The sequence below is a fragment of the Amblyraja radiata genome, chromosome 4, assembly GCF_010909765.2.
Source record: "Amblyraja radiata isolate CabotCenter1 chromosome 4, sAmbRad1.1.pri, whole genome shotgun sequence".
Taxonomy (NCBI): Eukaryota; Metazoa; Chordata; class Chondrichthyes; order Rajiformes; family Rajidae; genus Amblyraja; species Amblyraja radiata.
The window spans coordinates 85,235,500-85,379,678 of NC_045959.1; the positions used below are offsets into that span (position 1 = coordinate 85,235,500).

The 144,179-nt window shown below is 44.6% G+C and overlaps 2 protein-coding genes across 2 annotated transcripts in view; both read right to left on the minus strand.

The window, feature by feature from the left end:
• Positions 1–27,849: 27,849 nt before the first annotated feature.
• LOC116972354 (ankyrin-1-like) lies at positions 27,850–119,659 on the minus strand. Its single transcript, XM_033019932.1, has 23 exons — positions 119,571–119,659; positions 116,369–116,470; positions 107,835–107,933; positions 93,598–93,798; positions 92,216–92,317; positions 89,836–89,934; positions 83,418–83,546; positions 81,949–82,077; positions 80,504–80,620; positions 79,896–79,994; positions 79,062–79,262; positions 77,286–77,384; positions 72,432–72,638; positions 71,453–71,554; positions 70,285–70,383; positions 68,286–68,432; positions 64,529–64,636; positions 54,975–55,172; positions 51,703–51,909; positions 46,375–47,746; positions 37,167–37,319; positions 29,271–29,378; positions 27,850–28,344 (listed from the first exon to the last, which is right to left on the minus strand). The coding sequence occupies exons 1-23, from the start codon at positions 119,619–119,621 to the stop codon at positions 28,265–28,267; spliced, it is 4,209 nt and encodes a 1,402-aa protein (XP_032875823.1). The 5' UTR covers positions 119,622–119,659; the 3' UTR covers positions 27,850–28,264.
• Positions 119,660–124,383: 4,724 nt separating this feature from the next.
• Positions 124,384–144,179, minus strand: part of LOC116972580 (ankyrin repeat and SOCS box protein 18-like) — a 134,281-nt gene continuing 114,485 nt past the window's right edge. The window contains exons 3-5 of the mRNA XM_033020396.1: positions 136,274–136,387; positions 133,247–133,351; positions 124,384–124,536 (exon numbers count right to left, since the gene is read on the minus strand). Coding sequence (XP_032876287.1) covers positions 124,384–124,536; positions 133,247–133,351; positions 136,274–136,387 — 372 coding nt within the window. The remainder of the gene's footprint in view (positions 124,537–133,246; positions 133,352–136,273; positions 136,388–144,179) is intronic.

Genomic DNA, 144,179 nt, shown 5'->3' on the forward strand with positions numbered 1-144,179 from the left:
CATTGCATAGCATCAGTTCATCGGACAGTCCAACGTCTTGAATGGGGGAGAGGAAAATTGAACAGTACCCTCAGAATGGAAGACAGAGTGACGGTATGACAAAGAATACAAAGTGCTGGAGTAACTTAGCACGTCAACTAGCATCTCTGGAGAACATGGAAAGATGATGTTTCAGGCCGAGACTTTTTTTCAGACTGATTGTGCGAGGATGGGAAGCTGGAAAAGGGAAGAGACAGGACAAAGCATGGCAGGTACCAGGAATTGATGGAGGAATTCAGAGTAGGGAATAGAGTCTTTTGCAAGAGGCAGGGTGGGAGAAAGTGTAGTCCAATTAACTGGGAGTCGGTAGGTTTATAGTAGATGTCCATCAAAAGTCTGTCCTCTGTGATGGAGGCAGATAGATCAAGATAGGGGAGAGAGGTGTCAGAAATAGACAAGATAGAATGCGTTGGTGTAACTGGCTGAAAGAGGACAGAAGATACATTGCTGAATAAAAAAGGCATGTCTGGATGAGGTGGTAAACAGAAGATAAATAGGTTTTCTGAAAAAAAGGTTGCAAATTGTGGAAAAGTGAAATGCAAAAACTGGAGTTGCTAATTAGCTGAAACTGTTGAATTCTGAAAATATAAATCAACAAATTTCTTGTGAAGATGTATTTCTTTGACCGCACCTTCGATCAATCTAATTCTAATATCAAGATTAATCTCTCCCCATTCCTCCTGATTTTCCCTACCAGAGGAAATAGTTTCTATGAAGCTTAGTAACTCCTTTAATCGTTTTGAAACCAGTTAGATCATCTCTTAATCTTTGAAGAACCAAAGAACTGCAAATTTTGGTTTCACAGTTCACATCATCATATGCCTCTTACGATCACGCCTTTCCTAACCAGTAATAGGCCTACCAGGGCACCTTCCTGCCTGAGGTAACTTGTTGCCAGCCCCGATTGGTCTTGGTCTTTTCTTGTCTTCAGCCCTTCCCCCCACCACCTCCCCCCCCCCCCCCCCCCCCCCCCACCACCTACTTTCAGTCTGAAGAAGGGTCCCAACACAAAACATCACCCATCCTTTTTCTCCGGAGATACTGCCTGACCTGATGAGTTACCCTAGCAGTTTGTGTCTACCTTAATCTTTGAAGATTGATTTGTGATGTAAAGTATTAACAATATTTGAAAAGTGTTTCCTTTGCTTGATTAACTCTGTTAACTTGGTTGTTTGTCTTGCAAGTGATAACATTTACCACTGAGATAAACCAACTGCTAACTAACATTACAAATGTCTATGGTGCCAAGTCAATGTAAATATTACAGATTAACTATAGTTCTTTAGTTTCTGCTTTACTTCAGCTGAGCAATTGTTATATTTAAATATTAACATTACTTTTTGTAAAGTGTCATTAAAACCGAGAGCAGTATCCTGAAAAAGACTTTCTTTTTGAACTGACTAAGCTTTTATTAAACATACGTGTGGCAAAGCAGTAATATATTAAAATGAACAGAGACAATATGTTCCCTGCAGGTTCATAAATATTTTTTTTATCATAACCTGAATAGCAAAGTTTGAGAAAATATTTAAAATACATTACAAAGATTCAGCTTCATTATTGATGTGTTTATCATTCAGTGTGAGCCTGATATCATCAACTATTCAGTACAACAATATAAATCATCGCATTTCTTTGAATCAGGAAGACCATATATCTGAACCCATTTTCAAATATTTTCCAAGCAAGTCCACCAGACACCATGTCACTTTCCACGAGGGTCATCAGTGAAATAAACTTTGTTCAGCCTCTTATAACATTAAGATATGAACTTACTGTTCCTTGATAATAATGATGCTTGATATGATTTTAAATAATTGATGGAATTCAACGAAGACAAGCAAAAACTTATTTTGAAATTGTTGATTTCTTGTTTTCATTTGAATTTGTGTCTTGCAGGTTTTACGCACCCATAGTAATATTTTATTTGGTTCGGCATTAATGCCACTAATTCTTTACCCATCCACCAGCCTTCCCGAGAGCACCCTTTTAGATGGAATCCTGGAATTATAGAATGTTTACCACATGAAATAGCTCATCATGTCCATCATGTCCATCTTGCCTCAAAGTCAGAATAATTCAGGTGATCCCATTCCCTCACCATTTCTCCATAGTTCTGTCAATTCTTTTATACCAGATCTTTATCCAGCAATATCTTGAATTCTGGGATTGAATCCACTCACATTATCCCTGGTGGTGTATTCCAGTTTAACCACTCTCAGGGTAAAGGAAAATAAAACATTGCATCATTTAGTTCTTTTGTCAGTCACCATTATTCTATGTCTCCTATTTATTGAACCTTCCACCAATTTGAGAGGTTTCTCTCTATCTTTAATGTTCAATGGTACTTTATTGTAACATGTACTTAGGTACAGTGAAAATTCTCTTTTTTGCACAAAATTCAGTACAAATATTAAAATACATAAGCACAATCTTAGTTAAATACAAGTGTATAGGAATAGCACACAGCGACAGTATACAATTTACCATGTTTTGGCACCATATTTCATGATTCAAGTCTAAATGTTTTGGAAATGTGGAGTTCTTAACTTGCTTTATATGATCTTGAATATTATTGGCAGGTTCCATCACAACCTCCTCCATTCTTAGGAGAAAAATACACATGACTAAAGTTCCATATCCCGATAGTCATTTTAGCAAAATCTCTGCTGCAGCCAGTTCAAAGCCTTTACACCAAACCATCATTTCGTAAAGGTTCATCACAATGTCCTTGCTGTTATGCTCTGTGCCTCTATTTATTTGCCTAAACCATTGCCCCCAGCAGTGCATTCCAGGTATTCTGTAGGCTGGATGTCATTAAACTGGAAAGCATGTAGATAATATTCATAAGGATGTTTTTCATGACTGGAGAGTTTGAGTTGTTAGGGGAGACTGGATAAGATGAGGCTTTGTTCTCTAGAGTGCAGGAGGTTGAGGGTTGACCTTAGAGGTTTATAAAATAATGAGGGTAATAGATAAGGTGAACAGTCTTTAACTCAGGGTCAGGAGTATAGTACTATAGGGCACATATTTAGAGAAGGGAAAGATTTAAAGGGGACGTGAGGGGCCATTTTTTTTCAAACATAGTGTGGTGGATATGTGGAACACACTTCCAGAAGAAGTGGTAGAGGCGGGTACAATTGCATGTTATAAAAAATTGGATAGGGAGATGGATAGGAAAGCTTCATAGGTATATCGGGTAAATGCAGGTAAGTGGAATTAGCTTGATCGGAATGGACACGTTGGACTGAAGGTCCTGTTTTAATGCTGTGTAACTCTATAACTCCATGACTTGCATTTTCCCTTGAATTACATTTTTAATTGCCCTGAATGCAGCAGCAGCATCTTCCTGCAGATAGATGAAATATACTCATATAACATCACTGAAATGTCCCCACAGCTCTAAAACGTTTCTATTTTGGTCCCTGATCAACCTCGCCTCTCATCTCACAACTCACAGCCTATGGGACATTTTTGGATTTCTTTTACTTGTGCTGCCAGTATTTTCTCATATGCTGTCTTTGTCTCGTTCACTAAACTTCTTATAAACGGTTTGATTCTGACATATTAATAATCCAGCATGTGTCAATTGGGTTTTATTCTGCTTTGTTTTCCTCTCTATTTTTTTGCTCATCTGTAAGATTCTGGCTTTAACATCCCTACCCTGCCCTCTAATGGGAATGTAACCAAACACTAGCTAAAATCCTCTTCACTTCAAAGATGAAAATCAAACAAAACTTTCTGAAAAAAGATGCTGGAAATCTGAAACATTCCGTGGATTAGACAGCATCTGTGGAAGTGAGTTAATTCTTTTTTAAATTCCACTTAAAGATTACATAGACACATAGAAAATAGGTGCATTTTGGCCCTTTCAGCCAGCACCGCCATTCAATGTGATCATGGCTGATCATCCACAATCAGCACCCCATTCCTGCCTTCTCCCCATATCTCTACCTCTCTTTTGAATGTGAATCGGCCTCTACTTCTGAGGAAGTGAATTCCACAAATTCACAAATTCTCTGTGTGTAAAAGTTTTTCCTCATCTCACTTCTAAATGGCCTTCCCTGTAATTCTTAAACCCTGGCTCGGGACTCCCCCAACATTGGGAACATGTTTCCAGCATCCAGGTGTCCAATTCCTTAATCTATATTACTAAAGGTATGAACTTGACCACTTCCTGTTGTTCTGTATATTGATTTTAGAAAATACGCTGCCACTTACGGCTGTTATTTTTGGCCATCTTACTCAGAGTCTCCCTCCGCTGCACAGGACAAGAGGATTGTCCCATCGATGAAAAATAAAAGAGTTATTAGTGTTTTAAAAATGTTGAGATTCTCTCTCCTGAAGGCCACGCCCCTTCCAGAGGGACTATAAAACCCGCAAGTGTTGAGTGCCTCAGTCAGTCTCTGCAAGATGGGGGAGCGAGAGGGTCACGTCTCTCAGTCTGAGCAGTGAATAACACTGAACACATGTCTACTAAACTGTGAGTGGTTTTACTGACCAATCAGTGCCCTTAATGTGGTTTGAAAATATAATTTGGAAATGCTAAAGCTGTGTTGCCTTTGGTTTGGAAATGCTAAAGCCGTGTTGACTTTGGTTTGGAAATGCTAAAGCTGTGTTGCTTTTGGTTTGGAAATGCTAAAGCTGTGTTGCCTTTGGTTTGGAAATGCTAAAGCTGTGTTGCCTAATTGAAGTTGCCTTGCCTATTTAAAGTTGCCTTGCCTAATTAAAGTTGCCTTGCCTTCTATATCATTAAAAGTCTAATCTTGACCACTTCCTGTTTGCGTTTATATTGATTTTTGAAAAAACGCTACCACATATGGCTATGATTTTTGGCCATCTTACTCAGAGTCCCCCTCCACTCATCAGGTGTCGAGGACTTTTCCCATCGATGAAAAATAAAAGATAGTGTTTTAAAAATGTTGAGATTCTCTTTCCTGTCTATTACGCCATGAAGGCCACGCCCCTTCTAGACTAAGTGGGACCCATTTGGTCCCAGTTTCACAAGGGAGGGCTGGTCCCCCAACGCAATATTCCACCTCTCCATGAATTCCAATATTGCTGGCCAGTGGGAGGGGGGAGGGGGGGGGGCTTTCTGGAGCCCTAGCATGGTGTTGTGTGCCAAAGGGACTGGTTTCCAGAGGGCTAGTATGGACATTGTGAGACCACACACACACACACACACACACACACACACACACACACACACACACACACACACACACACACACACACACACACACACTCAAGGGCCTGCCCCACTTACGTGTCCTTGGCACGCAAATTACGTGACCTCGAGGCCGTGTTGAGCCGCGATGGTTCTGCGAAGGTCGGGCGCGATTTCATGCATATGCACAGCCGTCTGGAGCGCGTGACGTCATTTGTTGATGGACACAAAGCTGGAGTAACTCAGCGGGACCGGCAGCATCTCTGGAGAGAAAGAATGGGTGACGTTTCGTGTTGAGATTCTTCTTCAGTCTGAAAAGAAGGGTCTTGACCCGAAATGTCACCCATTGCTTCTCTCCAGAGATGCTGCCGGTCCCGCTGAGTTACTCCTGCATTTTATGTCTATCTTCAATTTTCTTGGCCCCGCTCTGAGAGTAGAAATGGGGGCAGATCAGGGCCCCAATGGCCGTGCGCCCCAGGCCGAGTTCGGCAATCGTTTGCCTGGTTCTGCTGCTGTTGAAGGTGAGACGTTACGTTGAACCAGGGACTTGGGCCTGTCCCAATTTGGCCGTCAGTTCCACAACAGGCCATTGGCGCGCGAAGATTTATTTCACTACAAAAATTTCGGAGCCCCACGCAATGTCGCGCACAACTACATACCCCTCCGCGCTTCTAAGTGGGACCGGCCCCGCACGCCCATACGCCTCAACGCGACCATGAGGTCGCGTAGTTTGCGTGCCAAGGACACGTAAGTGGGACAGGCCCTTCACACACTCACACACCATATATATATAGCAGTAAAGTTTCTTGAATACTCACACAGCTGAGCATGGCCCCAATTTGGGGCTTCTGCAGTCAACGGCACTTCCACAATCAGCGTGACCTCTGCACTTACCGGAAATTACGCAATCAGCGCGACCTCTGCACTCACCGGAAATTACGCAATCAGCGCGACCTGTCCACTAAGCGGAAGTCACAAAATGAGCAGGACTTGAATCAAGCACTGTCGGACCTAATAAAGCATTTATTTCTTCCAAAACACAGTCAGACCTAATAAAGCATTTCAGTTTCAAGCACAGACAGGGCAGCAGGCCAAGCAACTCATGGCATTGTCATTAAGGGCTAACAAATCATTTATTGCAAGTACATTGCAGACTCACAGTTCAGTTGATTCACAGCTTAGAATGAGAATTGTGGCCTCTCCCTCATGATTTTGCAGAGTGACTAAGTCACGTCCAGGTATCCGGGGTTTTATAGTCCTGCCCCCCCCCCCCCCCTCTCCCACCAGAAGGGGCGTTACCTTCATTGTGGTGATTGACAGGCGACAGGATTTCAAGGTTTTTTAAACACTCATAACCTTTTTATTTTTCATCGATGGGAAAAATCCTCGGGGCCTGCTCAGCGGAGGAGGACTGTGAGTAAGATGGCCAAAAATCATAGCGATATATGGTAGCGTTTTTTCTAAAATCAATATACAGCACAGACAGGAAGAGGTCAAGATGAGACTTTTAATTATATAGATGCACAAGCCCATTGAGGTACACATACCCACTTTGCATTGGACAGTGCTAAAGTAGAGATGGTTGAAAACCTCAAAACCCTCGTCAGCCAAGCTTCCTTACGTTTGCCTGCTTTGCTTTTCACTCTAACGGTGACGTACACATCCTGAGCGTACACTTTAAAAAATATCCCACTTGGCCGATGTTCCTTTTCGCTCAAATAACCTGCTCCAGTCAACTTGAGCGAGACCTTCTCTCATACCCTCAAAATTGGCCTTACCCTAGTTGAGAATTTTAACACGTGGACCCTCTCTGTCCCGAATAGGCAAAAAGCCATAACTAATCAAACTATGGTCACTTGTCCCAAAAGGCTCCTCCACACACACTTCATTAACTTGCCCTTCCCAATTTCCCAATACTAGATCCAGCATTGCCCTTTCACGTGTGGGGGGCTCTACATACTGTTTAAGAAAACTCTCCTGAACACTTTTGAGGAATTGCACCACATCTCAACCCTTCACGCTCTGATTTTCCCAGTCTATGTGGGAAAGTTGAAATCCCCTACTATAGCAACCTCACATGGTCCACGAACACCGCCGCGCTGGTCAAGAAGGCACAACAACGACTGTTCTTCCTGAGGACATTAAAAAAGACTGGTCTGCCCCAACAGCTGCTGACAACGTTCTACTGCTGCACCACAGAGAGCACACTAACGTATGGCATCTCTGTGTGGTATCTCAGCTGCACGGAGGCGGAGAGGAGAGCTCTTCAGCGCGTCGTCAACAGAGCGCAGCAGATCATCGGGGCAGAGCTACCAGCCTTGGAGGGCATCTACCACACGCGGTGCCTCAGGAAGGCCCTCAGCATCCATAAGGACTCATCACACCCCTGCCACGGTCTGTTTCAACTACTTCCCTCCGACAGACGTTACAAGGCCTTCTATGCCCGAACCTCCAGACTCAGGAACAGTTTTATCCCAAGAGCTATAGCGGCTCAGAACCGGCCCTAATGAGTGCCCCCCCACCCACCCCCTTTGGACAGTCTCCCTCAGATGGTCACGTCAATCAATTCAGCTTGCTTATTTATGTATTGTATTTATTTACCTTTCTTGTACATCAGTGGAGCTGCACACTATATCTCGTTGCACTGACGTGCAATGACAATAAAAGATATTATTATTATTATTATTATTATTATTTGACCTGCAGCTGTCTGCAATCTCCCGACACATTTGCTCTTCTAATTCCCGTTGACTATTTGGGGGTCTGTAGTACACCCCCAAAAAGGTGATCATCTCTTTCTTGGTCCTCAGCTCTGCCCATTTAGCCTCACTGGACGAACCGTCTGTAATGTCACCTCTCAACACAGCCATGACATCCTTCTTAACCATCAATGCAACTCCCCCTCCCCTTTTTTCCTCACCCCTGTAACTCCTGAAGCTGCTCCAGAACATTGAGCTGCCAGTCCTGCCCCTCCCTTAACCAGGTTTCAATCATGGCTAAAACGTCCCAGTCGCTCATATCTATCATGACCTAAGCTCATCTGCCTTACCCGTCAAGCCCCTTGCATTAAAATACATGCAGTTTAAACCAACCACCCTTCCTCGCTCTCTGACCTTTTGCCTATTCTGGACATTAACCTTTCCCACACCACCCTCCATACCAACTTCTAGCCTCTCCTGTGCCTCTGTCCTGCACGAGATCCCACCCCCCTGCCAATCTAGTTTAAACCCTCCCGTGGTCTCACCAGAGCCCTATACAACTGCAGAAGAACCGCTTTACTCCTATACTGAAATCCTCTTGTTATGAAGGCCAACATTCCATTAACTTTCTTCACTGCCTGGTGTACCTGCACGCCAACTTTCAATGACCGGTGTACAAGGACACCGCACTAATCTTGCACTAAATGTTATTCCCATTATCATGCATCTATACACTGTGGACTGTTTGATTATAATCATGTATAGTCTTTCCGCTGACTGATTAGCATGTAACAAAAAGCATTTCACTCCACCTTGGTAAACGCGACAATAAACCAAAAGTAAACTAGAGGTGCCTGCACGTTTTCTTAATGATTATATTTATATGCTGGGACCAGGACAAGTCATCCAAGATGTTAACACCAGGAATTTAAAGCTATTAACTCTCTCCACCACTGACCCAGTAATGAAAATTGAAGTAAAGTGAAGAACTACTTCAAGCTTTTGTAAGGAATGTGCGATACAATTTGGTATTTATTCATCCAGGAGAATCAGACCCAAACGCAATTCTCTATTTATCTCCCTTCCTCCTGGAGAAACTTTCCATGTGCAAAAAAACTGATAATGTAGAACATTCTCAGCAGACTAAGCAGTGTCAGTGGAAAGTGAAAATGTTCACGTTTATTTCTGACTATTACTGCCATTTTCTAATCTATTTCAGGTTTTCAGCAATATATTATTTTTGTATTTGAACTGTTTCATACAAATTGGCTGGGTTTTGGAGGAATTTGATGCCGTCACATAAGCTTTTGATTGAACTTCCATTATTGTGTAGCATGATTAATTGAAAGGCACAGTTCCAAATGTAACATAAAGTGGTCTCATGATGATTTATTTGAAGTCTTGTCACAGCATGGAGAGGTTTTAATTACATTTGGAAGAAAAGTCTCTTAAGAGCTGGAGCATAAATCTGGAAGCCCTAGGTATTCAGTCTGATTGTTATCAGTGCACACAACTGGAAACCCAGTCAGGTTACCTGTGATTTATCCCTGTTAAAACAGATGGTTTTCACAATGAATACAAGAACATTGGGTTGAAACTGGTTTCTGCTCCCTTTGATGGTTGGATGGATGATGTAGCAAGTTCCAAATACCACTGCTAATTCAAGCTGGGAGAAAAAAATCCTGTGTAATTGAAACATAATGACGATCCATTCCTTTGTGCGAGTAGATTTTGTTTTAGTGCATCTGCAAAGTTGAGGGAATCATTCTTTTGTGACTGCTTAAATAAACTGGCAGCAAGCTTAGGCTACATTGACACCAAAGCCAACCATTTAATAAAGTTCAAATACATTTTGATAGATAGTCTTGGGAAATGGTCTTTCGGCAATGCTCTCAATAAAAATATCATGATAATTAGAATGGAGAGAATCAATGGGATCATGTGCGTTGCTGCACCAATATTGATAAAGGAATTGCTCCCAGACAGGTAAGCTTCCTCCCACATCCCAAAGACCTGCAGGGTTGTAGGTTGATTTTCCTCTTTAAATTGCCCCTTGTGCACAAGGAATGGATGTGAAAGTGGGATAACATTGAACTAATGTGAATGTGTGATCAGTGGTCAGTCTGGGCCATGGGGCTTGTTTCCATGCTGTACCTCTGATCTAATCTAAAGTAAATCGTGCCTTGAGTGAGACTGCACAAAGTGGAACTTGCATGTAATAATAGCAAAAACCACCAGAAAGCAATGTGCTTGTCTAAGCACTCATGTATCCAAGGCTGAGGAGTTCACATTCCCAGCAAGGTAACCTTCTTTTAGTTTAATCCAGTCCAGATGAAGGATCCTGATCTGAAACATCAATTGTCTATTTCCCTTCACAGATGCTGTTTGACCTAGTGAGTTCTCAATAGCAATGAGACTGATACTATGGTCTTCAAGTGAATGTGCAAGAATTAATTATGCTTTGAGTCAGGACTGGCATCGTGGGAAGGAATGAAACTGGTTTGGGAGTGGTAGAAATCATTGGGAACTTGCCTCAGATCAGGAGCAGATGGGTCCAGGCCAGTTAGAAACCAAGGAATGTTGAGGGATGCCTGAATTGTGGCTGAGGAATGAGGGCATGACGATCCATGACATGATTGAAAGTGCATCATGGAATAACGCAGGGCCTTAATCTGCTTCATAAGAACCAACTCTCATAAATCTTCATGGAAACCAATTTGAGTGGAACATTGAGCCAAAATAAATAATCAACATATTGTTTTTCAAAAACTGCAATTGTTTTGGTGATGGATAATACTGAGGTACTACTAGAGGTACTATCTGGATAATACTGAGGTACTACATTGGCAAATCCTGATATTTATGCCTCACATATTTTTGAACAAATATAGACAGTCAAAACCTTTTTCCCAGGGTAGAAATATGCAACACTAGAGGCTTAACTATAAGGTGAGGGTGGGAATGTTTGATGGAGATGTGCAGGGCAAGTTTCTTTCCACAGAGAGTAGAGGGGGCCTGGAATGCACTGCCAGGCGCGGGGGCAGATACAATAGTGGCATTTAAGATTATTATTATCATTGAAAACATTAGTGACGCAGTGGTGCTGGTTTCCCATGGGCACGGTGACGGACGCAGCACGCATCTCTGTCCCCCATGCAGCTGGCAAGCTCCTCTTTTATCTCTACACATGTGTCTTTCATCAACGTCTTCAGCATAATTTTGATTGCCATCCTGGGTCACGTCTTCCATCGGTGGGTTCCCACAGCACAAGCTTGTTTGCTGGCATTTCTGGGTGGCAGTGACAGTGACCAGCGAGCCACATGGAAGTGCAAGCAACAGCGGGATATGATCATTAATGGTCAGATGAGATCAGTTTAACTTGGCATCAGTTCGTCACAAACATTGTGGGCTGAAAGGCCCGTTCCTGTGCTGCACTGTTCTATGTTCTAATACTAAATATGTGGAGGGCTTTGAAAATTTTGCGCAAGGGAAAAACTAGTTCCGGTTACAGAACAGGATTCCCACAGCATGCAATGTAAATCCTATCCCTGCTGCTGAATTTATGGCATTCTCAAGCCTTTTCCATATTGTTGCATGAACTTGGAGCAATGGGCCAACCCTATCTTAGAGGTGGCCTGTTTTCCAAAGCAAAGCTATATCAGTTCTCATGTGATCCTGCCTATTGACCTCTTCTGCTGCAACTGTCTTTGAGGCCCAGCTTGCGATTGCCCTTTTACTGAACTATAAACATATCTTTAAGTCAGTGTGTAGCCTGCTGCCATGTCTTTAGAAACCTACCAGTCTATGAGAAAGAAGGAGCACTGGGGAAAAACACAGAAGTTTGTTTATCACCAACAATTGGTCACGTGAATCTATTTTTAAACTCTACTGCATCCCATTATAGTAAAAAGGACCAAATTGTACGGGCTGGGCCAATAAGATCTGCGGTCAAATTATAAGCTAACAAGGAAGTTCAGAATGAGATTTGTGACAAATTGAACATTTACCCCCTGACAATTGCAGACTAGGTCCATTTGATGACTTACACAAGTGCCCTGAGCCTGATTCCCTCCTCCCCCCCCCCCCCCCCCCCCCCCCCCCCCCCCCCCCTCCCAATTGTATTAAGAGTGGCACAGTAGCACAGCTGGTAGAGCTACTGCTTCACAGTACCAGAGGCCCACGTTTGATTCTAATAATAATAATAATAAATTTTATTTATGGGTGCCTTTCAAGAGTCTCAAGGCCACCTTACAAAAATTTAGCAGGTAGAGGAAAAACATGTAAGGGGAATGAAATAAATAGTAGAGACATGACTAGTACACAAAGTAAAGACAGAATACAATTCAAAACACAATATGAGGCAATTAATGCACAGATGAAAAGGGAGGGGGACGTGGGGCTAAGGATAGGCAGAGGTGAAGAGATGGGTCTTGAGGCGGGACTGGAAGATGGTGAGGGACACGGAATTGCGGATCAGTTGGGGGAGGGAGTTCCAGAGCCTGGGAGCTGACCTGGAGAAGGCTCTGTCCCCAAAACTGCGGAGGTTGGACTTGTGGATGGAGAGGAGACCGGCTGATGTGGATCTGAGGGACCGTGAGGGTTGGTAGGGGGAGAGGAGGTCAGTGAGATAAGGGGGGGCCAGATGGTGGAGGGCTTTGTAGGTGAGGATCAGGATTTTGTAGGTGATCCGGTGGGAGATGGGAAGCCAGTGAAGTTGTTTGAGGACTGGAGTGATGTGATGCCAGGAGAAGTGGGTGATGGTTCGGTGTAGTGGTGTGGGTGATGAGTCGGGCGGCTGCGTTCTGGACCAGTTGGAGTCGGTTGATGTAGGTGGAGCTGATGCCAAGGAGAAGTGAGTTGCAATAGTCCAGTCGGGAGGAGATGAAGGCATGGATGAGTCTTTCAGCAGCGGGAGGTGTGAGAGAGGGTCTGAGTTTGGCGATATAGCGAAGATGAAAGAAGGAGGTTTTAATGACATGGCGGATGTGAGGCTCAAGGGAGAGGGTGGAATCAAAGATCAAGCCAAGGTTGCGGGCCTTGGGAGATGGGGAGACAGTGGTGCCGTCGATGGTGAGAGTGGGGTTATTGATTTTGCTGAGTGTGGCTTTGGAGCCTATGAGGAGGAATTCTGTCTTATCGCTGTTGAGCTTGAGGAAGTTATGTTGCATCCAGGTTTTTATAGCTGACAAACAGGAGTTGATATGGGAGAGGGGGGGGGGGGGGGGGGTTGTGGGGGGATTTGGTGCCGATGTAGATCTGGGTGTCATCGGCGTAACAGTGGAAGTCCAGGTTGAAGTGGCGGAGTATCTGACCAAGGGGGAGGATGTAGATGATGAAGAGGAGGGGACCGAGTACGGAGCCTTGGGGAACGCCTTGAGTGACTGTGGCTGTAGCAGAGGTGTGGTTGTGGAGAGAGATGAAGTGGGATCTGTTGGAAAGGTAGGAACGGAGCCAGCTGAGTGCAGAGCCTTCAATGCCAAAGTCTTTGAGTCTGGTGAGCAGGATGTTATGGTTCATTGTATCGAAGGCTGCGCTCAGGTCGAGGAGGATGAGGATGTTGAGGGAACCAGTGTCAGCAGAGGTGAGGAGGTCGTTGAAGACTTTGAGGAGAGCAGTTTCTGTGCTATGGAGGGGGCGAAAGCCAGATTGGAGGGGTTCAAGTAGGTTATACGCAAGGAGGTGGGAATGAAGTTGCGACGCAATGATACGCTCCAGGGTTTTTGAAAGAAAGGGGAGGTTTGAGATTGGGCGGTAGTTAATGAGAGAGGAGGGATCAAGACCAGGTTTCTTTAAGATTGGTGTGACAGCAGCAGTTTTGAAAGCGGAGGGGACAATTCCTTGGGACAATGAGGAGTTGAAGAGATTAGTGAGGTAGGGGCAGAGAACGGGGAGGCAGGACTTCAGCAGGGGAGTGGGGAGAGGGTCGAGGGAGCAGGTAGTGGGTTTGGAAGAGCTGATGAGTTTGGAGATTTCAATAGGGGTGACCAGGTCAAACTGGGGGAGGAAGCAGTGTGGAGGAGGGGTAAGGAGGTCAGTGGAGATGTTGAAAGGAGGGGCCTTGGTAGGTGGTGGAGTAGATGCTGGGGAGTCGGGTACAGGGGATAAAGATTGATAAATGGTGCTGATTTTATCAGCAAAAAAGTGGAGGAATGAGTTGCAGAGAACCGGAGTAGAGGTAGGGAGAGTGTTGGCTCGAGGTTTGAGGAGGTTGCCCACTGTGGAGAAGAGGGTTCTGTGGTTTAGGCAGGGATCAGTGAATATGGAGGAGAGGTAGGCAGATTTTGCAGCAATGAGGGCATCTTTGTAATCAGTGAGGTGGAGTTTGTAAGCTTCAAGGTGGACTGTGAGAGATGATTTCTTTGTGAGTCGTTCAAGTCGGCGACCAGTCTATTTCAGTTTACGAAGTGCAGGTGTGTACCAGGGTGAAGATGTGTTGAAAGTTACGGTTCTTGTTTTGAGGGGGGCCATAGTGTTAAGGGAGGTAGACAAGGTGGAGTTGAGATGGTTTGTGAGATCATCAGGTGAGATGGGGGCTGAGTCCAGGGGGAGAGTGGTGGAGAGGAGGTCAGAGAGATGGAGGGGATCAATGGATTTTAGATTACGGAAGGTGATTTCTCGGAGGAAGCGGGGGCGAGGTGTCGGAGAAGGGATGGTGAACCGTATAAGCTTATGATCAGAGAGGGGGAAGAGGCATGGATGGAGGTCGAGAACCGGTTGATTTGTGGAGCAGACCAGGTCAAGGATGTGACCTTTGTCATGGGTGGGAAAGGTGACGTGCTGAGTGAGAGAGAAGTTGTCAAGTAAAAAGGCGAATTCAGATGCGAGCTTGCAGGTGGGGGAGTCCATGTGAATATTTAAGTCACCAAGTAGCAGCAGACGTGGGGAGAGGGATGAGGCAAGTGTGCGGAGTTCAGTGAAGTCAGATAGGAAGGAGGGGTTTGGTTTAGGTGGCCGGTAAATGAGGATGACTGTCATGGAGGAAAGGGTTTTGAAGGCGAGGAATTCAAATGATGCTACTGGGGGGAAGGTGAGTTCAGTGATCCAAAAATTCTGGTTGAAAATAACAGCGAGGCCACCTCCATGGCGGGAGGGGCGCGGTTTGGAGATGTAATTAAATCCAGGTGGGGATGCTTGATTGAGGGAGAAGAAGACATTGGGTTGTTGCCAGGTCTCAGTGAGCTGAAGGAAGTCCAGAGTGTTGTCAAGGATTAGTTCATGGAGGGCAAGGGCTTTGTTGTTGAGCGACCTGGTGTTGAGGAGGGCAAAGTTGGCATTATGAGAGGGTGGATGAATTCTGAACTCGGGTGCTACCTGCGTGGAGTTGGCATGTTCTCCCTGTGACCACGTGGGTTTCGTCCGGTTGCTCCTGTTTCCTCCCACACTCCAAAGAAGTGCGGGTATGTAGGTTAATTGGCCTCTGTAAATTGCTCCTGGTGTGCAGGAAGTGGAAACTGCGGATCAGAAGAAGGGTCCCGACCCCAAACATCGCCTATCCAATCCCTCCACAAATTCTGCCTGACTTGCTGATTTACTCCAGCACTCTGTGCTTTACTCAAGATTCCAGCATCTGCAGTTCCTTATGTCTCAAAATTATAACTTTTCAGATCAGTGCAAGGAAAGAATGGATTCTGTCTCCCAATGCATTTTAACTGGCTCCAAGTTTCCTTCAAAATTTATACTGACTTTATACACCTGGCCAGTTTCCCCAGGGAAGTAAAATACTGGCACTGTTGTTTCATTAGACTGTCATCTTGTTTTCCCAGCTTTATTTCTTAGTGTCGCTGTACTGCTCTTTCATTCCTGTTTATGTTTCTGCCTTCAACTGTTACCTCTGTGTTATGTTACATTTCTCCATGATTACATGGTTTTCCCTTTGCTTTCATTTATCTTTTCATTAAACATTTCATTCTCAGCAATGCCTGCATTTGCTCACAGGGAGAAATGGCTTCCTCCTGCACTGTTATGACTTCAATAGAGTTGACATGATTCTATCCACAGGGTAGAATCCATCCACATAGAATAGAATAGAATAGCCTTTTATTGTCATCCAGACCGAAGTCTGAACGAAATTTAAGCAGTCATACATACAATACAATACAATAAAAAACAACAATAAACACATATTAACATCCACCACAGTGAGTCCACCCAACATCTCCTCACTGTGATGGAGGCAAAAGTCTTAGGGCTGCAGTCTCTTCCCTCCTCTTCTCCTTCTGCGCTGAGGCGATACCCCCCGGGCGATGTTAAAACCTGTCCTGCGGCTCAAACACCGCGGCCCGGGGTAGTCGAAGCTGCCGCTCACCAGACCTGCTGACGCAGCCGCTGGCCCGCGGCCGAACCCCCGGTCTCAGGCCACCGCCACCAGAACTGCCGTCCCAGCCCCCGGAGCATCGTTCCAGCCCCGAGCCGGATCGCCCTCACGTGAGTACTGCCACCGTCTCAGCCTCGCGCCAGGCCGCCGCTCCTCCCTCGCGCCAGGCCGCCCCGACTGGGCGCCGCTCCTCCCTCGCGCCAGGCCGCCCCGACCGGGCACCGCTCCTCCCTCGGGCTGGGCCGCCCCGACCGGGCGCCGCTCCTCCCTCGGGCTGGGAACGCCGTACCTCCCCGAGCTCGGCTACTCCGACGGGAGCACCGTTCCTTCCTCGGGCCGGCCATCACAGCCCCTCACGAAAGCCCTGTTCCAGCCCCGAGCCGGGCCGTCCTCACGGGAGCGAGCTCAGTGCGAGTCCTGGCGGGCTCTGCCTCCTGAGCCTCGAGGTCGCCAGCTCCGCCATTAGGCCTCAGCGCAGACGGAGGCAGAGAAGGGGAATACGACAAAAAAGTCGCATTCCCCCGCAGGGAGAGACAGCAAGCCCCGTTTCAACCCCCCCCCCCAAAAACACAAACTGAAAACCAAAACTAGACTAACCAAAACGATAATAAACAACCCAAAAAACACAAAACAAACAGGACTGCCGGAGAGCCGCTGCAGCCAGAGCCGCGCCGCCACATCCACTTTTATTCCATACAATCCAGGTTCTGAAAACTGAGCATATATTGCAAGTGGAAAAGCAGCCAATGAGTTATGCTGATCAGAAATAACATCAGGGAGAGCTGTTGATCAGCAAGGAGTTCTGTGACTTCGAACACAGTACAGGACAGGAACAGGCCCGCAATGTCTGTGAGGAACATGATTCCAAGTCAAACCAATCTCTTTTGCCTGCATGTGATCCATATCCTTCGATTCCCTGCATATCCATGTGCCTATCCAAAAGCCTCTTAAAACCCCCTATTATATCTGTCTCCACCACCATCCCTGGCAGCATGGTCCCAGCACCCACCAATGTGTAAAAACAACTAGGCCTCCTTTAAATTTTGACCCTCTCACTTCAAAGCTATGCCCTCTGGTCATTGACATTTTCACCCTAGGAAAACGTTCTGTTTACCCTACCTAGAATACTCATGATTTTATTTACTTCCATCAATCTCCGACATTCCCCCTCAATCTCCGACATTCTATACACTCTAAACTGTTCAACCTCTCCTTATACAGTAGCTACTATCCTCTAATCCAGGCAGCATTCTGGTGAACCTCCTCTGCACCCTCTCCAAAGCCTCCACATAATTCCTGTAATAGGGCGTCCACAACTTCACACAATACTCCAAATGCAGTCTGGTCAAAATCTCACAAAACAGCAACATTATTTCCTGACTCTCATGCCCAATGCTCCAAAAGACGAAGGAAAGCATATCATACATCTTTTTTACCACTCTGCCTGCCTGTGTAGCGACTTTCGGGGAACTGTGGACTTGGACCCCAAGTTCCCTCTGTACATCAATGCTATTAAGGTTCTTGCCATTAAATGAATATCCTCCCTGTACATTCATGGGGAAGTGGCACATGAAAATCTACCGGAGGAGGAGCTGTCCTGAACGGCTGCCTGTCCTGCGGCTGTCCGTTTTCTTCCCTTCTTTTTTATTATTTTTAGTTTGTTAAGTGTACAGTCAGGGGGTCTAAATCTTTTATGTGTGGGGGGTGGTGGGGGGGAAGGGGGAAACTGCTTTTCTAAGTCCCTACCTGGTCGGAAGGGTTGCCTTCCTCCGAGCAGCGTCCTCGACCTGTCCTCGCGGCCTACCAGCGGGTCCTGGAGCGACGTTTCCCTGAGGGGACCTGGCCAGAACATCGGCGTTGGCGGCAGCGCAGAACATCGGCTTTGGCGGCGGCGCAGAACATCGGCTTTGGCGGCGGCGCAGCGCTGGAGCGCTGTCGTGGAGCGGGCGATGCCTTTCCTGGGTCGCCGCGCTGGAACTCCAGCATGCTTGGTACCGCCGAGGAAAACATCATGGAGCCGCGGTTCTGCGGAGCGGCCAGCTGCGACGTTGAACTTACATCTCGCCGAGATCACCAGTGTGCGGAGCTCCGTCTGGCGGAGTTGGCTTGGAAGCTGCAGGCTCCGGTGTGAAGGCGGCCGTTCCTGGCACCCCAAGCCGCTGGGGGTTCTCCCGACGCCGGAGTACCATCACCCGGCGATAACATCGGGCGCTGTGGCGGCGACTGTGGAGGCCTCAATAGGCCCGACTTTGGGTGGACAAGAGGATGGGGACTGGACTTTGTGCCTTCCCCCACAGTGGGAATCACTGTGGGGGGATGTTTTTATGTTTTGGTGTTGAATTTCATCATGAATACTGTGTTGTATTTTTATTAGTGTGCTGCAAGGACATCAGAATTTCCCCTGAATAAGGGGATTAATAAAGTCTATCAATCAATCAATCAAAATGTTGATGGATCATTTCTTATATGTCTTATATTCTCTGCAGGGAATTAAAAGGTGAGTGATATACAGGCAAAGTACAGACACCAGTGTAAGATTCGGATAAAATAGAAAGATTAAATGAGAACTTACCGTTTGAAGTTCGATCTTTATTTTATGAGAAGTTGAAGTGAGGGATTACGTGAAGAGCCCGCCAGCCCGCATGCACGTCAATCTTCAGAGCAGCTGTATGAAACCACAGACTAGTTGCTGAACTTAAACTATAGAAAGATTAACAACCTTAGAACTACCAAATGATCTTTATGAGAAGTAGGGTTGGGAGTGGAGGGCACGTATTCCCTCACTTCAACTTCTCATAAAATAAAGATCAAACTTCAAACGGTAAGTTCTCGTTTAATCCTTCTATTTTATTTCGAAGACTTCAAAGCTCTGTGGTTTCATGCAGTAACCCAATCTGTGTGTGAAACACTTAAACAGATAAACCATTAATGGTAGAAAAAAACATGGGTTATTAATACCAATAATAATAATAATAATAATAAATACTTTATTGATCCCCTCAGGGAAATTCAGATGTCCAGAAGCCCCCAACCAACAAACCCACAGATTCAAAACGAACGCAGACAGAAAATACATAGAATACAATGTGGACACTACCTGAGAGCAATAAATACTTAAAAAGACCAATAATTAACAATTAAAAATTAAAAATTGCAAAATGCATCCCCCTACAGCCTAGCGGTCCGAATTATAAAATCTAATGGCTGCAGGGGTGAAGGATCTCCTGAACCGCTCTGTTCTACAGGGCAGGGAGAGGAGCCGGTTGTTGTTCCGAGTGCTCTTTTGACTCTCCAGAATTACATGGAGGGGATGCCCGGGGTTTTTCAGGATGACCTGCACCTTGTGCCTCATACGCCTCTCAAGCACATCCATCCCAGAGTCTACTCTCCCCTCCAGCACTGAGCTAGCTCGTTTAACCAGTTTGACCAGCTTCTTGTTGTTTTTTGCACTAATGCTGTTGCCCCAGCAGACAACAGCGTAGAAAATAACACTTGCAACCACAGTGTTGTAAAACATGTGCAGCATATCATTACACACATTGAAGGATTTGAGCCTTCTGAGGAAAAAGAGTCTGCTCTGCCTTTTTTGTAGAGGGAGTCAGAGTTGACAGACCAGTCCAGTTTGTTATCAAGGTGCACTCCAACTTGCGTACATGGACAATAACTCATGCAACACTGTGCAGAGTTCTATCTGCAAATATTCAGACATATTCACCAAATTTTATAATTTATTAACATGCACTATGTAAGCCTCTTGCTGTATGATGAAAGGGAACTATCCATTCTATGACATTTCGTAGAGATGTAATATTTAAATCTTCGCCTGCATCAGCGATGATTGTCGCTAATTGGTGAAACATGTCATAACAATCTCTTGACACTCGACTCTTCCATGCTTCTAGTTTTCGTTTCTGCCCATCAATCTTGTCTGCCATTGTAAAACACGAAGCCATGCTTCCCTGCATGGAGGTGTTGAGATCATTAAAGATGGCAAAGATATCAGCCAAATAAGCCAGCTTCGCTAGCCAATCCACATCTCGGAACAATTGTGACCAATTTGGTTTTTTGTCCTGAAGAAACTCGACAAGCTCGTTTCGTAGCTCAAATACTCTTGACAGGACTTTTCCCCTCGATAACCAACGTACCTCAGCATGCAATAAAAGCTGTTTATGATCAGCTCCCATATTATCACATAATGCAGTGGATAGTCTCAAATTTAAAACATTCACCTTTACATGGTTTACAATTTTTACAACCTCGCTGAGCACACTGTATAGTTCTGTTGACATTTTTTTTGTTGCAAGACTTTCTCGGTGAAGGAAGCAGTGCGTCGACTTGCATTCTGGGGCAAGCGCCTTAATTTGGGTAACCACTCCTGAATGCCGTCCTATCATGGCGGCAGCGCCATCAGAACAAACGCCTACACAAAACTTAAAATTCAATCCACATTTGTTAACGATGTAGTCGCTCACAGTCTTAAACAATTCAGAACTAGTTGTTTTTGTTGTTAGTGAAGCAGAGAAAAAAAACTCTTCCTTCAAATCACCTCCATGTTCAAAATGTACATACACCATCAGAATTGCCTGATTAACAACGTCTGTACATTCATCAAGCTGCAAAGCAAAATATTTTGCTAATTTAATCTGTTCTATGACCTGATCTTCCATATCGTGAGCCAGATCGTGAATTCGTCGAAATAGAGTGTTATTTAAAAGTGGCACCTGAGCCACTTTCTTTGCCGCTGGCTCACCCAGCATTTCCATGCAGACATCTTTAATACAGCCTATCACTAGCGTCTCACCGATTGTGTATGGCTTCTTAGCCTTAGCAACTCGAAGTGCTACTTTATAAGAAGCCCGCAAAGCACAAGTATTTATGTGTGACACTTCAAAGATCTTTTTCTGACGGCCTTTTAAATCAACATGCTTTCTTTCAAAGAAGTCTTTTGGCTTTGAACTCATTTCTTTATGTCTTGTATTTAAATGTCTCTTGAGATTTGATGGCTTCATTAAGTCATTAGCCAACACATCTCCACAAACACACTGTGGTTTTTGTACTCCCCCATCAATCGTGGCTACAAAACCAAATTGAATGTACGAGGAGTCATATTTACGACTAAAGCTAGTACGAGTTCTTTTTTCCTGTAATACTTTGGTATCATCACCGTCATCTGATTCCAAATTACTTGCGCGTTCAGCAACAGGATGTCTCGGCTTGATAAATAAGTCCGTATGATACTCTCTGTTCAATTTCTTGATGATAACTGCGGGAAAGGATTATAATATTAGAGAAGGATGGCCCACTCTGTTATATATTTGCTCCCGGGCCGACGGTACCGCCTCTAGCGGTCGACACGTATAACTAATACAACTCTCATTAGATTTGTTAATATCAAACCATTTCTTTTAGTTTATTTTATATTAATAGTGATGCATTGGAGTTTCCTATTATTAACAAATCTAATGAGATTTGTATTAGTGATACTTGTCGACCGCTACAGGCGCCACCGTCGCGGCGGGAGCAAGTTCGCCAATTGGAGTGGGCCATCCTTCTCTAATATTATAATCCTTGCTGCGGGTCACGGGTGACCCGTTGTACGGTTGTTGGGGTGGGTGTAACATCTTTAAACGTTAGGAGAAATGAAATAATATATTCTCTCTCTTTTTTTTTGTTCGTGGAGGCAACTCCGTTTCCTAAGAATTCGTCTTGAAGCATAAATTCTTCAATAACTGAAGAATTCCCCACACAAACCCCCAAGAAAGAGAAGCTTGAGAAGATTGGGGTGAAATTTGGCGGGGAAACAGCAAACATGCCGTGTTCACTTATTCCAGATTCTCCCCTCGCCCTTACACCCTCCCATTTTGTCTGCATCCCACACGCTATAGTAGCACCCACTCTTTGATGTATAATACAAATAACGAGTACACAACGGAAATGAAAATAAAATGTTTGATTAATTTTTGTAATAAAAAGAAAAATAGAGAGAGAGGGAGGGGAGAGGAGGGAGGGAGGGGGGAGGGGGAGTGGGGGGATGGCGACGGTGGAGAGGGAGAGGCTGCCGAGGAGGGTTCGTGCGCTTGCGCTATTTCTCTTTCTCTTGCGCTTCTCTACTTTCTCTTTCTTCTTCTTTGTCTTTGTCCTCTTTCGTGTCGCTTTTCCTCGTCCCTTTTCTTTTTTGTCCTCATGATCTATAGATTGGCCGCCTCCATCAGCTGCTCCAGGCCCGCTGCCGCAGCGACCCGCTGAAAAAAAAATTTACTTATCTGTCAGAGCAGTAGCAAACTGCTCTGACTCGCGCCCCATGCGGTCCGCGTATCGATGCGCATGCGGGCCTGCGGGCTCTTCACGTAATCACTCACGTGACTTCGAAATAAAATTAGCATTGGATGTGTCTTCAGAACAGGTGGCACGTCCTCAGTTACTCCAATCTACACTTAGGTCTAATGATTTTTATGGAGATAACTACTGTTGCTGCAATATAATGGTTGGCAATAGTGGTTTATCTGTTCTGTCCAGGACTACTATAACCCCAATATAATTTTTTTTTAATCAAGTAAAGCCCAATTGCACCCAATACCATTTAATAAATCCAATTCAATGTAAATCACTGCCTTAAGAGGGGCAGAAAATCAAATGGTAAGTGGTATCTGTACAAAATCCACACTGTCCATCATCAAACTTTTAAAAATTCTTCACGAAAATAACTTGGAAAGCTTTTTCAAGAAAACTTTATCAAAGGTAATTAGTTCACACTGTAATTCAGGAGATAATCTCCATTGTACAACAATGTCTTGTTGCCTGTTAGTCATGTTACCAATTATCAAATGCTCGTGATGATACTAACACATTAATGGCAGCATATTTTAAACAAGATGTTTTCTAATACTGCAGCAGGTTTACACTGGAATAGTGCAGATTAAACTTTTAATTATTTTCCTTCTCCAAAGTAGATCTGGATCTTTGACATGACATTGAATAGTTCAAAAATATTCCTACTACTTTTATAAATGATCAAAAAAACTGGTAATCACTGTATAAATTAAACAGATCACATCAGCATCAAAAGAACAAACAAATTGAAGATACATTTTAAAATTCTGACTAATTTATTCATCTGAGCTACTGACAAGAAGATGCTGGCCTACTTCTTGAAATGATTATATGAATCATCAGATACAAGACACAATGATGTGAATCATTAAGTCATTACATTGATTTATATGACCCTTCAAAAGCACATCAGAATACTTCTTAAATGTGATAATAGTTTTGTCTAAGCTCTCCAGCACTGAGGTTCAGATCTTCCCCATAATTTTAGTAAGGCATTTGATAAAGTGCCACATGGTAGGCTGATCCTGAAGATTAACATGGACAGTGGCGTCATCGTATGGATTCAGAACCAATTTACTGATTAAAGGTGTTTATGGCTGGAGGTGTGTAACCAGTGTTGTTCTACAGGAAGTAGGAAAGAACAGCAGATGCTGGTTTAAATTGAAGGTAGACACAAAATGCTGGAGTAACTCAGCAGGACAGGCAGCATCTCCAGAGCTGCATCATTTTGTGTTCTGAGTTCTACAGGGATATGTGCTGGGACCTCTGTTGTTTGTGATATATATATATAGATAGAAGGCCGCGACCCGAAACGTCACCCATATCCTTCTCTAAAGAGATTCATTTATTCCTTCTCCCCCCCCTCTCTCCCCCCTCCTCACCACCCCCCTCTTCTCCCTCCTCCTATCCCCTCCTCTCCCCCCCCTCTCCCTCCCCTCCCCCTCTCTCTCTACTCCCTCTCCCCCCACTCTTCCCCACATCTGCACCCTCCCCTCTCTCCCCCCTCTTCTCTAAAGAGATTCATTCATTCCTTCTCCCCCCTCTCATCCCCCCTCTCATCCCCCCTCTCCCCGCCCTCTCTGCCCCACTCTCTCTGTCTCTGCCCCTCTCTCTCTGTTTCTACCTCTCTCTCTCTGCCCCTCTCTCTGTCTTTGCCCCTCTCTCTCTGTCTACCCCACTCTCTCTGTCTCTGCCCCCTCTCTTTCTGTCTCTGTCCCCTCTCTCTATGCCCTCTCTCTCTACCCCCCCTCTCTCTAGGTGCGCCTGCGGGTTGGGGGCTATGCGTGCGTGAATAGGGCGGGGATGGGGTAAAAGGAGCGAATTAATAATATTAATATAATATCAAGGGGGGTGTTCAGTGTGTGTGTGTGGGGGGTGGTTAGTGTGTGTGTGACGCCGCAGGCAGCCCCCTCTGCAACCGCACGTTGAGAAGGGACCCAACGGGTCCCACGGTCTGGTATATATATATATATATATATATATATATATATAAGAAATGATTTGGATTTAAATTATAGACGTTGGTTAGTACATTTACAGATAACACCAAGATTGCTGGGGCTGTGGACTGTAAGAAAGGCTGTCAAAGTATCCGGCGGGATATTGATCAACTACACAATGGGTGGAGAAATGGTAGATGGAGTTTAATCCAAGCAAGTGTGGAATGTTACGCTTTGGTAGGTCAAATATATGAAGAAAATGTACAATATATGGCATGAACCTTAAAAGCATTGTTATACAGTGGAAACTTGGGAACAAATCCATAATTCCCTGAAAGTGGCAACACAAGTAGATAGAGTGATAAAGAAAGCATATGATATGCTTTCCACCATTGGCGGTGGAGGCAAATATGACAGTGGCCTTTAAGAGACTTCTGGTTAGGCACATAGACATATGGATTATGTGCAGGCAGATAGGGTTGGTCTTGGCATCATGTTCGGCACGAAGGGTCTATTCCTGAACTGTACTGTTCTATGATCTTGGTGGAAAAGAAAAGTAACACTAATTTCTTCCTATTTTAAGCCTAGGTCCGTGGTTATTGGATTATCTGCCGGGGGAAATAGATATATCCTGTCCATTAAAGACCCAAAAAGCTGGAGTAACTCAACGGGTCAGACAGCATCTCTGGAGAAACGGAATAGGTGACGTTTCAGGTAGAGACCCTCCTTCAGAATGAGAGTCAGGGGAAAGGGAACTGAGAGAAATAGATGGTATAGAGAGATAGAGAACAAATGAATGAAAGATATGCAAAGAAGTAACAATGATAAAAAAAAGCAGGCCATTATTAGCTGTGTGCTGGGTGAAAACAAGTAACAGACAATGTGACTCAACAAGACGACTTTGAAGCTAGTACAACGACTTGCGTAAGGGAGGGATGGAAAGAGAGGGGATGCAAGGGTTACTTGAAGTTAGAGAAATCAATTTTCATACCTCTGGGCTGTAAGCTGCTCAAGCTAAATATGAGGTGCTGTTCCTCCAATTTGCATTTGGCGTCACTTTGATATTATATCCTATCCATTATATCTGGGCCTCACTCAAAAGGTATGGTGCTGTTTCTAAGCTACATTTGCTGTTGAAAATAGTGACTATTCACTGGGTCTGTAATAAATAATTGAATATTTATCTTTAAATTGCTGCGAGATTTTGCATTGATGAAAATCCAAATTTCTTCAACATTTATCTGAAAGGTTTGTTATCTATCAATGATCAAGTCTGCTTTTTGAGCACACTGGAGCAAAGAAATACTGACTATTTTGGGTGAGTAATGCACTAACTAACCAGATAGAGTAAGGAATACTTGCTCAAGGCCCAGCAGGCTTGTCTCTAACCACCGCTCTCACCACACCAATCCCTGATACCACCACAATCTGCACAATTCCCCCCAACTTTGTGATAGAAGTTCCCTCAACCTTGTTTTGGCATAACATGATAAATGTCTGAGAAGGCTACAGAAATATTAGAAGAATGTGAGCTCCATATATGGACTTGTTTAGGTGGGGGGAGAAGGGTGGAGTACAGGGGAAGATTGACACAAAATGCTGGAGTAATTCAGCGGGACATGTGGGTGATGTTTCAGTGGGTGATGTTTCGGGTCGAGACCCGAAACGGCCTCAGTCTGAAGAAGGGTCTGGACCCGAAATGTCACCCATTCCTTCTCTCCAAAGATGCTGCCTGTCCCGCTGAGTTACTCCAGCATTTTGCGTCTATCTTTGGGTTAAACCAGCCTCTGCATATCCTACACATGGGAAGATAGATTAGTTTGATCTCTTCGGGCCCTGCTTCACTATAGCGTTTATGAAAAATGCCTTAAATCAAATCACCTTCTGCCACTTTTGGAAGAAGATGCTTGAGTCAGAAAGTGTATGGTTAAACAATGGAAAGGAAAAATCAAATGTTTGCAGCACACATCTTAATTCTAAAATACCCTGCTGGAACCTTAACCTACAGTACAGTATGGTAATAGTCTCCAAACTGCTTTCGATAACTGAAGCTTGACTAAACAATGTGGCCTGAATGTTAATACATCTGACCAAATAGGAGTTAGAAAATACAAATTCTGCTGTTCAGATTTTAATTCAGTTTCCCAAAAAATGGAGATAGAATTCCTGCAAAATATGAAGCAACATAGAATGATTAAGTAAATGCAGACGAGAGGTGGGAGGAAATGAAAATCAACAAAGAAAACTCCGGACGCTGGAAATGGGCACTTTCTTTGACACACAGGCTAACGTGTTCATTATCTCTCAGTTCTGATGAAATGTCTGAGACGTGAAATGTTAACCCTTTCACTTCCCATATATGCTGCCTGACCCGCTGGGTTTTTTTCCCCCCAGCATTTTCTGTTTTTGTTTCGGGATGTGGGAGGTAATCGATATCATGGCTAATCATTTAGTTTAGTTTATTATTATCACGTGTACCGAGGTACTGTGAAAAACTTTTGTTTGCTTACTATCGAGTCAGAGAAATCATGAAAATACATGATTACAATCAACCCACCATCCACAGTGTACAGATAAAGGGTACAACATTCGGTGCAAGATTATGTCCGACATTAAAGAGAGCATAGTTAATGTAAGAAATACTGCTGGTGATATAAAGATTTAAAAGAGTCAAGCGATTGTAATGATAGCAGATCCTCTTTTGGGACCAGCACGCAAAGAGTTGCCTACCTCTGGTGCATCTTGCTCCCATTGTGTAGAAACATAGAAAATAGATGCAGAAGGAGGCCATTTGTCCCTTCGAGCTTGCACCGTGATTCATTGTGATCATGGCTGATCATCCATCCCCATATCCCTTGATTCCACTAGCCCCTAGAGTTCTATCTAACTCTTTTTAAAATTCATCCAGTGAATTGGCCTCTACTGCCTTCTGTTGCAGAGAATTCCACAAATTCACAACTCTCTGGGTGAAAACGTTTTTTCTCAGTTTTAAATGGCCTTCCCTTTATTGTTAGACTGTGGCCCCTGGTTCTGGACTCCCCAAAACACTGGGAACATTTTACCTGCTTCTAGCTTGACCAGTCCTTTTATAACTTTATATGTTTCTCTAAGATACCCTCTCATCCTTCTAAATTCCAGTGAATACAAGCCCAGTCTTTCCAATCTTTCCTCATATGACAGTCCCGCCATCCCAGGGATTAACCTCGTGAACGTGCGCGGCACTGCCTCAATAGCAAAGATGTACTTTCTCAAATTAGGAGACCAAAACTGCACACAATACTCCTGATGTGGTCACACCAGGGCCCCTTTGGCCATCAATGCTTTATATTTAACTCCGGCCCATCAGTTTTCTTTTTTTTTTTGATACATTTCTCACAGGAACGTCTGCTACAGTATATAGGTACATTGCTTCAATCAAATCGCCAAGAAGCTTGACTTAAGTGCTTGATGGAAATAAAATTGTGCTCATTGGTAAGAGCCACTTGCTGCCATTATGCTTGTCTCAACAAATAAAAATGGAACTGCTAAGCAATTACACTCATATACGATATCCTTTAAATATAATCCCTTATTGAATACAAAAATAAACACACTTTACTACATATCATCAATGGTCACATTGACACTGTTCCACTGATCAACATTACTTGATGAATAGTTGTCCTATACAATGTTTGGTGACCTTGAAAGGTGTTTCTTCAGACACACAGTCGAGCAGTTTTATAATCAATCTAGGCAGCACCTCATGATGTTGATGTTATTGGGATTTGGCAAGTCAAGTTTGATGGTTGATGCCAAAATCACAGTTGCAGACCTTTGGTCTTCCGTCATATTGCAGTTGTATCAACACCAGTCCTGAACAATACAAAAAGTCAAAACTGAAATCTGTGTTCTATATAAATGTGTACCTGTTTTGCCATAATGTAACTAAAACAATCTCTAAATTAATCTGCCGCAGGAGAGAATTTCCTTCTTTACAGTGGTTAAGAATTGGCAAGTCAAAAAACAATGAATAAATGGAACAGAACAAATTCTTGTTGAGGCTCAAAGACTCAAGGGCACAGGTTTAAGGTGGATGTGGCAAAGTTTAAAGGAGATGCGCAGGGCAAGTTTTTTCTTATAAAGAGGGTGGTAGGTGACTGGAATGCAGTGCTGAAGGTGGTGATGGAGGCAGATACGATAGCTTAAGAGGGTTTTAGATCGGCACATGAGTGTGCAGAGAATGAAGGCATATGGATCATCTGCAGGCAGGAGAAATCAGTTTAGCTTGGCACAGACATTGTAGGATGGAGGGCCGATTCCTGTCCTGTACTTTTCTATGTTCTACTTTCTAAGAATGATCAATATGCTTCACTGAACTATAGGGTAGAAGGCTAGAAGTAACTAGAGGTAAGTGCTGTAATCCATAAATTGTGAATGGCAAGGACAGATGGAGATAACTGGGCAAGTCCTACTTAGGGCTGGCAGTGGAAGGCAATATTCCGTTTACTGAAGAATGCTCAACTTTAGATGATGCATCTTCAATGTAACTATGTGCCATTTCATGCACTATCACTGCTCCAATTTCCATTCTACTCAGAATGGACAACCATAAATACGCAATGGTAGCACTGCACATCATTTGTAAGTGTGCTCTTACTGAAAATAAATGTCCTATATATTTTAGTTTTTGGATTGTCTACCGAGTGATACCATTCAAGATGCTAGCGCGTTCATTAGAAGAGCAAACCAAATTGTATTGTTTGCATCTTCAAACTGAGATGAATCCATTACAAACATACCATCAGTTTGGCCTTTCATTGTTAGATAACGGAATGCCACGTTATGCCAGTCTACAACTTCTTCAATCTGAACTGGACCATTCTGCCGTATGCCTCGTAAGAACCCAGCTGTGTGGAAGGAAATGTTGGAAGCTGTTTTATCATGTTCACACATATCTAAAATAAGAACTATTTTGATTAATTTTCAAACTACGTTTTTACAAATGGTTTAGATTAGGTTATTATCTATTTTTTCTTGACTGCTGACCTTTGCTCTCAGAAATCTAAAGATAGCTAGAAAATTAAGCTACAAAAATGTCCCTTTGATTAATTTTCTTTTACATTTTGTTTCTATGCAATTTCACTGACAAGCTTGTACTACATCTTTGGTGCATGATCCCCAGAATTATCAGTCCACTTCTGAGAGGCAGGAATTTTTCCCCGTTGACTTTGCCTAATTCAAATGAGTACATTAGCTAATTTAAAAGGACACAAAGTGCTGGAGTAACTCAATGGCTCGGGTAGTAACTGTGGAAGACATGGATAGGTGTTGTTTCGAGGGGTCTCTGGCCATTGTCCACCCATCTACCAATAACAATCCCAGTCGCCTATAAACAGGCTATCACTTACCAGGCCTTGTTCTACCTCAACCTCTCTTCTCAGCTTTCTCTACCTCCCCCACCCCTCCCCCATTACATTTAGTCTGAAGAAGGGTCCTGACCTGAAACAATGCCTTTCCATGTCATCTTGAGATGTTGCCTGACCTGTGAGTTACTCCAGCACTTTGTGTCCTTTTTCATAAACCAGCATCTGCAGTTCCTTACCTACATTAGTTACATGTAACTAATTCCCCCAAAGAAAAATTCAGGAACAAAGAAGTGTGAAACAACATCAATTTTACTATTCATTTTTGAGAAGAGAGCATCATTGGTAATGCCAGAACAGTTGCAACGCTCAATATTCCTTGAGAAAATGCTGACTCACCACATTCTTGAACTAATGAAGTTCTTCCACCATTAACCTTATGATGAAGCATTTAAATGAGGCAATTATATTTTACTAACAGTGAGGTGGAGTCATATTTGAAGACCATATGGGCAGTAATTCAGCTCGGAGGCAGTTGAAGGGAAATGGTTATTCAAAATAATAGACAATATCAAACTTTGTGTGTTTTTATTATTTTCTCAAGTTGATCAACAGTCTCACTGATTACTGCATAACCAAGTATCAGGTACAGTGACAAGGAACTGTGGATGCTGGGATGTTGAATTAATTGCAAAGTACTGGAGGATCTCACTGGGTGAGGTAGCATCAGTCGAAGGAAAGGACAGGCGACGATTTGGGCCAGGATCTTTCTTCAGTCTGAAACGTTGTCTATTCATTCTCTCCAAAGATTCTGCCTGACCCACTAGTTTCCTCCAGCACTTTGTGTATTGCAGAATATCAAGTCAACTTTTTCAGTGATGAAACAGAGGATATTGAAGAGTCAAGATTTAATTTTCATATAGACCGAAACAGAACATTAAAATTCTTCCAAATTGGATATCCAGTCACTCTACACCTCCATCCCCCACCAGGAGGGTCTTAAAGCACTCTGTTTCTTCCTCCACCGCAGAACCAACCAATCTACCGATACTTTCCTCTGCCTAGCGGAGCTGGTCCTTACCCTCAATAACTTTTCGTTTGACTCCTCCCATTTCCTCCAAATCCAAGGTGTAGTTATGGGCACGCGCATGGGCCCCAGCTATGCCTGCCTCTTTGTAGGGTACGTCGGACAATCCATGTTCGAGGCGTACTGTGGCTCTATCCCCGAGGTCTACCTCCGCTACATTGACGACTGCATTGGTGCTACCTCCTGCACCCATGCAGAACTCACTCACTTCATCCATTTCACCACTAACTTCCATCTGGCACTTAAATTAACCTGGACCATTTAGAAACATAGAAACATAGAAAATAGGTGCAGGAGTAGGCCATTCGGCCCTTCGAGCCTGCACCGCCATTCAATATGATCATGGCTGATCATCTAACTCAGTATCCTGTACCTGCCTTCTCTCCATACCCCCTGATCCCTTTAGCCACAAGGGCCACATCTAACTCCCTCTTAAATATAGCCAAAGAACTGGCCTCAACTACCTTCTGTGGCAGAGAATTCCAGAGATTCACCACTCTCTGTGTGAAAAATGTTTTCCTCATCTCGGTCCTAAAAGATTTCCTCCTTATCCTTAAACTGTGACCCCTTGTTCTGGACTTCCCCAACATCGGGAACAATCTTCCTGCATCTAGCCTGTCTAACCCCTTAAGAATTTTGTAAGTTTCTATAAGATCCCCCCTCAATCTTCTAAATTCTAGTGAGTACAAGCCGAGTCTATCCAGTCTTTCTTCATATGAAAGTCCTGACATCCCAGGAATCAGTCTGGTGAACCTTCTCTGTACTCCCTCTATGGCAAGAATGTCTTTCCTCAGATTAGGAGACCAAAACTGTACGCAATACTCCAGGTGTGGTCTCACCAAGACCCTGTACAACTGCAGTAGAACCTCCCTGCTCCTATACTCAAATCCTTTTGCTATGAATGCTAACATACCATTCGCTTTCTTCACTGCCTGCTGCACCTGCATGCCTACTTTCAATGACTGGTATACCATGACACCCAGGTCTCGTTGCATCTCCCCCTTTCCTAATCGGCCACCATTCAGATAATAGTCTACTTTCCTGTTTTTGCCACCAAAGTGGATAACCTCACATTTATCCACATTATACTGCATCTGCCATGCATTTGCCCACTCACCCAGCCTATCCAAGTCACCTTGCAGCCTCCTAGCATCCTCCTCACAGCTAACACTGCCCCCAGCTTCGTGTCATCCGCAAACTTGGAGATGTTGCATTCAATTCCCTTGTCCAAATCATTAATATATATTGTAAATAGCTGGGGTCCCAGCACTGAGCCTTGCGGTACCCCACTAGTCACTGCCTGCCATTGTGAAAAGGACCCGTTTATTCCTACTCTTTGCTTCCTGTCTGCCAGCCAGTTCTCTATCCACATCAATACTGAACCCCCAAAATTATCACTAATGCATCCACTATTTCTGGGGCTACTTCCTTAAGTACTCTGGGATGCAGCCTATCTGGCCCTGGGGATTTATCGGCCTTTAATCCATTCAATTTACCTAACACCAATTCCCGGCTAACCTGGATTTCACTCAGTTCCTCCATCTCATTTGACCCCCGGTCCCCTGCTATTTCCGTCAGATTATTTATGTCTTCCTTAGTGAAGACAGATCCAAAGTAATTATTCAATTGGTCTGCCATGTCCTTGTTCCCCATGATCAATTCACCTGTTTCTGACTGCAAGGGACCTACATTTGTTTTAACTAATCTTTTTCTCTTCACATATTTATAAAAACTTTTGCAGTCAGTTTTTATGTTCCCTGCCAGTTTTCTTTCATAATCTATTCTCCCTTTCCTAATTAAGCCCTTTGTCCTCCTCTGCTGGACTCTGAATTTCTCCCAGTCCTCTGGTAGGCTGCTTTTTCTGGCTAATTTGTATGTGTCATCTTTTGTTTTGATACTATCCCTGATTTCCCTTGTTATCCACGGATGCACTACCTTCCCTGATTTATTCTTTTGCCAAACTGGGATGAACAATTGTTGTAGCTCATCCATGCAGTCTATAAATGCCTTCCATTGCATATCCACCGTCAACCCTTTAAGAATCAATTGCCAGTCTATCTTGGCCAATTCACGTCTCATACCCTCAAAGTTACCTTTCTTTAAGTTCAGGACCCTTGTTTCTGAATTAACAATGTCACTCTCCATCCTAATGAAGAACTCAACCATATTATGGTCACTCTTGCCCAAGGGGCCACGCACAACAAGACTGCTAACTAACCCTTCCTCATTACTCAATACCCAATCTAGAATAGCCTGCTCTCGTTGGTTCCTCTACATGTTGGTTTAGAAAACTATCCCGCATACATTCCAAGAAATCCTCTTCCTCAGCACCCTTGCCAATATGATTCACCCAATCTATATGTAGATTGAAGTCACCCATTATAACTGTTTTACCTTTGTTGCACGCATTTCTAATTTCCTGTTTGATGGCATCCCCAACTCCACTACTACTGTTAGGTGGCCTGTACACAACTCCCACTAGCGTTTTCTGCCCCTTAGTGTTTCGCAGCTCTACCCATATCGATTCCACATCCTCCAAGCTAATGTCCTTCCTTTCTATTGCGTTAATCTCCTCTCTAACCAGCAACGCTACCCCACCTCCTTTTCCTTTCTGTCTATCCCTCCTGAATATTGAATATCCCTGGATGTTCAGCTCCCAGCCTTGGTCACCCTGGAGCCATGTCTCCGTGATCCCAACTATATCATAGTCATTAATATCTATCTGCACATTCAACTCATCCACCTTATTACAAATGCTCCTTGCATTGAGACACAAAGCCTTCAGGCTTGTTTTTACAACACTCTTACCCCTTATACAATTATGGTGAAAAGTGGCCCTTTTTGATTTTTGCCCTGGATTTGTCTGCCTGCCACTTTTACTTTTCGCCTTGCTACCTATTGCTTCTACCCTAATTTTACACCCCTCTGTCTCTACGCTCACACATTTAAGAAACCCTTTCCCTTTAACTCCATCCTCGACTATCCCATTTGACACCCCACCCCCCGTATTCAGTTTAAAATCACCCGTGCAGCAGTGGCAAACCTGCCTGCCAGAATGCTGGTCCCCCACCTGTTAAGATGCAATCCGTCCCTTTTGAACAGTTCCCCCTTACTCCAAAACAGATCCCAGTGATCTAAGAATCTAAATCCCTGCCCCGTGCACCAGTTCCCCAGCCACACATTCAGGTCCCGTATCTCCCTGTTCCTGCTCTCGCCAGCACAAGGAACTGGAAGCAAACCGGAGATAACAACCCTGGAGGTCCTGCTTTTCAGCATTTTTCCGAGCTCTCTAAAGTCATGCTGCAGAATATTCATCCCCTTCTTTCCGACATCGTTTGTGCCAACATGCACTACCACTTCGCCCTTGAGGATTTTCTGCACTCTGTCCGTGACATCCTGGATACTGGCACCAGGAAGGCAGCACACCATCCTCGAATCCCGTCTGTTGCCGCAGAAACCCCTGTCCGTACCTCTCACAATGGAGTCTCTCACTACAATGGCGTGCCTGACATTGGCCTCTTTGGTTTTGGCTCAACAGCCCTTTTTGCTTCGCAAGCCAGTCCGCCGCTCGGTGTAATAACGTCTTCTGACCCGACAGCTTCTAAGTGGGTGAACCTGTTCACATGAGGTACAACACCCGGGGACGTTTGCATTCCATGCTTCCCTCCCTTGTTCACCGTCACCCACCTTCTCTCTTCCAGTACCTGAGGTGTAACAATCTTACTGTAGGACTTGTCGAGGAACGACTCCGTTTCTCGGACGAACCTGAGATCATCCACTTGCTTCTCCAGTTCCCCAACACGGTCCTTCAGGAGCTGTACCTGGATACACTTCTCACATTTGTAGCAGCCAGAGGCACCAGCAGTGTCCTTGACCTCCCACATACTGCAAGCATCACACTGAATCAGCTTGCCTGTCATCTCCTTCTTTCGTCTCTCCCTCTTCAGAGTTTTGCGTAGCCTCCTTGCCGAGTCTCAAGCCAAAGACTCGCACTTTTCTCACACGGCACTTCCCTCACACTGTCGCTCCCTAAGAGCCGTCTTTCTTATATTGACTGATAAATTGCCTAATTTACCAATTTACAAACCAAATTCCTCAGTTTTCAACTGTTTTCCCCACTCTGACTCACTTCTCTCCTCCCACTAGAGCCAATCAGTGTTTTCTCCTGCTGCTCTTAGTTGCTGTTGCTTCCAAATCCACAGCAGCTCTGAGTAAAGTCTGCCTGTGCTTTGCCTTTCCTTTTCAACTGTTTTCCCCACTCTGACTCACTTCTCTCCTCCCACTAGAGCCAATCAGTGTTTTCTCCTGCTGCTCTTAGTTGCTGTTGCTTCCAAATCCACAGCAGCTCTGTGGATTTCCGACATCTCCCTACCGTTTCTGGACCTCACCATCTCCATCGCAGGGAACAGACTACTCACTGACACCTACTACAAACCCACTGACTCCCATGGCTATCTGGACTATACTTCTTCCCACCCTGCTTCCTGTAAGGACTCTATGCCCTACTCCCAATTCTTCCGACTACGCAGCATCTGCACCCAGGATGAGGTGTTCCAAACCAGGGCATCGGGAATGTCCTCATTCTTTAGGGAATGAGGGTTCCCCTCTTAGACTATAGATGAGGCTCTCACCAGGATCTCTTCTATAAGCCGTAACTCTGCTCTCACTCTCCATCCCCCCACTCATAACAAGGGCAGAGTCCCCTTTGTCCTCACCTTCCACCCTACCAGCCGTCACATACAACAGATAATCCTCCAACATTTTCGCCACGTCCAATGGGATCCCACCACTGGCCACGTCTTCCCATCTCCTCCCCTTTCAACTTTCCGCAGAGACCACTCCCTCCGTAACTCCCTGGTCAATTTGTTCCTTCCCACCCAAACCACCCCCTCCCCTGGTACTTTCCCTTGCAACCGCAAGAAATGCTAGACTTGTTGCTTTACCTCCCCCCTTGACTCCATATAAGGACCTAAACAACCTTTCCAGGTGCGGCAGAGATTCACCTGCACCTCCTCCAACCTCATCTATTGCATCCGCTGCTCTAGGTGTCAGCTGCTCCACATCGGTGAGACCAAGCGTAGGCTTGGCGATCGCTTCACCCAACACCTCCGCTCAGTTCGCAATAACCAACCTGATCTCCTGGTGCCTCAGCACTTCAACTCCCCCTCCCATTCCGAATCCGACCTTTCTGTCCTGGGCCTCCTCCATGGCCAGAGTGAGGCCCACTGTAAATTGGAGGAACAGCACCTCATATTTCACATGGGTAGTTTACACCCCAGTGGTATGAACAATGACCTCCAATTTCAGGTAGTCCTTGCTTTCTTCTCCCTCCTTCCCCTCCCCTTCCCAGCTCTCCCGCAGCCCACTGCCTCCACCCCTTCCTTTCTTCTTACCGCCCCCCCCCCCCACATCAGTCTGAAGAAGGGTCTCGACATGAAACGTCGCCAATTCCTTCGCTCCATAGATGCTGCCTCACCTGCTGAGTTTCTCCAGCATTTTTATCTACCTTCGATTTTTCCAGCATCTGCAGTTCCTTCTTAAACATTAACATTTATCCGTGCAGCAGCACAACAGGTTTGTAAACACAGTACTCAGTAGATAACATAATAAATAAACAAATTAAAAGGTCAATAAATAAAAAAGTGCAGTAATATAATGCAAAGTCCCTGGGGCAACCACGACAGTTCGTAGTTTGAAGTTTAGTTGGTGTTTGCAGTGTTTACTAGCTTGATGGTTGTTGGAAAGAATTTGTTCCTGAATCTGGAGGTCACGGTTTTTAGACTTCTATATCTTCTTCTTGTTGGCAGGAGTGAAATGACAGTGTGGCCAAGGTGGTGTGTGTCTTTGATAATGCTGGCTGCCTTTTTGAGGCAGTGCCTCCTATAGATCCCTTCTATGGTGGGGAGGTCAACTTAAAGAGCACATGACATTTTACCAGGCCTTCTGAGATGCTGCTGATAGAAAAGATGTACGATTCCAAACAAAGATAAACTACAGCATTCAAATCTATAGTGTAGCTCTGGGGAATCTTCATTGGTCTGTGGTGAACTCTTGTGTACCAACTATTGTGCTCACTGTCAATGGCATTTGCTTGCTGCAAAGATATAGGATACCGTATCAGCTGAAAATACGTATCTAAATTGCTAGTTATTCTTTAAGTGTAGGCTACATAAAAAACCTGTGCAATCCACTATTGTTTTAAAACACGATCAACACTTCTGCACAGAAAGGAATTGATGTAATACCTTCAGGGGAGATTTGCGTTGCCCTCTTTGAGGTGTTTCGTATCCAGCCAACAGACGTATGTGCCAACATGTCAATGGAGCGGGTATCTGATATGGTATCAAGGTTATCTCCTTCATTCATTAGTTCACGGCCCTCCGTAGAGCAAAGTTTACCTAAGGGTTTGGACAAAAATAACACACACATTCACAATGGCCCAGTCTTGCAAATTACAACTGGGATGCATTCATTGGAGAAAGATCATAAAGTGAGAATTGCTACTCGAAAATGAAACAAGGTTGGTCTTTTCCTGAAATTAATTAAAAAAATTAAATATAAATCAGTTCAAAAAAGAAAAGATGAGTAATGTTATAGGTCAAATCTGATAGGCAGTTTATCTGAAATACAAACGTTTTGATGATGCTGTGTGGTTTTAAGACCGTTTGGTTTTATTTTAGATTTAGAGAAGTGGAATAAAGTGTAATTTTAGGATTTCAGACTCCTACATCTTATTCCTGAACCTGGAGGTCACGATTTTCAGAAATACCTCCTTCCCGTTGGCGGGAGTGGAAATAACATAAAGAGGAATTTTAAACAAATTCCAAGGTGAAATTAATTCTCACTATTTACCCTTTTGGGGGGCATAGATAGAGTGGATAGAGAGAAACGTTTGACCTAACAGATGTGTAAATCAGAGGCCACAGGTTTAAGGTGAGGAGTAAGAGTGTTGGAGGTGACTTAGTTTAGTGATCACCTTTTCACTAGTTCTATCCTACTCACTAGGAACAATTTGCCAAAGTCAATTAACCTACAAACCGACACATCGGACATGTGGGAGAAAACCCACGCGGTCACAGGGAGAACGTACAAACTCCATACAGACAGCAACCATGGTCAGGATCGAACCTGAGTCTCTGGCGCTATAATGGGCCTGTCCCAGTTAGGCGATTTTTCAGGCGACTGCCGGTGACTGTCAAGTCGTAGCAGGTCGCTGAAAAACCGGCGACTGGAACGGCTACTGAAACGACGACTGGCAGAGTGGAACACACATACACCACATTGCTTCCTTCATCAGCCAATTATGCAGGCGGGGGACAGGGCAAGCAGGGGGAGCGTTGTCTGAGTGAAATTCACATGGTGCAAAGACAATGTGATACCGACACACACCACGATGAACAGGAAGGTTGGCGCTCAATTAAAACGGTGAAAACACAGTGTCCGGGAAGGGTCACTTAAGTCCTTTAAAAGAGGGGGGGGGGGAGAGGTGGGGGTAAGAGCGGGAAGAAGGGGGAGATGGGGTGGGGAGAAGGAGTGGAGACAACTTTTAAGAAGCCAGAGATGCACGGTTGTGAAGCTCGGCGGACATTAACATTACTGGTCGGTTATCCTTGGTTCTGAAAACTACTGCTTATGTTTTTTTTCCCCAATGAGCCAATTAAATTCACCGGTCAGCACCGGCTACAACCGGCTACAACCTGCGACAACCTACGACCTCCTGGCAACCCACTACCACTGCATCTACGAGAATTTTTGCTACTCTCCATGGCGTAAAAATTCTGGTCGCCGCTAATTTTTTAACGTTGAATAATTAGCGATGACCAGAATGAAGCCACGACTAGTTACGAGAATGCGGGAACTACTCACCACCATGCAGGCGACACCACGGCAACCTCCGGCGAACATGTGGCGACCTCATAGCCTCCTGTAGTTGCCTAAAAATTGTGTAAGTGGGACAGGCCCATAAGGCAGCAACTCTACCGCAGCGCCACTGTGCTGCCCTAGAGGGACTTGGGGAAAGGTTTTTCTCCCAGAGGATGACTGCAGACTAGAAGTGCATTTATTCAAATCTGCATGAATAAATAGGTATTAAAACATATTAACCACACGGGTGGGTCCACTGTCAAATCTTAGGAAGACTGGGGATGGAAAGCAGACTTGCAACTTTGAAGGGTTTGAGTGAAAAGCACATGTTTTTCATACAGACTTGTAGTTTTGTGGTCATTTTTACAAATGCCTTGCTCTGTTTTCAATTCCATAGAACATACAGACTCTTTGGCCCACAATTTCTCTGGCAAACATAATGCCAAATTAAACTAATACCTTCTGCCTGTACTTCATCCATGCCCCTCCATTCCCTACATATACATGTGCCCATCTTAAAGCCTCTTAAATGTCACCATCATATTGGCTTCCACCACGACCCCTGGCAGCACATTCCAGGCATCCAACACTGACTGTATAAAATAAAAAATCGCCCCATACATTTCCATTAAACTTTCCCCCTCTGAGCATAAAGCTATGTCTTCTTGACTTTAAAATGTCCACCTTGGGAAAACATTCTGACTGTCTATCCTATCTATGATCTCATAATTTGATATACTCCTATAGGATCTTCCATCACTTCCGACGATCCAGATAAAACAATCCGAGTTTGTTCAACCTCTCCCTCCAGTTCGTAGTCTCTAATCCAGGCATCATCCTGGTAAATCTTTACTGCACACTTTCCACAGCATCCACATCTTCCTGTAATAGGGCAACCAGAACCGCACAGAATAATTCAAATGCGGCATAACGAATGTTTTATAAATTTGCAATATGAATTTTTGATTCAATGCCCAGACTGATGAATTTACTGATTATGTGCCCAAATTTATTGATTGGATTTAAATTTCACAACCAGCATAATGGGAATACATTTAATAGCTGAGTTGGTGCCTTACAGCACCAGAGACCCATTATCGATCCTGATTATGAGTGTTGTCTGTATGGAGCATGTACGTTCACCTTGGGACCACGTGGATTTCCTCCAGGTGCTCTGGTTTCCTCCAACATCCCAAAAGTATACAGGTTTATATGTTCTGTAGGTTTCTTTCTTGCCAATTTTAAAAAGGTTTTGTGCAGTGTATGTTTAAATTGGCCGTGGTGATCAACATCACAGCTGGAGCTTGTGATCAGTGCAATTTCCAGTTAAAAGCTGCTGTTGGAAATATTTGCAAATGAAACTTTATGCTTGAAAGTAACAGGTTAATGCCCCAGTGGAAAAAATACATAAAACTATTAGAATACTGATAGTGTTTGCGGATCTTATCAACTGTTTGTAATTAGACTTTCTAACAGGTATAATGTATTGCCTTCTTAATAAGTTTAATTGGTTTGCTAATCTGTAATATCTATATAATTAAGAGTCTCATCTTGACCACTTCCTGTCTGCACTGTATATTGATTTTAGAAAATACGCTACCATATATCGCTATGATTTTTGGCCATCTTACTCACAGTCCTCCGCAGAGCAGGCCCCAAGGATTCTTCTCATCGATGAAAAAAAGGTATGAGTGTTTAAAAAACCTTGAGATCCTCTCGCCTGTCAATCACCACGATGAAGGTAATGCCCCTTTCGGGGGGGTGGGCAGGACTATAAAACCCCGTATGCCTGAACATGACTCAGTCACTCTGCAACATCGCAAGGGAGAGGCCACGATTCTCAATCTAGGCTGTGAATCAACTGAACTGTGAGTCTGCAATGTACTTGCAAAAAATGATTTGTTAGCCCTTAATGAAAATGAAATCTGTTTGGCCTGCCTTGTGCTTGAAACTGTAATGGAAATGAAATGAAAATGCAATAAGCTGTTTGGCCTGCCATGTGCTTGAAACTGCAAAGGAAATGAAATGAAAATGCAATAAGCTGTTTGGCCTGCCCTGTGCTTGAAACTGCAATGGTAATGGCAATGGAAATGAAGTGAAAATGCAATGAGCTGTTTGGCTTGGCCTGCCCTGTGCTTGAAACTGCAATGGCAATGGAAATGAAGTGAAAAGGCAATGAGCTATTTGGCTTGGCCTGCTCTGTGCTTGAAACTGCAATGGCAATGGAAATGAAGTGAAAATGCAATGAGCTGTTTGGCTTGGCCTGACCTGTGCTTGAAACTGCAATGGCAATTGAAATGAAGTGAAAATGCAATGAGCTGTTTGGCTTGGCCTGCCCTGTGCTTGAAACTGCAATGGCAATTGAAATGAAGTGAAAATGCAATGAGCTGTTTGGCTTGGCCTGCACTGTGCTTGAAACTGCAATGGCAATTGAAATGAAGTGAAAATGCAATGAGCTGTTTGGCTTGGCCTGCCCTGTGCTTGAAACTGCAATGGCAATGGAAGTGAAATGAAAATGCAATCAGCTGTTTGGCCTGCTCTGTGCTTGACACTTCAATGGCAATGGAAGTGAAATAAAAATGCAATCAGCTGTTTGTCTTGCCCTGCCCTGTGCTTGAAACGGCAATGGCAATGGAAGTGAAATGAAAATGCAATCAGCTGTTTGTCAAGTCAAGTCAAGTCAAGTCAAGTTTATTCGTCACATACACATACGAGATGTGCAGTGAAATGAAGTGGCAATGCTCGCGGAGTTTGTACAAAAAGACAAACAAACAGACTAAACGAACTACAAACAGAATTGAATGGCGTGGCCTGCCCTGTGCTTGAAACTGCAATGGCAATGGAAGTGAAATGAAAATGCAATGAGCTGTTCGGCCTGCCCTGTGCTTGAAACTGCAATGGCAATGGAAGTGAAATGAAAATGCAATGAGCTATTCGGCCTGCCCTGTGCTTGAAACTGCAATGGCAATGGAAGTGAAATGAAAAAGCAATGAGCTCTTTGGCCTGCCCTTTGCTTGAAACTGCAATGGCAATGGAAGTGAAATGAAAACGCAATGAGCTGTTCAGCCTGCCCTGTGCTTGAAACTGCAATGGCAATGGAATTGAAATGAAAATGCAATCAGCTGTTTGGCGTGGCCTGGCCTGGCCTGTGCTTGAAACTGCAATGGCAATAGAAGTGAAATGAAATGAGTTGTTTAGCCTGCCTGAAACCACTAATTTTGGCCCACATGGCCCATATTAGCTGAGAAACCAGTCCCTTTTGCCCAAAATGCCCGTATTAGCCCAGGAGGAGCATTTGGCCCAAAGGACCCGTGCCAGGCCAGGAAAAGTCCAGAAACAGTGCCTTTCACTGATATTTCACTCTGATTTTTTTTTAAAGAGCCCCTTCGGCCCATCAGTAAGTATTCCCTCTGCAAGTATTAAACCTCACCCCAGTATTTTTCTCCCTCCCTTCATCGGCTCCCTGTGAGATCCAGGACAGGATAGACTTTCTTCCTTCATTGCTGTGATCTGCACAAAAAGATGAAAAATGTCTAAATTTGATTCTCCACTCTCTCCCCTTTCTCTCTCTCTCACAGAGTCTCTCGTCTGTTTTGGGCTGAATTTTTGGCAGTTTCTGAGCTGTCAGCCCACCAGGCCTGAGTGACAGCTGCCAGCCCACCAGGCCTGAATGACTGAACTGCCAGCCCACCAGGCCTGTTGACTGAGCTGCCAGCCCACCAGGCCTGAGTGACTGAGCTGCCAGCCCACCAGGCCTGAGTGACTGAGCTGCCAGCCCAATAATCCATTTGGCCCACAATGTCCATACTAGCCCCCCTGGAAACCAGTCCCTTTGGCCCACAACACCCATTCTAGACCTCCAGAAAGCCCCCCCCCCACCACTGGCCACCAATATTGGAATTGGTGGAGAGGTGGAATATTGCGTTGGGGGACCAGCCTTCCTGTGTGAACATGGGACCCAACGGGTCCCACTTAGTCTAGTTTTGTCATAAATTTACCGGCATCTGATCTTTATAAATTTACAGTTCATCAGCTTTCTCACCAGCCTGACCTAAGGATACATGTCAGATTAGCTAGGTTGTCTGTCATGTTGCGTTAAGGATATAAAGCAAAGCCACATCACATACTGATGTTGCCATGTTCTTGTTTAGAATCCTCTCCTGCAAAACTTTTACACATTAAAATCCCATAAGATTTGCGAACAGAGGTGATAGTAATGCGTATAAACAAATCTCAGGAACATAAATTATAGGATTATTGCTAAATAATTTTGTATTCTTATTTATTTCCAGAACATTATGATATATGGCTATAAACCTGATATAATACCTCTGTTTCTTTCTCCATGGATGCTGTCTGACTTGCTGGGTATTAACTCCATTTTATTTATTTTAATTATTTCCTTTTTGCAGACAAAAAAATATGTCTGTCCACCCTTGAACCATTTGGACATCCTGAAGCATGATTTACAAGTTTGTTTAGAGTGGATGACTTCAATCTGGAGCTGTCACCCACAAAGATCCAGGGAGTTCAATGGCCTTCTTCAGATCCAAAACTTCAACAATTTTATTTCCCACGGGTTAGTTCCCTTTGTAGCATTACAATTATTATTTATCATGTTTCCATAGCCATATTTAACATTACAGAGACACAAAAATGTCAAGTGATTGTACAATAATGAAATTCAGTCATTCTTAACCTTATTGTGGGGTATCACTTCAAATTAAATTTGTCTCTGGCATCATAATGCTTGTATAATTCTTGTTCAAGTATTAGAAATATAAAAAGAATGTAATATATCTCTGTTATTAGGCACTTTGATTTTTCTCCTTATCTCTGTCTATCTCCTTAACAGCGATATCAAATGTGACCAAAACTTTCACATGTTATGGTTGATTTTTGGGAAGTATCTGGGACAGTTTTCATGATGATAAAGTGCTGCCTAAGAGTTATGTCAAGTTCGGGAGTTGTGGCGGTGTAGATGATTTGAATAACTGGAACCAGTGGTATGGCTACAAAGTTTGGGAAGGGGTAAGTATTGTAACTATGGTATGATCAAGGTTTTCTAGATGGGGTGGGTGGGTGAATGTATCAGGATTTATATTTTGGGTCCTGAAGGGAGGGGAGAAGAAGGATCAATATCAAGTATTGGGAAGCGCTCCTTATAACTGTGGCTGAAGATCAGACAATGATGTGTCAAGATGACAGAGCTAGTGGTTTCAAGCAGATGAACAAAGTTGGACCAAGGCTCATCCCCTCCCATATCCCATTAACTCTGTCCCATACATCTCACTGGCAGGTCTGATCTGCATTCACAAGGGTAAAGGGCCTGACCCACTTACGTGTCCTTGGTATGCAAATTACGCGACCTCGTGGTCGCGTTGAGCCGAGATGGTCGAGCGAAGGTCGGGCGCGATTACATGCGTACGCACAGCCGTCTGGAGCACGTGCCGTCATTTGAAGATGGTTACAAAGCTGGAGTAACTCAGCAGGACCGGCAGCATCACTGGAGAGAAGCAATGGGTGACGTTTCGTGTCGAGACTCTTCTTCAGACTGAAAAAAAGGCTCTTGACCCGAAACGTCACCCATTGCTTCTCTCCAGAGATGCTGCCGGTCCCGCTGAGTAACTCCAGCATTTTGGGTCTATCTTCAATTTTCTTGGCCCTGCTCTGGGAGTAGAAGTGGGGGCGGATCTGGACCGTAACGGCCGTGAGCCCCAGGCCGAGTTCGGCGATCGTTTGCCTGCTTCTGCTCCTGTTGAAGGTGAGACGTTGCGTCGCGCCAGGGTCTTGGGCCTGTCCCACTTTGGTCGTCAGTTCTGCGACAGGCCCTTGGTGCGCGAAGATTTCGTTCACTGCAAGAATTTCGGAGCCCCGTGCGATGTCGGGACCAGCCCCGCACAACTCCATACCCCTCCGCGCTTCTAAGTGGGACCGGCCCTGCGCGGCCATACGGTGCCCATATGCCTCAAGCGACCACGAGGTCGCGTAATTTGCGAGCCAAGGACGCATAAGTGGGACAGGTCCTTAACTCCTTGAAAAATGGTTGGACCTATCTGCTTGTGGTCAAGTATAATGCTGACTTGATCTTTAAGTAACATCCAGATCCACAAAAAGGAAGGTGACAAGGTGAGCAATCAGATGCTGTATGCAAGTTCCAGTGATCTTACTTCAGTAAAATGTTGAAGGAATACTTTCACTGGTAGAATAAATAGGATGGAAACTGAATAGTCAATTGGAGAATTACGGTAGAATGGTGGAATGAAATGTTCACATCAATGGCTATTGCTACTGCTGGCTATGTCAACAGAGCCGAAGGTCAGGTTTCTGACCCATGCCACCAGCTCTGTAATGGAACATCAGCCAGGGTCGATCTTTTAGTTTTTTCTTTGTTTTTAGAGATACAGTGTGGAAACAGGCCCTTCGGCCCACTGAGTCCTCGTAAACCAGTAACCCCCGCACACTAACTAGTGACATTTAATAATTTTTACCGAAGCCAATTAACTTACAAACATGTACATCTTTGAAGTGCGGGTGGAAACCAGAGATCCCAGAGAAAGCCCATGCAGGTCACGGGAGAACATACAAACTCCATACAGGCAGCACTGTGGTCAGGATCGAACCCAGATCCCTAGTACTGTAAGGCAGCAACTCTACTGCAGCGACACCATGCCATCCTAAAAAGTAGTAGGGGATTTTAACTTACTGAATACTGAATGGGATCACCTTAATGAGAAAGGTTTGGAGGGGGAGGAATTTTCAAAGTGTAGTAGGTTAGTAGAAGGTTCTCCTGGATCTCACATAGTCAAGTGGAAGGGGTGTCAGTGGGAGTTGATTTTGGTTAATGGTCATAATTCTGGAAATGTTAAGGTTGTTATGAAAAGGACAAGGATAGACCAGAAATTAAGGTCAAATACTGAGAGAAGGTGAATTTTCATATGCTAAGGCAGGAATGTGAACTGCAAGGTAATCATTCACAAATGTGATACAGTAAAACTCTAATAATCTGGCAGCCTCGGGACTTCGTCAAGAGGCAGCATCAATGGTGTTCACAGTAGAAGATGGCACTAGGCAGCCCATCTCCAGAGGGTTTATAAACATATTGGATGAAAGCAGAGGTGAGACTATTTATTTACTAGACTCCATTGAGTCTGTCAGCAGGTCAGGCAGCATCTCTGACAGAACATGGATAGGTGACGTTCTGGGTCGACTCCAAATTCTTCAGACTCCAAATATAGAAAAAAGGAAACGGTCTGAAGGAAGTTCTCGACCCGAAACGTCACATATCCATGTTCTCCAGGGTTGCTGCCGGCCCTGCTGAGTTACTCCGGCTCTTTGTGTCCTTTTGTGTATTAACCAGCATCTGCAGTTTCCTGCTTCTCCATTTAGTCTGTGCCTATTAAAGGTGCAAAATTGATTCTGCACCTTTGCATAAATCCCTGGCATTCATGCGCTTTTAGCTGACTTTTGTCAGTTCCTCTAATATTCAAGCTAGGGAATAAAAGCATGATATATTTAGCTTCAATCATGAAACACATACATGTTGGTACATGGCTGGAGCATTCAACTCAATGAAAATCATCGACTTACCCCTATGTTTGCACAGCATTTTGATGTAGTAGAAAAGATGGGTGCATAGATTGAATGGAGATGGAGTCCCAGATTTCCTGATCATGTCACGGATTAACATAGCCCTCCCAAACTTCCACTCAGTGTCTGACTGAGCCTGGATTCGCTGGTAGGTGTCACTCATCATGGCAATCAGCAAGTTGATCAGGACAATCAGTGACATGACAAGGTACATTCCAAATATAAACTTGACAATGAACTGGGTAAATATGGGTGTCCGATACAATGCGGGCAAGGAGTCAGGATCCACCATACCGAAGAGAGCAAAGAAAAGTAAGACGGTAATATCCAGTGGGTCTTGAATGTCATAAAGTACCTGTTCAGAATCCGATCTATTGTCAGCAGATGGGTTGAGCGGTGGAACAGGGTACACAGGTTGGTAAACTGCTGCAAGCTGCATGGTGAAGGCGACGTGAAACAGGGCAAGAATGATTGCAAATCTGGCCAGGTCCTTCATCAGGTCTCGGATAATGATGGCCCAGGGGCCGAAGAGGTGGTGGAAGGTGAGAAACTCCAAAAACTGCACAAAGCAGAGGGTCATGGCCACTGCAAGGAAGATATTTCGAGCAAAGAAGCAGTGCAGCCGCTCGTGGTCCCGGAAAGCAAATGCAAGGAGGTGACAGAAGACTGCGACGGCTGAAAATCCCAGGATGAATACTCGAATCCACGCCAATCCTGCCCGCTCCCCTGGGTGGGTCAGCTCCGAGACCAGCATTCCTGAAAGCCAAGCCAGCAGCAGCCATTCATTCCAACAGGGAAGCATCCGACCTTCGTATATTGGGCTGAGCGGGGGATAGACGATGGTTAACACAAACAACACCAGCAGGAAGATATGAGAAACCAAATGGCTCATGAACTTCATTATTGGGATCCTGTTGAACTGGTGCTTAAATGGGAGGGAGAAGAGCAGCCAAATGGGAGGACAGACTAGGAAGGTAAAAAACAAAAGGACTATTTTCCAGTGGGCCCACTTCAAGTTCCCATACCAGACGTCGGTCAGGTACTTCTGCACGGCTGGGTGGGCCACCACTTCCTTCTGCTCGCACTCTATTAAGGAGTCCAGCATGGTGGTGCCCCGATGGTCCACAGCTCGGAGCAGGTACCCAGCACTCCTGCAACCGGATGCCACCGTAAGCAGCTCGCTTGCCATGTTCTCGCAATACTTGGCGGCTTCCAGCAACTCCTTGGACCTCTCCTTTTCCTTCAGAGCCGTGATGCCAAATGCACGGGAGAGTTTGATGGCAGTGTCCATGGGGGCGGCCGAGTGCAGGACAAACTCCTCAATGACCTTGTTCCGATTAAGCTTTCCACAAACCATGAGGTCAAAGATGAACTGCAACCAAATCCACAATAATTACGTTCGTTATTCTTATGAGCTGTAGCTTAGTTCACTGATTAAATCAGAACAGATCGGCAATTATAATTACATTTACCTTATCCACTGAAATCCCTCAAAGCATTTCATACTATAAAAGTACCGATAGTGTAACATGGTTGACAACTGATCTCTTGCGTAGTTTTATATACCAGTTTCAACATCGAAATATGGCAACAGGCCAGTGAACTCTAAAAGCTTCCACATATAACCTTACCAATACATAATTGTATCCCTTTCCTTCATGAGCTTGCCTAGTTTCCCTTCCAATGTATTGCTGGGAAACAAAATATATAAGTAGGAAGATCATCCTTCCATTATATAAGGAATTGGTGAGATCAAATCTGGAGTATTGTGTCTGGTATTGCTAATTTAAGAATGTTAAAGCATTAGAGGCAGTACAGAGAAGGTTTAATGGACTAATAATTGGAATAGGGGGATTATCTTAAGTGGAAAAGTTGGACATGCTAAGTTTGAAGAATGATACTTTATGATCATCTGAGGTTTAGTTTAGTTTAGTTTAGAGATACAGTGTGGAAATAGGCCCTTTGGCCCAACAAGTCTGTGCCAACCAACCTGTACACTAGTTCTATCCTACACACCAGGGACAATTTACAGAAGCCAATTAATCTACAAACCTGCACTTCTTTGGAATGTGTGAGAAAACCAAAGCACCCAGAGAAATCCTACGTGGTCACAGGTAAAATGAACAAACTCCATATAGACAGCACCCATAGTCAGGATCGAACCCGGGTCTCTGGTGCTGTAAGACAGCAACTCTACTGCTGTGCCACTGTACTGCCCACATGTGGATGTGGAGAGGACTTTTCCTTTTGTGGGAGAATCTAGGATTAGGTGTCACTGTTTCATTGTGTGTGCAACCCAAACCTGGGATGGGAAAAGAGGGGAGAGAGAAATGAATTAAGCTAAACAGCAGATGGCCAATAGCATTTTTGAATAGAGAACACCAACAGCAGAATACCAACAGCAGAGCATCAGCCATTAGAACAGAATGTGTTCTGAAGCAACTGCAATGGGGTTGGGTCAGTTTGGATGGGAATAGGAATGGAGCAAGTAAACCAAAGGTTTGAACAGCAAACTCATCACCAATATAATCAATCCACAAACCTTTGAAACATTGAACCATTTTCCAACATGCTAAGAGGTATTTCTGGCAGCATCTTGGATTCCTCTGCGATTTGTGTGAGGATTTATGTTTCTTAAATGGAAAGTGGAATTCATGGAAAACAAGTACTGGTGGCAAGACCAGTATTTGCCGTCTTCCTAATTGCCCTTCAGAAAGAGGTTGTGAACTACCTAATTGAACCGCTGCAGTATATTGGTGGTGCTGCAGTTAAATGACCAGACTGGTAATCCAGAGGGCAGGACTAACAATCTGGAGGCCTGAGTTCCAATCTAATGTTGGCAGCTATGGAATTTATATTTAATTAATGATCTGGAATTTAAAGATATCAATTTGTCATGATGACCACAAAACGATCAAATTGTTATAAAAACCTAGTTGGTTTATTAATGTCCTTCAGAAGAGAAAATCTGTCATGCCTTCATTTTTTGGCTTATATGTTATTCCAAATATACTGATATAATTGACTCAAATGCCTCTGAAGTGGACGGCCGATGCACTCACTTCAAGGACAATTAGGAATGGATAATAAATGGTGTCCTCTCTGTTAATACATATATCGTAAAAAGTAAATAAAAGATAAACTCCTTCTGGTGAAGGTTCTCTCACAGTGCTGTGAAACAGCAGATTGATAATATTAGAACACAAGAAAATTGGAGAAGGGGTAGCCATCAGGCCCACCGATCCATTTAATATAAACAACGACAGATCTGTTGTGGTCTCAACGTCTCTTTTGTGCCATTTCTCCAATGTCCTCTATTCTTCGATCCGTCAAGTAGTTATGCATCGCCAATTTCAATACTTCTAATTATCCAGCTTTCACCACATGCTGGGGCAGGTAACTCCCAAGATTCACCAGCCTCTGTGAGAAAAAGATTCTATGAACCTTCCCCTTATCTTTCAGTTATGTGCATTTGTTCAAGATTCTCTCGTTCATGAAAACATCCCAACATCTTTCCTTGGGATCTTATACATTTGAATCAGGTCACCCCTCATTCTTATAAGCTCCAAGTAATACAGAACCTAACTCTTCCGTCTCTCATGACAGGATAATTCTCTCACCCCAGGTATTCATTCGCCTGGTGAATTTCCTTTAGACTGCCTCTAATGTTACAAAATCTTTATAGGTAAGGGGATCAAATCTGTACTCGGAATACCAGGTGTGGCCTCATCAATAGACTGTACAATTGCAACAAACCTCCAAATGTTTAAACTCATACCCCTTTGCAAAAAAAAATCAAAATGTTGTTTGCCATCTTAACTACTTGGCGGACATGTCTGCCAGCTTCTCTATGATTCATGCATTAGAACATTTAGATCCCTCTGTACATCACTTGCAATCTTTCTGCAGTTAGATAATAATCTGCCTTTTGATTTATTTTATCAAAGTTCGCGACCTCACACTAATCTTCTTTGCCTGCACGTGATCCAAATCCCTCCATTTCCTGCATATCCATGTGCCTATCTAAAAGTCTCTAAAATGCTATTGTTTCTGCCTCCAATACCATCCCATGCGGCACAAAAGCATGCCCCACACATCACCTTTATACTTTGTCCCTCTCACCTTAAAACTATGCCCTGTAGTCTTTGATATTTCCATCTTGACTATCTATGTATTTTATTGTTTAATAAACCTGCTGTTGCTACTCTTTCATTCCAGAACAAAACAACAAACTTCATATTAGTTCCCTCATGTTGCCTTTAAGTTCATTTTCTGTTTTTTTTTGTATACATATTCAATTTTATTATACTTTAATAAGTTTAATTAAACTTTAAACTTTTGCCCACTCACTCAATCTATATCTTATTACAGTGATTTATTCTCTTAAAACAAAACACACACACATATATGTTTCTTCATGAATATACAAAATATGCCAAAGAATACAAAGAATAAAAGAATACAGGAAAATCAGAAAATGAACTTAAAGGCAAGATGAGGGAACAAATATGAAGTGTGTTGTTTTGTTCTGGATGAAAGAATAGCAACATTGATTTATAAAACTATAAAAGACATAGGTAGTCAAAATGGAAATGTCAAAGACTACTCAGGGTATAGTTTTAAGGTGAGTGGGGTAAAGTATAAACAAAGATAGACACAAAAAGCTGGAGTAACTCAGCGGGACAGGCAATATCTCTGGAGAGAAGGAATGAGTAACTTGAATAAACACCCATTCCTTCTTTCCAGAGATGCTGCCTGTCCCGCTGAGTTAATCCAGCCTTTTGTGTCTATCTTCGGTTTAAACCAGCATCCGCAGTTCCTTCCTACACAAAGTATAAACAAGATGTGTGGGGCATGATTTTTGCACAGAGAGTGGTGGGTGCCTGGATTGCACTACCAGGGATGGTAGTGGAGGCAGATACAACAATAACATTTTAGAGGTTTTTAGATAGGCACATTGATATGCAGGAAATTTAGATCACATGCAGGCAAAGGAGATTTGTTGAATAGCGTCATGCTTGGCACAGATACTGTGGGCCAAAAGGCTTGTTCCTGTGTTGTCCTGTTTTACGTTCTATGTTTAATAGCTAGATTTAAAAATAATTTGGATAAATTGTCAAAGGGGTAACATTTATAGAGCTTTTGGGAAAGTGTCTAGCTGATAGGCTTTTCAATAGACCTAGCAAAGCTATGATATGCTAAAGGCCAGACCATTATTCCATGATTCTATTAAATATTTATTCTCCGGGAAGTGATAAGAAGCGTTAGATCCTGGTGGTGTTGGTTCCACACCAGCATTGTTTAACATTTTGTACTTCTACTCCTTACCTTGCGGTCCTCCGTTAGTTTCAGGGTTATGTTATTCGTGCGGATTAAGAAGCTCACCACCTCTTGGTGGCGGTCGGCTGCTGCGTACTGAATGGGAGCCTTTCCTTCCTTGCATTCCAACTTGGGAGAAGCTCCGCTTTCCACCAGGAACTGTACTGTATCCAGGTAGCCAGACTTTGCAGCAAAATGCAACGGAGTCCAACCATTCTGACAAGAGAAAAAAACAAAAAGCCTCAATCCACTTCTCTGTGACCCCTTTCCCCACAGCTTTTCACTAGTTCTGGCTCTATACACAACATATACTTCTTTGACTGCTCGGGGACTTGTACATTTCCTACATTTCCCACTCTTGACTACTTGGATTGGTTTGATCATTATTGGCATAATCCTATCTCAGTGTGAAATATTTGCACATTGCTGAAGCCTGGGACCTGGTTTGGATCGGAATTACAGCAGGGAACCAATGTCCTGCAAAAACATGTAGGAATGTTTACGCACTGTGTTGCTGCACTTTGGTTAAAAATAAATGTGTGCATTTATTTTGTTTACTCCTGTATCAACAAAAAAGTGGCTAAGAAATTCATAATTTTACTTAAATCCTAAAATTTACTTAATCCTAAATTGAGCAATTTTGTGTGCATTTACAGTATGGCAATCTTGGGGCCTATCGGAAAACTTGACATGATTTTCTAGAGAAATATTTGTTTGCCTTGGTGCCTTTTTTTCCAATGCAAAACTTCCCCTGAACAATGTCAACAGTAAAACAACACTCAGAATACATCTGCCGTCTGATTTTCAACTTTACTGGTTTGAAAAACAAATTGTATATTGCTCACATAACAACCAGTTTAAACTAATCCATTTCCCCCTGAAATCACGTTACTTAAAAGAGCAATTATTAAATTGCATTCTTCATCTGAAATGCGATCTTTGACTCCTGCGCCCTCAAGTGCTTGGAAATATTTTGAATGACATAGGAGGAGATTGTTCAGCCAATTGCTGGCTTTCAGCCAAAGAATCACATTTCACCCTCGTATTTTCCTTGCAGTCCTATAACTTGCTCTCTCTCTATCATTTATCCAATAATTCTCCTTTGATTCATTTGTACCTTGCTCACACTAAGTGGTAAGTTATCCAGTTATGGCAGTTATCCAGTTATGGCAGTTAATAGCAGGACTTTTGGGATTGGGGCCAAACCAAAGACTTGGAAAAAAATCATGCACTGACTATTCTTCTGCTTGTCTAAGATAGACTCTTGCACCCACTTGCAGCATCCAATTGTTCAGTATCACTACTCCCTGATAGCTTGAAGAATGTTTCATTGTGGTGTATCCATTTAAGAGCCAGCTGCAAAGATTATACATGGTGGGGACTGCATGAACTTGCCACACATTGACACTGCACTTTAGGGGCGGCATGGTGGTGCAGTGGTAGAGTTGCTGCCTTACAACGCTTACAGCATCGGAGACCTAGATTTGATCCCAACTATGGGTGCTGGCTGTACGGAGTTTGTAAGTTCTCCCCGTGACCGCGTGGATTTTTTCCGAGATCTTCGGTTTCCTCCCACAGTCCAAAGAGGAGGAGAAAGTGATTTTAACTTTTATTGCAGTTGAAAACTTTTTGCCCATTTTATGCTCCGACTGATTTTGAGTCAAGTAGCTGCAAAAATATAATTACTAGTTATAATCTGGTGATGAAAATCAAAATTACTCCTGAGTGCTTTGGTTAAATAGTTTACTCTTCGTGAACTCTGCCATCAGTAATCACTCTACGTCATTTGAAAAATAATATCATACAATTGATTCAATTTATTTTGCCACTGGACTTCACCTCAGTTCATATATCCTGCTTTTTATCCTCTGCTATTTTCCCCCAACAATTTTGGACATTTGGCATGAATTCATATTGTTGCACTAAAAAAAAATGTCATAGGCAGCATTTAATTGCCACTTTCCTTAATGCTAACTAAAGACAATGACAATCAATAGCTGGAGATAGGCACAAAAAGCTGGAGTAGCTCAGAGGGACAGGCAGCATCTCTGGAGAGAAGGAATGGGTGACATTTCAGGTCGAGACCCTTGGACTTTTGCTTTGGAATTTGGTCCACAAGAGAACATTTATTGTCTAAAATTTTTGAGGAATGGATATTTCCAGCAAGTTGCGGCCATGTCGAGATCCAACATATGAATTATGCTGCATTAATAATGTTGTAATCTAAATTTAAAAGCAGTTTCTTTTCTAAAGGTGTAAGGCTGGCGATGTGAGAGTTATATATTGTGGTTTGGGTTGCAATATTTTATACGGCTAATTCCACATTACTTAAAAACGTAAAAGAAAATTTAGCAATGCTAGAAAATGCAGAAAATAGAAGATTCAAAGAACCACGTGCAGCAGATCTTGTAGAAACAAAGAACTGCAGAAGCTGGTTAATACACGAAAGGACACAAAGTGCTGGAGTAACTCAGCAGGTCAGGCAGCTCTGGCGAACATGGATAGGTGACGTTTTAGGTTGAGACCCTTCATCAAACCCTTTTTCTGAAAAAGGGACATCCCCCCCCCAAGTTTTTGTAATCCAGATTATAAACCCTGGTGAAATCTCCGCTTTCCGCGAGACAGTGGAGGTGGGACTGCTGATCGAGGGCGCCGATTGTACGAGAGAGACGTCGGTCAGCAGGCAATGGGGGCTGGGACGATGATTCAGCGCGATCATTGGAGGAGAGAGGAGTAAGGGGGGGAGGGTGGTGGGACTGAGGACAGAGCGTGGTGATTGGAGGAGTGAGACGCGGCACAGACCTGCGCCTCATCCGCAGCCAGGATCCATCCCGGCCGGGTCTCCGGCGCTGTCCCTTCCCCACCCGAGTGCCCCCCACCCCCACGGTTGGCTAGAGACGTCGGGAGACAGATGCGAGCTGTACCTCCAGGCCCACAGCCAGCGCAGAGAAGCAGTGCTAAACCCAGCTCAACTCTGCCAGGTTAACCTACAGCCCTGCCTGGACTTGCGGGAAATATGGCCCAGGTTTACAGCCAGTGCGGAGAAGCAGCGCTGGTGTCCCGTCAGTCCAAGCAGGGCTGCAGGTTAACCCGGCAAGACAGGCACAGTTGAGCTGCATTTAGTGTTGGATTGAGCCTCCGAAGTCTCGCGCATGTGCGTGTGAGTGTGCGCATGCGCACGCGGCCACCAAAAAAGTGGGTCCCCCGTCCCCCGGTCCCCTCCATATTTTGATAACGAGTTCCGTGCCTGCATGCAGCAGGTCTTGTCTCTTCTCACGCACCTTATCAATGACATTGATCTCAGCTCCTTGACCGAGGAGAGCCCGTGCCATCTCGATGTGTCCATTGGCAGCTGCCAGGTGAAGGCAGGTGCGCCCATGGTTATCCTTCATGTGCAGCTGGGAGGTGGATTTACTCAGTAGGAGCCCGACGACTGCAGTGTGGCCATTCTGAGAAGCGAGGTGAAGAGGGGTCGCTCCCTGGAACAAGAGTCAACATCAGGTCATTCACACAGGCCCAAGACAACTTCACCACCATGTCACAAAATACTGTAAATGTAATTCTGGTAGCTTGTTTTTCTTGGAATGCTCACGTACATAAGGGGAGTAAAGTGTTGTTTATAGGGTGCATTTCTCCCAGATGCTTTGAGACATCATAGACCAAAATACTTGAAGCATATTCAAAATTACATTTAAAATAAATATAGAAGTTGCAAAATTTCCTCTTTGGAACATGAGACCTATTTCCTCTGTGCTTTTGTGCACATCCAACTAATCCTATGTGAGGCGGGTATGTTGCAATGAATACGTGGCTGGGACTGCATTTACTTATTGATATGAAGGGCTGTAAAATTTACAGAAATGTATTAGAAATTTATCAGTGATAGAAACATTTTACTACAGTAATATGGCGCGTTGTGCAAAGGGTAATTCCTTCGGAAACGCGGAGACGTTAGCGGCGACAGATGCTGGAACCATGAGCAAAAAGTCAAGTGGTGAGGAACTCAGCCAGCACCTGTGGAGGGAAATGGACAGATAATGTTTTGGATTGGGACCTTTCTTCAGACCCTGTTTTTCCACAGGTTTCTCAACTAAATTAAGACATATTAGTTGAGATTCCCTCTGTTGGGAATTTTGTTGCAAGGAGTTTTTTTTAGATGAATAATATACTTTCTCGTTACTACGTACTGAAGAATGTCATTCCTCGGGTACAGCTTGATTTTTTTTAAAGATAGAGAGAATTTTATTAAACACAGGGTAGCAGAACAAATATTTGCAGGAGAAGGGAAATGTTGAAAAGTTAGGAAGAAATTAAAATTAAAAAAACTGGTAGGAATGCTGAAAGTCATGGAGAGAAATACAGGGTTATCATTTCAGATCAATGGCTCTTCAGGAGACTCTGATGATATGTAAACTAACCCAAACATTAACAATCGTTTCCCTTGTCACAGCTGCTGAGTGATATGTGGAGCATCCGTACATTTTGTTTTTGCTTCAGATCTTTAGCATTTGCGGTACTTAATTTTTGGTGTGAATTAAAGTGAGAGAAGGCCTGTGTGAAGTATAAATCTGTGGAACCAAATGACCTGTTTCTTTGCTGTAAAATGCTATGTAAATTCCCACTTTATTTTCACTGAAGGTGTCACAGAGTTTAGTGCATTTTTCTAATTATTGCCAATAGTGTACATCCAGTGCACATCATAATAATGAAGATAGACACAAAATGCTGGAGTAACTCAGTGGGACAGGCAGCATCTCTGGGGAGAAGGAATGGGTCAAGACCCTTCTTCAGACTTTTACTGCAGCATTTTGTGTCTATCTTTGCTTTAAACCAGCATCTGCACTTCCTTCCTACACACATCTTTTAATAATAGGGCACACATTAATTCTTTTGAGGATTGAATGTCTTCTGAAACTATTATTTTTGTTAATGGTCAAGAAAGATTTTTATTTCTGGAAAATTCAAACCGGTGAATATCTGTTGATATTTCCATATAGAGAAGTGGCGACAGGGTATATTGAGAGTTGTTTTCAATGCCACTTCATTGTAAGTGGGGAAATGAGTCATGGTTTTCTGCTATGTTCCCACAATCATTATCTGACGTCATTTGTTATGTACATTTGTTAAATGGCTATCACATCCTGTACTGAACAATCTCTTAGCAATCCTGAAGAATGGAAGAGTCACTCTCAGTTATTTAAGTCTTTATCTACTTTGACCAAACAAATAGTAAACTTTTAGACAACGTCAATCACATGACAGTTGGTGAGTCAACAGAAATATATCAAACCGTGGGTTTCCAGAGGTTGTGTGGAGCTCAGCACACTGATCCCTGCAACAATGACTGGAAAAACAATTATTGCAGACTTACTGAAAGTTAACTATTATCGTCAAGCTCGACCTTCATTCTGTATAAATGACAACTCACAGTTGCCTTTAGTGCCATCCATGAGCCAGTAGGAACACAGTAATTAGGATTTTCTGGGCAAGATGACTTCAGAGATGGAATAGTTCATGGGGCTGTGAGGATCCAAGCATGTAATTTGGAGGATGGCAACACTTTCTGTTTCCACTGAGCACCTGCACCTTCGATCAGGCACATTCTCAACACTTCCATTGTCTTAATCAACCCACCATTCTGTTTAACTGACTCTTTTTTAAGAGGTGATGAAGAAGATTGCATAGGGCAGGGAGGTAGATGTTGTATACGTGCACAACTAAGCTTTTGACAAGGTCCCACATGATTGGCACAATGGTGCAGCGGTAGAGTTGCTGCCTTACAGCGCCAGGGACCCAGGTTCGATCCTTACTATGGGTGTTATCTGTACGGAGTTTATAGGTTCTTCCCATGGCCTGCGTGGGTTTTCTCCGAGATCTTCGATTTTCTCCAACACTCCAAAGACGTACAGGTTTGTAGATTAATTGGCTTGGTATGAATGTAAAATTATCCCTGGTGTGTGTAGGATAGTGTTAGTGTGTGGGGATTGCTGGGCGGTGCAGACTCAGTGGACTGAAGGGCCTGTTTCCGCACTGTATTTCTAATCTAAACTAAAAACCTGGTAGACTAATCGAGAAAGTAATATTGGATGGGATCCCGATAGAGCTAGCCAGTTAGCTACAAAAGTGGCTTGCTGGAAGGAGCAGAGGGTAATAGCGGTGAATAGTTTTCCAGAGTGGAGGCCTGTAATCAGTGGTGTGCCATGGATCAGTTCTGGGTCCCCGGAAGGGGATTAACTATTTGGATAAGAGCATAGGTGGCATGAATAGTAAGTTAGTGGATGACAACAAATTTGGTGGTATAAGTGGAATTGAATAAGGTTATCGACCTTTGTCCATGTCCTAGATCAACTAGGAACGTGGACAAAGGAATGGCAGATGGAATTTACTCAAACAAGTGGAAAGGAATGCAGTTTGAGAAGTTAAAGCAGGACAGGATGCACGTCACATTACATCTGCATAGGATATTAGTGTGATTGCACCTGGTATATTGTGTGCAGTTCTGATTTCCACACTGTAGGAAGGATGTAATTCATAAGTTCAGAAGTCACAGGAGCAGAAGTGTGCCAATCGGCCCATTGAGTATACTCCACCATTCAATCACAGCTGATCTATCTTTCCCTCGCAACCCCATTTTCCTGCCTTATCCCTATAACCCTTTACATTCTCGCTAATCAAGAAACTGTTCATCCACTAGAGAGGTTGCAAAAAAGATTCACAAGAATGTGGCTGGGACTGGAGGGTCATTCTTTCTTCTCCCTGCTCATGAACAGCAGAAGGTTCAAAGCATGAACGTGTGACAGCAGACTCAGGGACAGCTTCCTCCCCTCTGTTATCAGGATTTTGAACTGTCCTCTCATAAGCTAGGGTGAAGCTGGCCGATTCACTTCCACTTCATTTGAGTATAGAAGCTGGGATGTAATGTTAAAATTGTACAAGGCATTGGTGAGACCAAATCTGGAGTATGGTGTACAATTTTGGTCGCCCAATTATACGAAGGATGTCAACAAAATAGAGAGAGTACAGAGGAGATTTACTAGAATGTTGCCTGGGTTTAAACAACTAAGTTACAGAGATAGGTTGAATAAGTTAGGTCTTTATTCTCTGGAGCGCAGAAGGTTAAGGGGGGACTTGATAGAGGTCTTTAAAATGATGAGAGGGATAGACAGAGTTGATGTGATCAAGCTTTTCCCTTTGAGAATAGGGAAGATTCAAACAAGAGGACATGACTTCAGAATTAAGGGACAGAAGTTTAGGGGTAACATGAGGGGGAACTTCTTTACTCAGAGAGTGGTAGCGGTGTGGAATGAGCTTCCAGTGGAAGTGGTGGCGGCAGGTTTGTTGGTATCATTTAAGAATAAATTGGATACGCATATGGATGAGAAGGGAATGGAGGGTTATGGTATGAGTGCAGGCAGGTGGGACTAAGGGAAAAAAATTGTTCGGCGCGGACTTGTAGAGCCGAGATGGCCTGTTTCCGTGCTGTAATTGTTATATGGTTATATGGTTATTGCGGACATTGGACTTTGTCTATGGAACTGATGCGTTACAATACTGAGAGCTGTATTCTGCACTCTGTATCTTTCCCTTTGTTATATATTGTACTCGAGTTTGACAATTATATTGATGTATAATATATCTGATCTGTTTGGATAGCATGCAAAACAAAGCTCTTCACCGTACATCAGTAATATACCAAAACCTAAACCAAATCATTCATTTCTGCGCTGTATAACGTTATGACTGGAAGTTTAGTTACACTCTATGCCTAGTCCACTAACTCATCTGAGATGGATAGACATGGTCCCATTCATTATTCCAGTCAAAACGGATTTAACATTAGGCCTAAGAACTTCTGTTGAGAGTAGTTGAGAGAAAACTAAACACAGGCTAAAAAAATGTGTCGGAAGGAACACATGCTGGTTTACACTGAAGATACACACAGAATGCTGAAGTGGCTCAGCGGGACAGGCAGTATCTCTGGAGAAGGAATGAGTGACTTTTTGGGTCGAGATCCTCTTTCAGACTGAGTCGGGGAGAGAGAGACTAGAGATATGGAAGGGTGAGGTGTGAAAACCTCAGATCAAACCAGATGATGATCAAGGAAATGTAGAATGGTGCATTGCTAGCTGAGGGGTAGGTGACAATAAGGCATCCAATCAGGAAAATTAATCAGGACAGTGAAGCATAATGCCCCTGTCCCACTTAGGAAACCGGAACGGAAACCTCTGGAGACTTTGCGCCCCACCCAAGGTTTCCGTGCGGTTCCCGGAGGTTGCAGGTGGTTGCCGGAGGTTGCAGGTAGTGGAAACAGGTAGGGAGACTGACAAAAACCTCCGGGAACCTCCGGGAACCGCACGGAAATCTTGGGTGGGGCGCAGTCTCCAGAGGTTTCCGTTCAGGTTTCCTCAGTGGGACAGGGGCATTAGAGAACTAGGGTGGGGGAGGGACAGAGGGAGAGGGAAAGCCAGGGTTACTTAAAGTTAGAGAAATCAAAATTGATACCAATACACAATAGACAATAGGTGCAGGAGAAGGCCATTTGGCCACTCAAGCCAGCGCCGCCATTCAATGTGACCATGGTTGATCATCCGCAATCTGTACCCCGTTCCTGCCTTCTCCCCATATCCCCTGACTCCGCCATCTTTAAGAGCCGTATCTAGCTCTCTCTTGAAAGTATCCAGAGAACCGGCCTCCACCGCTCCCTGAGGCAGAGAATTCCACAGACTCACAACTCTCTGTGTGAAAAAATGTTTCCTCATCTCCGTTCTAAATGGCTTACACCTTATTCTTAAACTATGGCCCCTGGTTCTAGACTCCCCCAACATCGGGAACATGTTTCCTGCCTCTAGCATGTCCAAACCCTTTTTAATCTTACATGTTTCAATAAGGTATCCTCGCATCCTTCTAAATTCCGGAGTATACAAGCCCATCCGCACCATTCTCTCAGCATATGACAGTCCCGCCATCCTGGGAATTAACCTTGTAAACCTACGCTGCACTCCCTCAATAGCAAGAGTGTCCTTCCTCAAATTAGGGGACCAAAACTGCACATAATACTCCAGGTGTGGTCTCATTAGGGTCCTGTACAACTGCAGAAGGACCTCTTTGCTCCTATACTCAACTCCTCTTGTTATGAAGGCCAACATGCCATTTGCTTTCTTCACTGCCTGCTGTACCTGCATGCTTACTTTCATTGACTGATGAACAAGGACCCCCAGATCCCTTTGACTTCCCCTTTTCCCAACTTGACGCCATATTGATAGTAATCTGCCTTCCTGTTTTTGCTATCAAAGTGGATAACCTCACATTTATCCACATTAAACTGCATCTGCCATGCATCTGCCCACTCACCCAACCTGTCCAAGTCACCCTGCATTCTGATAGCATCCTCCTCACAGTTAACACTGCCACCCAGCTTTGTGTCATCTGCAAATTTGCTAGTGTTACTTTGAATCCCTTCATCTAAATCATTGATGTATATTGTAAATAGCTGCGATTCCAGTACTGAGCCTTGCGGTACCCCACTGGTCACTGCCTGCCATTCTGAAAGGGTCCCGTTAATCCCTACTCTTTGTTTCCTGTCTGCCAACCAATTTTCTATCCATGTCAGCAGTCTATCCCCAATACCTTGGGGATAGACTGCTAATTTAGCCCACTAATTTAGCCCACTAATGTCCTATGTGGAACCTTATCAAATGCTTTCTGAAAGTCCAGGTACATTACATCCACTGGCTCTCCCTTGTCCATTTACCTGATTACATCCTCAAAAAATTCCAGAAGATTAGTCATGATTTCCCTTTCGTAAATCCATGCGGACTCGGACCGATCCTGTTACTGCTATCCAGATTTGCCACTATTTCATCTTTTATTATTGACTCCAGCATCTTCCCCACCACTGATTTCAGGCTAACTGGTCTATAATTCCCTGTTTTCTCTCTCCCACCTTTCTTAAACACTGGGATAACATTAGCTACCCTCTAATCCACAGGAACTGATCCTCAATCTATAGAATATTGGAAAATTACCACCAATGCATCCACAATTTCTAGAGTCACTTCCTTAAGTACCCTGGGGTGCAGACCATCAGGCCCTAGTGATTTATCAGCCTTCAGTCCCTTCAGTCTACCCAACACCATTTCCAGCCTAATGTGGATTTCCTTCAGTTCCTCCGCCACCCCAGATCCTCTGGCCACTAGTATATCAGGGAGATTGTGTCCTCATTAGTAGGATCCAAAGTACCTGTTCAACTCATCTGCCATTTCCTTGTTCCCCATAATAAATTCACCTTTTTCAATCTTCAAGGGTCCAACTTTGGTCTTAACTATTTTTTTCTTCTTCACATACCTAAAGAAGCTTTTACTACCCTCTTTTATATTCTTGGCTAGCTTACCTTCGTACCTCATCTTTTCTCCCTGTACTGCCTTTTTGGTTATCTTCTGTTGCTCTTTAAACATTACCAAATCCTCTTGCTTCCCGCTCATCTTTGCTACGTTGTACTTCTTCTCTTTTATTTTTCTACTGTCCCTGACATCCCTTGTCAGCCACAGTCGCCCCTTACTCCCCTTGGAATCTTTCTTCCTTGTTGGAATGAATTGATCCTGCACCTTCTGTATTATTCCGCTTGGTTGTAAGCTGCCCAAGCAAAATATGAGATGCTGTTCCTCCAATTTGCGTTGGGCCTCACTCTGACAGTGGAGGAGGCCCTGAACCTTTACCTCCTCCCTTGACTCCATCCAAGGACCCCGGCAGTTCTTTCAGGTGAGGCAGAGGTTCACTTGCACCTCCTCCAACCTCAGTTATTGTATCCGCTGTTCCAGGTGTGGACTCCAATAATATTGGCAAGACCAAGCGTAGGCTCGGCGATTGTTTCACTGAACATCTCCACTCAGTTTGCCTAGGCCTCGATCTGCCGCAATCTCCCGGTTGCTAAACACTTTAACTCCCCCTCCCATTCCCATACTGATCTTTTAGTCCTGTGTCTCCTCCACTGTCAGAGCTTGGGCAGCTTACGACCCAGCGGTAGTTTCACCATCCTCCTGATTAATTTTACTGATTGTATGCATCGTTGTCACCTTCCCCTCAGCTAACAATGAACCATTTCTACATTTCCCTGAACAACGTCTGCTTTGATCTATCGTTTTCACACATCACCCTTCTATATCTCTAGTCTCCCTCTCCCCTGACTCTCACGCTGAAGAAGGAACTCGACTTGAAATGTCACTCATTACTTCTCTCCAGAGCTGCTACCTGTCTCGCTGAGTTACTGCAACATTTTGTTTCTACCTACAAGCTAAGAAAACATAGGCAGAAAATGCCCAGATTAATAAAGTCAAGAACAGAAAGATTCTGTTTTCACTGACTGTATTGCAGAATGACAGGTCCTTTTGCACGGTGTTAGAGCTCCCTGTGAAGGCCAACCAGAGAACTCCACTGCTATTACAGATCATGAAACCCTTGTGTTTAGTCACTTGACTCTCCCTGCTAAATTGGTTATTCATCGCCCAGTTCCATGCAAGGTTATTATTGCCCATAATTTTGGCTTGAGACAATATTGTCAATTGCTGCAAATGACATTTTGTTACTTTAAAAATATTTATTAAAGGATGATGCCAGATTTGACAGGGACAACACCGACAGGTGCAGTAGGGTGAATTCACATTTTATTTTCAGTGATAAGAAAGTCCAGGACCGTAGTGGGGCCACTGTCAGGGTGCATGTGAAGTGACTCTCTTGGGCTTCTTCCCGCCAACTTAATCATGGTTTTAAAGGAGGAGGTGTGGCGATCTCAGGCGAGCCCTGCAGTTCACTTTTGCTTCGTGAGGAGGCGCTGGTGATCTCAGGCTTATCCTGGTGGCTCAGCTTTGGGGCTTGAAAAGGCGGCTGACGGTTTCTGACTAAGCCTGGTGGCTCAGATTTTGCCTCTGTGTGAGGGTGCTGTCCCTCAGGAGAAGCCACTTCAGGAATCTCAGGCTTGCCCTGGCCACTCACGGGCAGTCACGGTGGCACAGCGGTAGAGTTGCTGCCTTACAGCAAAATGCAGCGCCAGAGACCCGGGTTCGATCCCGACTACGGGGGCTGTCTGTATGGATTTGGACGTTCTCCCCGTGATCTGCGTGGGATTTCTCCGAGAACTTCGGTTTCCTCCCACATTTTTCTGGATATGTACAGGTTTGTAGGTTGATTGGCTTGTTTAATTGATAAAAATGTAAAATTGTCCAAGTTGGCGATATGCAGAGTACTGCCCTGCCGACTACAAAATTCAGAAGGTTTAGAAGGTTCAATCTTAGCCTCAGCCAATCTGGCTGTCTAGGGCTTCTTTCTGGCAGACCTGTTCCTGTGCTATATGACTATGACGGTATGACTCTAATGGTATTAGAATAAAGTAAAACACTGTAAATAAACATTTATCTTTCCCCACAAACAACTGAATTGGGTCACTGACCCTGCACTGTCTTCACTGGTATAATGCAGAGAGCTGGAGGAGAGGCTTGTATGGGGCTTTCTCTGAAAGTGACTATTAATGATGAGTCAGGGTGACGTGGATGGTAGACTTGCCTCCATCTGACCTTCAGCATATCTCAAACTTCTGCATTTTGATGCACGTGGATGAACGTCTGAGATTCCCTTCGGCGTGAGCACTGATAGCACGTGATTCCCTTCCCATTTAGAACCAGAGACTGTCGGTTAGCAGTATTGACCCAATGACATGTATCTTACACAATCTCCTTGAGCTTGAAAAAGGTCGAATCATTAATGTCACCACAGTGATAAAGGGAGTGCCCTGTAATGCAGTAACGAACACAACTTCATGCATTTAGAGAAGGTGACCACTTACCTGCAAGCTGGTCTGAGTATCCACCTGAACCCCAGGGTAGTTAAGCAGAAGACGGACCAGGTTTTCATGGCCAGACTGTGCTGCCAGGTGTAATGGTGTGAACCCTGACTGAAGCAGACGGAATAAAAGCATTACATCCAGATTTTTCTGGATATGACATTCCACTGCAGTCACTACTAAATAATTACTCTTTTGTTTTACACATTCTTGAAAGGTGACAGCCCGTGTTATTTTTAAGATGGGAGCATTATCCTTATTTTCCAAGTTTTCCCAAGAAATTTTAACTATCCCTATGATTCTCATGGCTTATCAGGCAACTGAACTATTCTATCAACAAATAGAGAGCGGTCCTAAGCTACTAACTGCCTAATTGGAGATCCTCGACCTATCTTTAATCAGATGTTGCTGGACTTTACCTTGCATTAAATGTTATTCCCATTATCATGTACACTGTGGATGGTTCGATTGCAATCATGTATAGTCTTTCCACTGACTGGTTAGCACACAACAAAAGCTTTTCACTGTACCTCAGTACACGTGACAATAAACTAAGCTCGCTCGCTCACTCACTCACTCAAAATTGTTTTGGTCCCGACTGTGATAACCCCCTGACATTGTGTATAGAATTTGGTGAGACTTGAGGGCCAAAGAGCATGCGTACTTCACCCTTCTGAGTTAAAGTCAGCCAAAGCCCGACTCCCTTCTTAGGTTTAGATCCTCCTTGAGCAAGTTATTACAGGCGTCCCACTGAAAAAACAGTTTACGAGAAAATCTCACAATGATTCTCTCTCCACAGATGCTGCCTGATCTACATCTTTATATCTCAGGTTTTCATTATCTGCAATATACAAAAATCTGTTTTTTTGTAATTAAAGTCAGCTCCAATTAAGTAAAAACTATTCAAAATCTAGAACAAAAATGCAGAGATTAATTTAGCTCTATCTCTTTGAATCCAGGTCTTTTTAAAAATCATAAACACGCCCTCTTAATACTGTTTTTACTCCCACTGCTTTCCTGCCCTCTTTACAAGTTTGCCTCAAAGTAAATACCCTGATCCTCAAGTGCAGAATTGGAGATCCTCAATTCAAAGTAAAACATTTAAAAACATCCATGGCAACAAAAACAATTCTTACAGTTAAAAGTTAGTTCTGATGGACTTGTGGTCAAACTTTACGTGAATTTCCACAAACAGATAAAAGAACCATCTGAAGCAATTAAATAAACTATGGCTAAAGATAACAGACTCAGACTTTGCAGCAAGTGTAACAACTACTGAGGCAAACCATTATTAATGAACCACTTTCCAAGTTATTGGCTGAGAATGAGAAATCACAGTATTGCGAATGGTTTACTGGTATCTTCTTGAAACAGCAACTTGACTGAATTTTCCCCTGAATTTCATATAGTAGCTAGACAAAAATGCTGGAGAAACTCAGCGGGTATGGCAGCATCTATGGAGCGAAGGAAATAGGCAATGTTTCAGGCCAAAACCCTTCTTCAGACATATCGTAGCTGCTGTTTCACATTAATTGGCAATGAAAGCTGATGCGGAGTCAACTCTAGTAATTAACAGCATGAGTACACTTTTAATAGTCGAATGGTTGTGAATCGACTTCTCTTGACCACAAACTAAATAATTACAAATACATATACATATTGTGAATTACTTTTGGATACTTGCAAGTGGAACACTTTCACTTTTAACATTTTTCTTCTCCTTTGTCCCCTTTTTCATGTTATAACCTAAATACGTGACAGCACGGTGGCGCAGTGGTAGAGTTGCTGCCTTATAGCGCTTGCAGCGCTAGAGACCCGGGTTTGATCCTGACTACAAGTGCTGTCGAGTGGAGTTTGTATGTTCTCTCAGTGACCGCCTGGGTTTTCTTAGAGATCTTCGGTTAAAGTGTAAATTGGCCCTAGTGTGTGTAGGATCATGTTAATGTGCAGGGATTGCTGGTCGGCGCGGACTTAGTGGGCCGAAGGCCCAGTTTCTGCGCTGCATTTCTCAACTAAACTCTTTGTCCCTACTGAAAGATGCTGAACATCTGTATAAAAGTTATATTGGTATGTGTTCTGGTTCTGAATTTTGTTAGTAAACTACAAAGCACTGATCTTAATGCATAATGAGTTTAGCACACCTGACAATTTATCAGTCCGCATTAACCAACCTGATCTCCCTGTGGCTCAGCATTTCAACTCCCCCTCCCATTCCGAATCCGACCTTTCTGCTCTGGGCCCCCTCCATTGCCAGAGTGAGCACCACCGGAAACTGGAGGAGCAGCACCTCATATTCCGCTTGGGAAGTCTGCATCCCGGTGGCCTGAACATTGACTTCTCCAATTTCCGGTAGCCCTTGCTGTCTCATCCCCTTCTCAGCTCTCCCTCAGCCCTCTGGCTCCTCCTCTTCTGTCTGTTTAGTCTGTTGAACTGTTTTGACTGTTTTACTGTTCTTTTTACAATCCATGTTCTCGGGATATCTAAATCCAAATTTTATTAGTTATTTATGTTATGACATCGGTTGGAAGCTGCATACCAATTCTCGTTGCGCTTATGTGCAATGACCATACAAAGATATTATTATTATTATTATTATTATTATTATTATTATTCCTTTCTTCTTCCCGCCCCCCCCACCCTGCATCAGTTTGAAAAAAGGTTTTGGCCCGAAACGTTGCCTATTTCCTTCGCTCCATAGATGCTGCCGCACCCGCTGAGTTTCTCCAGCAATTTTGTCTACCTTCGATTTTCCAGCATCTGCAGTTCCTTCTTGAACAATTTATCAGTAAATCTTTCTTTTAATTGGATTTGTCTTTCCTCGCCATCTTGAATTGACACCGAATTCATTTTAAACCATCTTCCTCTTTGTCCTCTAATCGGTCAAGTAAATTAATTGCTGGTCCTGCTGTATATTTTTCATATGTCGTTTCCAATAAACATGTAAACAAATGCATTTAATACCTAAATGCCCCATGACAAGGTAAAACTACATGGGCCCATTGTAAAGTTTGATGAAATAATTAAAGGGTTTATGAGTTTGACTAACTCCTTTTTTGGATGAAAATACACTGTAGTTTGGAATTTGACTTTTCTTGTCATGTGAGGAATATATCTTAGATTTGACATGCTCACGCTGTCCACTTCATACCATTGTGCCTCACAATCAGGTCTGCCTGAAAAACTTGCAGCCAATTTAGGACATATTATTAGGATCAAAACTGTAATAAGGCATACATATTACTAGGATCAAAACTGATTTATTGCACCAAAGATTGTATTGTTCATTTCACGTGGGGCCCTTAACATCTGTCAGAGATTGACTTTAGAGAAACAGTGTGGAAACAGGCCCATTTGCCCACGCTGACCATTGATCACTCTGTACACTAGCACTATCCTACATGCTAGGGACGATTTACAATTTTTACCAAAGCTAATTAAACCACATACCTGTATGTCTTTGGAGTGTGGGACGAAACCGGAGTACCCGGAAGAAACCCACATGGTCACAGGTAGTACATACAGACTCCATACAGACAGCACCCATAGACAGGATCGAATCTGGGTATCTGGCGCTGAAAAGCAGCAACTCTACTGCGGTGCCACTGTGCCGCCCTTAATTGATTTAACTGTCCCTGAGAGGACTTGGAAGACTAGGCTGTCCTATGATTGAGCATGATAAGTGAAGGCTGGGTCATTGTGGCTTAGCTAGTTGTTCATAATCAGCTAACCCATATGATGTAAGGGTCACAACTTTTATTACCTCGCTTGGTTGCTCTTTCGATGGAAGTCCCTCGATCGAGGTCTTTGGGATCTCGCTGCGTATAGTTGCCGACATCTTGGTGAGAATCTCCCTCACAAAGTCCATCTGGCCAAAGTGTGCAGCCACATGAAGGGCTGTGAATCCAGTCTCCAGGGAAGAAAAGGACGTTTAGTTAGATTAAGTGTATTTTTGTTTCAGGCGAGTGCAGGCTCATCAGTGATTTTAATCTGGGAAAGTAACTTTGAGTAAAAATACATCTAAACCGCCACCACATGATGGTTCGTGAGCAATACACAAAGATTCAATTTCAATTTTGAATCAATTCTGGATGTTTGTATTCAAAGCAAGGCACGGGGAGGGGATGGTGGTAATTTATTGATTATTTTGAGTAATATAGCTTTGTCTTCTATAGATGAAGACATGTGTTGCTATACAATCTCATAGGCATAAGAAATAGAAGCAGGAATCGGCCTTATGGCACCTCAAGCCTGCAGTTATGTAGTGAGATCATGGCTGATCTGATCTTGGCATCAACTCCATTTTCTTGCCTGTTCCCTATAAATGTTAATTCAGTACAATCCCAAAAATATCTATATTAGCCTCGCCTATATTTAAAGAAGCAGCCTTCACATTCCACTGAGTAGTTCATTTCAAAGATTTAAAACCCTTTGAATGAAGAAATGTCTTCCCATCTTAAACGGATGAGCTCTTCGTCTAACACTATACCTTCTAGATTTCCTCAAAAAGAGAAACATTCCTTTGGCAACTTCCTAGTCCTCAGACCCCTCTATATTTCACCTCTTATTCTTTTAGAAGTTAATCAATATAGAATAATATTTGATTTTAGAATAATCAAATCTATTCACAAATTGCCATTAACTTTGCATGCAGTGAATAATAATATTTATTTTAGTTACAGCTTCAGAGCAGGAGATCAAGTCAAAATTGCTCTTTAAGGCTATTGCTTTAAAACTTCCAAATTATATATTTTTCATGATTAAGCTCTAAATCCTATAATGACCTGAAAGAAGATTACCTCACATGTGAATGGACAAGGTGGGATGGCTTGAAGAACCAGCTGACTTATTCCTACTCAGTTTTCTTATTCTTACATTGCCTTCCTCTATTTCCCCCCAGAAATATACCTATTCACATTATATACGGCAAATACAATCCGGTCATGCCATTATCTTCAATTCAAAATGTTGTCTTACAATATGTCGATGTTATTAATGTTTCATCCTTAAAACATGGCATGAGTGAAACATTTAAGAGGCTGTTATATGGGGCCCAGCCATCGGTACCCAGTGGAAATGGGATCCTAGACTGGGGTCTTTTGCCTATTTTATGTCCAAAACTATATTTTATCCATGATGTATACAGTAAAGTAATTTGGACATGTCTCCGTCTATATACATTTCACCTCTACTCCCAGCCCAACACTATCAGAGAGCTCAGAAGACTTGTCACAAGATATTTCTAAACAACACACCAACCAGTGAAACATCTTTTTTGGTTTGAAGAAGGGTCTCGACTCGAAACGTCACCCATTCCTTCTCTCCAGAGATGCTGCCTGTCCCACTGAGCTACTCCAGCTTTTTGTATCTATCTTTAAACCAGCATCTGCAGATCCTTCTTATACAAATGTCTCCTTTGTGCTGCTTTTGAATACAGCTGTTACTTAGCAATAATAACATTACGAATTGGGTCTGGGGGTTTGGAACTATTTTTACTCAGTTCTGTTTAAAGAATGCATTTATATCTTAGATGTGGATTATTCAATTATCTATTTTGTTATTATGTACGAGATTGACAAGAGGAACACACAGGAGAAATATGGGCAGGTGGAACTAGTGTAGATGGGGCGTCTTAGTTGGCAAATGGCCTGTTTCCGTGCTATATGACTATGACTATATTTAAAATTGTAACAAAAGTGTTCACAAGGTTCTTGTCAATTTACCTACTAGAGATTATGAAATTAATATTGTCAATGACTAACCTTTGTACTGGTTATTTTAAAGGATATAGCACCTTTCAGAGCTTCAAGGACATTAATGTGTCCATTTTTGGCAGCCAAATGAACTGCATTCATTCCCTCCTGGAAAATGTAAAGAAAATCAATGAAAATTGTTATATTCAGGGGAAATCATAACCAATAATTATAGCAAGCAAACAGAAAGCTTAATTACATTGAAAATCTAATCTGACCCTGTCTATTGTCTTGCACTGGTATTTGATAGTAGCTTGTTTAGTAGCTTGCTAATTTTCCAATACTCTGAATCAAGGAAGATGCTATTTGAAAAAGGATTACCAGTAGAGATGTGGCAGAGTTTCTGCATTGAGCAGAATGATAAAATCCATAAAGCACAATTGCTCAGGGGTTATGTTTTAAACTAAATGATGGCTCATGGCCATTATCAATGATACCTGGGAGCAAATGTAATGTATTTTTCCCACTCCACGGTTGGAGAGTCTGAAGCTTGAAGGCAGAGGTTTAAGGTGAGAGGGGGAAGATTTAAAAGGGACAATATTTTCACACAGATGGTGGTGCATACATGGAACAAACTGCTAGAGGAAGTGGTAGAGACAGGAACAATTATGACGGTTAAAATACATTCTTTGACCGATACATGAATAGGAAAAGTTTGGAGGGATTTGGACCAAGCATAGGCATGTGAGACTAATTCAGTTAGGCAACTTGGTCAGCATATAACAGTTGGGCCATAGTGCCTATTTACATGCTATATAGCTCTATGACTTAATTGCAACTATATTGCATTAAGAACCAAATCTTCTCACAGCTACCCTATCATCCTCTTCGCAAATATAAGGGCGGAACAGCAGTAGAGTTGCTGCCTTACAGCGCCAGAGATGCGGATCCGATCCTGACTACGGATGCTGTCTCTACAGAGCTTGTACGTTCTCCCCCTGACCTGGGTGGGTTTTCCCCGGGTGCTTCAGTTTCCTCCCGTACTCCAAAGACGTACAAGTTTGTAGGTTAATTGGCTTGGTATAATTGAAAATTGTCCCTAACGTGTGTAGGTTAGAGTTGGTGTGCAGGGATCACTGGTCGGCGCGGACTCGGTGGGCCGAAGGGCTTATTTATACGCTATATCTCTAAACTAAACTAAACTAAACTTAAGGACCTTTATTAGTCCAAAACTTACTGCATCCTCATCAGTGGCAGAAGCACCAGCTTCCAACAACACTTTAACAACCTCAGCATGACCTCCAGCAGCTGCAAGGTGGATTGGGCTGGAGTCTTTATTCTGCAAAAAACAGATCACAATCATCAAAACAGGAAAGGCTATTGTGCACACATTACTACAGGTCTATTTTCCCACCATTTAGAGTCTTTTTTTTCCATAAATAGTATTGTTCTATTCTGTCAAATGAGAAATATATATATTTTTAGCCAGTATCTGAATCAAGTGTTTGTCTATGAGGAAAAGCAAGGGGAAGGGTTGAAACTAGTGGGAGAGTCTAGGACCAGTGGGCACAGCCTCAGATTAAAAGGATGTACCTTTATAAAGGAGATGAGGAGGAATTTCTTTAGTTAGGTGGAGGCCAAGTGATTGGATATTTTTAAAGTGGAGATTGACAAGTTGAGGGCCTGTCCCACTTACACAATCTTAACAGGCGACTGCCGGCACCCGTCATAGGTCGCCAAAATATTCAACGTTGAAAATTCAGTGGCGACCAGAAAGATGTTACGACTCTTTGGAGACCTCTCACGACCATAGGAGACCTCTCACGACCATACAGGCGACCCCTGGTGACATGTTGCCGGTGACCTCTCACGACCATAGGAGACCTCTCACGACCATACATCCTATGGTCGTGAGAGGTCTCCAAAGAGTCATAGCGTCTTTCTGGTAGCTGCTGAATTTTCAACATGTTGAAAATTTCGGCGACCAAGACGAGTGCCGGCAGTCGCCTGTAAAGGTCGCGTAAGTGGGACAGGCCCTTAATTGATTAGTAAGGTTATCAAAGGTTATGGGGAGAAGGCAAGAGAATGGGTTTGAGAGGGTAGATAGATCAACCATGATTGAATGGCGGAATAGACTCGGGGGTGCCTGTATAATAAAATGATGTTACTTTTTATCTTGTACAATCAATAGTTTATATTTGTTTCCCTGGTCCCACCTTATTCCGAGCAGTGGTAACTCCAGCTTTGTTGAACTTCAGCAGTTCCTTTATCACGGCAACACTCCCCTTTGAAGCGGCAATGTGTGCACAAGTGGACCCCTCCACGTTTGCCGACATCACCAATTCAGGCTTTTGCTTGAGGAAGAGTTTCACGACCTCTGAATGATTATTCTCCGCAGCCAGGTGGAGGGGTGTTTGTCCTTGCTGTAGAAACAGCAAAGAAGGATGATTAGAGAACGTCGACATGACCAGTGTGGTTTAAGAAAGAATTGCAGATGCTGGAAAAATAGAAGATAGACAAAAATGCTGGAGAAACTTAGCGGGTGAGGCAGCATCCATGGAGCGAAGGAAAAGGTGACTTTTCGGGTTGAGACCCTTCTTCAGACTGATGTGGAGGTGGGGGGGCGGGGGGGGGGGACGTGGGGGGCAGAAAGAAGAAAGGAAGAGTTGGAGACAGTAGGCTGTGGGAGTGCTGGGAAGAGGAGGGGAAGGAGGGAGAAAGTAAGGACTACCTGAAATTGGACAAGATACAAGATATATTTATTTGTCACATGTGCCAGATGGCACAGTGAAATGTGATCACCATACAGCCATACACTAAAATAAAGAACACAACACATGATAGATTTAAACATAAAACATCCCCACACAGCAGAATCAAAAGTTTCCCACTGTGAGGGAAGGCACCAAAGTCAGTCCCTTCCTTGATGTTCACCCGTGGTCGGGGCCTCCGTAACCCTCTGCAGTCACCACTATGGGCAGCCTGCCGCTCAGGCCTGCTCGCCGGGATGTTGGCTCTCCGACGTCGGGACTGGAGGCCAATCTCAGCGGCTTGGACCTCGAAAACGGCCGTTTCTTCACGGGAGTCCGCAGCTCCCGACGTCCCCAGGCCGCGCCGGGCGGAGATTCAACACTGGCGGCCCTCGGAAAAGGGCCCCAGCACTCCGCGATGTCGGTCAGCGCCGCCCGCATTGGGAGCTCCACAAACCGCAGCTCCATGATGTCGATGCTGCAGGGCCAACGCTCTGGAGCTCCAAACGGCGATCCAGGTAGGTATCGCCTGCTCCGCAGTGAATCCAGCGCCGCGCTGCCGCTGTAGTAGCTCTGGTCCGGTCCCCGGTCTCCGGTAGGAAAGGCCACTCTGGTCCTGCTGGTAGGCCGCGAGGAGGGGGGGGCGGGGAAGCGACTCAGAGAAATAGTCGCATCCCCGCCAGGAAGCAACTAAGAAACGGTTTCCCCCTTACCCTACCCCCCTCCCCCACATAGAAAAGCTAAAGTGACCCCAGAACAAACAATTTAGACAAACTAAAATTTAAAAAAGAGGGAAAACGGACAAGCTGTAGGCAGAGGCGCCTTCAATGCAGCGCCCCTAGTGGTCTACCAGTGTGGTTAGCAGACTGGAAGAATCTCTTGGCATAATGAGATCTGGAGTAGCAACATCTGCTGTTATTTTGACATTCATTGGCAGTAAATTAAAAATCACTTTCCCAGCAACCTTGGGAATGCTCAGAGAAATTAGAAAGTTACGCATGGCATAATATGATTAGAATGTAGAATGTACTATTAGTGCAGCAAGGGTTGATAGCAATGCTGCACTTACATGGAAGCCAGATTTGTACAATAACTTGTGATAATTAGAATTTGCTGATAGAATTTGTAACACATTCATTTGTAGGATGTACAAAGTTGAATAAATTTTGGAGTGATATATTTGATATATTTACAAAGCTTTTCAAGTCAAGAATAGAACCCAAAATGGAATGGATTATATTTGGAATAATAGGAGAAGATACCAATTTAAATAAAGACCAAAATGTTTTTTTTAATTATGGGTTAATAATTGGAAAGAAATTGATACTTAAATTTTGGAAAAATACAACCATACCAACTGTTAAAATGTGGATTAGGAATATGATGGACATAGCACGCCTTGAAGAAATGAGACTCCGACTAATAGATAAATATGACCAATTCTTAAGGAGTTGGTCTCCTTTTATCGGCTTTTTGGAATCATGTGATGCAGCGGTACCATAAGGATTGGTGATTTCAGTTCATGACGTGGGTAGATTTACATCTCCGAATATAGATTTGAAAAATTCTCTTTTAAGGGGCCTTCTCTTCTATTTCTACTTTCCACTTTTTCTTTTTTATTTTATTTTATTTTTTTTTATATACACACTTCACGTTTTTCTACTCTCTACCATCTATTTTTCCACATTTTCCCCTTTCTATTGTTTTCTTTTTCTTGTCTTGCTTACTTCCTTCTCATAACATAAAACTAGAGGTTGTACATAGAATGGATTACGGTATGACATAGTTGCCACTGTATTGTTTTGTACTGTATTAACTTCTAATTTAAAAAAAAAAACAAAAAAACAAAAAAATAAACTAAACCAATTTCACACGGGTAAAAAAAAAAAAAAAAAAAAAAAAAAAAAGAATTTGTTAAATTAAGTTCCAGGCAGATAGTTTATGCAGAGCATAGGCAAATAGCATGAAACAAATGGCCTGTTTCGTTATTTGAAATTCTGTGTAAGTAAACGGACTGGAAAAAGAAACAATCTCAATCTCTCGTGGGATTTTGTGCTTTATTCCCAATGCCATTAGAATTTAAAAGAGAAGAAGTAACATTACGGGCTTCATTTACTTTTGGAAACTACATCAGATAAATGGGGATTAATTTTAGAGGATTTTCGAAAATTATACTGGAGTTTCAAATGCTAAATTATGAAGAAAGGTCAAATAATTCTCACATATTTTCATAAGTTTAGAAACCTTTGTTTATGTTTCAGGTTTTTAGTTTCTCCATTTTAAATTTTTCTTGATAAGGTCAGGACTGATCAAATTGAGAGAATGATCAAAATAATTTAACACTTGAAGGCTGCATTTGAAGTATTGTGTTCAGTTTTGGTCACCTGGCTAAAAGAAGAATGTTGTTGTTTGAAAGTGTGCAGAGATGATTTACAAGGATGTTGCCACAACTTGAGGGCCTGAGATCTTGTGAAGGTGTATGACATCACAAGGGGAATAGATAGGATGAATGCAAATATTTTTTACCCAGTTTAGGGGAATCGAGACCAGGGTTTAAGGTGAGAGGGGAAATATTTGATAGGAACCTGAGGGACAACCTTTTCACACAGAGGGAGATGGGTATATGGCATGTGCTGCCAGAGGAGATAGTTGAGGCAGGTACTATAGCAACATTTAAAAAACCTTTGGACAGGTATGTGGATAGGAAAGGTTTAGAGGGATATGGGCCAAACAGACAGGTGGGACTAGTGTAGATGGGGCATGTTGTGGGCATGGGCATGTTGGGCTGAAGGGCCAGTTTCTGTGCTGTAAGACCCTATGTTTTATGACTCTATTGCTGTTTGTGCTGACCTTATCTGGGTGCATGTATAACTTCATGTATGTTTAATGACATTTGGCAGATACAAACTCTGCCCTTCATCACACATAGGTCTGCCTGTTACATTATCTCCTTATCTAGTTTCCTATACCCATGCATTGTTTTGATTCATTACTGAAATTATGCCACATTGCCTTTATCCAGGAGACTGATAAAGTGCAATATCTCTAATTACTTCACTTTGTATTGATTTTCAGAAATAGCTGATGCCCAGCACAAGATTAAAGTATTTAATAAACATTGCTGCCATAAAGAATGCAACCAATATACTTAACCCAAAATTCCGCCTATTAATGCCACATGGCATTCTTAATTACTCACCTATTAAGTAGCAACTTATAAATATCAGCCTGGTTACCTATTTCTACATTAATTCTTTAATAAGACCTTCTTTGTCAGAGTACTCATCAAAATCTATCTCAATCATTCTATTTAATTACTTCCTATAAACCTAAATCAAGTAAATGTAGATTCCTGCTTCAGACTCATTGACGTTTGGAAAATAGTAACTCTGCATCAACAGCAATCTCTGCTAACAAACCTCTCTAACAGAGTCCAATTAATTTTTCATTATGACTAATAGCTTCCATTTCACGGAGGCTTTTCTGGTGAACGTTGTATAGAGAAGAAGCCTAATTTCTTAATGCAGCCAGTTTTATACCAGCATTCATCTTAATACTTTCATCTGTATCATTAGCTCAAGGTTGCTTCTACCTTCTATGAATTTTGCAGGGGGTAACCATTTTAAAATTCGGTCATATCTAATTCACCTTAACAATCATTCGAAGGACCTATCGACTCCTCCTTAACTGTCCTCAAATTCCTAGAGCAGATGAATAAGACTGTGCTGGTTTTAATATAACAACCTGTTATGTTCACGTCAAGTCTAATTCATTGTCATGTGCACAAGTGCGGTGACGTACGAGTATAATGAACATTTTGCTTGCAGCAGCATCAGAGGCATATAGACAACACATAAAAACATAAATTACATTAATAAATTGTACAGGGCAGTGAATATAAAACTACAAAAAAAAAAGCCATTAGTACAAACCACAATTAGAAAACAAGTCTATAATCATGCAAGAAATGTTCAAGAGGCCAATTTATCTTTGGGACATGAGAGAAAACAGGTGCACTAGTCGCCATGGTCACAGGGAGAATGTGCAAACTCCTCAGAGATAACATGCAAGGTCAGGATTGAACGGACACCATTGGAACATTGAGGCAGATGCTCTATCAGCTGCATCACAGTTTAGGATTTAAGCTGTATGATATCAACCTCTTGGAGTGCCTCAGCTATTTTACTATCTTACAGATGTCAACACATAAAAGTTCTTGCTTTGTAGTTAGGACCAACATTATATTCTGGGAGGTTCTTTGGACTCAGGCCTCATGTTTACCAGGCAATTGTTGGATTAAATGTGTTCCAGTCGACTTACAATATCTGTAGCATTCACATCCGCCTTCATCTTGAGTAAACTGTTGCAGACATCAAGTTGCCCATTTGCTGCTGCCAGGTGTAGAGGTGTCCGTTTGGACTAGATGCAGTTAAAAGAAAATTACATTAATATCTGAAACTGCAAGTGCAGAACATTGCTTTCATTTCCTCACATAAATGCAAAAACATTCCAATTTATTTTTCTAATGTTGACCTTTCCCTTTATGTAGAGATAGACCTGAAGCCTTTTCCATTGTTGCCCCAATGGTGTAGCTGGATCTATGCTTGGATCTATGCCCTACAGGAGCAATTTTACAGAGGCCAATTAATCTACAAACCTGCACAAGTCTTTGGGATGTGGAAGGAAAATGGAGCACCTAGAAGAAACCAACGCGTTCACATGAAGAACGTGCAAACTACGCAGAGACAGCGCCCAAGGTCAGGATTGAAGTCTGGCGCTGTGAATCAGCAGCTGTACCTGCTGCGCCACTGTGCCACTAGTAAATGGATAGTAAGAAGAGCTATTAAGGAGCCAAGAAGAAAATCTACTCTTGGAGGATGATGTATTGAATGTACATTTGATAGTGATTTTTGCCAAGGAAGAAGATGCTGCCAGAGATTCAGCGAAGAAAAATGAAATTGAAATACTGGACGGGCTAAAAATTGATAAAGAAGTGACACTGGAAGGTGAGCCATAATCAAGGTGAATAAATCAACCAGTCCAGGTAGTCTGTGCGCTAGGTTGCTGAGGGAAGTAAGCCTGGACATTGTGGTAGTTATTGACCATATTCTTTTACATGTCTAGTGTTTTAGGATTACATCTTGAAACTGGAGGATCACAAACGTTATCAAATAGGTAGGAAAAAAGGATGCAATGATAAAGCTAGCAAATTTAGGCCTGTCAGTTTAGCTTTGCTAGGCGGGTAAGTCCAAGTATGAGAATGTCACTATGAACCTTTACATAAGGCTCGTTCAACCATCAATGGAGTACTGTCCAGCTCTCCTCAATATGAAGCTCAGGATCTCAAATATCAGGAACTCAAGGGTTGTCCTAGTAGTGACAGTGACAATATAATGAGTTACAAATCGTCATCTACCTTCTTGGAACTTCTGACTCAACAAGGGTATGGGGTAGACACAAAATGTCTGAAGAAGGGTCTCGACCCAAAACGTCTGCCATTCCTTCTCTCCAGAGATGCCACATGTCTCATTGAGTTACTCCAGCATTTTTTGTCTATCTTCAGTGTAAACCAGCATCTGCAGTTCCTTCCTACACAAGTCTATGGGGGCACCTTTATCAAGAAGGCAATTCACCAATAACTTCTCAAAGAAAATTAGGCTTGATTTGCGCAATAAATATTGGCCTTACATAGAAAATAGGCCATAGTACATGAGATCAGGATCGTACCCCGGTCCCTGAGGTGGCGATGAGGTAGCAGCTTCGACTAGCTGCACCATTGTGCCACCTCTTATTAAATATATTTCTAAAAATGTACTTTAGGAAGCGAGCAGAGAGAGAGAGGGAAAGGGAGGGCCGCAGGCTGCAGAGAGATGAAGGGTCGGCAAATGTTGCAGTGTCATTTAGCAGATATAAAGAGGTGGCGCTCGTGCTCCTAATGGCTCCGCTAAATGTGCCCAAGCCCACGCAGGTGTCACCCCGCCCCACACACACGGCCTCCAGTCCCATCCATCCCTGTCCTGGCCCTCTCTCACAGTTCCTGTCTCTGTCCGGAGCTACCACTAACTCATTGGCTAGTGACTGCATTTAGCAACTTACCAGAGAGAGTGCATCAATACTGGATGCATGGGTCTCTACCAGAAGCTTTACCAGCCTGTTGTAGCCATTTTGTGCTCCTAGGTGAAGTGGTGTCAAGCCGAGCTTGGTTTTGGCATTGACAAACGCCTTGTGCCAGAGCAGGATATCCGAGATCTGATCATGGCCATTCTCTGCTGCCAAGTGAAGCCCGGCTTTACCATGCTGTTGGAAAAAAAATCCAAAAAGGAGCACAATTCTTCATAGCAGCAATGCAGGACTTGGTATTGTAAATGCTAAACATTAGAGAGCATCACCCATTTATCACAGGTTCTAGAGAGATGCAGCATGGATACAAGCCCTTCAAGCGAGTCTGTGCAAAGGCTTTAGAGATACAGTGAAGAAACAGGCCGATCGATGCACTGAGTCCGCGCCGACCAGTGATCACCCCTTACACTGACCTACACAAACTAGGGACAATTTTTAACAGCGTACCAAAGCCAATTAACCTACAAACCTGGACGTCTTTGGAGTGTGAGTGGAAACTGGAACAACTAGAGAAAACCCACAGGGTCACGGGGAGAATGTACAAACTCCACACAGAGAGCACCCATAGTCAGGAACAAACCTGGGTCTCTGGTGCTGTAAAGCAGTAACTCTAACGCGATGCCACTGTGCCACCCGTTGAATCATTTGGTTGAAAAAGTATTAAGTATATAACATTGTAGCATTTTTAATAACGAACATTTTTAATAAATATTGTTCTGCATTATACCTTTAATAAGCAAACATATTTTTAAATCATCGATATTAAGATTTAAGTGCTTGGTGAATACTTCAAAATAGCATGACGGTTACCTCATCAAATACGTCCACTCTAGCATGGTGTAACAGCAGTATCTTCACCATCTCGGTGTGTCCTCTCTCTGCAGCCAGGAGCAATGGTGAACAGCCATTCTGTTTTACAATGGAAATTGCAAGAATTTTTTCAATGGATTTCATTATAATGTCATACAAGCACATTGTGATAATTTATGTCTAACATTGTTATTTGGAGACCTTTCTTCAGGCTGACAGGTGTACCTACATCTTCTCACTAGATACACAAAGATCAAAATTAAACATTTAGTGTGCTTCATAAATACCATTTCGGACAGTAAGATGGAAAGGTGGGGGGGGGGGGGATGAAATGGAAAAGACATTGGGCCAAAGGCTCCCAAATGGAATGAGTGAATGGAATGTCTCTGTGTGCCAGTAAAGACTCGATGAGCCAAATAGTCTTCCATGTGTTAAGGAGATTTGACCACTTTCTGCTGTTCAAACAGACTATCTGTGAGCTGATTGTAATGCCCATTGGCCACAGTAAATATTCACCCCACCTTCACCCCAGCCCTGCTTATCAATCTACCTCCGCCTCAACATTATTCAAAGACTCCGCTCCCAACGGCCTTTGACGAAGGAATTACCTTGGACTGTTTATTGATGGCCTGTTGCATTCTATTTGAGCCAATGTATTTCAAGATTTCCAGAAGAACATCAGAATTCCCCACATGTGCACTGTAATGCAATGGAGTTTCATGCATCTATAAAAGACAACAAAGTAACATTTTTATTCCAAAGACAAACTTTATAGCTAAAACACACTGACAGTTTGGCTTTCTGATTGTCTCCCTTGATAGCTCATGCGTTCAATGCCTCCACCAGATCGGTGATCATCTCTCTTCCATGTATTTGTCTTCCTCACTATTTGCTATGGCAGCAAGGTGGCACAGCAGGTAGCCCTGTGGCTTTACAGCTCCAGTGACTAATGCTTGATCCAGTTATATTTAGAACCATAGCACAGAAACATGCCCTTCGAGTCCACACTGACCCTCAACTACCCATTTTATACTAATTTCACATTAAAGCCATTATTTTTATTCTCCCCACATTATTTTTAACTCCTGCCAGATTCCACCACTTACCTATACACTCGAGGCAAGGTACAATTGCTAATCAACCTACCAACTCGCTTTGAGATATGGGAGGGAACCCAAGCACTTGGAGAAAACCCAAGCAGTCACAGGAGCCCATGCAAACTCCACACAGACAGCACCCAAGGTCAGGGTTGAACCCGGGTCCCTACTCCCCTCTGGGACCACGTGGGTTTCTTCCAGGTGCAAACTCATTCCCTAAGCTTTGCTGGATGGTAAATTACAGCAGGATCTTAATCAGCTGGGCAAATGGACTGAGGAATGGCTGATGCTTTTAATTCAGATAAGTTTGAAGTGCTGCATTTTTAAAGTCAAACAATGTAGAACCCTCATAGTGAATGGCCGGGCTCTGGGAATGTTGTACAGCTGAGGGATCTGGGAAAACAAGTACATAAAGTGTTGGACTAACTCAGTGGGGCCAACGAGCATCAAAAATACTAATTGAGTTAACAAATGAAATGGCACGGAGGCGCAGTGGCAGAGTTGCAACCTTACAGCGCCAGAGACCTGCATTCGATTCCCACTACGGGTGCTGTCTGTATGGAGTTTGTTCGTTCACTCTGTGACCATATGGGTTTTCTCCGGGTGCTCCGGTTTCCCCCACATCCCAAAGGCGTGCAGGTTTGTAGATTAATTGTAAATTGCTCTTAGTGTGTAGGATGTGAAACTAGGATAACATAGAATTAGTGCACGGGTGATTGTTGGTAAGCATTGCCTCGCTGGGCCAGAGTGGCTGTTTCCCAGCTGTATCTCTAAACTAAACTAAATGGCTAATTAGCTTTCCGTGCTGTCTTTCCCTTTATGTTTTCTTCCCAGGTTTATGCTGTCTCTATCTCCTTGAAAAATATACAACAAGGTAAGGTATTGTGATGATACTGCTGACCTTAAGAACCTTATTTGAATTCTTGTATCCCAAGCAATTTTCAAAATTAATTTACCAGCTTTGTTGTTGCAGTAATATCAGCATCATACTCCAGGAGAATTTTAACAATCTTAGTATCCTCTTGTGGAAAGTGAATCACATCCTTCTTTATCTCTGCTGCCAAATGCAGGCATGTTTCTCCTTCCTGGATGAAACCAAAGGATGTGTAATAGGTCAAAGTGGAGACAGTGACATTTCCTCAGCAAGTGGTCAGCTTGTAAATCCACATGCTCAGAATTAAAAAATCAAATACCATTTTCTTTAATTCCTTTCTCATTTCCATAACAGTTCAACAGAATCTACGTTGTACTTTGGAAAAAACAGAGAATCAAAAAGCTTAGTTTAGTTTAGAGGTAATGCTACATTTAAGCAAACAGCCTCAATGGCTTGACAGGGAATGAGGGGGGGTGGGGGGGGGGGGTCTCATTTGGAAGGGAGTGAAGGATTGGCACGTAACTGTAAGGCTCAAAGTCTTGCAAAGTTGCAGGCAAGTAGGACTAGCCCAAAATCCCAACTTGGTCAGCATGAATGAGTTGGGCTGAAGGGCCTAATTCCCATGGTATACATGTAGCCTCTTATGTTATGACTATGAAAAATGGGATTAACTCAGATGGACATGTTGGTTGCCATGCATGAGCTGGATTGAAGGGCCTGTTTCTATGCTGTATAACTCTATTACTATATTTTTTGGCCTATCTAACCTATCTTGTCCTAATGTATGGAGTGGAATTATGGAGTTGGAGTCAGAGCAATGCAGATTTTGTTTTTTATGGTTGGCAGGTGGGGTGGAGTGAGGCTTCTAGATCTTTTTTAAATTCCTTTATTGTCATTCAGACCTTTTGGTCTGAACAAAATTATGTTGCCTGCAGTCATACACAGAACCAATAAAAACAAAACATACAATAAACACAAATTAAACATCCACCACAGTGAGTTCACCAAGCACATCCTCACTGTGATGGAGGCAAAGTCTTAGTCTCCGTCTCTTCCCTCCTTGTTCTCCCTCTGCGCTGAGGCGATCGATCAAGGCCGGAGATGCTGCCCTCCAGTCCAGCGGACCTCCGTGGTGATGTCGCCGCCGCCGAAAGCCGGAACGCCGTCTCCGCTCCGAGACGGCCCGCCACAGCATCAGCTCCAGGCCGCCGCCCCAGCTCCGGGTCCCGCAGTCTCCGCTCCAGGCCGCTGCCCCAGCTCCGGGTCCCGCAGTCTCTGCTCCGGGCCGCCGCCCCAGCTCCGGGTCCCGCAGTCTCCGCTCCGGGCCGCTGCCCCAGCTCCGGGTCCAGCAGTCTCCGCTCCGGGCCGCTGCCCCAGCTCCGGGCAGCCGCCCCAGCTCCAGGCCGCCGCCCCAGCTCCGGATCCCGTAGTCTCCGCTCCGGGCCGCTGCCCCAGCTCCGGGTCCCGCAGTCTCAGCTCCGAGCCCCGCTGCATCAGCTTACAGTTGCTTCAACCGCTTGAGTCATGAAAGTACGTTTCTGTTTTTTTTACCTGGTTTTCCTGGTTGACACACACAACAGCCTCCATGTGGCTCCTCTCATTGGTCAAGTAGTTCAGGATTTCTTCTACAACAGTTGCATGACAGTGTCGGACTGCAATGTGAAGTGGATTCTCTCCAGCCTAAAGAGGAATCAACCATCATACAATTTGGTCCATATTGAAAAGTGGCCCTGCTAGATACCTACATTTCTTACGACTTTCACTAGTTCTCAAGCTGAGAGCTACATGAATCCTATGCCCAAATGAGTTATCTGTACAGTCTATCCTAATTATTACGCACCTCTTTATAACAGGTTTCGGTTACAGTGGATGGAGTGTTCTCACAATAATCAGACACCACTGTCTCTATAAGAACACAGGCTGCTAGTTACCACTGTGGGAGGTCATCAATATTGACAAGCTATTACTTAGTTCATTCGTGCAATGGTACTCTATTAAACAATGTAAAGGGCCTGTCCCACTTTCACGACTTAATTCAAAACCTCTGCCGAGTTTAAAGGACCTAAAAAAAAGATCAAGATCGTGGTAATCTACGAACTCCTACGACCTTCCACAACCATGTTCACCATCTCCTACGAGTATGTCTACGAATTCCCACGACTATTTCGATGCCCTCATTACGGGTAAAAAGTTGCAATTTCTTTCATCCCGACCATTTTTTTACTCGTGGACATTTTTTATCGGGCTGGAAAAAAAGTCCCGACTTACCTGATGCCAAGAGTACATATGGCTAGCATAACGAGCTGCTACGATATATCTACGAACTCCAACGGCCTCCTATGGACTCATTACGAACATTCTGCGAGTTTGAATCAAGGGGAAAACTCGGGAGAATTCGTGAATTACCTCGTGAAAGTGGGACAGGCCCTTAACAAACAGCCTTTAGTATTTTTAGCTTGCAGTAACAAAAATACATTTTAGCTGTTCGAAAGGAACTTTGTGTTTGAAAAAAACCTCACTGTTTCATGGGGTGACTGCTAGGTGGCTGGAGCGTATCCCTTACTCAGTTATAGCGGACAATAGGCAATAATGGACACCATTCCCCCCTGTGGTCGATTATAACAAGGGTTATCTGTACTCCTCCAATTCTGACCTTGTGCACAATTTCCATTAATGCACTATTGCCGATTGTCAAAGTTCCAGGCTCTGGAATTACCTCTTCAAAACTCTTTGCGTTTCTCCCACTCTCTTACATTCATTATTTTATTTTTACTTAGAACCTACTTCATTAACAACGCTTATCCTCATCACTTATAATATCTTTTTATAGTTCAGTCATGCTTTATTTAATAGCTGTTCATGTAAAAAGTCTTGGTAACTTTACCACTTTAAATATATATAAATACTATGTTGGCTTGATTATGTATCTTGCAATAATCTACTTCACTGAAACTACTCTTTAAATTGTTTTTATAAAATTGCAGGATAACCACAATGACCATTTTTCAATGATCCCACAAATAGCAATTTGAGGAATCTCTTTTCTATCATGTGGATTGAGACAAAATATTACAAGTCATTGTTACAGATGTAAACAGAAAGACTTTGGTGTGTGAGACAAAGATTCGTGAAGGTGGCAGTGCGATTATGGTGGTTAAGAAGACATATGGGATGCAGGCCTTCATTTGTTCGGACATTGAATACAAGGGAGGTTATGCTACAATTTCATAAAACATTGGTCAGATCTCAGTTGGAGTCCTGAGTACATTTGTGGCCATCACGCTGTAGGAAAGATGTGATAGCATTGAACATGATGCAGAATTTTATGAGGAACTAGACTAAGTGGGACGCAATATTCCACCACTGCAGGATGTAGCCTAACACTGCCGTGGTCTTACCGCTGCGTCCTGCAGCCAGGGGAGGGGGACGGCTTCAGGCGGGGCTGACGGGTGCCGGTGGGGTGGAGGGGAGCATCCTACAGCCGGTGGAGGGGGACAGCTTCAGGCGGGAGCTGTCGGGGGCCGGTAGATGGGGGGGGGGCGACTGACTTGCAGCCGGGGGAGAGGGAGGGCTTCAGGTGGCGGCCGGTGGAGGCGGGCTTTCTGGAGGGGCTAGTACGGGTGTTGATGGCGGAATGGACTGCAGCTCAGGACGGCTTCTGGTGGGGAGTGTCCTGCAGCCAGGGGTGGGGGATGGCTTGGGCCGGTGGGGGGGGGTGTAATAGTTAATGCGATAGCCGCCATTTTATATAATAATTCTAGCTATTTTTTAACCTCTAACCCCCATTTTATATAGATGCTAATAGTTTTAGCCATTTTAGCTGTAGCCTCCATTTTGTATGGATACTAATTTAGAGCGCTGAGTGCTGCAATAATATTACTGCAAGCACGTATGAAGCGACCTCGCTCTATCTGTGAGAACTAAGAGCCGCTCTCAGAGCTAGTGTCTTACCTGAAGGGTGGTTACAGAACAATGGGGCTTTGTGACTCCTTTAGACTGTCTTTACATTCCCATGGTTTACTAATATGGTGAGAAACTATAATTCACATATACTCATGTATCATTTTTTAACTGAGCTCCATTGTTCTTCAACCTGTTTTACGGTATAAGTATGACTGTATTGCTGTATTACGGAGAGAGGGAATAGCACCAGGTTTTTGTGTGGTTTGCTCCACGCAATTGTTTGTATTCCTCACCTTGGTGATATCTTGAGTAAAGGAGTCTGTTTCCTTTGAAAACTTGTGTTTTGAGTTATTTTACTTGTTCAGCTCAGCAAACTTCTACAGGGGGAGGGGCTGTTGCCGTGGCCTACGCTGTCATGGCCTACCCCTTCTGTGGCCTGTCACTGCTGTGGCCTATCGCTGTCGTGTCGTATCGCTGCCACTGTCTACTGCTGCCGTGGCCTTTTGCTGTTGTGGCCTAACGCTGCCGCTGACGTGGCTTATTGATGTCATGGCCTACCGCTGTCACTCCCGACCGGCTTTAGGTGGGGACTGGTGGGGAGCATCCTGCAACTGGGGACGGGGATGGCTTCAGGCGGGGGCTGGTTGGGGGTTGGGAAGTGTCCTGCACCTGGGGATGGGACGGGACGGCTTCAGGTGGGGGCTGGTGGGGGGGGGGTGGGGGGAAGCGTCCTGCAGCTGGGGACGGCTTCAGGCAGGGACCGGCGGGAGCATCCTGTGGCTGGGGGAGGGGGATGGCTTAGAGTGGAGGCCGGCGGGAATGTCCTGTAACCGGGGACGTGGACGGCTTCAAGTGGGGGCTTTCGGAGCTGGTAGGGGGGGGGGAGGGGCGAGAGCGAGCATCGTGCATCTGGGGGAGGGGGATCGCTTCAGACGGGGACTGTCGGGGGCCGGTGGGGGGAGCATCTTGCAGCCGGGGAGGGGGACAGCATCAGGCGGGGGCTGTCAGGGGCCAGTGGGGGGATGGGGGGCAAGCGACCTGCAGCCAGGGGAGGAGGGCTTCAGATGGTGGTGGGGGAGGCTTTCTGGAGGGCTAGTACAGGTGTTGTGGTCCGAAGGGACTGGTTTCCAGAGGGCTAGTATGGATATTATGGGCTGAATGGACTTTTATTGGGCAGAATAGACTGCAGCTGGGGGAGGGGAACGACATCAGGCGTGGGCTGAGGGGACTGGTGGGGTAACGAGCTTCCTGCACCTGGGGGAGGGGGATGGCTTCAGACGGGGGCTGTCGGTGGCCGGTGGGAGGTGCGTCCTGCAGCCGGGGAGGGGGACGGCATCGGGCTGGGGTTGTTGGGAGACATTGGGGGGGGAGGGGGCAAGTGACCTGAAATTGGGCGAGGGGCATCCTGCAGCTGGGGGATGGGGACGGCTTCAGACGGGGGCTGTCACGGGCCGGGGGTGGGGGGGTAAACGTCGCAGCTAGTCCTGCAGCTGGGGATGGGGAGGGGGACTGTTTCAGGTGGGGGCAAATGGGAGTGTTCTGTAGTCGGGGAAGGGAACGGCCTCAGGCTGTGGCCGGTGGGGGGGGAAGGGAACGGTCTCAGGCAGTGGCCAGTGGGGGGGGTGGGGGGGCTGCGCATTGCCGTAGCCTACCGCTGCTGTGGCTTTCCGCTACCTTGGCCTGCCACTGGGTGGGTATGCGGGGGGGGTTGTGGGTGGGAGGGGGGTGGTTGTGGGTGGGAGGGGGGGGGGTTGTGGTTGGTAGGGGGTGTGCCCCGCCAGTGCCCGGCTCCCTCAATCCCCCCTCACTCACTCCTCATTTCCTCAGGATCTCGAGGTTGTAGCAGTCGGCCTCGCAGTCGGCCAGGCTCCGGGCCGCTCCGCACTCCGGCCTCCCTGACCAAGCGCCACCTGCAGGCTGACGGACGGCTTGAGGGCGGACGGCTTTGGGACGGCTTCTGGATGGCTTCTGGACACATGGACTCAGCCCGGCATCCGGAGCTTTATTCTCCTTGCTCCGGTGATTGACAGCGGGTGCCAGAAGATGCGTTGCCGTCCTGGCGACAGACAGGAGAGAAGACCAATCTGCTGATCTTATGATTTTTAATCCTTCATAACTTTTGTAATATTCCACCGATCGGAATAAAACTTGGTGCGCTTGGATCACAGGAGAGCGGTGGGTAGGGAGGCAAAAAATCGTAGCGCTATCGGGTACCGGTTATGTGCAAATTTAAAAACAACACATACCGGAAGAGGAGCGCCGTCCAAAGGGCGCCGTCCAGTTGGGTATGGCTGCCCTGCCTGCAGCTGTCCGCCCTTTCACTTATTTATTTTTAATTTTTAGTGCGTTAAAGTGTTGTTTGGAGGTCTATTCTTTTTCTGTGGGTGGGGGAGGGGGAAACTGTATTTCTCAGTCCCTACCTGGTGGGAGAGGCCGCTTTCCTCCGAGCAGCATCTCGACCCATCCTCGCGGCCTAACATCGGGGTCTGGAGCGGCTTTTCCTGACGGGACCGGTCAGAACCTCGGCTTCGGCGGTGGCGCAGCATTGGAGCGCTATCGCGGAGCGGGCGTGCCTTGCCCGGGTCGCCGCTTTGTAGCTCCGGTGTGATGGGTCCGCCGATGGAACATCGCGGAGCTGCGCGACTGTGGAGTGGCCAGCCGCGGGCGGCGGCACTGACTTTAAAATCAGGAGCCTGGGATCTCTCGCTAAGACTGCCAATGTTGGAGCTCCAACCAGCGCGGCCTGTCGGCTTCGGAAGCCGCGGTCTCCGGTAAGGAAGCGGCCATTCCAGGCATCCCAAGCCGCTGAGAGGGTCCTCCCGACGCCGGAGCACCATCACCCGGCGAGAAGGGCCTGAAACATCCGGCCCCGTAGCGGCGACTGCGGAGGCCTCAATAGGCCGGACTATGGGTGGACAAGGGGATGGGGACTGGACTTTGTGCCTTCCCTCACAGTGGGAACCATTGTGGGAGGATGTTTTTATGTTTTATGTTAAATTCTTCTTTAATGTTGTGTTCTTTTTTTGTATTCTTATTAGTGTGCTGCAATGGCAACTTGAATTTCACTACACCAATTGGTGTATGTGACAATAAATGAACCTCTGAACCTCTGAAGAGGACAAGATGAGAGTTTTAGTTAAGTATAGATATAAATGGCGCAAACTAGCAGAAATTTTAACTAATTGTAGTGAATAAAACTAGAGTACTTGGATTTACAGTAAGAGGTAAGAGATTTAGATGAGATCTGAGGGTGACCTTTTTCAGTTGTGAGTACCTGTAATGCATTGAAGGAGAAAGTTTAAGACAAGTGTAGATGAGTACTTCAATTGCAAGAAAAATTGAAGGCTATGGACCAAGTGCTGGAAAATGAGATAAATATGCATGGGTGCTGAGAGGTTGGTGTGGATTTGGTGGGGCAAACATCTTGTTTCATGCTCTATGTCACCATGAAGAGAAATGATTGATTTTAAAAGTGACGGTGCATCCAAGAGGCAACTTGGCAAGAATATGAGTGAGAAAGGGACATATTTCTCCTATGAGATGTGGTGGAAGAAGGTTGTGTGGAGCAGTTGGCCTGCTTTTGCGTTATAAATTCTGACATTAATCTGATATATGTAGAATGAAGATTAAAGAGATTCATGATGGTACTGGATTTCAGCCATGATTACAGGTATATAGGACAATAAAGCAGGCTTCAAGGATCAAAAAGGCTTCATACCCTTATCTACATTTTCTTCGTTTCCACAGGATATACCGTGTTAGTTCACTCTTCCCTTTGTTTGTGATACAACTGGAAACAGGCTCTTCTGCCCAACTTGCCCACATCGGTCAAAATGTCCCAGCTACACTTGTCCCACCTGCCTGTGTTAGGCCCATATCCCTCTAAACCTGTCCTATCCATGTACCTGTCTAATTGTTTCTAAAACATTGCAATAGTCCCTGCCTCAACTACCTCCTCTGGCAGCTCGTTCCATACATCTACCACCCATAGTGTGAAAATGTTACCTCTCAGATTCTTATTAATCTATTCCCCTTCACCTTAAACCTATGTATTGGGTCCTCCTACCTTTGACTGCCATGTTAGGTCACCTCCCTCCTCAATCAACGCTTGGATCATTTTCAGGTTGCCATGGCGAGCTGCTATATGCATGGCTGTCTCACCGTTCTAGGGATGTCAAACAGATTACAGTAAACATGCCAGGAACAATACACAATAATTGATAATAAACCCTGTTTTTTCTGGAACTTTTTAGCATAATTTTGGTTTCAATAAACTACTGTTCCAAATGAAATTGAACCTTGGTTTTACCTTGGTTTTAGACTGAAGTATTGATGCTTGCATGTTTGTAACAAGATATAGTTATAGACTTATACAGCCCAGCTTTCCCATGCTGACCAAGGTGGCCTATCCATACTAATCCCACCTGCCTGTGTTTGGCTCAAATCCCTCTAAATCTTGTATGTGTCCAAATGCCCTTTAAATGTTGTTATAGTTTCTGCCTCAACTACCACCACCGGCAGCTCATTCTAAAAAAACACCATCCTCTGTGTGAAAAAGTTGCCACTGAGATTCCTATTAAATCTTTTCCCTCTCACCTTAAACCTATGGCCTCTGGTTCTTGATTCTCTACGATGGGTAAAATACTCCATGCATCTGCCCTGTCTATTCCCCCTCATGATCTTATAAACCTCCACAAGTTTAAAATGTTTTCTGAAATCTTCTCACACTTATCCGTGCAGCTTTATGCCTACTCAAACTCATATGTGTTTTTGTAAATAGCCCACTGATGTGCTTGCATGAATTTACCATGAAAGTTTATGCATAGCAGGATCCAAAAATCAAATGAAATTAATGTTATGAGAAAATGGTGCATTTCTTAGGTCTGAAGCTTTAATTTATCTTAGAAAAGCTTCACTGATGCTTTGAAAGCTCATTTTATTTCCTTTTACATTAATACTGGTAATGTTTCAGTGTGTTGTGTTAATTTATGCATGGGTGAGTTCCGGGTCTGGACTCTTTTTCAGTCCCCCCCCCCCTCATTTTTCTCCAGAGATGCTGCCTCACTTGCTGAATTACTCCAGCACTTTGTCTATCTTTGGTATAAACCATCAAGCCAACCGCCTATCAAAACATGCATCAAACTGCATCAAACCAACAGCCTATCATGCAATTTCTTGGAAGAAATTAAAACAAAAAACAACCTTGGCCAACTGTGGGAGCTGAAATTCATTTCTGAAGAAAGATTTTAAATTATCCTGACAAAATGTTTGTGTAGACTTCCCAAATGTATTGTGTGCATGCATTTGTGCATGTATATTTGCATTTTTGTATATGTTTTTGTAGGCGGAAATCAGACGAGACCAGGATGCTGGAGATAATGCTGATTTTGAACCCATGATCATGCACTTTGGTGGTGTTCACATCAAGTCCCACATAGAAATAATAGCTGCTTGGGTAGGCAGGGATCTGAAACTAAACCTCAGTACAGGTCCAGCACTTTGGGAGAAGACAAGGGAGATACAACTGGAGAGAAAGTCCATTCATCATGAGGGATTTGTGCTTGCATAGGTGTGTGAATGCTTGGCTCAATATGACTTTTACCAGTAAATAAGACATCTTTTTCCCAGAATGATAAAAAAATAAAAGTATTTATTAATAATTGGAGCTCATTAATAAGTCAAACATCAAACTAACTTTTCAAAATGAAATTGACATCTGGAGACTGGAACAACTAAATTAATGGCCATAATTTAAACCGTAGAAATTACAAATATAATAATACATGTTTACTTTTCATATATTGGCTTGTGATTATTTAAAACTTTTGTTTGCCCTGACATACCTAATGCAATGCAATCCTGAAAAATGTAGGTACATGTGTAAAAGTAAATATCAATTCTACCTTTCAAAGATATTAAAATAATAAAATACGACTCCCATCAAGCCAAAAGTATAACAGGTCCTATCAATATGATATACAGCAGATTAATGGTTCACATGTAAAGCTTGTACCAATATAAATCACTTCATATATTACCATCAGCACCAGGAACATTTCACAGTCACTATTTAGCCTTTTATTAAGCAATGCATTATTGAGCTTCCATGTTATAAAAGAGTATTGAACGATTGAGTAAATGTCATCATCGACCCAAATAGCTCGTTAAAACCCCATGGTAAATTGCATTCCAATTCTTCGATATTCTAAATCCAATATGAAACACTTTTACATCATCAATGGCTATCAAATATAATTTCTTAAAATGCATTGGGAGCTTAATTTGTCCTTGGCAAAATGTCATAACTGCATAATATAAGATCGATTATGTCATACTCAATATCAATACGCTCAACGTGGCATAATTTCAGAGGCAGATTTCAAACATAATCTTGTAGGCCAATCATGGGATACATTACTGTAAAGTCAGATAATATATATCCTTACCTCTTGCGCAGCATTTACATCTGCTCCACTTTTTAGCAGCAGTTCTGCCACTTTCTCACCATCCTTAACTTGAGCAGCAATGTGCAGAGGAGTCTCCTGAGCCTGCAGAGAGAAAGAAAGTATTACTGGACACAATTAGGTGTAAGGTGAGATCAGCACTGTAACCCAATACAGTAGTATAAGTCACATGCCTGGAGGTGATACAGAGCTTCACGTGCACTTCATCTCACCTCATCTACAGCATCCATTGTTCCCGGTGTAGCCTCCTCTAAATCAGCGAGACCAAGCATGGACACATCATGCATAGACAGCGATAACTTGTGCTCCTGTCCACCAACCCCACTGGATCACTAGGTTGCTAATTCGCCTTTCCTCCAGCACCTTGTGTCTTTTTTTGTAAACCAGCATCTGCAGCTCCAGGTTTTCTCTTGAAGCAGGGATTATTCAAGGAAGGACACTTGGGACACAAGGAATTGCAGATGCTGGTTCACACAAAAAAGCGCAAAGTGCTGGAGTAACTTACAGCGCCAGGGACCAGGGATTGATCCTGTCTACGGATGTTGTCTGTAAGGAGTTTGTATGTTCTTTCTGTGAACAGTTTTCTCTGCATGCTTCAGTTTCCTGCCACACTTCAAAGATGTACAAATTTGCAGGTTAATTGGCTTTGGTAAGTTATTTTTAAAATTGTCTCTAGTGTGTAGGATTGAGTTAGTGTGCGAGGTGATCACTGGTCAGTGCAGACTCATGGGGCCAAAGGGCCTGTTTCTGCGCTGCATCTTTAAAATAACTGAGTCAGGTAGCACCTGGGGGACATGTACAGATCTTCCTCAGAAATAAGTCCCATTTATTACCACAAGTAAATCAGAAAGATACAGATAAATTTGGATGGCACAGTGACGCAGTGATCAAGACCAGGGTTCTATACTGACTACCGGTACTGTCTGTACGGATTTTGTACGTTCTCCCTGTGACAGCGTGGGCTTTACCCAAAAATGTTCCGAGTGTGTAGGATAGTGCTAGAGTATGGGGACTGCTGGTTGGTGTGGATTCGATGGGCCGAAGGACCAGTTTCCGCACTGTATCTCTAAACTAAACTAAATTGCATTCAGTACTCAGCACTCAATAAACGTCTTTGATTTAAGGGTACAATGTGAAACAAAAAGCAGTTCTCAAACAGGTCAAGACCACATCTTTTTAACCATTTTGCATCATAATGCACTATTCATATACGATCTGTGAAGTGAGGAGGGTAATTGAGAGAAAGACTGACAAAGTAAGGGAAAGATCATCACCACCTTCACAAGGTTATTGCGTGTGCATGAGAAGCTCAGCTTCATGTGTCCTTCATCTTGCAACCTCCAGTGTGCAATACCTGTTCTTACCTTTCCTCCTTTAAGCTGAACCTTGGCCCCGAAGCCCAGAAGGGTCTGCACAACCAAGGGTTTACAGTGTTGCACTGCAATGTGTAGGGCTGTGTAGCAATCCTTTGTCATGGCATCAACATGTGCCCCCTTCTGGAGTAAGGCTTTCACTACAGCTGTGTGTCCTCTCTTTGCTGCAGTGTGGAGGCACACTGCCCCTGACTGGACAAAGAAAATAATATCACATTATGAGAAGGCACAAAGGTGAGCAGCCGAAAATTTGTTAACTTCCATCTAAAAATGTCAAAGAAATTCTGTTAATCATGTGAATTTGCTGTTCATTATGATAGAATTTATCATAGAACTTAGGAATAGGAATACTTTATTGTCACATGTGACAAGGCACAGTGAGATTCTTTGCTTGCATACCCAATGTATACAAATAGCCGCCACCTACGGCGCTGACAAAGTTACAAAGCACTCCAGCTCCTCCTTTTGTACCCCATCTCCCCCCCCCCCAACAGTTCCGCCACGCCTGGTCCCCATTGTCCTTTGTTTCCCCCCCCCCCCCCCCATTGTGCATTGTCCTCCCCCCACCTCCCTGACCGCAGTACCTCCACGCCGGGTCCTCCATTGTTCTTCCCCTCCCCCCTCATGGTGGTCCTCCACACTCTCATCGACTGTCGACCATGTGTCGACCCGCGAGGCATTGCTGCCGCCGCGAGGCTTCACCACCGCCAAGGACCCATTGTCGTGAGGCTTCAGAGCTGCCACCACCAAGGCCTCACTGCTGTTAATGATCCACTTCATGCCTCCGTGGGGCCGACCCAGGCCCCAGCCACGTGCTCCGTCGTCCGCTTCGCCCGACCCAGGCTTCTACCCACGAGGCCCCGGCCGGGCCCCCGCCTGGGCTTCTACGTGGTGATCCAGCAGGCATCGTGACCGCGCCGCCTCAATAAAGGCCTCTGGCCGTGTTCCCAGTCCACAACCGCAGCCTGTCGCGAATCCTTAGAACAGTAGAGCACATGATCGGGCCCTTCGGCCCACAATGATTGTGCCGAACATGATGCCAAGTTAAACTGATCTCATCTGCCTGTACATGAACTATAAACCCTCTACACCCTGCACTTCCATGTGCCTATCTCAAAGCCTCTTAAACAGCACTATTGTATCTGCCTCCGCCACAGAGAGCTGAACGATTGAGAAATCTTTCCGGGGTATTACATAAAGAATTAGGGAGCGAATTATGGCCCGAGGATGGTGTTAGCACATTGAACGTATTGAAGTACGTTGTGCAAATTATATGGCAATGCAGCGATAGTGAAGAGTCAAGGGAATTCATTGGATTGTGGAAAAATTATTATGAGGAAGTGAAGGCAAATAGAGACGCTGAAAGAATGGCAAGTTGGAAGGAAGGAACTCTGAAGCGGGGGATAGAATTGGAGGATACTGAAGAGTACCGACCTCCATGCATCTTGAGAGAGGAGCCTGAAAGTATTAAAGATAAGGGGAGAAGAAAATCTTCGAAAGGGAAACGGGCACCAGTAAATCTCGAGCTTGAGGACCCGATGGTTGGCATTAGTTTTGAGGGGGACGACGATGAGTATTTGGAAGATTGAGGAAGTGTTAGAAGTAGAGATCCACGACCACCACCTTATTACTCTTGCGATCCCCGCACTTTAGATGTGCATTCCGTAGCTTGCGAATGGAATAGACATATTCGATTCTGTGGCACAGGATTCCTTAACCTCGACTGCTCCATTAATAGTAGGTAGTCCGAGAGTTCACGGTACTAGAAGCCAAACTAGAAAGAAAACTCAGGTAGTTAAGGACAAAGAAGGTAGAAGGGTACAGAAACCAGGGTATTCTTGCCAGCTTAAACCTAGACGAGTTGAACTAGTAGTGAGAGAAGAAAAGTAGTCATTTAGAAAGTACCGTGAACCCCTTAGTGAGGGTGAAGATACATCTGGGAGTGATAGATCTTGATATGGCAGGAAGTACAAAAACTAAACAGACAACCCTTAGGCAGTTCCCTGTGAGGGAAATGCCTAATCCTTCTTTTGATCCAACCAATGCAGTGAGTGCAAATAATCCCCGTACAATAGGAGTCTATTCCCCATAGAAGCCCAACGAGATGATGGCCATTTTACGTCAAATACCCGATCGTAGAAAATCACCTGCTTCCTTTGTGGATCACCTAAGAACTACAATGCGCGTATATCACGCAGACTCCCAAGACCTATGGGCGGTGATCCCAGGTTCCTAATAATTCTAGGACATCCGTTGCATGAAGCTCTAGCGAATATAATAGCGGACAATAATGCAAGGGAAGAGGCTGTTTTAACGGCCCTTGCAAACACCCTTCAAAAGCAGATGGACAGCCAGAATAGTAAGATTAAACGAGAACTTACCAGTTTGAAGTTTGATCTTTATTTTATGAGGAGTAACGTTGAGGGATTACGTAAAGAGCCCGCCAGTACGCATGCGTGTCAATCTTCAAAGCAGCGGTGTGAAATCACAGACAACAGTTATTGAACTGAACATAGTAAGATAAGAGAAACTAGAATACCAGTTGACCATTATGATAGAGGGTGGGCGTGGAGGGCACGTAATCCCTCAACGTTACTCCTCATAAAATAAAGATCAAACTTCAAACTGGTAAGTTCTTGTTTAATCTTACTATTTTACTTCGGAGTCACGTGAGTGACTACGTGAAGATTTTAAAGCACTGTGATTTCATGCCGTGGAAACGAGTCCAGGCGTCATACACTGCATCAGTAGGCCAATGATGAGTGAACATTAATAATGCATTCAGACATGACATAGATATAGACATGTTGATGCTATTAATGAACAATAGTGGCAATAGTAACCTCCCTCAACTGGGAGGAAGTATGAAACAGACCTAACATAGAGTTGGCAAATACCCCCGATCTGGCAATGGGTTTATTCTGAATATTTGGACAAATCGTTAGTTTGACCATCCTGCAGCCGCTGGGATGTGGTCCATAACCCTGCTGCTGAGGTATAGCGGTCCTGGTGGAGTGAGACTCAAAATGTCAATGTTCACTCCTGTATATGCCAGACCCATTTAACCCCCTGGAGAAGGTTTGTAGTGATTCCTTCTAACAAGGTTTTATGTAACTAACAATATTGCTAGTCAGAGTCTATAAGGCTCTTAGGGACCTTGACATACTGGTGTAGATGCATGATCACACACAACCCAAGGTCCATGGGATGTGCAACATCTAGTTTGGTCTTATGTCCCTGTCTACTCTGCTTGACTAATCATAAACAAAACATGTTATTATAGCCTGCAGATATGATCATCCTATCCAGTGTAGCAATGACTGGACCTGTAGCGCTGTACTCAGTACCATGGCATAGCTACTAGTAAGTGAGTTTGACCAAGGACAGGGATGTTGCTGGTGCCCATCGGCGAAGTGACGTAGCACAATGTTAACAACCCATATCTCTGCGTCCCTAGGCCTGGGAGGTTTTAAATTGACGATACCCTTCATAATCTAGATGTCAGAGGGTGAGACCAGACAGAGTGGTTTTTGTTCCCCGCAGCCAAATGATGAGGATGTACTTCAGGCACAGTAAATGGAACTTTAACTTAATGTTATAATCCCATAAAACTGAATTTCAAGGTGTCAGTCATCCGTGCCGAGTTAAACGAAAAGAAGCATAAACAATACTTCCCATCTCCTATGAGGAATGCTGCTATTTGGTGCTATCCCTGCAATCTGCAGTGAGCACTACCAATGCTTTTGGTTTGATAACCCGAGCCGTAGGAAAGGTATCTCCGAGTATGTAAGTCAATTAATTGATTATATCATGCAGAGGATGGTTTCAACATCACAACTGAACCAGCATCTTTTTTGTGTCCAGAAATAACCATGTAAGTTTTTATGCTCATTCCCCACCTCAACGGGAACCATGGGTATATAAACCAGGCAGGCACTATGAAAATGCCGGAAGCGGGAATCTTGCTGAATTTTGCAAGACCCGTCTCATGAGGCCAAATGGAGGAAGACATAAAAGAACATTCCTCCCTTGTGTAGCGAGAATGCACCCTTCACCACTGATATGCCTCGTATATTGCAACTGGTGATTGAGCCTGGATGCAAGCATCTCGATCGTTAGTGTTCCATCGATCCACAATGTCATTAAATACTTTGTGATCGCACATTCATTCTGTGTTGTCATTGATTCTGCATGATAATACACCAGTGCTAAATGCGGTTAGGTAAAACTATCACCGGATACTTTGATTTGATTGTACCCTTGTGATTAACATATACCATCACCAAAGTGTATCACCTTGGACTTGTGCATGCAGATTATGCATATTCACACACCCTTTAATGCACAGAATGCACCTGGTGTCCATTGGCAGTTGATACCATGACTGAACAATTGCTAACTCATGCTAATCCCATCTGCCTCCGTAACTAGAGATGGTATTAGTAAATTTCCCATCTTTGAGCAATAGCATCAGTTTAGAAATGACTGAAGATTTACATATGAGAGGTTTAGTGGAGCAACGCTGAACACTGTTCGTCCACCATTGTGACTTTGATAGTTTCAGCTGGGAATAGCAGAGATCTAATCTTTTGTCTCAGAGCGGAATCCCAGACAAATAAATGGATTAATGGTATCCCAATAATCAATAGTTTCAGTTGGTATCAACTTAATTTAAATTTAACTGGACGGGTGAGAAACCCAATTTCTCAAATATAGCTATGTGGCTGATAAGGCTAATTTAGTAAAATACAGTATGTTCAATATCATCCAGATTAGCCATAACACTTATTTGTTAGCTCTGTGCAGTCGAAGCACTGATTGTAGTGATTTGACAAATAATCTGGGAACTGAAGTTAGCCCATTTTGCAACGCTGCTGAGTGTATCATTCCCTCATCCAGTTAAATTTCAAAAACGTCCGAACCCTGTGAGCGGAAATGATCACATGGAAGTTATTCAGAAATGTCTATACTGCACATGCGGGTTGAGGCTGTTGACAATGATCAGTCCACATCTCCCATAATTGTGAGCCTGCCTTGAAAGGTAACTCCAACCATACCTGTTGTGTATTATAAACTAATCTTATGTTATCCCAAACCAGTGTAAATATTCAAACCAGTTTAAATATTACCAACTTGTATCCATGACAGGAGACATCATCGATGTGGCACCATACCTTTATCCGAATGGGAGGACTTATGCAACCCGACCCAGGAGCTGCCTCAACCATGTGTGCATGATTTTGCACTTCTGCTCCAGGGAGGTCGAGGAGCTCGAGTACGGGGTTGGCGCATCTTCCAGGAAGGCCGTTCTAGGCTGTGGCCTGAAAAAGACCTTTGTCCTGGTTGTACGGCCTTCAAGCTTTCACCAGCTTCAGTGCATCGTGGTTTGCTGGTGGGTGCGTAGGGGTGCTGCCGCCGGAGATGTGAGGTCTTGCATGATGATGTGGCCTTCATGAGCCCGACGGCCCTCGTCGAGCATGTTGACTTGTTTCAACAGGTTGCCCAAATGGCAGTATCCCTCAGATAGCTGTTCACCGCAGGGACACTGAGAGAAACACAGTTCCCTGGTGCTGGGTATTTGGTAGTTGTCATTCACAGCCTCCTCCCGCTGCTGGTTGTGTTGTTCCTGCACACCCAGCACACTTGTGGTATCTTCAGCCAAACCCGTCTTCAGAGTCAGCCCAGAAGTGACTCCTAATGCTCCCCTCTGTCGAGGGAGATGCATTATGCAGCCCTCAATAAGGTGCTGCCATGGGCGTCCTAGGACCCCATGGTGACTAGACTCCATATACCGGAGCATGTCACATTGGAGCATCTGCTCCATCAACCGCTCCATGCGGGATATGCGATCACAGTCGCTCCCGCCGGCGGTGAGTCTTCACAGCCCGACTCGTCCGAGTCTTCGGGCCTGTCCGACTTCTGCTTGGCCTTCCCGCCAGTCTGTGGTGTCGATTCCGACTGTGCAATTGCCAGGTCGGAGACTGCTGATCGAATAGCGATCCAGGTACAGCCTACCGCTGCTGACTGCCCGCACTTCCGCGGTCCTCCGCAGTCAGTCTGGATGCGGTCCATTTGGACTTAGTCCATGGTTCCTTTCCTGTAACATATTCTCACAAAAATAGCACAAAACGACCTAAGAGTAAAGAATTTACCTGCATGTCCTGTTTTAAACCTTCTGCTGCGGGGACTACGCTCCTCCCGAGCCTGGTCTCGTGGTCGTAGTTGTTGCAGCCGGGATTCCCGTGGTGGTCCTTGTAGAAGGGCTTTCATTGTCGGGTTTTTTCTCCCCCGAGCTTTGTATTCCTGTTGCTATAACCGGGATTTCCTCAGCGGTCCCTTATAGCAGGGCTTCTCCGCGATGTTTTCCAGTCGGGGCTTCCCCCCCCCCCCCCCCACCCCGAGCTGGGTATCCCTGCAGTAACTGCAGCCGGGATATCCCCGCGATCCCTATAAAAGGGATAGCCGCGATATACATAGTCGGGGGGTATCCAATCTGTGTTTAGTACAGGTGCCACCGGCACATATATGAAGCCGCTGATTTCACTGCCAGCGGCTCGAAAGGCGACTTACCGCCGCCCGCTACCTGCATTCCGCGGTCTTCCGAGCGGGTTCTCCAGGTGCCAACGGCACTAATATGAGGCCGCTGTCTCCACCGCCAGCGGCTCGAAAGGCGAATTCACCGTCGCCCGCTACCCGCATTCCGCGGTCTTCCGAGCAGGTTCTCCACCAATATGAAGCCGCTGGCTCCACCGCCAGTGGCTCGAAAGGTGAATTCACTGCCGCCCGCTACCCGCATTCCGTATTCTGCGGTCTTCCGAGCACCTTGGTCCGTGGGTGGTATTCCCCGAGGTCTTGACCGGGATTCCCTGAAGTCCGTGACTGGGATCCCCCCTCCAGAGGTTCTTGCAAGAAGATATCACCTGAAAAAGTTTTTTAAAAACTTACCTTCAGGTCTGCCGCTGGCAGGAGCATTGCGTCCCCCCTGCCAGTCGTACGCAATGCGAAAGACGATATGCACACGCATGTGTACTGGCGGGCTCTTCACATAGTCACTCACGTGACTCCGAAGTAAAATCCTAGATATAATATCCAAAAAAGGAGTGGGAGGAATAAAGAGCTGAAAGCATTCTTTAAACCGCATGAAGGACAGGATTGGGTGGTGGAAGTGTTGGCACTAGTTGAGGGAAAAGAGGAAGCTGCCGAATATACTGAAAATACCAGCACAACTGTGGAAAAGAACTGCAGGAGTTGCTCCTCACATCACCCGAAAGGTGAACTACCCGGCAAGAGCCAAAGACCTAGGAACGATGGTAAGAAAGGCAATCCCGTTGTAGACCCGAATAATTACCAAAAGCAAAATTTGTCTAATCAATATGTTGTTGAATTTTATCAGGCCCCAAGGACAGTTGTTACCTGCTTACGATATCACCCTATACCAGCAAGGAGGGTGAATTTAAATTAACAAAGAATACACAAGAGGCCTTTGAAAACTTAAAAAGATCGCTGATGCAAGCCCTGGCATTGGGAAGGCTATTATACGACCAAACTTTCCAGCTCCATTGTACCATTTTATCTGAATGTGCAACTTCAGTTCTGACTCAAAAATATGGGGATAGACATAGACCAGTTGCTTATTACTCCTCTAAATTAGATCTGGTAGCCAGGGGACATCCACTTTGCGCTCAAATTTTAACTGCAATATATAATAGTTTACAATCAGCGGCTAATTTGACACTCCAGCAGGAGATTGCAGTGTACAATTCACATTCGGTATCGGCATTGTTGGGGCAACTTCAAACGCAGCACTTAACAATGGCCCGCCAAAATAAGTACGAGGTCTATCTTTTGAACAACCCGAAACTGCAATTCAAACATTGTCCATTGATTAACCCAGCCTCTTTTCTTATTTCACCCGCAGAAGAGCAATCAGAAGTCAAGTCAAGTCAAGTTTATTTGTCACATACACATACGAGATGTGCAGTGAAATGAAAGTGGCAATGCTCGCGGACTTTTGTGCAAAAGACCAACATCCAAACAACCAAACAAACTATAAACACAATCATAACACACATATTCTTTTACATAATAAATAATGGAAGGAAAAACGTTCAGTAGAGTTAGTCCCTGGTGAGATAGGCGTTGAGAAGCAGGACATGACTGTCTATTGTCATAGAGGAGGAAACATCGTCAGAGAGGACTTGAGGGATGCACCCATAGAGAACTCTGACATCACATTATATGTGGACGGGAGCGCATCTATTGGACCGTGGGGTGAGATTGTCTGGGTATGCAATTGTTAATCAGAAAGCAGAAATTGTAGAAGCAGCCGCCTTTGCGCCACCCGATTCAGCACAGCAAGCTGAAATTCGCTTTAATTCGGGCTTGTATTACTGGAGAAAATCTAAAAGTAAATATTTACACTGATTTTTGGTATGCATTTGGAGTGGTGCATGATTTTGGACAATTATGGAAAAATAGGGGAGTTCTACCTTCTGCAGGAACCCAAATATCTAATAAACAATTGGTGACAGATTTGCTGAAGGCCTTAATGCTACCCAGACAAATTTTGGTTATGAAATGTAGCGCCCACACTAGAGGACAGACTCCAGTAGATATCGGGAATCATAATGCTGATTTGGTAGCCAAGAAGGTATCGTGGGAATGTAAGATGGTTGTACCTAAAATGATGAGGCTAAAAGTATAACTGACAAGTCGCCCTCGGAGAAATTGATGCCAACTATCCAAGAAATTGTATGATTACAGGTGGAGGCTACTGACAGAGATAAGGAACGATGGAGACAACTTGGGTGTGTACTGGATTGTATAACTGGATTGTGGACCACTATAGCAGGACAGACCTGCATGACGGACTCATTAGCAGTATGGGTTACAGAGTGCATGCTCGATGCAACCCATTGTGGTGAAAGGGCAGTAGGGGACACTCTATTGGCTACTTGGTGGCATCCAAAACTATAAACTTTAGCTCAGAAGGTAAGCAATAATTGTTTGGTCTGGCAGAAATACAATCTAGGGAAAGGAATAGGATGTGAAGAAGGGAAAACACTATTGCCTATGGGTCAGTTTGAGACATTACAGATGGACTATATCGAATTGGAAAGGTGCCAGGGGCATAAATACATACTTGTCATAGTCGATGTATTCAGCCGGTGGATCGAAGCTTACCCAACCCTTGATAACAAAGCGGCTACTGTTGTCAAGGTGTTAATGAGAGAATTTGTCCCTAGATTCGGTATCTCCATTCGACTTAGTTCAGATAACGGTCCACACTTTATTGGACAAATCAATAAAGAATTTTGTGAACAGTTTGGGATCCAGCAGCAATTACACTGTGCTTATCGACCACAGGCTGCTGGACTTGTAGAAAGGGCAAATCAGACCCTTAAAACTAAATTAGCCAAATTGAAGGCGGAGACTGGACTTGGATGGATTAAATTCCTCCCAATAGCTTCATCTCAGATGAGAGTCACGCCTGTAGGGAAATCTAGATTAAGCCCAGCTGAAATTGTTGATGGTAGACCCTTGAAAACACCTTGGAATCAGAATGCGATGAAAATAATTGATTTCCATCATATGACTGCGGAGATGACCAACTATATTCTAGCATTGACGAGAGCCTTAAAGGATTCATATAATAGAGTAAAAGCGGCCTATTGTGAAATGCCTGTGTTAGAAACTCCCAATAAAGTGAAACCTGGAGACTATGTACTTATAAATAATTGGGTGAGGAAAGGATTGGAGGTTCGTTGGGAGGGACTGTACCATGTTCTTCTAATGAGTCCAACAGCTGTGAAAGTGGATGGACGAAATGCATGGGTACATCTCCATCACTGTAAAAGCATCAGTGAAATTATGGATTGCTAAATTACTTCATCCCAGGTTCTCTTAGGAACTATAGGCTCTAATATGAATCAAGCACAGATGAACTATCAAGATTGATGGGATTTGCGCCCACGAAAACTCGGGAGGTGAAGACTTATAAGACGGGAATCATGAAGCTACGCCCACGAAAACTTGGGAAAGTTGATGGAATTCTGGAAAAATACATCAGCATCATTTTGTTAGGACATTTGTTAGAGTAAAGCACTCGTTATTGTATTTTGGGTTATCATTAATGATGAGGGTTATCGTAAATGATAAAACAGGGGAATGTTAATATTGACCAAATTAAACACACCAAAAAATGGAGGATCCCTGCATTTGTCAGAATTGCTTAACCTTTGTCAGTGGAAAATTACAGGATTTGGATGGCGCCGATTAGTCTGAGCCTCAGAATGATATGCAGGATCGTGTAGGATGCAGTTGTTCTCCTTATTTCCCCTTAATTGATAAAATGTATAGAAACTCTGCAAACAAAGTTAAATGCATCGATATAATTGGATTACTGCAAAAAGCATTGTAAATATTGTACATAATGTTGCTAGACAGTTGCTGTTTGTTGATTGCCCAAAGTGTTAAGCCCTGGCAGGGTTGTTTTGAATTCCAGGGTAAATGTTGCATTATTCAAGTTAAATTAGCTTCTTAATGTATGGGGGATTCTGTTATTGGTTTGGGGAACTGTCAATAATGTATTGCTGTAATTAATATGTTGGTTTGGGTTGTAAAGAGACCACCCCTATGTAGTTCGGCCCCTCAAGATTCGGGGACCAATAAAAGGCAGCCCCCACGAGGTCCTTTGTCGATCTTCTGGAAGAGCTTGACCTTTTGGAGTGTGACTGCTTGCACGAGGCTGAAGGGCTTGGCCAGACAGAGACAAGGATCGAACCCGCGGTGGTTTAGGGATCGTATAGGGGAATTTGCTGTTCAATCTAAAAATAAAGATTAATTGTTCCAGTGCTTGACTCAGTGCTTTTATGACTGAACTAGAGTCGGGGTGTTAGCTTAGAAGAGCACATTTACACTCACACCTCTCTTTTGCAGCTCTCCTGCCCCCGCTCCCGCTCTATCAGTCTGAAGAAGTGTCCCAACCCAAAACGTCACCTGTCCACTCCTTCCCCATATGTTGCCTGACATTCCTCTCACACTTTGTATTTTGCTAAAGGTTGCAGTATCTATAGACTCTTGTGTCTCTGAGATCAATAGATTTTTGAAAAGTAGGGAAATTAAGGAAGATGAGGATCAGTCGATTTGAGGTAAAGTACTGGCCATGAAATTAACGATGACAGTGGCAGCACAGTGGCGCAGTAGTATAGTTGCTGCCTTATTGCGCCAGACACCCGGGTTCAACCCTGCAAGTCTTTGGAGTGTGGGAGGAAACCGGAGTACCCGGAGAAAACCAATGCAGTCGCAGGGAGAACGTACAAACTCCGCACAGACAGCACCCGTAGTCAGGGTTGAACCCAGGTGTGCCACTCTACCGCTGGGCCATTGTACTGGCCCATTTCTTATCTTTTTCAGTTCATAAGAGATAGGAGTAGAATTAAGCCATTTGGCTCATCAAGTCTACTCTGCCATTCAATCATGGCTGATCTACCTCTCTCCCCTCTCCCCTGATCTACTTCTCTCCTGCCTTCTCCCCATAACCTCTGACACTGTTAACGAGTTCCTTGTGATCATATATTCCTGTGCACATTAAGCACCAAATTTGTTTGCAAATTTTAGAGCTTAGGGTCTAGGCAATAAATGGCAATTAGTGGCATGGCCTCCCAAGGTGTTGAAGTAAATTCAGGTATGAGCAAGAAAGCAGAATTGCGGAGTGTGTATCTCTGAAAAGGATGTAGGATAGTGGGGAATGACAGTTAGGAAGGTGCGAAACCATGGTGGGTTTTGAAAACAAGGTTATAAATGTATAAATGCAACACAACATGATGGTTGCCACATATCTCAGCCACGGACACTGTTGCAGGAGCTCCTCATCATCTCGGCATAAAACTGAATCCAGTTTAATTTTGCTGGTCTTTTTTTCCCTGACCAAAGGGAATTACCACTCATACAACAGAGACGGCAGATGCTGGAATCTGCAGCAACAACCAATCTGATAAGGAACTCAGTGGATCAAGTAGCATCTACAGAGGAAAATGAACTCAACATTTTTAGGTCGGATCTCTTCATCTGGGCTGAAAGAGTAGTGGGAAGTTAGCCAGTATTAAGTGAGGAGAGTGTGGATTAGGCAAGAGCTAGGAAGTGATAGATGAATTGGGACGAGAAGAGGCTAACGGGCAAATTGTGTAAACTGGGGGAGGTAGAGGACAGCTCAGTAGCACACTGGTAGAGCTGCTGCCATCACAGCACCAGAGACCCGGGTACGATCCTGACAATGGATGCTGTCTGTTCAGAGTTTGTACATTCTCCCTGTGACCACGTGGGTTTTCTCCAGATTACATAGAAACATAGAAAATAGGTGCAGGAGGAGGCCATTCGGCCCTTCGAGCCAGCACCGCCATTCACTGTGATCATGGGTGATCGGCCCCAATCAATAACCCGTGCCTGCCTTCTCCCCATATCCCTTGATTCTACTAGCCCCTAGAGCTCTATCTAACTCTCTCTTAAATCCATCCAGTGATTTGGCCTCCACTGCCCTCTGTGGCAGGGAATTCCACAAATTCACAACTCTCTCGGTGAAAACGTTTTTTCTCCCCTCAGTCTTAAATGGCCTCCCCTTTATTCTAAGACTGTGGCCCCTGGTTCTGGACTCGCCCAAATTGGGAACATTGTTCCTGCATCTAGCTTGGCCAGTCCTTTTATAATTTTATTTGTTTCTATAAGATTCTCTGGTTTCCTCCCACAGACCAAAGAGGTACAGGTTTGGGTGATCGCTGGTCGGTGCGGACTCAGTGGGCTGAAGGGCCTGTTTCCGTACTGTATCTCAAAATTATATAGACTAAAGGTAAGGTAGAAATAATGACAGGAGTAGCAATAGGAAAGGGTAAAAATGTGGCTATTTCTACCATTCTCTTCCCCACCCTGACTCCAGACCAGTGACATGCGGTGAGGTCAATGGCTGGGGAGACCCTGGCTTCTACCCCATCTTAACTTAGTTGTGTGTGTGTGTTAGTTGTGTGTGTGTTAGTTGTCTGTGCGTGATGTGTGTGTGTGTTAGTTGTCTGTGCGTGATGTATGTGTCTAGGAGGAAAGGAGAGAAGGGAGGGAAGTAGATAAAGAAGGGAGGGAAGTAGATAAAGAAGGGAGGGAAGTAGAGAAAGAAGGGAGGGAGGGAATGAGAGAAAGAAGGGAGGGAAGGAGAAAAGGGAAAAGAGAGGAAGGAGGGAGTGAAGGAAAGATGGGAGGGAGGGAAGAAGGGAAGGGAGGGAGGGAAGGGAAGGGAAGGAGAGAAGGGCGGGAGAGGGCCGGCAGCGGGAGTGGATGCCGGGGTCCCGAGCCGAGAGTAGATTACTCCATCTTGGGGCCCAATTGGGAGCTCTCAGCCTCCGAAACGGATGCTACAAATCAATGAATCAACCAAAGATACTAGAGGAGTATCTTTGGAATCAACCTACCAGTCAGCGAAGCCTGCGGCTAGAAAGTCAGCGCCGCCACTGCTGAAGCTAGCTAACGTGGAGGGAGAGCGAGGCAGCGTCAATTACGTGAGCCTACGTAATTGACGCTCGCTCTTCCTACACTGGGCTCAAGACACGCCCCCTTGTGAGGCAGACGTGATCGCTGCCTCCCTTGGAGCTTTTACATAGTAGTTTTATGATGAGACCAGCGAACACAAATTTAATATCTTTATATGTGAAATATGTTACCTGGACTATGGAAGGTAAGGTCATGTAATGAAGGGGTTTACATATATTACTTTGGTGAGATACATAGAGATAGTAACAGGCATACACTTATTGCCCGTGCTCCATGCAGTTTCTAAGGGGTTGCGCAATCAGAGGGGAGGTACAGCTCGTCGCTGCCTCACCTCTCATTTCTCCCTGTATTTGCAGTGAAGCGGCGAAAATTTTGCGATTTTGACTATAAAACATGATTAGATTCATATAGAAATTACATTTATAACAGATCAGTGGAAAAATCTTTATATTTATTTTATTTTATTATTATTTTTCTTTACATTTCTTAACAGCTATTTTCATTGGGAATATGACAGGTGAGGCTCTGCCTCCCCTGCCTCCCCTGCCTCCCCTGACCAGATTGTTGAGGACAAACTGAACAACGTCTGCCAAATCACTGCAGACATCAGTGCAACCAAACTCTGCTCAGCTGGCTTGCAGTCAAAGACCCAAGATGAAGGAAACAAATAAAGCATAAAAAGGTATTAGCTTGACCTTATTGGGCATGTGTAGAGGAACTCCTTTCTTCAGGAATGCCAGTGCTGTTTCCGGGTGGCCACAGTGTGAAGCAATGTGCATTAAAGTGCTTCCATCCTATTGAGAAAACATATCATATCTGGTATGCAACAGTGATCAGCGCTAAATTTTTATATACATTAAAAATATTCATACCATCCTCACCAATGTTTGTTGGAACTGCATGCTTTCCTCTTATATTTGACCTCCAAAGGTGTAAAACCTTGTTCCCTAGGCCTGTTGGCCATCCATGAACTTTAACATTAATTGGCACTGGTGTATCCTTTGCTCATGGCGATGTGTTATCTGGTGTTAATTACTGGTAGTCTTGACACTCGAGTTACATTTTAGTCATGGTCACACAGTGGAGTCTAAACATTTAACATTATTTGGTGAGAAAGAAGTAGTACAATAACTAAATTACGGAGCAGAGATATTAAGGCCACTGCTAACTTGATCAAGTTATTGTCAAGGTTGGTATATACTGCCCACCCTTTATTGGCCTTGAACCAAATTATTTGACACATTGCTTCAGAGAGGGTTCGGTTTTGTTCTGGGTCTGCCATCACATTTAACTCATAACCCTTTCCCTATTCTAAGTACATTTTAATGGCAATTCGTGATCTCCCTTATTAATACATGCTTTGTAATTTATTTAATGAAATCCTCAGTTGCTATGGTGAGTTTTGAACACATTTTTGTTGATTCCTAGTTATGGTGTCATACAGCATGGAACTAAACAGACCCTTTGGCTCAACTTGCCCATGCCGACCAAGATGCCTCATGTTGCACCTGCCCGTATTTGGCCCATATCCCTGTAAATCTTTCCTATCCATGTACCTGTCCAAATGAATTATAAACGTGTTATAGTACATTTGTAGTCCCGGATTCCAGATTATGTAAAGACTATACAACAGAAGACTAAGGATGAACTTAGAGGTGTATAAAATCAGGTGCATATAAAACAGTGAATGCACACAGGCTTTTTCCCTAATCTGGGGAACCAGGAACCAGAGGACATAGGTTTAAAATGAGAAGGGAAAGATTTTATAGGAACTCGAGGAGCAGCTTTTTCACTCAGAGGGTGGTGGGTATATGGAACGAGCTGCCAGAGGATGTAGTTGAAGCTGGTACCATAACAACATTTAAAAGATGCCTTGACAGGTCCCGTCCCCCAACACGAGGGGGAGGGGGTGCGGTGTTACACGAGAAGGCTGGTCCCTGAATGCTATATATTCCATCACTCACCCATAGTTCCCAACTGCGCAGGTGTGGCTGACGGGTTGCCGTTGTGACATAGAAAATGGAGGCATTACTGTGCAGGCTAAGTGTAGACCCATTGGGTCTGCTCCCCCAACATAAGATTCCACCACTCACCCATTCCCCCAACGCAAGCTGTTCCCCCAACGCAATATTGCACCACTCAGGCATAGCCCCCAACTGTGCAGGCGCGGCTCATCCCCCAGCACTCCCTCCTCCTCTTCTTCACCCTCCCTCTTCAATCCCTAGAGGAAGAGGGGTAGAGAGGGAGTGGTGGTAGAGAGGGAGGGGTGGTAGAGAGGGGCGGGGGGATAGGGGGGGGGGGTAGAGAGGGAGGGGTGGTAGAGAGGGAGGGGTGGTAGAGAGGGGGGGGGGTGAGAGGGGGGGGGGGGATAGAGAGGGAGGGGGTAGAGAGGGAGGGAGGGGGGAGAGGGAGAGAGGGAGAGGGAGGGGTAGGGAGAGGGGATAGAGGGAGGGGGAAGGGGTAGAGAGGGAGAGGGGAGAGGGAGGGGTAGAGGAGGGGAGGGGGTAGAGAGGGAGAGGGGCGAGGGAGGGGGGGGAGGAGGTAGACAGAGGGAGGAGGTAGGAGGAGGGAGGGGCAGAGGAGGGGGGTAGTAGAGGGGAGGAGGGTAGAGAGGGAGGAGGGAGAGGGAGGGAGAGAGGGGAGGGGTAGAAGGGAGGGGGTAGAGAGGGAGGGGGTAGAGAGGGAGGGGAGGGAGAGGAGGGGTAGAGGGGAGGGGTAGAGGAGGGGGGAGAGATGGGAGGGGTAGAGAGGGAGGGGGGAGAACGGGGAGGGGTAGAGAGGAGGGGGGAGGAAGGGGGGGGTAGAGAGGGAGGGGTAGAGAGGGAGGTGGTGAGAGAGGGGGGTAGAGTGAGGGGTAGAAAGGGGAGGGGGGTAGGAGGGAGGGGGGTAGTGAGGGAGGGGGTAGAGAGGGAGGGGGTAGAGATGTTGGGAGTGAGGGTAGATAGGAAGTGGGCATCATCCACCTCCACCCCCCGTCATCTCCCTCTACCACCCCACACCCCCCCCCCATCTCTCTCTACTACCCCACTCCCCACCCCATCTCGCTACTCCTCATTTCCCTCATCCTCCTCCGCTCACTCCCATTCCCTGCCCCAGGACCTACCTAGGTGGTAGAGTAGTGCCAGGGCCTGGAAATCGGCCTGGTTCTCGTACTCGGTCCAGCCCTGACCAGTGGCGGGTTCTTTTTCGGCCCCGGGCTCGGCTCTCACTCCAGCTTGAGCACCAGGCTCGGCTCCAGCCCGGGTCCGCGACACCACCCTCGCCACCAGATGTCAGGCCTCAGCGGTCACGGAACCATCCCAAGCCCCGGGCTCGGCTCTCACTCCAGCTCGAGCATGAGGCTCAGCTCCTGCCAGGGCCCGTGGCTCCACCCTCACCACCAGTTGCCGGGCGCCGGCAGCGGCCACCACGCGAGTGCGCTGGAGTGCCCCTCCCTCCCGGAGTGTCCCGTCCTGCCTTGCAAGTCCATTGTGACGTCACTCGGGGGGGGGGGGTTCCGAAATGGGTACGTTTTATGGCTTTTAAAAAAAAATTTAAGCAGTGAAAATGCGCAGAAATATAGATGGGAATGCGACGGGAATTTGTTTATTGCCTTGACGGGTAAAATGTGAGTAGAATGTGTGAAAATGGGAAGGCTGTGGCCTAGCGTTTGGAAGAAAATAGGAAAATAGAAAATGGCACAAACACATACACACAGACAGCCACAAACAATACAAAGAGTTTTAGTAATAGTATAGATGGGCAATCATGAATGAGTAGTTTAGATGGGGCATCTTGGTCGGCACAGGCAAGTTGGGCGAATAGGCTGTTTCTATGCTGTATTCTTCTATGACACTATAAGTACAGTGGATTTACGAGCTCTGAGGTCTGTGCTGCCTAACCCTCCTGCACCACTGCATCTTCTCAAGGTATGACCACTTTGAAGGAGTTGTTCTCTCTCCGACAGGAGTTCAGACCATCACAATCAGTCTGACGAAGGGTCTCGACCTGAAACGTCACCTGTCCATGTTCTCCAGAGATGCTGCCTGACCCACTAAGTTACTCCAGCACTTTGTGTCTTTTATTTAAACCAGCTTCTCCAGTCCCTTGTGTCTAAATCCATGCTCAATGTTTGCTCAGATTCATGGGACAAAACATGCTAAAATGTATTTTTCAAAGGTGGAGTTGGGAGAAGCAAGGTTGTTCCTCTAGGCATGGCAACCCTAAACCGTGCCCTGTCTGTTTTCCATTGCCTTTCCTACTTCTTCCTTCAAGTGGTCTCAGATCTTTAAAACTATCTGAAATTAGTTGGACCATTATAGTAATTCTGCACTTAAGAATGATGGAAATCTGAGGCAGATCATCGTTTATTAGCCAATGCCCTTCGTGACCGGAATGGAGTGGATTGTAGATCTTTTGTGGGGACATTTTAAAGTCAACTACATTGGCAGTTCTGGAGGCATTTGCAGGCCGGGCTAGGCCAGACCAGAAGGACATGAGTTAAACATAGATTTTTGCAGGATTCTGTTGCTTCATGATCATCATTACTTTTGCCATTGTTTTTTTAATAAATTAATTTCAGATCTATTTAATGGTTTATTTTTTAATTTCCCAGCTTTTTTAATTCACTCAAAAGATGTGTGCTTTGCAGGCCGAGTCAGCCTTTAATTGCCCATCTACAATTGCCCCCGAATAGGTGGTGGTGAGCTGCATTCTTGAAGGACAACAGTCCTTGAGATGTGGGGACTGCCACAATGGTATTAGGGAGGGAGTGGCAGGATTTTGACCCAGTGACGGTGGAGGAACGGCAATGCATTTCCTGGTTAGATGGTGTGTGGCTTGCAGGGTAACGTCACATAATTTTGCTGCCTTTATCCTAGCTGGTCGAGGTTGTGCGTTTGGAAGGTGTTTTCTAAGAAGTCTTGGTAAGTTGCTTCAGAGCATCCTGTAGATGGTGCAAACCCCTGCTACTGTGCATCGGTGGTGAAATGCCTGAATGGTTGTAGATTGGATGATTATCAAGCAGGCTGTGATGCCCTGTATGATGTCAGGCTTCTAGCATGTCGATGAATCTGCACTTATCCAGGCAAATGGAGAGTATTCCATCATGTACCCGACGAGCCGTAGATGGTAGGTAGGCTTTGGGGAGACAGTTAAATTCCTATCTCTTATCTCTGGATCGCAGTCCAACAATGTGAGCACCACATACATGCATCTCATTGAAATGACAATGATCAGCCAAATATATATTTTAAGTGTCTCCCAGGACTTCTGTCCTGCCACATTGGCTTTGCGCACCACTGGGATTGCATCTGTTGTAAGGCACTATCTAATTTCCAGTGGTTATCACTACAGAACTTAACTGAATAGTCAACAGTCTGTATGGAATGTTCTCATCTGTTTGGCTCTTTGCTGAGAATCAATGAAGAAAAAAGCAGTAACAGGAGCTTCTTACATTAACATCCCTTCCCTCATGAAAAACAATTCCAAAATTAATTGATTCCAAAGAGTTTGGCTCCTCTTATTTCAATACACAAACCTCACACCGTTGAAACGAATGTTACCCTCCAATAGATTATGGAGGAAATTATCTACATCGCAATCACCTGCTGATGAATTAGCTTCAGTTAAAAGGTAGACAAAAAATGCTGGAGTAACTCAGCATCTATCGAGAGAGGGAATAGGCGACATTTTGGGTGGAGACCCTTCTTCAGACTGATGTCGGGGAGAGGAGGGGGGAAAGAAAGGAAGAGGCGGAGACATTAGGCTTTGTGGGAGAGCTAGGAAGGGGGAGGGGAAGGAGGGAGAAAGCAAGGGCTATCTAAAATTAGAGGTCAATGTTCATACCACTGGGGTGTAAACTACCTAATCGAAATATGAGGTGCTGTTCCTCCAATTTGTGCTGGAGTGATTTTCATCACTCTGGCAATGGAGGAGGCCCAGGACAGAAAGGTCGGATTTGGAATGGGAGGGGGAGTTGAAGTGCTGAGCAACCGGGAGATCAGGTTGGTTAATACAAACTGAGTGTAGGTGTTGGGCGAAGCGATTGCCGAGCCTGCGCTTGGTCTCGCCGATGTAGAGAAGTTGGCACCTGGAACAGCGGATGCAGTAGATGAGGTTGGAGCAGGTGCAGGTGAACTATTGCCTCACCTGGAAAGACTGATTGGGTCCTTGGATGGAGTTGAGGGGGGAGTGTAGCATTTCCTGCAGTTGCAGGGGAAAGTAACTGGAGAGCGGGTCATTTGTGTAGGAAGGGACAAATTGACCAGGGAGTTATGAAGGTCTCTGCGGAAAGCAGAAAGGGGAGGAGATGGGAAGATGTGGCCTGTGGTAGGATCCCATTGGAGGTGGTGAAAATGTTGGAGGATTAAATGTTGTATACGACGGCTGATGGGGTGGAAGGTGCGGACAAAGGGGACGTCCTTGTTACGAGTAAGGTGATGGGGAGCAAGTGCGGAGCCGCGGGATATAGAGGAGGCCCTGGTGAGAGCCTCATCTAAAATCTCCGATGCCCTGGTATGGAGGACATCTCCGATGCCCTAATTCTGGTTGCAGATGCGGCGTAAACTGAGGAATTGGGAGTAAGGGAGAGAGTCCTTACAGGAAGCAGGGTGGGAAGAAGTGTAGTCAAGATAGCTATGGGAGTCAGTGAGTTTGTATTGTAAATATTCTTCTTCTGGTATTATTCCTGCCGGAACGCCAGTCAGTACTTCCCACTGTGTGAAACAAGTAAACATTTATATTCATATGGTGATGTTCGGGGAAAGTATATTGCCAGCAAAGGTATAGCATGAAATAGCAGGCCTTTGGTGTAGCCATGGACTCCTGGGCTTTTGTTCCATTCAAGGTTAAATGAAGCTCATCCTACCTACTTTTGCCTTTAATTGTCATGTTCCTGGACTGTCTTGCATGCCAAACAAATAACAACCTCAGGCTGATGCAATGTGCTGAGCATTGGTTGAAGCATGAAGACAAGTACAATCTGTCCTTGGCAGGAATTTCGAAAAGCTCGCTGCAGTTCTTAAGAGTTTCACTGAACTTTGCCAAATGGGGACCTCACTAACAGGCAACTACTGCAAGACTGATTGCCGCCATTTAGTGTTCTGGGTCATAGCCAACAGTCAAGACCCACACTGTGGGTTGCTTGGTTTATAATTATGGGTTTTTCTGGGTATTATAACCTGGGTTTTTTTCTTTTCTTCTCCCCGCCACCCCCCTCCCCCCCCCCCATCAGTCTGAAGAAGGGTTTCGGCCCGAAACGTTGCCTATTTCCTTCGCTCCATAGATGCTGCTGCACCCGCTGAGTTTCTCCAGCATTTTTGTGTACCTTCCACTGTAAGTTTATCATTTTGGCAAATATGTTTAGCAAAGAGATGTCCACTATGCGACATTATGCCAATGGTATTTTGCACCTTGAAATCTGGTTTAGACATATTTAGTTGGGTCCCAGCATCACACGGGAGGGCTGGTCCCCCAATGCAATATTCCACCTCTCCACCAATTCCAATATTGGTGGCCAGTGGGGGTGGTGGGGGGTGGGGGCTTTCTAGAGCGCTAGTATGGGTGTTGTGAGCTGAAGAGACTGATTTCCAGAGGGATAGAATGCACATTGTGGGCCGAATGGAATCTTGGGCTGGCGGCTCAGTTACTCAAGCCTGTTGTGCTGGCAGCTCACTCACTCACTCACGGCTGGTGGGCTGGCAGTTGACTCATGGCTATTCCTTGAAATTCCATTTCAAGCAGGGTGCAAAGGCCATCAAATTTAAGTGCAGTTTCTTACCACTTCAAGCAGGGTGCAAGGCCACCAAATTCAAATGCAGTTTCATACCACTTCAAGCAGGGTGCAAGGCCACCAAATTCAAGTGCAGTTTCATACTATCTCAAGCAGGGTGCAAGGTCACTAAAGACAGCGAGTCATGACCTCTCCCTCCTCCATCTTGCAGAGACTGAGCCACGCCCACACTCACTTTATAATCATTCCCCCTCCCACCAAAAGGGGCGTGGCCTTCATGGCGTGATTGACAGGAGAGAGAATCTCAACATTTTTTAAACACTAATAACTCTTTTCTTTTTCATCGATGGGGAAAATCCTTGGCACCTGATGTGCGGAGGGGGACTCTGAGTAAGATAGCCAAAAATCATAGCCGTACGTGGTCGCATTTAAAACAAAATCAATATCAAGCGCAAACAGGAAGTGGTCAAGATTAGACTTTTAATTATATAGAAGGCAAGGCAACTTTAATTAGGCAAGGCAACTTTAATTAGGCAAGGCAACTTTAATTAGGTAACACAGATTTAGCATTTCCAAACCAAAGGCAACACAGCTTTAGCATTTCCAAACCAAAGGCAACACACCTTTAGCAGTTCCAAACCAAAGGCAACACAGCTTTAGCATTTCCAAACCAAAGGCAACACAGCTTTAGCATTTCCAAACTATATTTTCAAACCACATTAAGGGCACTGACAGGTCAGTAAAACCACAGTTTAGTAGACATGTGTTCAGTGTTATTCACAGCTCAGACTGAGAGACATGACTCTCTCGCTCCCCCATCTTGCAGAGACTGACTGAGGCACTCAACATTTCCGGGTTTTATAGTCCCTCCGGAAGGGGCGTGGCCTTCAGGAGGGAGAATCTCAACATTTTTTAAACACTAATAACTCTTTTATTTTTAATCGATGGGAAAAATCGTCTTGTCCTGTGCAGCGGAGGAGGACTCTGAGTAAGATGGCCAAATATCACAGCCGTAAGTGACAGCGTTTTTTTCAAAATCAATATACCGAAAAACAGGAAATGGTCAAGATCAGACTTTTAGTAATATAGATTTGTGCAAAGGAACTAATAGCATTATGTTTAATATGTTCTTGAAATAAATTGATGACTGTTTCATTTACAGATGTGGTTAGTGGGAAGAGTAACATTGATCTAATTAAATCACCCTAAAATTAGTATAATCCACAATATTATCTAAATATTATTTCATAGTTCTGACAAAGCCTCAAGCACGTTAAATGTTATCTCCATTTTTCTTTTCACAGATGCTGCCTGACAGTAAATGCATCTAATGGTTTTCCACACATTATTACAGATGCAGTTTGCAACTGCAGTTTTCCTGCTATTTTTTCTGATTGTTTTCATTATCTTTTTGTATTTTTCAGATTTTGCAGATGTAACTGCTTATGTTCATCCTTTTATAGGTACTGCTCATTTATTTGCTATTGAAGCATATCAATGTTGAAATGGGGGAAATACCTTTGTTCGGGCCAGTACATTGGATTTAAATTTCTCGGTCAATACTTCAACCACATTGGTGTGACCTCGTTCAGCTGCAATGTGCAATGGAGACCGGTCCAGCTGTAACATAAAAAATAAATAACATAGGCGCAAAACTAATTACTATACAAATCATCCACTGCAATTAACCATGTGTCATTTAGCCAGCAGCCGTCCGTTTTAATTCGTTTTTTTTATAGTTTTTAGTGAGTCCTGTTTTCCGTTTGTAGGGGGTATGGACCTTTTAATGTGGGGGGTAGGTCTCAACTTTATTTCTAGGTCCCTACCTGGTCGGTGAGGCAGCTTTTTCTCCGGGCTGCCCGCTGACCCGTCCTCGTGGCCTACCAGCGGGCTTGGAGCGCCGTTTCCTGGCGGGCACCGCCCAGCAGCTTGGCCTCGGTGGCGGCACAGTGTTGGAGCGCTATCGCGGAGCGGAGTGGAGCGGGCGATGCCTTGCCTGGGTCGCCGCGCTGGAGCGACGCGCTGGAGCTCTGGTGAGCCGGACCGGCGAGAGCAACATCCCCGGGCTGCGGGTCTGCGGAGCGGAGCGGGCGGCGCCGGCTTTAACATCGGGAGCCTAGGAGCTCCAAACCGGCGCGGCCTTGTCGGCTCCGGAAGCCGCGGTCTCAAGCTAGGAAGCGGCCGTTCCAGGTAGCCCAGCCGCCGAGAGGACTCTCCCGACGCCGGGGCAAGACCACCCGGTGAGAACGGCCAGGAACATCGGGCCTCCGTAGAGGAAACTGCGGTGGCCTCAATAGGCCTGACTTTGGGTGAACTGGGGATGGGGACTGGACATTGTGCCTTCCCCCACAGTGGTATCCATTGTGGGGGGATGATTTTTTAGTCTATTGTAATCCTGTAAGTCTGTGTCCAAGATGGCTGCCGTGAAGAGAGAGTGGACGCTGGCACGATTTGGTTGCCGCTGCTCCCTCTTCACACTGTGTTTTTGATTTTCTGTTTTTGGAATGAATTCTGTTTTTAATTTGTGTCTCTGTGATGTCTTTATTACTTATTTTATTCTGATTATATGTTTTTATTTCTATTAACCTATGTAAGGTGTCCTTGAGATGTGTGAAAGGCGCCCATTAAATAAAATTTATTATTATTATTATTATTATTTAATAAACTCATAGGAGCATAACGATTTATTGTACAAAATTCTCCCAAAATGTTCCCGACTAGGAGATCTGAGATCCTCATTCTTTAGAGAACATGGGTTCCCCCTTCTATCATAGATGAGGCCATCTTCTCTGTATCCCATAGTTCTGCTCTTGCGCCCTCTCCCCCCAGTCTTCACCTCTAGTCTTCACCTTTCACCCCATTAGCCGTCGCATACAGCACATCATCCTCCGACATTTTCATCACCTCCAACGGGATCCCACCACAAATCACACCTTCCCTTCTTCATTCCTTTCTGCTTTCTGCAGGGACCGTTCCCTCCGCAATTCCCTGATTCATTCATCAGTTCCCATCCAAACCACCCCTCCCCCAGGGACTTTCCCCTGCAATTGCAAGAGATGCAACACCTGTCCCTATACCTTCTCCCTCAACTCGATCCAAAGACCCTGGCAGTCATTTCAGGTGAGGCAGGGGTCCACTTGCACCTCCTCCAACCTCACATACTGTATCCGTAGTTCTCGGTGTGGATTCCTATACATCAGTGAGACCAAGCATAGACTTGGCGATCATATCGCTGAAAACCTACGCTCAGTCTGTCTTGGCCTACGTGATCTCCCGCTTGCCAAACATTTCAACTCCCCTTCCCATTCCCATACTGACCTTTCTGTCCTGGGCCTCCTCCACTGTCAGAGTGAGGCCACATGCACAGTGAAGGAGCAGCACCTCACATTTTGCTTGGGCGGCTTACAACCCAGCGGTATGAATGTTAATTTCTCTATTTTCAAGTAACTTCCACATTCCCTCACTTCCCCTCTCTCCCCCTTCCAACACCCTAGTCGTCCAACCACTTCCACTGTTCGCATCCTTGTATTCCTCTTGTTACTACAACTTCCTCAGCCAATAATGGGCCATTATGGGTTCCACCCTTCCTGAGGTCATCTGTTGCTGGCCCTGATTTGTTCTGGCCTTAACTCACCTCCAGTTTATTCCCCCCCCCCCCCTTCACCCATCCTACCTTCAATCTGAGTAAGTGTTCCAAATTGTCATCTATTCTTGTTCTCCAGGGATACTGCCTGACCCGCTGAGTTACTCCAGCATTTTTTGTCTATATATTGTACAAAGCAGGCCATTTGGCTTGTCTTGCCCATGCCAAATGGCTATCATAGATGTAAAAATACGCAGAAAGATGCTATTCAGAAACAGGTCCTTTAGCTCACCATGTGCCTATTGGCCATTAACCAGCCATCTATACTCCAATCCTACATTCATCTTATTCTGGTATTCTCACAACATTCTCATCAGCTCCGCCCAGATTCTACCTCTCATCTGCACACCAGGGATAATTGACAGTCTCAACCAACTTACCAACCATTGGGATGAGGAAGAAACTGGAACACCAGCAGGAAAGCCATGCATTCACAGGGAGAACATGCAAACTCCACTCAGACAGCACCCAAGAGCAGGACCAAACTATTGTACTTTGCAGTGCAAGATAGCGGCACCCCTAACCCCCGACAATGACCTCTTATCAATTTTTGTTAAAACCAATGGAATGGGAAACAAATTGGTTTGCTGGTTAGGATGTTTGGTTGAGAGACAGGAGACAGCATAGGAATAGATAGATACTAATTTATCAGTAAGTGATTAGTGACACACCAAAACCTAACCAAAAGATGAGCAAGGTCATTGGTCCTACTTTAATTTCTAACATCCCACAATAATCACCAAATTGTTTCTCCAATGTTTTTTTTTCCATTAATTTTCCTCGGAGCTTACATTACACATTTGCATGGATCTCTTTCACTCACTGCCTTGTTATTGTGAATCAGATGGCCTTTTCTTGGATCTTTATGGTCCTCTGGCTTGCTCTACTCCTCCATGTTTCACTGGACGACATGCCTGTCAATAGGATTGACTTTAAGACAGGGAACCTGTTGGGCAAAAGCTTGACTTCCATATTTTCAGCTGGGACATACTTAGCGCCTAGAATACATAACCTATCCAACTTTTGTTCTGATCGTTAATATCTTTAGTTCATGGGAATTGAATGTTAGTTAGTTACCTTGTCTGTAATGTTTGGATTAGCTTTGTACTGGTAGAAGAACTTCAGCATCAGTTCATCTCCTTCCCAAGCAGCAACATGTAAGGGAGTCTGACCTTCTCCCTGCAATGAAAGAACAGGGAGAGATGAAAAGTACCATCTTCTTTTCCATCCACAGAAGTAGGCACAAGGAACTGCAGATGCTCGGATCTTGCATAAAACGCAAAGTGCCAGAGTATCTCAGCCAGTCAGGCAGCATCTTTGGAGGATAGGCGATGTTTCAGGCCAGGACCCTACTTCAGATGAAGAAGTATGAATATATTTAAGTTGTTGTAAAAGCAATAAACTGATAATTTTCAATAAATACATAATTTTCCTCCACAACCTGATTAATTGGTATTGGATTAACATTGTCCAGGTGTACCAAAATGCAGTGAAAAACCATTGTTTGATATATTATCCAGCCAAATTATACCAGTATATCAGGGAGTGCAAAAGAGAAAATTAGCACAGTGTAGCAATGTTACAAAATTTTGAGATTTTAAAAATCAAGTCTGTAATTTATCCCATCAGATAAAGCATAAAAATAAGTTTAATTTGACACCTAATTCACTTTCATATCTCAAGTATTTAAAAAGTTATGGCCATTTTCATACTCGGAAATGAGCATCTTGTTCCCTATTGATTTTCTATGGACATAACAAAAAAGTTGTGATCGTGAACAGTCAAAAGCCCATAACTTTCTTAAAAATTAAGAGAACTGAATGAAATTTTCAGTTATCATAGATTGAAGCATTCTGAAACAAATATAAAATAATCTTACTTGGATGACCTGAAATTAAAGCATATAATTAGTTAGTTACCTAATTGTAGCTAATTTCAGACTTCAATTACTAGATCTAAACATCTATCCATTTCTTAATAAATTATTAAAATTTTTAAATAGCCTAAATGTCCAAATAATATTCACAAATAATTCACAATAAAACATGATTTTTAAATCTCATTTACATTAATTTATAGACCAAATGGAAGGAATTTAGTGTTCAATTGCTGTAAATAAATGCCCATTTAAATCAGCTTTCTAGTGGGATCCTGTGGAACGCGCTGGTTTAGAACGTTCACATTGCGGTAGATTTGTGCCCCCAAATGCCGAGAAAAATACTGCACGATATAATGGGGCCAAATTGAGCTACTCGCAATATTAAATTTTGTATAAAGGGATCTTTAGAAGCCCTTTTTAATGTAAAAATATACAACCTAACTTCTGCTATTTGCTTTATGAGACTCTGCGGTTGCTGGCGGTCGCGGGTTTAGAGATTGATTTTTAAACTACTATAACTATTATACGAGGCCTTTAAACCTAATAATAGCTTTTGCGACGGGGCCTTCCAGCGATTTTTCGTTAATAATTAACTAGGCTGAACATCTTCGATTTGAACAGCCTAGAGAAAATCGCGTTTTAAACCCGCCCCCTCTAAACGGCGCCAAAATCGCGCACACCCTCAGCAGCAGATTTTCAAAGACGCTTCAGGTACGCTTTGCAACATACCTACACAGTGCAGCATAAAATGTCACAGCTACAGAGAAGGTGAAGTTAAAATTTGTGCAAGGGCAGCAACGGTATAGATTGGAAGATCAGGAATTCATCTTTGGCACATGAGATATCCGTTCAAGAGTGGGGATCAGGTGCTATGTGCACTCAAACTGTTGTATCTCTTGTCCGATCCAAGGTGGCACCCAACCCAGGCTACCCCGGGAGATTTGTACCTTGTACCTTGTACCTTCCGAAGAGTTCACCAGGGAGTATACTGGTAGTTGTACAATTTTTATACTGGACAATTTTTACATTTATCAAGCTAATTAATCCAGCCAATTGACCTACAAACCTGTACATCCTTTGGAATGTGGGAGGAAATCGAAGATCTCAGAGAAAACTCATGCAGGTCACGGGGAGAACGTACAAACTCCGTACAGGCAGCGCCTGTAGTTGGGATCGAACCCAGGTCTCCGGCGCTGCGCCACCGTGACAGAAGTGGATCTGCAATCACGCATTACAATTGCTCCATTCTTTTAAATCTCTACTCCGGCAGCAACAGCTTTTACTATCATGCATCTGCACACTGTGGGTGGCACAATTGTGATCATGTCTCTCTGCTGACTGGTTAGCACGCAACAAAAGCTTTTCACTGTACCTCGATACATGTAACTTACTAACTAATGAACCAATCAACCAACTAACTAACCAACCAACTAACTAACTAACTAACAGGAGAAGGTAGAGCACAGAATGACTGGGGTGTGAGTGGTCCTTGATTATGTTAGCTGCTTTCCCAAGGGAGTATAAAATATAGATTGGGAGAAGGAAGGGAGGCTGGTTTACATGGTGGACTGGGGTGCGTTCCTAACTCTTGCAATCTTGGGCAGGGCAGTTGCCAAACTAAGTCGCAATACATCCTGCCAGAATGTTTTCTATGGTGCATTTATAGAAATTGGTCTTTCCTTAGGTTTTAAGCAACACAGATAAATTGTTCCATGCATCAGAAAGAAACAAAATTCAAGGAATAGTTCCAACTTTACAACTTATTGGAATTAACTTCAAATGCCAGAGCTTGCCAGACATGGGATTTGGTGCTAACTCCTGAGGAGAGATGTGTCAAGAGGCAGCCAGCTGTCCATTCATAATGTTTAATGATAAATTATATCGAGAAAATATATGCAGTTCCAGAGATTATAAATACAATTCTCTTGTGCATTGAGGCCTGCTTACATCATTTAACCTTGTTACAACATTTATTATATTGCACAAAACATTGCCTTTCATTTCACAGGGTCCATATGAACAATAGGAATACAAAACTAACTTCTAATCTTACTTGTTAATTGCTTGAGTCAGGACCGTTTTTCTTCTGCATTGAACAAGTTCTCAAAGTGTCAAATAATTTATTTGTTAATCCTTTAAAAATTTCTGGAACAAAATGTACTCAATAACCAATGAACATAGCACAGGAATAGGCCTTTCAGCCCATAATGTCCATGCTGAACATGATGCCAAGTTAAACTAATCTCCTTTGCCTCCACGTAATCCACGTCCCTATTCCCCTGCATATGGATATGCCAATCCAAAAGCCTCATAAATGTCACCACCCCTGGCACCCACCACTTTCTGTCTTAAAAACGTGCTCCACATATCTTATTATAATAGATATGTGGAGCACGTTTTTCAGACAGAAAGCCGGCAGCCACAGACTTTTATATTATATTATAATAGATAAAAGTCTGTGGCTGCCGGCTGGCTGTGTGTGTTTCTGCCTGACTTGTGGCTGCCAGCCTGTGGGTGCCAGCCTTTGATTCGTTGCCACGACAACACCCGACCCACAAAAGCCCTAATTGTTTCCATTTCGGTAGGGATTTCACTTTTCATTCCTAGTATCCACTCCTCATTAAATTTTGTCGTGTTTATGTACACATTTTTAATCAAATCCTTCTCCTCCCCCCCCCCCCCCACTCATTTTGTCGCCTCCTGCTGGCCAGCGACCACAACGGCTGCTGGCGCCCGCATCTCGCCTCAAAGACGCCATTTTAAAACAGCCACACTGCTGATTCCTGAGCCGCTTGAGTTGGAGGACCACATCTCCCGTGGGGGCTACGGGTAGGTAACGGCTGCGTTGGTGGACCAGACCCAACGGGTCTGCACTTGGTCTAGTTTTCTTTAAATATCTCTTAACCTTAAAATTATGTCCTTTAGTCTTTTCCAACCTGGAAAAAAGTTTCTGATTGTCTACCCTATCTAGGCCTCTCATAATTTAATATACTTCTACCCTCAACCTCCTGAGTTCCGGAGAAAATAATCCACGTCTGTCCCACTTCTCCCGGTAGTTAATATTCTCTATTCCAGGTATCATTCTGGTTAAATTCCTCTGCAACTTTTTGAAAGTCTCTATATTCTCCTGTAATGGGGTGATCATAATGGGTGGATACTAGTTGGGGAGAGGGAGTTGATTGGTAGATGGGTGGAGTAACTGGCAAAGACTAAAATTAAATAAAACCATGAATAAGCTGCCAGAGTAGGTGCTATCGCAGGGTATAATTACAAAATTTACCAGACATGCACCAGCGGCACAGTGGTGCAGCGGTAGATTTGCTACCTCACAGCGCCAGAGACCCGGGTTCAATCCTGACAACGAGGGCTGTCCGTACGGAGTTTGTACATTCTCTCTGTAACTGCGTGGGTTTCCTCCTGGTGCTCCAATTTTGTCCCACACTCCAAAGACGTACAGGTTTGTAGGTTAATTGACTTCGGTGAAAATTTGTAAATTGGCCCTATTATGTAAGATAGTGTTAGTGTACGGGATGATTGCTGGTTGGCGTGGACTCGGTGGGCTGGAGGATATGTTTCTGTGCTGTATCTCTAAAGTCTAAAGGTACATGGATAGGAAAGGTTTGGAGGGATATGGGCCAGGCACAAGGAAGTGGGATAAGCTTGGTTATACGATGGTCGTCATGGACAAATTGAGCAGAATGTGCTGTATCTATGCTGTATAGCTCTACGTTTCTATGGCTCTATATGGGACCTTGTCAAAGGCCTTGCTAATGTCCATGTAGACAGTGTCTACTGCCCTGCCCTCAACAATCCTCCTGGACACCTATTCAAAAAACTCAGTGAAATCTAGGTGATCCTCTACCATGTTCACTTTCCTCTATTTATATGTTTTCATTGATAATTTCTAGATGTAGAATATTTAATCCTCTGAAGCCTTGGTGATTTGATTCATTCTGTTAATGAGTGTGAAGGAAATCTCTCCCACAAATATTCTGGTTTATGCCTTCATTGTTATAAGGTCACTGTGTAATTTGTCAACGTTGTTCTATACCAGTGCTTACTCACATTTTGAAAATCAGCACCAGCACCAAATTCCACCATGAGTTTGGCCAACTCTACATCTTTTTTTCTGCAGCAAACATGTAAGACTGTGTCACCATTATCCTGGAAATGAAGGCAGACGGTTAGGAAGAAATTGCTTCCATTTAGAAGGCTCTACCACATACAAAATATTATTTTAAGTAATTTTCTTGTGACATCCAAGTGAATCCAGTGCTTCATAACAGATGGCTTTGAATCAACTGTTTACAGATTAGTCGATAAGAATGCTATAGCTCTTTGTGATGGCACAGTGATGTAGCGGTAGAACTGCTGCCTTACAGACTATGGGTGCTGTCTGTACGGAGTTTGTATGTTCTCCCTGTGACTGAGTAGGTGTTCTCCGGGAGCTCCGGTTTCCTCCCACCTCGTAAAGACATGCAGGTTTATAGGTTAATTGACTTCTGTAAATTGCCCATAGTGTAGCAATGTTACAACATTTTGAGATTAAAAAAATCAAGTCTGCAATTTATCCCATCAGATAAAGCATAAAAAGTTTAATTTGACACCTAATTCACTTTCATATCTTCAGTATTAAAAAGGTTATGGCCATTTTCATACTCGGAAATTAGCATCTTGTTCCCTATTGATTTTCCATTGACTTAACACAAAGGTTGTGATCAAGGACAGTGAAATGGCCATAACGTTATAAAAAATTAAGAGAACTGAAAGACATTTTCAGTTATTATAGATAGAAGCATTCTGAAACAAATATTAAAAATCTTACTTGGATGACCTGAAATTAAAGCATATAATTAGTTAGTTACCCAATTGTAGCTAATTCCAAAATTCAATTACTAGATCTAAACATCTATCCATTTCTTAAGAAAAGATTAACATTTTTAAATAGCCTAAGTGTCCAAAGAACATTCACACAAGAATTCACAATAAAACATGATTTTTAAATCTCATTGACATTAATTTATAGGCCAAATGGAAGGGATTTAGTGTTCAATTGCTGTAAATTAATGGCCATTTAAATCAGCTTGCAAGTGGGATTCTGTGGAACGTGCTGGTTTGGAACGCTGCCATTGCGGTGGATTTGTAGCCCATATGCCCAGAAAGATACTGTGGGATTGAATGGGCCCCCAAGTCAGCTACTCGCAACATAAAATTTTGAATTAAGGGATCTTAAGAAGCCCTTTTTAATGTAAAAATAAACAACCTACCTTGCCTTGTCCCCTACATGAGATCCGTCCCGTTGTCGGGGTTCGCGGCTTTAGAGGATGATTTTTAATCTACTATAACAATTAAATAACCTAATTTAGTTTAAAAATACCTGCAGCGAATGAATTTCGCAGCGATTTTTCGTCAGCAACTGAGTAGGCTGAACAACCTCGATTTCAACAGCCTAGAGAAAATCGCGTTTTAAACCCGCCCCCCTCTCAAAGGCGCCAAAGTCGCGCACACGGGCAGCGGCAGAACTGCAGCGCAGCTGAAGGTAAGTTTTGCAACATACCTACTTAGTGTGTAGGATGTGAAACTGGGAAAAATAGTAATAGTGTATGGGGTGATCATTGGGCGGTGCAGACTCGATGGGCCGAAGGGCCTGCTTCCATGCTGTATCAATAAATGAACCTAAATTAAACTCTTGAAGTGTATTCAAAGGAAATGAAACACGAGTGATGTAAAATGAGCTGTTGATGCACTTACCTTACCCCCCCCCCCCCATGTTGTTCTACAGCAACACATGTTTACAGGCCCAGCTCAGGATCTAGATCTTCAAACCTAACATGTTTATAGGAATATGAATTCTGCTGTCAACTTGGTTTTCACAAGATGACAAGAAGGACATGGTTCAGGGCTTTCAGCAGATTACTGCATACAAGGCAATGGCTACACTAAATATAATAGTGAAATTAAAGGATTAAAATTATTTGACAACATTTAGGATCACCGTGAGCATTGCATTCTTTGTTACTTATCCTTCCAGGGAATTTGGAGGATTTTGCAGAAGCATTGTTGGTGATATCCTTCGGTGTTTGAGATAGCTGATGTACTTAATCCAGGTCTCAGAGGCATGTAGGGGGACTAGCTGTCCAATACACCATGATTTTGTGTGAGGATTGAGATCAAAAGCATCTTTTTTGCAATACCCAAAAAACTCTGCTGGTGCATTATAGATGATGGAGAATTTTATCATCGATGCTTATGCTGAGGAGTGGTTCTCATGGAAAGTGGTTCAGATTGCATGTTAATAGACACTGGACTACACTTCTTCCCACCCTGCTTCCTGTAAGGATTCCATCCCCTACTCCCAAATCTTCCGTCTATGCCGCATCTGCTCCCAGGATGAGGCGTTCCACACCAGGGCATCTGAAATGTCCTCATTCTTCAGGGAACGGGGATTCCCCTCCTCCACCATAGATGAGGCTCGCACCAGGGTCTCTTCCATACTCCGCAACACTGCTCTCTCTCCCCATCCCCGCACTCGCAACAAGGGCAGAGTCCCCCTAGTCCTCACCTTTCACCCCACCAGCCGGCACATACAACAAGTAATCCTCCGTCAGTTTCGCCACCTCCAACGTGACCCCACCACTCGCCACATCTTCCCATCTCCCCCCATGTCTGCCTTCCGCAAAGAACGCTCCCTCCGTCACTCCCTTGTCAATTCTTCCCTTCCCTCCCGTACCACCCCCTCCCCGGGCACTTTCCGTTGCAACCGCAAGAGATGCAACACCTGTCCCTTTACCTCCCCCCTCAACTCCATTCAAGGACCCAAGCAGTCGTTTCAGGTGCGACAGAGGTTCACCTGTATCTCCTCCAACCTCATCTATTGCATCCGCTGGTCTAGATGTCAGCTGATTTACATCGGTGAGACTAAGCGGAGGCTGGGCGATCGTTTCGCCGACACCTCCGCTCGGTCAGCAAGAACCTACCTGACCTCCCGGTGGCTCAGCACTTCAACTCCCCCTCCCATTCCCCATCTGACCTCTCTGTCCTGGGTCTCCTCCATGGCCAGAGTGAGCAACACCGGAAATTGGAGGAACAGCGCCTCATATTCCGCTTGGGGAGTCTGCATCCTGCGGGCATGAACATTGAATTCTCCCAATTTTGTTAGCCCTTGCTGTCTCCTCCCCTTCCTCAGCCCTCGGGCTGTCTCCTCCCATCCCTCAGCCCTCGGACTCCTCCTCCTCCTTTTTCCTTTCTTCTCCCCGCCACCCCCCATCAGTCTGAAGAAGGGTTTCGGCCCGAAACGTTGCCTATTTCCTTCGCTCCATAGATGCTGCTGCACCCGCTGAGTTTCTCCAGCGTTTTTGTGTACCCTGCATGTTAATAGATACAGGAGGTCTTCTGTGTTAGATGCTGTTTTGTCTATGACTGGAAATCCTATATCTGCTCAGGTGCTTTTTTTAGAGGCAGCAACAATTCAACATACGGAGCGTTATCAATGCAAATGAAGGGTACATATTTTCAGTAAGTCACAGTCTATGTCTATAGTAGCTAGCCTGTACATGACAAACAATTCTGCCTGGAATCAACACGGCACTCATTCACGGCACCTGAAACGTTGCCTATCTCCTTCGCTCCATATATGCTGCTGCACCCGCTGAGTTTCTCCAGCATTTTTGTGTACCTTCGATTTTCCAGCATCTGCAGTTCCTTCTTAAACACTCATTCAAACTTAGCCAGACATATCTCCTTCCAGCAAATTGAGAAATTATAAGTTAGGATATTCTGTGGCAGCCAGATATCTGGGTTTGCAACCCATTACTTAATGTACGGAAACTTTATTTTACAACATCGATCAGTACAGTGTGCAGGAAAGGACTGCAGATGCTGGTTTAAATCAAATGTAGACACAAAATGCTGGAGTAACTCAGTGGGCCAGGCAGCATCTCCGGAGAGAAGGAATGGGTGATGTCACCCATTCCTTCTCTCCAGAGATGCTGCCTGACCCACTATGGAACAGTACAGAACAGGAGCAGGCCCATCAGCCCACAATTTCTATGCTGACAATGATGCCATGTTAACCTCCTCTGCCTGCACTCACTCGATCCATGTCCATCTATTCTGGGCACTTCTGGGCACATGTTATAGGAAATATGTTATCAAGCTGGAAAGGGTACAGAGAAGTTTTACGAGGATGTTGCCAGAACCAAAGGGTCTGAGCAACAGGCAAAGGTTGAGCAGGCTGGGACTCTATTCCTTGGAGCGCAGGAGGATGAGGGGTGATCTTATAAAAGGTGTATAAGATCATGAGAGAAATAGATTGGGCAGATGCACAGAGTCTCATGCCCAGAGTAGGGGAATCGAGGACCATAGGACATAGGTTAACGTGAAAGGGAAAAGATTTGATAGGAATCTGAGGGGTAACTTTTTCACATAGAGGGTAGCGATGTATGGAACAAACTGCCAGAGGAGGTAGTTGAGGCAGGGACTATCCCAACATTTAAGAAGCAGTTAGACAAGTACATGGATAGGACAGGTTTGGAGGGATATGGACCAAATGCTGGCAGGTGGGACTAGTGTATCTGGGACATGTTGGTTGGTTTGGACAAGTTGGGCTGAAGGGCCTGTTTGCACAATGTATCACAATGACTCTATGACTATTGCCTGTATTTCATGTGCCTACCCAAACGTCTTTTAAAAGCGATTATTTACTCCCACCGCCACCTATATCAGCATGGTCTGGTGTGTGTGTGTGTGTGTGTGTGTGTGTGTGTGTGTGTGTGTGTGTGTGTGTGTGTGTGTGTGTGTGTGTGTGTGTGTGTGTGTGTGTGTGTGTGTGTGTGTGTGTGTGTGTGTGTGTGTGTGTGTGTGTGTGTGTGTGTGTGTGTGTGTGTGTGTGTGTGTGTGTGTGTGTGTGTGTGTGTGTGTGTGTGTGTGTGTGTGTGTGTGTGTGTGTGTGTGTGTGTCTCTCTCTCATATTCCGGTAGACATTTATCCAGTGGAGTCCAAAATCGCCTTATCTGAAAAGTCCATGCTTTATTTCTCGAGTGATTAATTAAATTGTTCTAAAATCTGAAGAGACTGAAAAAAACCGCATGTTTTTCGCTGATGATGTGATGACGTCACAATGGGTTTGCACGCTGTGTTCCACGCGCTGCGAGTGACGTCACCTGGCTGCCCGCTGCTGGCGTTTCCCTGCTGGCTGATCCCCACTGGCTGCTCCCCGCTGGCTGATTCCCGCTGGCTGCTTCCCGGTGGCTGCTCCCCATTCCCCGGCCGCCCCCCCCCCTCCCCTCCTCCTCCCCCCCTCACCCCCTCCTCTTCTCCCCCCACCTCTATCCCCCCCCCTCCTCCTCTCCTCCCTCTTCCTCTCCTCCCTCCTCCTCTCTCCCTCCTCTCCTCCCTCCACCTCTCCTCCCTCCTCCTCTCCCTCTCTCCTCTCCCTCTCTCCTCTCCCCCCCCCCCCTCCTCCCCCCCCCCCTCCCTCCTCCTCTCCCCCTCCTCCTCTCCCCCCCTGCTCGCCCCCTCCTCCTCTCCCCCCTCCTCCACTCCCTACCTCCCCTCGCCTCCAATCCTCCCCCCTCCTCCGGCCTCTCTCCTCTCCCCCCTCACTCCCCCCTCTCTCTCTCTGGCCCTCTCTCTCTCTTTGCCCACCTCTCTCTGTTTCTGCCCCTCTTTCTCTGTCTGTGCCCCTCTCTCTCTCTGCCTCTGCCCCTCTCTTTCTTTCTCTGCCCGTCTCTCTCTGTCCCTCTCTTTCTTTCTCTGTCCATCTCTCTCTGTCTATGCCCCCTAAATGCCAGTTATATCTGCATCCACCCACCCCCGGCAGAATGCTGCAGGCACTCACCATCTTCTCTGTAAAAAAACAATCCCACCTACCCACTTTAAGTTTTGCCCCTCTCATCTTAAAGTTATGCCCTATGGTATTTGATAAAAGGGTTCTGACTGTCCACCATAATTTTATTTCAAAGTCACGTGAGTGACTACGGAAAGAGCCCGCCAGCCGCATGTGCGTCAATACTTTGACTCATGGCGCGCGAGTCGGAGCAGTTCGAAACTGCTCTGGCAGGTAAGTTAATTTTGTTTTCAGCGGGTCGCTGCCGTACAGTGGGCCTGGAGTAGCTGACGGAGGCGGCCGGTTTTGGGCCGCCATGGAGGCTCCATAAGGAACTAGATACAATATTGCGGCTGCCGCCGTTGGAGCTTCGAACGGGAGCAGCCGGCCGAATTTGGAGGCCGCTGTGGATGTTTCATAAGGAGCTGGGATGCGATTATGCGGCTGCCGGCATTGGTGCTCCGAACGGGAGCAGGCGGCCAGATTTGGAGACCGCCGTGGAGCTCCGTAAGGAACTAGGATTTGATATTGCGGCTGCCGGCGCAGCCAGGTCAACGATCGCTGCAAAAGATTAGCAGCAGCCGGTGAGTTAAAAATAGCCATGGCCAGGAGCAACCGCCAGGTAAACTCAACTGCCGTAGCACCGAGCAATTTTAAACATAGATGCTGCTGGCTGAGGTTGGCTCAGCTTACGTTGCAGCAGCATATGCTTTATTTTTAGGGTGGCTATAAATAGAGTTGGCAGGTTTTTAATAGAGGTTGCCGCTCGGTCACGTTTGTGACTATCGTAGCAGAGAGCATTCAAAGGTCATGTTTAATACTTTGGCAATATAACGATGTATCTTATCGTGCCAATAAAGTTTTAAATTGAAAATGAATTAAATTAATTACAAAGGACATTTATTATCACATACACCAAATGGTGTGAAATTTGACTTGCCATTGCAGTCCAGAGCTCCTGGCTTAGGAAGCCTTTTTTTGAGCTGTGTCTATCAGACACCTGTGGGAGCTACATCTGGTTCAGGGTGACGTCATGATAATTTCTGCTCAGTAGAGGTGACTGTTGGTGATTCTTTTATAAGAGACTCCAACTATGTGGATATCGATAGAGCAGACGAATCTGTGATCTAATGGGGATATGCTTCTTTTAATCATATGAACTCACTATGCCCCATATACCGGAAGCATTAACAGACGGCTCCAGCCATATGCCTGTGCTAACACCTGGCAGGGTTGCAGTATTTCTCCCACTCTGTCGTGGGGAGTATATTGGAAAGAGGCCCTACTCAGATCAAAGGGTATTGTGTCATCGAGTTTTAGATAATATGCAAAATTTGCAGCTGATAAAACTTGGGGGTTATCAGTAGATACCTCTTGCGATATTAACAATGAGGGAACATGAAATTCAATAGTTCCAATTTTGCCTATTAATTCAGGCGGCTGATGCAATCCTATTTACATCACGAGTGATGGCTGGGGCAGCCTGTCTTCTCGGGCAGCTAGCTCTGCACAATTGTATGGGAAGTTTGTGAACAAAATATGTGAGTTACTTTTAAACAGAAGTAACAGAGGTTTGTGTGGCTTTCAGTTTGAGCCTAGAGAAGCGTTTATGTAATAGCACAATTGACACAGCTTGTGCTGCTTTATCATTCTCTAAAGTACCATGTGGGACAATAAATGATTGGTTATTCACCAGCTGTTCACTAACTTTATGCAGGGTGTCTTTTATATGACCACTCTAAAAGCCTACACTCATTGTAGTGTGCGATGTATATCAGTCAATTATTATGCAAATATTCTTCTACTGTATTCATAATGGGAGCAGTATTTTTAAGATGATTATGCTTTCAGCAACTGATCTCAGCACAAAGAACACAGTCTTTACTCAATCTCTGGCTCGGTCTCTGGGTCATAACTGACATTAGGGTAGCTTATTATGGGAATGATCTCATAAGCAAAATGGGCATGATTGCGTACATTTGAAGTTGACAGCATACACACCAGAGCAGAGATTGGGGGTGTCATTAGGTATAAAAGTGCACTGAGCTTGCTAGTACCTATGAGATGAAAGATAGTTTCTTTATTGTTAGCAGCCAAAAGAATGGATAGTTCCCTTTCATCACACAGCAAGAGGCCTACCATTAATGGTTTATCTGTTTATCTGGTTAAGTGTTCCACACACAGATTGGGTTACTGCATGAAACCACAGAGCTTTGAAGTCTTCACGTTGTCACTCACGTGACTTCGAAATAAAATCGAAAGATTAAACAAGAACTTACTGTTTGAAGTTTGATCTTTATTTTATGAGAAGTTGAAGTGAGGGAATACGTGCCCTCCACGCCCAACCCTATTTCTCATAAAGATCATTCGGTAGTTCTAAGGTCGTTAATCTTTCTATAGCTTAAGTTCAGCAACTAGTCTGTGGTTTCATATAGCTGCTCTGAAGTTTGACGTGCATGCGGCTGGCGGGCTCTTCACGTACTCCCTCACTTCAACTTCTCATAAAATAAAGATCAATCTTCAAACGGTAAGTTCTCGTTTAATCTTTCTATTTTTTACACCTATCAACCTCCGTTGTTCCATAGAAAACAATCCAAGTCTATCCAACCTCCTCTGCACCATTTTGAGAGGAGAATTCATAGTCCACTCCAACAAAAGTGTCTAAAATTATTGTAATCTTCTTTGTACCTCATTCTTGGTACCAATTTTGAAAAGCGGCTTACTATGAATTTAATAAATGGATAGAGGATTCTTCCTCACCATAAAAACAGGAAGCAGGTTTGTATTTGCAGAGAAGAGTAATGTCAAATTATGTCAGGTACATCTTTGGAGGATATATTTTTATTCTCAGCAGTGCCAGCATTGCCAAAAGGTAGACCTGCTCGCTCAATAATTTTCCTTTTTTGTTGGCAAGCCATGTAGTTCAAGTTCAAGTTCAAGTTCGCATTTATTGCCACATGCACCAATTATGGTACAGTGGAATTTGATTTACCATGCAGCAAGTACAAGGCTCTGACAGTACTTTGTCAGGCCCTACTTAACTTGTACCTTTCGCTGTGTCCTGAGTTGCAGATCAGCATTAATTCCAAGAAGTTCCTTGCAGACTCCAATATTACTGGCTTCAGCACTTAGAAACAAGGGAATGCACCCATCCTATAGAAAATAATGGAACAGAGTGAGAGCACAGAAAATGAATGTAGAAAGAAAAGACATTATACATTGTGCTTTTCACACCTCGACCTCTTGCAGTACTTTTGAGGTGTGGTTACTACTGCAGTGCAAGAAGTTCTGTACAGACATTCTGGGTCAATGAGCCTGTTCCTGTGCTGTATGTTTTAAGTAGAGCAAGCAACTATCTCACAGGAATATCCTACAACCATCACTTGCTGTCCTCCCTTAAATGCCCTTGATAAGCTGCTCTCGAACTTTATTGGTCCTTTTAGTAAAGGTGCTCCCACAGTACTGCTGTACTGGGAACAGCTCAGCCCAAGACTGCAAGAGTGCTGTCAGTACAGATTTGTACATTCTCCCTGTGATTGTATGGATTTTCTCTGGGTGCTCCGGTTTCCTCCCACACTCCAAATATGTATAGATTTGTAGGTTCATCGGCTATGGCAAAAAAAAAAAATCAAAATTGTCCCTAGTTTGTAGGATAGTGTTAGTTCATAGAATGGAGTGATCGCTAGTCAGCGTAGAATCGGTGGGCCGCTTTGAATATAAAGCAAAAAGGTTCAAGTTTCTATCCACCTGTTATAGTCATAGAGTGATACAGTGATAGTCATAGAGTGAAACAGGCCCTTTGGCCCAACTTGCCCACACAGGCCAACATGTCCCAGCTATACTAGTCCCACCTGCTTGCATTTGATCCATATCCCTCCATTGTTCTATCCATGTATCTGTCTAACTGTTTCTTAAATGTCAGGATAGTCCCAGCCTCAACTACCTCCCCTGGCAGCTTGTTCCATACACCCACCACCCTTTGTGTGAAAAAATTAACCCTGTGATCCCTATTAAATCTTTTCCCCTTCATCTTAAACCTATGTCCTCTGGTCCTCGATTCCCCTACTCTTGGCAAGAGATTCTGTGCATCTGCCCGATCTATTCCTCTCATGATCTTATACAACTCTATAAGATCACCCCTCATCCTCCTGCACTTAAAGGAATAGAGACCCAGCCAATAGCTCAGACCCTCTAGTCCTGGCAACATCCTCATAAATCTTCTCTGAACCCTTTCAAGCTAGACAATATCTTTCCTATAACATGGTGCCCAACTGAACACAATATTCTAAATGCAGTCTCACCAACACATTACAACTGCAACTGCCAATGTGCTAAAAGCCTTTTTGACCACCTTATCTACCTGTGACTCGACCTTCAAGGAACCATGCACCTGTACTCGTAGATCCGCCTGCTCTACAACATTCTCCAGAGGACTACCATTCACTGTGTAGGTCCTGCCCTTGTTAGGCATTCCAGAATGTAACACCTCACATTTCTCAGTATTAAATTCCATCAACCATTCCTCCGCTCACCTAGTCAATTGAGCCAGATCCTGCTGCAATCTTTCACAACCATCTTCACTATCTGCAAAACCATGCACTTTTGTATCATCATCAAACTTGCTAATCTTGCCCTGTATGTTCTCATCCAAATCATTGATGTAGATGACAAACAGTAACGGGCCTCCAGTCTGAGAAGCAACCTTCTACCAGCACCCTCTGCTTCCTTCCATGAAGCCAATTTGCTATCCATTCAGCTATCTCTCCATCAATTCCATACTATCTAACCTTCCAGAGCAGCCTACCCTGCGGAACCTTGTTGAATGCCTTACTGAAACCCATGTATACAACATCTACAGCTCTGCCCTCATCGACCTTTTTGGTCATCTCCAAAAAACTCAATCAGATTTGTGAGACATGACCTCCCATGTACAAAACCATGCTGACTATCCCTAATCTGCCCTTGCCCATCCAAATGCCTGTATAACCCATCCCTCAGAATACTCTCTAGTAACTTTCCAACTACAGATGTTAAGCTCACCGGCCTATAGTTCCCAACATTTTCCCTGCAGCCCTTCTTGAATAGAGGAACAACATTTGACACCCTCCAGTCTTCCGGCACCTCTCCTGTATTTAAGGACGACTTGTAAATTTTAACCAGGGCTCCCAGAAATTCTTCTCTAGTTTCCCTCAATGTCCTTGGATATATCTGATCAGGTCCTGGAGATTTGTCTACCTTCAGACACGACAGTACCTTCAGTACTTCTTCGATGGTAAACCTGACTGCTCTCAAGACACTTCCAATGACTGCCCCAAGTTCCTCCGTCCTACTGTCTTTCTCTTCGGTAAATATAGAGGGGAAATACTCATTGAGGACCTTGCCATCTCCTGTGGCTCCACACAGAGATAACCGCTTTGATTCCTGAGAGGTTCCACTCTCTCTCTAGATACCTTTTCCCCCAAATCTGTTTTTAAAATCTTTTGGGATTTTGTCCTTAATGCTACCCGCCAGAGCTATTTCCCGGCCCCTTTTTGCCCTTCTGATTTCCTTTTTCCATTTACTCCTTAGTTCCTGGAATTCCTCCAGGGATGCACTTGATCCCAGCTGCCCATACCTGTCCCATGCATCCTTCTTGTTTTTGACCAATGCCTCAATTTCCTTCAACAGCCAAGCTTCATCAGCCTGCTTTGCCCTTCGCTCTGACAAGGACGTACATATCCTGTGCTTTTGTCAGCAAACTTTTAAAAACATTCCACTCGGCTGATGTTCCTTTCCCCTCAAATAACCTGCTCCAGTCAACTTGAGCGAGACCTTCTCTCATACCCTCAAAGTTGGCCTTACCCCAGTTGAGCATTTTAACATGTGGGCCCTCTGTCAATATCATTAAATATCTTAAACCTAATCGAACTGTGGTCACTGTTGAAAAAGTAAACTTTTTTTTAGCAAAATGTATTTCAACAACATTATATCAGCAATATATAACCAAGGATAGCCCCACATTTATTACATATGCACGAGTAGGGTTTGAGCATCGTTACCTAGAGCCTCTAAAGACAAAGATTCCCTATCTCATACCTTATCTTGCATCAATCGAGCATCTTTGTTTGAGGACTTCAGCAGCATCTGTACTATGTTGAGAGTACCACTCGTCCTCCCGGCAGCAAAATGTAGAGGCAACTGATCCTTGTGCTGCAAGGGCAAAGAGCAAAGAAATTGGTGTTGTAGATGTTAAGGAGGAAACAAGATTCCCATGAATTGTTCCTTTTGTCAGCTGTACTTTAGGAGAAAGCACTCTGAACAGAAGGCTCCAAAGACCTCAGCACAGAAATCCTGGTGGGGATTCTAAAGGGCCTGTTCCACGAGCATGCGACCTGCATGCGGCAAGCGCGACCTAAAGGGCCTGTCCCACCAGCATGCGCCTGCATGTGGCAAGCGCGACTTAACGTGATCGCTTGAGCTGTACGGCATGCGGCAAGCGCGACCAAACCAGAAGCGGGAGCTGCGCGGAGGTCGAGTGAGTGACACGGCATCGAGGTGGCTGCGGGCCGGCAGGTCATTGCCGCCCGGAATTTTTAAACACGGTCAGTTTTTCAGAGCCCCGCGCGATGTTGGGACCAGCTCCGCACAACTCCATACGGCTCCGGCGATCAAAGTGGGACCGGCCCCGCGAGGCCATATGGCTCAAGCGACCACGTTAGGTCGCGCTTGCCGCATGCAGGCGCATGCTGGTGGGACCAGCCCTTTAGGTCGTGCTTGCCGCATAGAGTCGCATGCTCGTGGGACAGGCCCTTAATGCTGTACCGAGTGACCGATTCTTCTTTAGGGTGGGACAATATCCACCATGAGGGAGGGGAAAGAACAATGTGGACCCACCGTGAGGGGGAGGGGGGGAAGAACAATGAGGACCCGGCGTGCAGGGGACCGCCATGAGGGGGGAGGGGGGAGAACAATGGACAATGGGGAGGGAGGGAGAACAAAGGAGAATGCGAATTGCTGTGGGGAGGGGGGAGGGGGAGGAGGAGAGGGAGAGAACAAAAGGGGGAGCCAGTGTACTTTGTAATTTAGACTGCGCCGTAGGTGGCCGCTATTTGTATGCATTGTGTATGCAAGCAAAGAATTTGACTGTGCCTTGTAACATGTGACACTAAAGTATTCCATTCCATTCCATATATCTCGAGGTCTTGCCTGTTCATTCAGGTAATAAAAAATCCCATGGCCTCTTTCAAAGAAAAAGTGAGTACTCTTTGGTATCCAGATTATTATCTATTCCTGACAGCACCGTGTACCCAGATTATCTGGTCATTGGAAAATTAGTAAAATACTGCAGACACTGTAAATCTGAAATTAAGAAAAGAAAATGTATAGGTCAGGTCACACTGTAGAGAGTGACACAGAGTTAACATTTCAGGCCGATGTCCATTCATCAGAGCCTATCGTTATTGTATTGGTGCCTGTGAAATATCACTATGGTACATTTCATACATTCAAACCACTATTGCTCTTCCAAACTATTTCAGTGCCTCTAACATTCTTTGGGATGATGTGAAAGATGCTACATAAATGCAAGCCTTTCTTTTGATTGTGTTTCTTGCCAGTGCTGACGCATTCAGCAGGCAATGGGCATATGCATAAAACATGTACCTTAAGACAGCTTCATCGATAACCATGAAGCTCGACACTAGAGAGGACATGAGTCTGAAGAAGGGTTTCAGCCCGAAACGTTGCCTTTTTCCTTCGCTCCATAGTTGCTGCTGCACCTGCTGAGTTTCTCCAGCTTTTTTGTGTATCTTCGATTTTCCAGCATCTGCAGTTCCTTCTTAAACACTAGACAGGACATGTCAGCCTGCTTGATATGCACCCCATCCACAACCAAGCACTCACACCACCACAAACACACAGTTTATGCAGTCTACTCGATGCATGGCAGTAACTCACCAATACGCCTTAGACAGCACCTTTCAAAGACACGGCCTCTACCAACGAGAAGGACAAGGTTAGCAAAAGCATGGCGACATGGACGGCACAGAGGCGCAGAGGTAGAACTGCTGCCTCTCAGCACTAGAGACCCAGGATCGATCTTATCTATGGGTGCTGACTGCGCAGAGTTTGTATGTCCTAACTGCGATCACGTGGATTTTCTCCGGGTGCTCCGGTTTTCTCCCACATTCTAATGACGTGCAGGTTTGTAGGTTAATTGGCTTCTGTAATTTCACTTTCAGAATGTGAAAGTGGCATAACATAGAACTAGTGTAGGGGTGACCGATGGTCGGTGTGAACTTGGTGGGCTGAAGGGCCTGCTTCCACACTGTATCTCTAAACTGAACCTCCATCTGGAAGTTGACCTTCAAGCCACACAGCATCCTGACTTGGAAATGTATTGCCTTCCCTTCACCCTCGTCACTGGGTCAAAATCATGGAACTCCCTCCCTCCCAAACAGCATTGTGGAACTACCCACACCACAAGAACTGCCGCGTTTCAAGAAGCCAACTCATCACCAGCTTTTCTAGGGCAATTAAGGATGGGGAATTAAATGCTGGCTCAGCCTGCATAGCCCACATTCTTCGAATGAGTAAAAAAAAAGGATCATGACAGACCTGAGGAATAGCTGCTATGCTAATGCAGTGAATGGGTGTTGGCATTGGTCTATTATTGTCACCTGTACCAAGATACAGTGAAAAGCTTTTGTTTGCATCCTATTCAATTAAATCAGATAATACTCTACATGAATACAATTAAGCCATACACAAGTACAACAGGTAGAGCAGAGTTCACAGTTGCAGTGAAAAAGTTCAATGTCCGCAATGAGGTAGGTTGGAAGAATGTGACTACACGCTAGCTTATGGGGGGGCCATTCTGAAGTCTGAAAATTGAGGCGAAGAAGCTATTCTGGAGTCTGGTGGTGCATGCTTTCAGGCTTTTGTATCTTCTGCCCACCAGGAGTGGGTAGAAGAGGCAATGACTGGGATGTGAAAAATATTTGATTATGTTGACTGCTTTCCCATATCAGTGTGAAGTGTAGAGAGTCAACAATGGAGAGCTTGGTCTGTGTGATAATAGACAATAGACAATAGGTGCAGGACTAGGCCATTCGGCCCTTCGAGCCAGCACAGCCATTCAAAGTGATCATGGCTGATCACCCACAATCAGTACTCCGTTCCTGCCTTCTCCCCATGGGGATCTTATAGAAACTTACAAAATTCTTAAGGGGTTGGACAGGCTAGATGCAGGAAGCTTATTCCCGATGTTGGGGAAGTCCAGAACTAGGGGTCACAGTTTAAGGTTAAGAGGGAAGTATTTTAGGACCGAGATGAGAAAATCATTTTTTACACAGAGAGTGGTGAATCTGTGGAATTCTCCGCCACAGAAGGTAGTTGAGGCCAGTTCATTGGCTATATTTAAGAGGGAGTTAGATGTGGCCCTTGTGGCTAAAGGGATCAGGGGGTATGGAGAAAAGGCAGGGATGGGATACTGAGTTTTTTTTTGTTTTTTTTTTCCAACTTTAATTGTCATTGTCAGTGTACAGTACAGAGACAACGAAATGCAGCTAGCATCTCCCTGCAAGAGCGACATAGAATATGATTTCAATAAATAAATCTATTTACATGCATACAGTCATAGTCTTTTTCCTGTGGGAAGAGTGTCCGGGGGGGGGGGGGGGGGGTGATTGGCAGTCACCGAGGTACAGTGTTGAGTAGTGTGACAGCCGCAGGGAAGAAGCTGGTCCGGCAACGAAGAGACCTGTAGCGCCTCCCGGATGGTAGGAGGGTAAACAGTCCATGGTTGGGGTGAGAGCAGTCCTTGGCGATGCTGAGCGCCCTTCGCAGACAACGCTTGCTTTGGACAGACTCAATGGAGGGGAGCGAGGAACCGGTGATGCGTTGGGCAATTTTCACCACACTCTGCAGTGCTTTCCGGTCGGAGACAGAGCAGTTGCCATACCATACTGTGATACAGTTGGTAAGGATGCTCTCGATGGTGCAGCGGTATAGGTTCAACAGAATCTGAGGAGACAGCTGGACCTTCTTCAGTCTCCTCAGGAAGATGAGACGCTGGTGAGCCTTCTTGACCAGAGTTGAGGTATTGTGGGTCCAAGAGAGGTCATCGGAGATGTTGACCCCCAGGAACCTGAAGCTGGAAACACGTTCCACCTCCGTCCCGTTAATGTGGATGGGGGTGTGCGTGCCGCCCCTAGACTTCCTGAAGTCTACAATGAGCTCCTTGGTCTTTTTGGAGTTAAGGGCCAGGTTGTTGTCAGCGCACCATGCTGCTAAGTGCTGGACCTCCTCCCTATAGGCCGACTCATCGTTGTTGCTGATGAGGCCAATCACCGTTGTATCATCTGCATACTTGATGATGGTGTTAGTACCATGTACAGGTGTGCAGTCGTAGGTGAAGAGGGAGTAGAGGATGGGGCCCAGCACACAGCCCTGTGGAACGCCGGTGTTCAGGGTGAGGGTTGAAGAGGTATGCTTGTCTAACCTAACAGACTGGGGTCTGTTGGTTAGAAAGTCCAGTATCCAGTTGCAGAGGGAGGGGTCGATGCCCAGGTCACCGAGTTTGGTGATCAGTTTAGATGGTATAATGGTGTTGAATGCTGAGCTGTAATCGATGAACAGCATTCTTACATAAGTGTCTCTGTTGTCGAGGTGGGAGAGGGCGGAGTGAAGTGCCGTTGAGATGGCATCCTCCGTACTCCTGTTCTTGCGGTAGGCAAACTGATAGGGATCCAATGTGGGGGGTAGGCAGCCTTTGAGGTGTGCCAGGACCAGCCTCTCGAAGCACTTGGTGATGATGGGAGTAAGTGCAACTGGGCGGAAGTCGTTGAGGCTTGCCGCAGTGGAGTGTTTTGGCACCGGCACGATGGAGGTGGTTTTAAGGCACGTGGGGACAACTGCTTGGGCAAGTGACAGGTTGAGGATGTCAGTGGAGACGCCTGTCAGCTGCGCAGCACAGGTCCTGAGGACGCGCCCGGGGATGCCGTCAAGGCCAGCAGCCTTACGTGCATTAGTCCTACTCAGTGCCACGTACACATCGTCGGGGGTGAGTGTGAGGGGTTGGTGATCAGCAGGGAGCACAGCCTTGATGGCTGTCTCTAGATTGTCCCTGTCGAAGCGGCCATAGAAGTGGTTAAGCTCCTCAAGGAAGGAGGCGTTGCTGGATGTGGGGGTGGTGTTGGTGGGTCTATAGTCCGTGATGGCCTGGATGCCTTGCCACATGCGTCGGGGGTCGGAGTTGTTGTTGAAGTGCTCCTCAATCCTGAGCTTATGGCAGTGCTTGGCCTTCTTGATGCCCCTCTTCAGGTTAGCCCTGGATGAACTGTAGGCTCGAGCATCGCCTGACCTGAAAGTGGTGTCCCGTGCTTTCAGCAGTAGCCTGACCTCGCTGTTCATCCATGGCTTCTGATTCGGGAATATGGTCACCCGTTTGAGGGAGGTGACACTATTGATGGTGGAGTTTATAAAGTCCAGAACAGAGGATGTATAGGAATCAATGTCCTTGTGGGAGTCAAGGGTGGCCTGGGCTGCAAACGCCTTCCAGTCAGTGTTTCCAAAACACTGCTGAAGTGTGGAGTCCGCTTCCTCTGACCAGACTTTAACTGTCCTCACAGTGGGTTTAACCCGTCTGATGAGTGGGGAGTACTTAGGGAGCAGGAACAATGAGAGGTGATCAGACTGACCAAGGTGGGGGAGGGGGATGGCTTTGTAAGCTTCAGCCATGTTAGTGTAGACTTTGTCCAGTGTCTTGTCTTCTCTAGTGGCGAAGGAGACATGTTGGTAGAATTTGGGGAGTACAGTCTTCAGGTTGAAGTCACCCGCAACAATGAAGGCTGCCTCGGGGTTGTGAGTGTTGTTTGTTAATGGCAGTATGCAGCTCTTTCATTGCAAGCTTGGCATTAGCATCAGGAGGAATATAGGCTGCAGTCACAACAGTGGAGGTAAACTCTCTGGGCAGATAGAACGGTCTGCATCTAACCAAGAGGAACTCAAGGTTAGCTGAGCAGTGACTCTCGATGATGGTGGAGTCCGTGCACCATGCTTTATTTACATAAATGCACAGACCCCCACCTGTGGTCTTACCGGAGTCTGTTGTCCTGTCCGCTCGGAGTAAATGACGCCCCGTTAGCTGGATGGCGCTGTCAGGAACGTCGATGTTGAGCCAAGTTTCCGTGAAGATCAGGATGTTGCAGTCTTTGATCCAGGTGATCCTCAGCCGGAGTTCGTCCATTTTGTTTGCCAGTGAGCGCACGTTGGCGAGGAAAAGGCTAGGAATCTCAAGCCTGTGTGGGGCTAGCTCTAACCTGGCCTTTAACCCACCTCTGCGTCCCCGGAGGTGCTTTCGTACGCGTCGCCGTCTGTTGGTGCTTCCGGTCGGCCGAGCTGGCTTGGATGATCAGCCATGATCATATCGAATGGCGGTGCAGGCTCGAAGGGCCGAATGGCCTACTCCGGCACCTATTTTCTATGTTTCTATATCCCCTGACTCCATTATCTTTAAGAGCCCTATCAAGCACTCTCTTGAAAGTATCCAAAGAACCGGCCTCCACCGCCCTCTGAGGCAGAGAATTCAACAGACTCTCTGTGTGAAAAAGTGTTTCCTCATCTCTGTTCTAAATGCCTTACCCCTTGTTTTAAACTGTGGTACCTGGTTCTGGGCACCCCCAACATCGGGAACATGTTTCCTGCCTCTAGCGTGTCCAACTCCTTAATAATCTTAAATGTTTCAATTAGATATCCTCTCATCCTTCTAAATTCCAGAGTATACAAGCCCAGCCGCTCCATTCTCTCAGCAAATGACAGTCCCGCCATCCCGGGAATTAACCTTGTATACTGCACTCCCTCTATAGCAAGAATATCCTTCCACAAATTAGGGGACAAAAACTGCGCACAATGATGAACTGGGTTATTTTCTTGCGATAAAGCGCAAGGATCCTCAAGGTGAGAAAACATATACGATGATGTTGGAGCTGATTATTGGTGATTCCATTCTTAGTCATAACCCAATCTGTTTCCTCAAGGAATGCAACCTTGGGGACATGCCGAACTTCCTAAGCTTTCTAAGGAAGTAGAGACGTGGTGTACTTTCTTGGTTGTTGCTTCAATATGGGTGGTCCAGGAGAAGTTGTTAATGATATTGACTCCCAGGAATTTGAGTGGTGGTTTTAATGGTTTCTACATAATGTATGGCATCAGAAAGGTGACAAATGAAGTGTCAGGCTAGTGTGATGATGCTATCCATTGTGGCCACCAAGTTCCTCTCTCATAAAGCCTGAGCAATTCTCCTGGGGCATACAGTTCCTGGAGTCTGGCACAGATTTTAGGAGAGATCAAGAGAATGTTACTTTCTGATGCCTTCAGGCGTCTGTGTTAGACATATTTCCTCTTTGCTTTTTCTAAATCCCTGCTTTTCCAAAGTATTGTGGATATAAGCCAGTGATTCCCAAAGACATGGGAACATCTTGTAATTTCTCATCTACAAGGAGATGTGCAGGGAATGTTTTTTTCATAGAGGGTGCTGAGTGCCAGGGACCCACTGCTGGGTGTGGAGGTGGAGGCAGATATGAGTGGCATTTTAGATTTTTGGATAGCCACATGGATATGCTGGGAACGGAGGGATATCGATTATGTGCAGGCAGATAAGAGTTGGTCTTGGCATCATGTCCAGCACAGACGTTGTGGGCCATAGAGCCTGTTCATGTACTTTTCAATTCTATGTTCTATGTTCTATTTGTGCACTGCAATCGACATATCTGTATCAGGCCAGTGACCAATTTGAGCCAGCAATCCTGTGTATCATCACGTGGACTGACCTCATGATTGACTGGTACTTGTGCAGGCTCACCACAAGACAGTGGTGGGAATCATCCCACTGGCCTTTGCAACCTGCCTGAAACCACTGCTGTGTGTGGACGTGCAGACAGTTACGTTTGCAAGGGGGCCTTTGTAAATGAGGCGAATTGGGAGGAGAGATCTTGACACCATA

Coding starts and splice junctions, on each gene's coding strand:
- LOC116972354 (XM_033019932.1), bottom strand. CDS start 119,621: ATGCTGAAGTTCTTCTACCAGTACAAAGCTAATCCAAACATTACAGAC. Junction 116,471..119,570: donor ATCCAAACATTACAGACAAG/GTAACTAACTAA, acceptor TTTATGTTACAG/CTGGACCGGTCTCCATTGCA. Junction 82,078..83,417: donor GTGTCAACCAGGAAAACCAG/GTAAAAAAAACA, acceptor GGTTTCATCCAG/GAAGGAGAAACATGCCTGCA.